The sequence below is a fragment of the Pogonomyrmex barbatus genome, unplaced genomic scaffold (assembly GCF_055798465.1).
Source record: "Pogonomyrmex barbatus isolate J1 unplaced genomic scaffold, ASM5579846v1 scaffold6, whole genome shotgun sequence".
Classification (NCBI taxonomy): domain Eukaryota; kingdom Metazoa; phylum Arthropoda; class Insecta; order Hymenoptera; family Formicidae; genus Pogonomyrmex; species Pogonomyrmex barbatus.
This window is the reverse complement of record NW_028297160.1, coordinates 3,729,824-3,874,002: the sequence shown is the minus strand read 5'-3', so window position 1 is coordinate 3,874,002 and position 144,179 is coordinate 3,729,824. Positions and strand designations below refer to the sequence as shown.

The 144,179-nt window shown below is 36.1% G+C and overlaps 3 protein-coding genes and 1 long non-coding RNA gene across 5 annotated transcripts; 2 read left to right on the top strand and 2 right to left on the bottom strand.

Annotated features, from left to right (window-relative positions):
* Nucleotides 1-52,084: 52,084 nt before the first annotated feature.
* LOC105429012 (peritrophin-1-like) lies at nucleotides 52,085-53,546 on the top strand. Its single transcript, XM_011641658.3, has 3 exons — nucleotides 52,085-52,163; nucleotides 52,603-53,201; nucleotides 53,296-53,546. Exons 1-3 carry the CDS (start codon nucleotides 52,157-52,159, stop codon nucleotides 53,314-53,316), a joined length of 627 nt encoding a protein of 208 aa, XP_011639960.2. The 5' UTR covers nucleotides 52,085-52,156; the 3' UTR covers nucleotides 53,317-53,546.
* A 10,934-nt stretch (nucleotides 53,547-64,480) lies between these two features.
* LOC148935105 (uncharacterized) lies at nucleotides 64,481-71,040 on the bottom strand. Its single transcript, XR_016140558.1, has 3 exons — nucleotides 70,014-71,040; nucleotides 69,601-69,635; nucleotides 64,481-66,806 (listed from the first exon to the last, which is right to left on the bottom strand). It is a non-coding gene; the product is annotated as an uncharacterized LOC148935105 (long non-coding RNA).
* An 11-nt stretch (nucleotides 71,041-71,051) lies between these two features.
* On the top strand, nucleotides 71,052-138,856 carry klu (zinc finger protein klumpfuss). 2 transcript variants are annotated; one of them, XM_011641675.2, is made up of 2 exons: nucleotides 71,052-71,975; nucleotides 132,121-138,856. In XM_011641675.2, the coding sequence occupies exon 2, from the start codon at nucleotides 132,205-132,207 to the stop codon at nucleotides 133,732-133,734; it is 1,530 nt and encodes a 509-aa protein (XP_011639977.2). In that variant the 5' UTR covers nucleotides 71,052-71,975; nucleotides 132,121-132,204; the 3' UTR covers nucleotides 133,735-138,856. The 2 variants fall into 2 exon arrangements, with proteins under 2 accessions (XP_011639977.2, XP_088938367.1); XM_089082241.1 differs by lacking the exon at nucleotides 71,052-71,975 and adding an exon at nucleotides 88,866-89,981.
* On the bottom strand, nucleotides 73,708-75,302 carry LOC105429011 (putative chitinase 10). The gene is made up of 2 exons (XM_011641657.2): nucleotides 75,227-75,302; nucleotides 73,708-75,026 (listed from the first exon to the last, which is right to left on the bottom strand). The coding sequence occupies exons 1-2, from the start codon at nucleotides 75,231-75,233 to the stop codon at nucleotides 74,365-74,367; spliced, it is 669 nt and encodes a 222-aa protein (XP_011639959.2). The 5' UTR covers nucleotides 75,234-75,302; the 3' UTR covers nucleotides 73,708-74,364.
* Nucleotides 138,857-144,179: the final 5,323 nt, after the last annotated feature.

The window sequence follows — 144,179 nt, the reverse complement described above, 5'->3', positions numbered from 1 at the left end:
ATTGCAATTTTATTTTTAAAAGTTAGTTTGTATTGCGCAAAATGTAATAATATGAAAAATATTAGATAGAAGAAAGACAGTTAGTCGAAAAAGAAAATGCAAAATTTCATACAGCCTGTATGCTATTGCACGTATTGACTTCTTCGAGTTGACGCAGATTCTTCAGCACGAGATGGTGCTCCCTAATGAGAAACGGAAACGCGCAAATCCTTGTGGAGAACGGCGGCAAATGGGTGAACGCCGACAAATGAACGTATTAATTATTTTTCTTGATAATAAATCCGCCATGCCGCATCATTCGGCATCTTCGCAATTATAGTTTCATTTCGACTCGACGTAACTGACGAGCTATCAACGTGCACGTTAGTCGTGAACCTCACGACTAAACCGAAGAATCGACCACGACAGAAGCAGCATTAAAGTCTCCCTTGTATTCGCCTTTTACGACTTTCTACATCACTACTCTTAAATTCTCCATTATTACATACTCGATTTCATCGTTGATATATGAGATAAAATAAATCGTCGATAATATTTCTGAAATAAGCTAAGCTCGACCTCCATCCATTAGAATTAATTGTCTAAGTATATGATTAACTGTATTATAAGCTACTGTATGTATGTAACTTCCAAAATTAATAACTAAGTTATTAAAAAGAAATTTCATACAAAGAATATTACTTCTTATTATTATTAGCTTCAATGCTCACAAAGTCATTCATTCGAATTATTCAGATTTATATAGATCAGATTTATATCCTAATTATTAATTAAAAAAATATTCTTATAAATTTATTATAAAAAGTTCTTGTTTAAACACACTCTCACGTATAAAGGATATCGACATGAGATTTGTCTACGCTATAATAAGGCACATACAGTTGTTACAATTTATCAAACGATGACTTAATTTTATTGCCCGCGAGATTTACCGCTGCCATCGGATTAATAAAAGAATCTATCGCGAGCCTGGCGATATTTTATTAGAGACAGATTCATGCGCGCAATCGCGGCCGCGGCGGTTCTCCAATGGTTCACACACAGTTTCTAATTCCGTCGGAATGGTGTGCGGTAGATCATGACGGATGGATCGTGACGGGCGGAACGTATTGGCTAGATCATGATGGATACATCACATCAAAGATATATTCTCATTTCGTGTGGCCACATATGGAATCAGATAGACCAGCGTTTTGCCCGGCCCGAGATTACCGCTTCTAGAGTACATCGATTTCTTAATCAGTCGGTCGCTCCTATTCATTCAGCGCAATCGATCCGTCTCGATTTCGCGCCATGACCTTATACGGACGAATCTAATCTACGAACATACGCACATGTATATATACCGAATGAAATAACAAAAAAAAAACGAAATTATAATTATTAAATTACATTTTCATTAAACTAATTAAATAATAAAATAAATAAATAAAATAAAATTACAAGATAAAATAAATTTACAAGAAATAGTTATAATTGATTTGACGGTGTGTCAAAAAATTTTTGTTAATCACTTCTATAATCGAATATCTTCTATAATCATTTTGTTTTTTTATTATTTCAGAAATGATATCTGCATCAGCATGTATTATTTAAATAAAGTAACAAATTAATAAGCACATATTATTATGCACACGTATGTACTTTTTTCTTTATTCAAAAGATTAATTTTTTTTTTTATTTAGCTTCTATGATTTTCCGCGTCGCGATTATGCACCGTTACACGAAGTTCACTCGTGCAGAAACGTCTCTTATTTTCTGCAGGTGTCCCAATTGAGAAAATCGGCTTCGAGGAACAGAGTCGTCATGAAAGTGGCGTTGGCGTGGCCCGGGATACCGACGCGTCTTCGTCTCCCTGAAATGAAAGAGGGGGCCACGTCTCACGACGAAGAATCCGCGAGGGAACGATCGATCAGGAAGGAGACCTGACACTAATTGCGGGGAACACTCGGGGAACACGCGTGGTTCCAGCGCGGAACGGTCGTCGGAACGAAACCAGCGTGATTTATCGCTTATCGCCGGCTGCCTCGTCCCGTTGATTGGCTGACGAAGAGGACTCCGGTTTGGCGCGACACTCGTGTCCTCCCTTTCGATTTACGACGGTGTCCGGCTAGCATGACGCCGAACATCGTCGACATCTCGGCCAACCGATATAGCCGGCCGCTTGTTGATTGGCAACGAAATCGAACAGGAATTGCTTGCCGATGATCTATTAGTTCAGTGTCCGGAAGATACATGTCTCGCGATCACGTACGTATAGAAGTCGCCGGCAGCGACCAAGTAATGAGGCCCCGGCTTTCAGAGTGCATCGTTGAATTCGATCCTTAAGTATCGTGTCTTTACAGCGCACTACAGCGCTACGACCTATCTATCATCGCGCTAATACATCTGGAGTAGTTTAGAGCGATAATATACTAATAGCATTTAATTTAGTCAAGGCAAGAGAAAAATGCCCGAGGATATACATAAAACTAGTGAATGAGAGATAATTTTATGTTATTTATTTCTCTAGCACAAAGATCATTCCTATATAATTATTTTCTTACTTACAAAAGAATTAATTAATTTCGAATACTTATGTATCATATTAAATGCTTCATGTGATTTTATGTTATTGGCATTTATGTGTTATAACATTCGTTACGTACAAATAAACTTAAATTAAAATTGAATTGAATTTTTAAATTTATTTGTAAAAATTAATTTAAAATTTATTAAAGAGTATCTCATAAAAATCTGTACTTGTTTATTTACAATTTAAACGGTCAAACATTTTCAAAAATATAAAAAAAAATAAGAAAGTCTTGAAAAATTTATATTTATTATCACAATATATCTTTTTCTTTCCAAACTTGTTAAAAAAAAAGAAATAAGTTGCTGATAATTTCGAAATGTATATAAATTTAAAAATTCATATTAAATTATCAAAACATGATGTTAAATAAAGAAATGTAGCTACACTAAGCACATAGTATCAACATTCCCTTGGTACTTTTTTGCCGGATATTTTAATAGTTCGAGAAATTCTCAAGTGGAGAAATTGGAAACTCCCACGACATGCGCACTCCTTTCTTTAGATGGCATTAACGCAAAACGACGCAGTCCGACAATTTGCGAGACACGCATTCCTAAGGTGGAATGACCGGTCACAACAGTGTCCGTCAATTTTTCTAATGTGATGCTTACGGGTACAGCGTACCTTCCGGGAAGCAGCGGTATTGTGTCCCAAGATTTTTCCTTCACCCGGATGCACCTAATGGAAAATGTTGAAGATGCATGTCGCAAATATACGTGCAAATGTTTTTTTCGTGCAAATGAAGTCACAGTAATCTCATCATTATATTTATGAATTTGCTATTTTTACAAATAAATAATATCTTAATTGTTAGATTTATAGAAATTTGTGTCACATTGTAAAACAAAATTAAACTAAATTAAAATTAAAAGTTGTAAAATTAGACAACTTACTTTAAAAATAATATAAATTTGACCTTTTTAAGCTACAAATATGAAAAGAACAATTTCGCTGAAGTATCTAAAAATTTAGCCAAGTATAAATCTAAAAGTAATTTTGTTTGGATTATCAAACTATTTATATAAAAAATTTAAATTGATTACTAAAATATCAAAATTTTTTGTAGTACAATCATCATCTTGCATAATTATTTTAATCGCTGAATAAAAATATTTTCAAATCTTTAATCTATGTCTAGCCTAATTTTTAAATACTTTAGAAAAATCGTGATTTTCATAAAGCTAAATTTACATCACTTACAAAATTAAATTAATATTAACACGATTGTATTTATTTTTCATTAAAATTTCAAGAACGTTAAAATTCAAACATATATTTTTTGTTGATTTGTTTTTGTTAATTTTTTACTTTTATGTCATCAACTTCTCGAAAACAGTACGGAAACTCATAAAACCCAGTGATATCCGTTACGATAATTTGTGAATTTCCGCTTGATCTCGTTTCTCGCATCCGCAATGAAGCGCATAAGACATAATGAAGAGAAAAAGCTGCAAGAAAAAAATAAAAACAAAAAGAGATGAGTGCGATGCATACGTTATCGCGCATAAAACATTTCCGGTGACATCGGCGAGTAACGCCGAATAAATCGTTTCGCAGGCACTCACGAATTCCCCGAGGTCTCCCGATGATCCAGTTGGCGGAGAGAGAGAGGAACCGGAGACGGACCGAAAGTGCATGTACCGGGACCCAATTACCTCAACTCGCGATGCCGCCACGGTGCGTACCGTTAAGAGGTGCGTACATACGTACCAACAAACGGCGGCGACCATCCCCCCCCGATCAAATTGAACGTTCGTAGCGGCACACACGTAACCGTAGTATCGGGAGAGACTCGATCTGCGGATTCGGCGAGGGAGGGGAGAAGAAAGAGGACGGTACGGCGAGATTTCGAGACAGCCTCGAGGATATATCGCACTTCCGGGGCTGCCCCCGAGGCCTGACCTTCTCGTCTTTGCCCGCGAATTCCTGCACGCCGCTACGGATGTGCAACCAAGAACTTACGCCACACCGGCCTCCCGTTTTTTCTTTCGCCATGCTCGTGTTCGCGTATTTACCTCTTTCCGGTTACAAGCGAGTTACAGGGAAAGCTCGTTTCTTTGGATTAGAATAAGAAAGTGGAGTCTTGTACAAGACACTCATGTAAAATATATCTACGGCATACGTATCGCTAATTGTAAGAATAATTGTTTTGTTACGTAATCGCTAAAATATGCTAAGCTAATTTTTCAAAATCGCTCTATAAAGACATGTACAAACGATCATTCTAATGACATGAAATATAATAATATAAATGATATAATTCTAAAGAATAAAGCATCAGATACTTGTTAAAGACAGAAAAAATAAAAATATTACTTCAAAAATATGTTTTTCAAATCAATTACTTAAGCACTCATTTTGTACATTCTGATCTCGTTAATTGATTTTACTGCAAAATTTCCCTAACGCATGTACTTGTATGTAACGCATGTATTTCATCATATACATCATCGTGTAATACACATGATGCATCTTTTGTGCCATATATGTATATATATATATATATATATTGATATACTCTGCTTTTCAGTTTTCGATAACTCATCGCTACATAATGCATAGAACATTTTAATGATTCGCAAACCATACCGCGGATGTAATCGCGCTTCCGTTCTATCCTCGGGGGTTGATTTGTTTCTCTGCACATATTCCCGCATCCGACTATAATATTAATCAAACCTCGGGCATTCAAAGTCGAGATATTCTTGCTTCTATAAAAGGAACGTACGTATCTTTTATTTTTTTTTTTTCATGATCATTTATTTAAACATGTTATCGATTTTACTTTTTATAAAATAATTATTATAGGAAATTGTTTTCTTCTTTTCGGAAATACAAATGAGAAGAACTGTGAGAAATAGAGCGTGGTGTTCCGAAATGTGTAATTTTCCTGACAAATCCAATGTAGAGTATGAAGAATAAAGTATGATTTTATTTAGATTTTATACAATACTACATGCGGGAACAATTGAACGTGACTCGTGTTAACTCGTCTTAGTGCTTGGGAAAGACTTACTTCGCTATCTTCCGCGCCTATGTGAGAATATATATTTATATACTTATATAGGCGCACACGAGAGACCTGAATAATGTATATTGTGTCAAAAATACGAAAACAAATGAATGATTTTAAGAAACCCCGTCTCACGAAAACCAACTCCGACGCAATAAGGAAGAATGACTGTTATCGTGATTGACTTTAATTAAAAAGTTCTAACGGAATGGCATGACGAAAACATCCCGAGATGCCGAGATAAGTCGCCGGATATACTCACTTCCATAACTTTTATAAGCTGACCTTATTTTTATATATTTTCATGCAAAAAGTGACATCGCGCATTTCATTACTTGAATACGTTAACTTTGATAACTCGAATTGCTTGGAGGATATTTGATCATGTTTTGCATAATGAAGAAGAATTATGAAGTTGCGGTGTCCAAAAGTTAATTAATTTATGAGGTCGTTTAATCTGATATTACGCAAATTCTGTCTTCGTTGGTAACGTTATGATAGAAATAAATTGCTGCCGAATGTTGGTCACGAATAGCAGGCAGAAGGAGAGAAAGAGAAAGAGAGAGAGAGAAAGAAGCCGGGTGCCCTCCAGGCAAATAAATAATCGATACACGAACACCACCTGCAAGAGGATACCTAAATATATTTCGCACTCCGTATATTCTCGGACAGTGCTCTGGCGGCATCATGCGAGAGAGAGAGAGAGAGAGAGAGAGAGAGAGAGAGAGAGAGGAGAGAGAGAGGGAAGGACGAAGAAAAAGAGAAGAGATCTCCACGTTATGACCTCTGACCTGGACCAAATTATCGCCACTATAAAAACAACGCTACTTTCTATTAGTATCCAATCAATGTTATTTTATGAGGAATATGTACAGGAGCCAAGTTCGATGCCGACTGAGCATTCTTTTCTTTTTCAATCTTACACCGCCACTATCATTTCATTTGAAATATTACATACTTCTAACCGATTGATTTGATTCTCCCTTCCGGGTGTCCTAAAAAAAAATTACTATTTATTCAAAATTTATAAATTCAAGAATCATGTTTTGCTAAATTTATTCTCGTTATATTTCTTATCATATTTCTTGATAATTTAAAATGAAATGGGAGACAGCAAGATATTAAAAATAAAATGTAGAAATACCAATTATTCATTTATAAATATTTACAGTAAATTGATAATGAAAAAATAATTTATATAATATGTTGCATATTAAATTATCTTTTTGCAATATAATCTTTTAACAAGCTTTAATTAAACTAACTTTCTCGTTTCGAAAACTTTCAATTTAGTCAAATATCTTTTTTTCTAGAATTCTAACTTTTTAACATTATATATATTAATTAAGAAATAATGAAAATTGAAATCTCGATAGAGCAGAGAAACATTCTTACAACAAACATACATTGGAAAAAGAAGCTTTCATTATTAATTTCACATGTAAGAGAGGACAAGAGACAGAATTCTTCTTACGTTTCTGTCTCTGATGCGATCGATCGATCGATCGGTCGATCATCATCGGCGACCTGCAAGCACCCGCAACTCGCAGCCGTGTAAATCCGCCGAGAGAGGCGAGGAGAGGTAAGGAGCACTTTTTACGATGATGGATCGCCGGTCGAACCGGACGGGAACGTCGGTCAGGTTCGCCAGGTTCGGTCCCACACGGTTACACGCCGTGGGTGGGGACGCGGGAGCCATACATGCGTCTCCTTGGGCGCACATAAATTCGCACGAACCGCCATAAATCGCGGGTGGTGGCGCGAGCGCGGGATGCGGGACGTGTCCGCTTCGCGGTTTCGTACTCGCAGCGGCGCGGCAATGCGGTCTCGTTTGGGAATCACGTCGGAACTTGGGTCTCGTCGGGGCCCGACGTAGTCACGAAGGCATCCGGTACACCGAGACGCGGTGCCGTGATCACCGAACCGTTCCTTCGACCGGTTTGTACCTCGCCGCGAATATGAATGAAAGCATTCTCCCGAGCGCAGCGTATTTACTACGGTAATTATCGGTCGATATGCAACGAACCGCATCCTGTATTTATCGCATGCGAAATAGTCCGCGATGAGAAAAGTATTGTCGTAACGATGGAACTTTTTATCGAACTCGAACGCCTTTGTGTTGTTGAAATACATTCGATTAAATAAATTTAATAAATCAATGCATACGAAAACGCGAGATTGCAACAATCATTTATATCTTTTCATGTGTTGTGAAGAATAAATACTTATATATTAATTATTTTAAGTTTCAAAAAAAAAGTTTTTATTAATTTACATTTGACTTAAATTTTAATTTACTTAAATTAAAATTAAAATTTAATTAAAATGGCAAAATGAAGCAGTTATATGCAATAGTCTACTCACAATATACAAGCATAAGAAATGCCGAATTTTTTTATATTAAATTATTTGTCATATAACAATATATACTTAATCTTTATTATATTATATTTATTAAAATTTTTTGATATGAGACTTTATTCATTAACCAATTGCCATAATCAATCGACCAACTTATCCTGTTCTCGATATCACCTGCAGGATCCGTGGCCAAAAATCGCCAGTGTATTCGTAAATCAAGGCATTCACGAGAAATGCGACGTCGGCAAAACCGCCCGCTTGCTCTTCTGCTCTCAAGTAGAAATAACTCATCGAACCATGAAAAGGAGTAAGAGAAGTGAGGCCCTGAGAAGGGTCCACAAGGGAGAGCAACGGCCTTACATACTCGTTGGCCCACTACTTGTACTCCCGCGATACGCGTTCCGCATTGATATTATTTCATTAACTTTTTGCCAGTCGCCTCACTTGTTGGTATAGTGGTTCCATCGGTCAGCTGCCTCCTCCTACAGCTACTCCACCTTCTCCCCATTGCTCTCTCACTATAAAATCAGGATCACCCTTCTCCTTCTACCTCATTCTCTCGATATCTTTTGGCAGATTGCACATGCACCTGCCTGCATAGATGTGAGTTTTACAGAAAAAATATGTGATTTCAAATCGACAATTAATATCTGATAACTTTTTGATTTATACCAATAAATAATAAAATGATGAAGTTTTCAGTAAAAAATAAAAATTAAAATATAAAATAAACGTATCTGATTTATTTGTATATTTTTTAAGATAGTAATTATCTATTTTAAAAGATGTGTAACATTTATATATTACGCGCTCTTAGAATATTACATAAACTTCAAAATCGAAGCATATCAAATCAATTCTAAAAATAATAATAATAATATTTAAAAAATTAATTAAATATAAGTTTACAAGATTATAGGAAGAATACTTTTTTAATTAACGTTGCCGTATTAAAGTGGAAAATTTACGACTGATATTATTGTATAATTAGTTTTCACCATACGTGAGTGCGGTGGAACAACGTCGTCGTAATGCGATAGGCAGAACTAATCCCGAGCTCGGTCACCCGCTTCGCTTCCTGCTTGAAGTTACAAAGTGTGGACCGCGAGTCGCGCGGAGAAAAAGAGGATCGGCGCTTTATTAACGAGGCGTTCCGCAATAAAGCGGGACGCGCGAGCGTATTGCTCTCGTCTCGGGTCGAAGGAACCGCACGGGGGCCGTGCTGTTATCGGACCGATCTCCCAAACGGTTCCGCGCGAGTTCCTCCTCGCGAGAGAGGCGTGTTCGGAGGGCACGAAAAGGGTGTAGGTACGCAATTCGTTGCTCTTACCATCTCGCCCTCTCGCGTCCTCCTTCGTATCCTTCAATCGTCCCTCCCCCTTACCCTCTTTTTTTCGTATCGAGCAATCCGGAATCTCTCGAGAGCTGTAACTCGCGATCTCTTGTACATTTTCAGCCGGTTCTTAAAAATTTTGAAGAAAAACGGCGTTATCCGATTCATATTTTAAAGATTCGAAGAGTCGATATTTTATAATTTACCCATGTGAACTTTTATGAATCCGCTTATTATGTCAAAATTAGACGACTGATAACTATAACACTATAACTTTTTCTTTAAATTATCTTCAAATTTTCTCAAAAAACATCAGATATTTTGTGCACACAAACTGTCATTTGTAGAAAATCTTTTATAATAAAATTGTCTATTTTACCGTTTTAATATCATTCAGATCTTTAAAAATTCAGTAAAATATATCTTCAGTGTGAAAAAAATCGTGTTTTAACTCAATTTTACATTACCCAACAATATTACGGTGTATCATTATTATTTATCTATTATCTTCCATCGGAAAATTATGATCTCTTATATGGGTGATTTCATAAACATGCGCTGCACGCTCCTATGATCTGAAAAGTTCGCTTAGACTGCGCCCACAGTTTCTCTCTCTCTCTCTCTTTCTCTCTCTCTCTCTCCCCCTCTCCGGTAGGTGTTCCAGTAGGTATGCGGGGCTCGTGAACATTAAGAAAGCGCAACGGGTGAGCTCTTTCGCGTATATATGTGTGCAATTGCAATGAACTCTGCATTAAACATAAAAGCCGAACGAGACGGCGCGATCTCGATAAAAATCAGTTCCATTTTCCGCGCATACAACCGATTTAATGCTCCACTATAGTATCGGGCGTTCATAGCCGCGTTCCTGTCTGTATCCTCTGAGAATTTCTTTCTTACTCCTCGGCTCCACGGCCGCGCCGCCGCCACCGTTACCGCCACCACCTCCCCTGTTGCTCCACACGAGCTCGTCCCGTTTTACAAACACAGCGGAGGTAATAAATCCCGCCGCCGCTAATTCTGACCCGTTTCTGGCCCGAATCATCCTTCGTCCTTTCCCATCGTAACGGAACGTACGCTTTCCTAGTTAAGAACCCTGCTGCTTGTGTTTACTAAAAAAATGATTCACTGCGGAGTTATCTAATTTGTGAAGCGTATTCTTAATGATGTACCATTAATATCTCTCGATATCTAGGTACTATATTTAATGATCATAGCAACCAATGTATAATAATTAATAAGTACCTATACCTAATTAACATAATTGAAAATGAGTAAGTCGTAGCGGTATTTCAGACATACTTCCCGCAGCGATAGCTGGCGTTACGCGTGAGAAACTCTCAATTGGAAGAAAGGTGGAGAAAAAAGGAGAAGCACGCACGCGTTCTGCGCAAAAATGGCGCATAAATCGTCTCGACTCTCACATCTTTATTCCACGCCGCCGCGCGTTTTCTGCGCACGGAATTCCAGCTCGTCAAATAGCACCAACAAATCCTCTCGAGTATAGGCATGACACTACGCGGAGGCGCATATCGAACCGCACATGAGCGACACGAGTTCTCTAGCCTTTTATGGGCTAAATGCTCGTTCTGAATGCCGAGTTTCTTCGATCGCAGCCGTGACAAAGCCGCACCGTGCGTTGTCCACTTCTTGTCGATGCTTACGCCGTAAAACGGCGAATGTCATCCGTCTTCCGAGAGATAGACGGCGGCAAATGTGTTCTAAACGGATCTTATTGAACGCGCACTAGAGGAGTTTATGAAGAATGTATGTTACGAGCGCGAGATGAAGATTTTATCCCATTATAATCAAGAACATGATTCAGGTCTTCAAAATTATTATATATGTAAGACATTCAAATTAATTAGTACAAGATAAAAAAATTGTACAATATTATTATCGCGCTAAAATGTATTACATAATAATTTTGATGCAATAAAAATTATTTTCAGATCTGTATCTGATCCAATTTTTAGATTTGCCAGCAAAATTGTTCTCTCCATGACCTAATTCAATTCGCTTTATATCAATCTTATAAAAAGAAAATAATTTAATAATTTTGTAATAGAGTTACTTCGAACATTCCGTGGAACAATGAGTAATCCTACAAATATCATAAAAATACAGATTTGACAGTGCAGTAACTTTGAACATACAAAGTATGTTTGCATTGCGGTTATAAATATGTTTTTGCGAGTGGTCGCAAGAATGCTGTCGCGTGTACAAAACACACAATTCGAAGCTAGTTGGTTTTATTAATTGCGAGAAGAAGTAATTCCGATGTCGTGCGGAAGATTGTAATAGCTGACACAATCGTCTCGGCTACCGCGTTTCGATGCATCAATACTAATTAATCAACACACATTCATGTGACAAGTACATTCTGCGCACGGAATGTCGCAAGGATCCGTGAAAATCGCGTAGGCGATAGTGCCACTTCTCGCAGCAGGTAACACGCGTGTGGTTGCGTCAGGACTAACGCATATGTAATTTATTAACGTCGAGAAAAGGCGAATGATTCGATTTATTCCGCGCAGAGGCATTCGTGGAAAAGTTATAGCGTTTAAACTGCTCAATGCGCATTGCCCGTGGCATGGATAGTCTTCTAAGGGCTATTAGGACGGAGAAAACCTTCCGTTATGCGAACATCAACTACCCGAATGTTTTATTGTGCGAATAATCTATTACTAAAACGATTTGCAAAGGTATCCAATTTAAATGCAAAATACCCTGTAGTACGAAATTTTTTTCACAAATATACAAATTGCATTGAATTGCCTAATAAAAGATATAATAGACGCAAAATTTATTTCAGAAAATAAAAAATAGAGAAAAATAGATGTATAAAAAGAAATTGGAGAAAATAAATAAAATTTATATTTCTACATAGCTTTTCTTGTATGTGTAAACGTATTTTTTATAACTTGACAGCTCATACATCAGACATATACATTTTATTTTCTAAAATTAGAAAAATAAAATAAAATGTTTCAAGATATTAAAGAAAAAATATAAACATATTTAACAGAAGAAACAGGAATGTATATAAATATAAAGAGAAATATAAAAAGAAGAATAGGTCGGAGCAGGAGACGAAGATTGAAGAGATGAATCCGTGCAATGTAGCTTCAGATGTTATTGTCATTTCACATTGCATAATAATATGAGCCTTGATTAATTAATGATTTGATAGATTGCCTCGAGTCATACGGTATGGGAAATAATGAATCCGGTATACTAACTAGGAAGATGAAGATGAATTATTATAACTAGAAGAAAATGATGATAATGATGATGATGATGAAAATGAAAGACGATAGGCAGCTAGAAAGATGAGAAGAAACAATCGACATTGTATCTTTCCTGCATTTTTCCCTCGAGAAATTTAATCGCAATACCGATTTACGCGCGATTCAATCTCTCGACTCCACCGAGTCAATAAACACGGCACTTCCGTCATGTAACGTTATGTAATATGGAAAACGCGCCGTGGAGGCATCGATTCTCGCATCTCGCAAACAATACGATGCAAATTTATTACTGGATAATCAGGCTTTTTTTTCCTTAGAATTTTATTATGCTGTCCAATTGCGAATTCATCAACAAGGATTCCTTTTGCCATGCTGTAACGTATTATGCCGACATTGTATTATGCGGAGGCACCACACGTGACCACACGTCGATACGCATTATTTACAGACACGCAACGACGTCCGCAATCTTCTCGCGGCTTGCACCGCGAATCGTAACTAATTTTAAAACGGGTCAGCCGCGAGTGCACGCCGCGCGACGATCTATGATTAATGGCAGGCATTAAGGCAACGATAGCCGCGCTTTAACATAAAAGACAATGGGCCCCACTAACAGCCTCGCACGTTCCTAATGACCATTGACTGGCAGAGAGTTTCTAAGGTATCACCTTTGCACGCGAGACACGAGCGTGGTTCAGACGCACAAACTCTATCGTTGCGCCGGCCGGACTCTCGCGATCTCGGCCAGTAATCTACCCGTGTACACAAATGACACGTTAGACGACGGAGCTAAAACGGCGAGTTCAACTATTTTACCCTCTTGCTACGCATACTACTTCCAAGAATTACGCCTACTTGCATGATACTAAAAGCCTTAGCGAAACGTCAATTAGAGAGCAAAAATGCGTTGCAAAAATTATAATTAAATAATATTATTTATCAAGATGTATAATTACTACTTAATGTCAGAATATATTTTTGTTGCCAAACACAAAACTTCTATTTTGTTCGATCGCTTAAGAGATATTATTAATTAGAAGAACTCTGGAAAAAAAACAGAAAAAATTAATTTCCTAGACTTTATATAAAAATCAAAATATAATCAAAATTTAATTACACACATTTTGTTATAAAATATTCCTTACGTTTAATTGATTTCATTAACAGACAAATCTAATCAAATATTACTGAAAAGCTCATAGAAACTACAATCCTCATTTTTTGTCGATATGTTACAATTTTACATTATATGTATTTACTATATAATAGCACTAATAAGATAAAAATTTAAACTGCGTCGTTTAAAATATTCTGTTAAATGAATAATTTTTATATTATTCCAATTTTTATATTATATTACTATGTTTGCCCCTATAACAAAAGAAGGAACCTCAACCCTTCTCTGTACCTTTCTTGGTGTACCCCGTATAATTAGGTGGCCATTTAGAAGAAAGCGATCGCCGTAGAAACGCGGGTGCTCCGGCGTTAATGGGAACCGTCCTGGTCTATCATTACGCGTAATACGGACGTGTAATACCGGCTGGTACCTCGCACATTCGTACACACGTGTATACATGTAACATGCACTTAAAACGAACGCTCTTGCCGCGGACGGGAAAGATGCACGCGGACGAGAATGGACAAGCTATCGCCGCTGACATCACAACATCACCGAGATGATGGGCACTACCATGTCGGTGTAGCAAACCCAGCTGAAATTGCGTATCCGAGATCCAATAATCCGTGCTATTAAACTATCGCCTGTTAGACTTGTGGTGAACGGATATAGTTATATTTCGAAAAATTATATAAAATGATGCGTGAATAATAGATACTCCGCAAATTTGAAGACAGATGATATAAGATGATAGATGATATTAATTTTTTTATTATAATTTTGCTAATATAAAATTTATATAATATAATCATAAAATTTATATAATAAAATTTTCTAAATATAAGATTAAGGTAGAATAATAATGTAATATAAAAAAATAACGCGATATATTTTTCTCTATAAGTACAATACTGTATTCGTTGCTTTAATGCAAAATGACGCAATAAAAAATCAGAAGAACATTTTTTCAAACTATCGTACTTTAAATCTGTAGATGTAAACGTACAGATTTATCATCTTGAGGAAAATAGACGCGTGGAAATTTTTGATGGATTCGCCACTATCTCGAAAAAACGAAGGTAGAAAGACGGTACGCGGAATCCGGAACGATAATTTCCGCGATTCCGAGAAACGTAATATTGTTACCATTAGCATTACCATTTGTACGGGACGAGCGCCTTCTTCTCGCGCGAAAATGATCATCCACCGACGACGAGAGAGAGAAGATCCGCGGAAACCGGCATTACGTAATTGGCTAAGGTTTTCATTAGAAACTATTATGAGCTACTGCTGCCGCGGCTGTCGGCCGGTAACGCGAAGAAATGGAATTATCGTGAAGCTTGAAGATACAAATAAGTCCGGCATCAGCCGGCATTGTGGCAGACACGATGGGGCTTCTTGGTCTCGGCTGTTACATTCAACCATCAAGGTCGCAATTTTCTGGTACCGTTAAGACGCTATAAATTAATTATCCACGTGCGTCGGACCGGGCTAGAGAGATTATAGTTATCATGCGTTTTGTGTTGCGTTTTATCGTATGCGACGAGACAACTTTTTCTAGAGGCACTTAAGTCAGACTGTATAGTCAATGCGACACATTTGTCGACACCATATTCCATCGATCAATTATATTTTTTTTTATTTTTCATTTATTGACAACGCAATTATTGCACGATTGATTATCACCTTATAATTTCTCGTCTTTTTTAAATAAAATGCACTTCACGTTACAAATTTTTTCCTCTACAGGTAACAATTGGATAATTTATGACATAATCAATTCTGATAGAGGCAGTTACTTTAATCATTAAAAATTCATTAGTTTAAGATATCATGCTATTGTCCATATAATATATTTGATTATCTTTCTATATATTTTAATCTTTCACAAATTTTTTAAAAAAATTTTATTTACATTGCACAAGATCGATTATTCATATCACATTGTTGCGCACAATATTGTATTGTCGGAGCAACTACGATCAAGACATTCCTATTGATGTTCCGGCATGGATCGAGATCTAAGACTCGAGAAGGAAACTGGTAGCCTTGAACGGCCTCCTATCGCAAACACAACGCCTCAAGGCATCAAACGGCTCGCATTATCGACGATAGAGATAGAAGCTAGGCTCCCGCATGTGGTTGTCTCGTACTATCTTCCTCTTTTACCGTCTTTCTATCTCTCTCTCTTCTTTCTCTTCCTTCCTGACGTGTCGCCGGAGGTACTACGTGTACAGTTTATGGTTCTTGTCAATAGCTACGGACAACCTACGAAACGCGGAAGCGTATTTACTGCCAGCCCTATGGCCCCTATTCGGATTTGCGATTGTGTTTTAACTTCCCCTTGAAGACCTTTATTTTTATATTGGATAAACCAAGACTAACGGTATTTTATGTACATTTATATTATAAATATCGAGTAAAAATAAATTTTGTTTTATTGAAAAACAATAAATCAAAATATATAGGAAAAAAGGAAAATATCAATACAAGAAAAAAAATATGTACAATATTATTAGCATTGTTATCCTGCTCTTTATAAAGACAAAATATAATATTTAAAAATGTATATAATGTGACAAAATAACATGCTAATGTAATGTGCATATAAAAAAATTACGATTGGGGAATATATTAATTTTTATAAATTATTTTTTATTTAATAAAAGTATTTTCACTTAATTTCATGTAATAATTTTTCACATCCTTTATCATATGATAAAATACAAAATATTTATTCTTTTTTGTTCTTAGATTACATTTTGTTATAGTGTTTTTTTAATTTTATTATGCAAGAGCGTAACAGGCTTATACATAGACATGTTTGAAATGTGTAAATATATGTGTGTCTGCAATGTGTTGAACTCGGACCCGTGAGTTCGTTAAGTCCAAATGATTGTGCAGATCAGTCATCTCTACAGAATTGTGAGAGAATATTATTAGACAGACAATATAATAAAAACAAATATATTAGGAATTGATGTTTTTATTTTATGAAGAAAATCATCTATAAATAATTATTTTATTGTACAGTTAGGTTGATTGCGCAGTCGAAGAAATATCTTGCAATCGTTTTACAGGTATACTACGGTATTGCGTAAAAAAGCAATTATTTCTACGCACCGTTTACTCTAAGCTAAAAATTTGACGGACAACGGGCTTTTCAATCACCGTGCAACCGACTTGAAAATTGCTTATCAACTCTAACAACGTGCTTCTGTGCTTCAATCCAATAGATCGAAGATCATAGATCATGAACATTTCATCGATCCGAGTATATGTCATGAGGAAGAAGCCGCTATTAGCTCGCATTGTGGGAATGTGAGTCAGTAATCTGTGAAAACATGTATGATAATTCGTCGCGTCCTAATTAAATTCTCGCGAAGAGAGCGCAGACCGAAGCTATGAAAAGCTCCATTGTATGCAAATGATGCGGTAAGAATGCAGCCATAGAATTTATCGAACCGATCGATATGAAAAACCGCAGAGAGAAGTGGCGGCTGTGGTAGTCCCTTCTATCTAAATGTAACGCCCGAGGCTTTCAGAGAAACGGGTTCACATTATCTATCCACATTCATGTGCGCATTCGGTCGAGCGACGTACATTCGTGACGGGAATGGTCTGCGAAATTATGATCGCATAACACCAATGGCAAATAACATCGCAAAAATGCCACGTGTTATTACACGACCTGAGTTACTTACTTCAGTTAATATATTTCACTTTTTTGTAAAGCGACACGTTACAAATCGCGTGACTTTCGTTCGATACAAATTGTTGATTTCGAAAATTAATGTACTTTAATAACGCAGAAATTAGAGTGTAATTAAGTTATTTAACATTGATAATCGTCGAATTACCGTCTGGAAATTCCTGCTCAACATTCGTTACTTTCATAGCCGAAAGGCTTGAAAAGCATCAGCCCTTTAAGCCTCCGTCTTCCGCGCGGAGAAATGCGTTCGCGATGCATACGCTCAATTACGCGTACGCAACGCAACAGCCTCTGCGCATGGCGCATTATCCGCTGCTTACGATGGCTGATGGTCGGCTGATAAATTTACGGCCCTGCTCCTGGTATGTCCGGAACGAGTACAAGAGGGGAGCGGCCCATGTATTTACGGGTGCATACGCTTTTTATTAGCCGTACATGCGGTAGGTCACTTCCTCTCGTTCGCGTGCCCCGCGTGATTCCTCGAGGACGAGGCGGGAGCGTATCCTCTTGCCAGGGGACAATTACGCGATTAGCAGTTTAGCGCTTTTTGTTTCGAGACGGTAACGCGGTGTCTTAACGTCGTAATGTTAGGTTGTCGTGAAAGATTTGTTGACTTTTCTAACGCGATCCTCGGATTTAATGGCGAAAAAAGGCAGAGTATTTAGAATCCACAAGAACAAAAATGTAAAAAATTAATTGAACGTAAATGTACATGAACAAAAAATGTACTACCTATAGTAAAAATAAATTGATTATTTCCGAGTAAAATACTTGTAATTTAAGTCCAGGTATGGAGAGATGCTATTAAAAGGATTATTTAATTGTTTTCCATTTTTAACATTGGAGAATTTAAAAAATTTTTTAGTCTCGGTGCTTGGGCTCTTTTTCTTCAAGCAAAAGGTTCTAGGCTCCAAGTACCGTGTAACACATAAGCAAGATATAATTCATCGCAAAAAGATTTTAACAAGCTAATAGCTATCATCAAGATGCAAACCGCGATAAATGTTTTACAATCACCAACGTTAATAGGAAGCGGCCCCTACGAGCATCGCACCGGCCGGTCCGATAACGCACAGATAAGCTGATAATTCAAATCGCATACACGCCGCGCGCGAGCTTTCCGCGCGGGATCGACCGGTATATCATATTGTTCCAATGTTAAGCGGCAATTGATGCGTTACGATAAATTGTAACGGCCGCGGTCAGCTTGTCAGTAATGATAAATAAATTACATTGGCCGATATTTACGAGCCGCGTGCAGGCCGCAGGAGGTATCCTTCCCCCGTATATAATACCGTATCGTGATAGCGTATCGGCCGATAATTCAAACCGGCTGGTCCCGTGGCCGGCGACCCGGAACGACGCGTTTAACGCGCGTCAAAATTTTTCCCTGCTTATCGGTCGCGCGCGTGCTCGTGGCGAACGCGAAGCGCATCTTTCGCTGCCGCACCGACTCTTGCGGAAACTCGAGAGCCTGTGGATGCGCTTCGCTGAGCACCCAACCGCCACGCACGCATTAAGAGCCGAGCAATAAAGTATCCTTAATACGTCCGTCGACCGAATACATTATCGCCTTAACGATTCGGAATGCGGACTGCCAGCGGTAATCGGACGCATACCCGCGGCATGAAAATCTAGCGATGATTAGCGCCATGAGCAGCCATGCTTGACTCTAGATTCAATCGTGACAATTTTAACAAAGCGTCATAAGAAGAATATATATGTTTATTGGAATTTATTGGAATTAATTTTTTAAAGCTCTTATATATTGTTTCAGCATATTTATATGGCGATCAAACCTTAAGCATTCTCGTGTATGTTATAAATATCTTATTATAATTATTTCCGTGTCATTTATCTCCTAATGAAATTGTATCAAAGCTTCCTCATGAATATGTATCAAAAGCTTTTTAATGTATATAAAATGGAAGAGAAAGCAAAAAGATGAATAAAGAAGAGAAGGCGAATGGGATGCTTATTTTTTGGAGAAGGTGCATTCAGCAGGCCAAAGACGGATGGTTCCTCGGTCGGGTACCATTTGACCCCTATTACCCTCTCATTCGTTTCCTCCTGGTCCCTCGATTTCCGTCTCTTAATTTTTTTGCCAAGCAATGAAATCCTTTTCCGATTTTATTCGCAAGGAATGTCACTTGTATAAACGTAAATACATTTTACATAAATATATATAAAAGTGTCAAAAATTTAAAAAATGCATTATTAATAAAAAATACCAAATGTGTCCACAATTTTAGTTTATGACTCTTCAATTTTTTATTAATTCATAAAATAAATACTTGATTATTCTGATTCAAAGTTAATTTATATATAATATCACGCAATATCATCAGAATTTCGTATTTATTGCAGTTACAATTCTATTTATATCCAATGACAACTATAGAAAATGTCTCAATCGATGACACGAATTGCAACATCATTTCTTTCTCGAAAACTTTCTTATTAATTTATATGTACTAAATTGACGTTGCCTGGAAAATGCATTATTATATTATCGATAATCAAATTATTATTTGCACTAAAACGGGACAGGAGACTGTTGCAGATCGATTTTTAACCGAGCGCCATTTGATCCCTATTACCCTTTCGTTCGTTCTTTCTCGCTTTTATGATCTCTTCGTTTCCCCGCCCCCGTCCGCCTCTTCGACTCGTGCTGTTTCTCTTCATTTTTCTTCGCCGGCGTCGAATCTCCGTCGGTGGAAACGAGCCATTCGAGAGAAAGAACGGGACGCATATTTATTCCCAGAAGCATACACCTAGGGTACACAGATATCTCGCCCTGAGGGCGGTTACGCAAGGATAATAATTATCGTCCCGGCGTACCTGGAGAGTCGTGAGCGGCGGCGATCAAACGAGTCTGCCGAACGAGTCGCCGCCGCGAAGTGGTGGGGACGAGAAAGGAGCCTCGAGGGCTCAGAGAGAAGAACCGGGGGCCTGCCGCTAGCACCTGCCAGGCCGGGGTCCTCATGGGCCCCGAGGTCGCGATACGCGGATCGATCGAAACGAGCCGATACGAGCTCTGTCTTTTGTCTCTGATTTTCTCAGGAATCGCTTTTGTGTTCGGTATAAATATATTCTCTCGTTAATCGCTTTTCAAATTCTCGCGATTAATAGCGTTATAATTAATAGAAATTGTAGATTATTTAGTTGAAAACGGATTAATCGCAGTTAGTTTGGCAAACAAAATAATATTTAAATAATGGATATTCTTTTTCCTTTAGATTCTATTACAAGAAATAGCTTGCAAGTTTTTTTGAATTTTTAAGTAACTTAAATTAATATCACAATTTATAATATTGTTATTAAAAAATAAAAAAGATATTATTTCTAATCTGAAGATATTATTTTTAACTGTCTGAAAAGCTTCTAATCTGTTATATAAATACGTATGCGTTTTAATAATTGTAACCCAATAAATTTGATTAATAATTGTATTTTTCTAAAAAAATTAATAAATCATAATTATATTTGTTCTTTGATTAATTTTCTCAACATTTAAACAACATCATTACTGTCAATTTACATTTTGGCATGGAAATTGTTTATAAAAAATATATCCAATTTTCCAAAGCTATAACCATTATCTAATTGTATACTATCCTAACAGAGATAAACTTATATTGCGATTTTATAACTGACGACTTATTTTAACTATCTGAAAGAATATGCTTGAAGGAATATGAATTCAATGACTCGACTCAAATGAGGTCCATGGGTTTCATGCTGCACACTGTGGTCAGTGGCCCCCAGAGGAATAATATTCCCACGCCCGCGCAGTAACTTTGGACCCTTCTTTATCATTTTACAACAGAAATAAAAAAAAATAAGATTGAGAAAATCTATTCACTTAAATGATATCTCTTTAAATATTTGTTAAATTCAAGATCTGAATATTATTTTCTACTTTGTTATAACATATTAGATAATTTGAACATATATAAATATATCTTTGTTTTACAAACTATAATTAAGAAAGCGTTATTTAATAAATATTTTTACTCTACACAGTCTCAAAGTCTCGAATAAATATTTCCGCGTGTTCATAGAGAGCAATTGTATCAATTAAATAACAAAAATGTTGAATAAATTGAACAGTAATCATAATAATGACATGCGAAATTTTAGAAATGACGCGATAATAATTTGTAAATTACTGACGAGTGTTCCACGCAAAGATGTAGTTGGTACATACATAGTGCCGCACGATAATGATGGAAGTAAAGAGGCTAGCGCGATTAACGATAATGTCCCTAATAAAAAATTCGCGAGAGATCTTTTCTCACCATGCGATTCTAACATGTCTATTCTTCGCACCAAAAGCCATTCGCGTATGCAGATAATTGCTAATAGGTAATCGAACACATGGACTGCGGTGCGCTGCTTCTTTCTCGTGGGAACATAATCCTCGTGTCGCATCGCGCCCTTGGCCTCAGCACTGTCTGATGGTGACCACAAAATCGACACACAAGTTGCGCTTATCACTCGCCAGAATTGTAAATGATGATATTGCTCGACTTCCGATATTCCTGTGTCGCTATACATTGCGATGGACATGCGATTAGAAACAATTTACATCAGTGCTGGCAATTAATGACAAATAAAGGTGAATTTTCGAGAATATATCGATTCGATGCTATATAGATTTGAAAATACTTCCTTTGTGTTAACAAGTTGATGTAATTATTACGCTAAACAATTTCAGAACCTAATTAAACGTTATTTAAATTGCATATAAGTAATGCAAAGACTTACTCTCAAAATGTTTCTAACTTCAAGTTTTAAATTATGCTTTCAAAACTTTTTTTTTCATTTTTATGTTAAATAAATTAGATACAATATAAATATTTTTTTAATTTCCTCTTACTTTTTTATATTTTAAATTAAGATACAGAATTTAAATTTTAAATTTAAATACAGTGACGTTTTCGATTATGATATCTCGTTAATTGTATCATAAAACTATAATTAAATTTTTTATATAAAATTCCTATACAAAACTATTGTTAAATACTGACTCAGAAAATGAATTAATCAGGAAAATTAAAATAATTTTTTATAATAATAGTTTTTATAATAGTTTTTATAAAATTCCTCAAGATGATAAAATAAAATTTTTATATGGAATAGATAATAATATGTAGTAAATAATAGTAATGTATCATAATTTGATACAGCAAAAGATCAGTCATGATAATCTTGTTAATGCAATTGTGCATGTTTTGAACACATCATCATTCCACCATCAGGTAGCCGCCGTTCTCATTAAAACGTATGACGGATAATCGCCGCGGGTGACATCGTTTAGATTTTAATTACATGAAACGTATATTAAAATTTGATTTGTCTGGCGAGCTAATTTAAATATGCTATGTTCCACATAATATACATGTCTAAAACAACGTCTTTATCAATTAATAAAAGCTATTTCTTTAAAATCTATTTAATCATTCAAGCTCAATAACAAATCGAAAATTATAAATTTATCAAAAAAATTCCGATAATCTTGATAAAATAATATATAAAAGCGCAAGAGTATAATTACAGAAAATTGCAAATACAAATGCTTATAAGGTTTCTTTTATACTTCTGAAAAAGATAAGATGATAAATAAATTGTAATAAATCTTATCTAATGATTTATATCTTAGTAATTTTTTTATATTTTTAATAATGTAACTTCTATATTTTATGTATATCAAAGGTCAGATGAAAACTTCTCAACCAATTTTGTTAAATGTGTGACATGGAAAAACGCATGTATGGCATAAAATGAACGAGGATTCGACAGACATATGGCGTAGGGACGTAAAAACATAGTAACAACTTGCATCACCAATTCGTCGTCGGCTACGACAGCGAAACTCGCGGGACACGACAAACGGTACTGCCTGTCCTCGGCTTTTAATTCTCGCCGTCCAAGTTGCTCGATCGGGAGGGCACTTGACCCACTTCTTCTTCTTCTTCATCGCGTTATCGTCGTGCGACAGGCATCGTCACCAGATACGCACATCGATCAATTTAAAGAACACATCTGCGGTTTTGCGCACGAAAACATTTTACGAAATTGTTCGCGTCAGCGTATTCATATTGAATATGTTTTTATATCTACTTGCTTTATTTTTAAAATCATATCATGTACTTTAAAATTATATCTATAAAAAAATATAAAAAACAGAGATTTATTAAATAAAAAGAAACACTCAATTATTATAGAATTCTTTCTGTTTTAATTGATATTCATATATTGATATTGCACAATCTTGAGTTATCAACTTTCATTTGTCGAAATATGGATGATGCAATATAAGTCGTAATTTCTCTATTGAGTTTTTTGCGTTGTTTACGATATCAACGAGTGGCGAGTTTGGCGGGAGTGAATTCGAGGTGCGGACAGGATTTGATCTACATGAAAATATCGTACAAGTCTCATAACGAGAGACCTTGTAACGCCCACGCGGTTGCTCTGCTCTCTTCGCTTCTACAGACGAATCATATACGATCGTCCCCTACTATCGGCTTTTACGCTTGTAGCTGGGAACGATGATGAAGAGGGCAACCTCCCGCAGATAGAAGAAGATCCGTTCTAACGAACGCTCCTCACTGGATTTATGTCGCCGTTTATCAAACGCGGGATGAAAACGTAAGCGAAACGCATAATGAAACGAACTTCGGAGTGAATATGTGGCTTTCAGCAATGCGCTCGAAAAATATGCGATCGTTTTTGGAATAACCAATTGGCGTATGCAAAAAGATTTCAACTTGGATGTTAATCCCCTCAGTTATAATAAGAAACACGAAAACATCCTGTATTGCATAATGCAAAAGCGGTGTTTTCACATTCCCAAGTCTTATCTATCTATATATAAAGACATTTCGAAAAATAAAAGCACGATCGCTCGAGTAAATTCTCAACTATCATTCGAGTGATAAACAATAATTGATAGAGTTTAATCGGATTGCTTATTATCTTTCCGTACGGCGAAACATGATGAAGTTGGTAGGATTTATGCCGTCGCTTATAATCTATGGCGTGATTACATTAGCAATATATCTTTATTAATCCGCTATCTACGAACTGTCCTCGTGATCAAGTGTTGGTAGTTGATTACGGGCATTCTCGATTGCTACGCGAATAAGATCCAATCTGAGAGAAAACTCGTTTCCCGACACTCCACTTTCGATTATGATTAAACGCCCGCCGGTATTCACCTACTTATCATACTCGTGTCTTTTATCACCGCGCACATAGCTGAAGAAGCAAGCCTCGAATAATTACGCCATTCTGAGTTGCCGCTACTACCGGATGCTATTAAGGTGATAGATCGTCGCCGATTACTGGCCGGCAAAATATGCGAATCGTGCGACATCAACATGCCAAATCTATAGCAGTAATATCAGATTGTATCGATGGTGATGTCTTCCTTCTGCAACACAGGAAGTACAGTGACGAAGAAACGTCCCGCGGCAAGTAAAAACATCCGTTACGGGGAACGGCTTCCCGGGGCAACTCCGTCGTTTATCAAACGCAGGAAGGAAACTCGAGTACGATGAAGATAATGGAGTGTTTGATTTTTCTCCTTGCATACATGATACAGCGACTTTGAGAAAGACGAGAGAATTCACGCATTTCCATGGAGGTCACGTAGCACCGATAAAATAAATGTCCGTCTTCGTCTAATAAAGTCGTGTTCGCGAGATTTGTATCGGCTATCTACCGTGATTGACACTGTAGATAATAAAGAAGTAACGGTGTCGGTGTCTGATATAATAAAGATCGCGACTGTAAAAAGTTCTACACTATTAGGAGGAAATACATCCGTTTATCGATAATTTCATTTATAATAATTATAATAGATAGGACACAAAATAGCCCCCAGAAGATCTCTCTATCAAAAATATAGTTATCTATTATGTATCGAAAACTATCTACCAATTTGCATAAAATCGCACTTTTATATCTCTTTTTTGATGTTATCGTTTTATCGATCAATCAGATATATCTCAAGCGATATTCGCAGTAACTGATTCTCCTTTCTGAATGTCAGTTGCCAATTTCCGAATTGCGTACTTAATCACAGAGATAAGTCCGTAAGTGTATCTTATGTCGATCTAGCTTGTCGCGGATCATCGGATACTATCGCGTTAATGAAAACGATTATGACTTACGTAAGTTAAGATATAAAGCATGTGCAGCTCGCGTAGCGTTGAAACATTGAACATTATATTTGTGATATAAGATCACATCCAGACGCATTTTCTGTCTTCGTGTACCGTGACGGGTGATGAAGAGAACGCTCACCAGAGAATCGACAGATCCTTTCTCCAGGGTTTCCTAGAGTAACACTGCTCTCGCTTATCTGATATGAGAGCAACACGGAGCAACAACTCTTAGACTTGCATATCGTATAGTAGTTAAGAAATTTGTAGAACAAACTGAAATAAATAATAAGGATGCAACATCTGAAGAGATAGTAATGATTACGCGATCTGAACAAACTAATCAATTTCACGAATATATTACTAGAAATTAAATATCTCCTTTTTGTACTTGTAAACATGATGACGATTAAGATTATTATATTTATTAAAATGTAAAATGATTCTTCTCTCACTTTTCTTTAATAAAGAATGTATTTCGCAATATCTAGAAACAAAAAAATTAAAACTCGAAAATGAATAAAGCGATGATAAAAATATCATGCAAAAAGCTGCACGAATCTCTTGATAACTTTAGAAATGGAATTTGTCCATTGATGCGTTTCGTAATTCAAAGCACAACGCGATAGTCGAGTCTTAATCTGGCTCTAATTTCACATGTCTTCTAGCAGCTTCGGATTAGCGCAGTAGCTAAGTACTAACCGCACGAATGAACGTGCGTTGCCTGCTTCTAGCAGTTACCTGCTCGTCAAGCGAACTCGGCGGAAGCCGTCTCGTGAGTTTACATCGATTCACCCCATCGCGGCGATCATATACCACCATCATGCTGATGTTGCGTAATTGTGGCTTACGATCGACTAAGCAAACTGATGAGCAGTAAAACGATACCTCTAAACCGCCGGTAAACGCATATCAGCGCATAATTTTCGAAATTGTCATCAAAGATCGATCCATTGTTTTCATTCGATTATCCAGATCCACATTTTAAGTTAAATATATTTTTGTAAATATAAATTTTAGAAGTTAAATTGATTGAATTATATATTATTCAAACTTATATATTAGGCAACTTAAAAATATTTGCGATTTAAAACTTTTGCAAAATAATATATGATCGTTAAGAAATGCCGAGTTAAAGAAATTTAATAATAAGAATATTATTGTTTCTTAAATATATGTCAAACATGCATAGGCAATATCAAGCACGTTAAAGATCGTGTTCTTACGACGTGTAGGAAGTACTCGCGACCTTTTCTACCAGGAATCGATGTCTCCCGGTTTACGAAGAGACTTTAAGACGGCCGGCACTAATCGAGACAAATGACCATCGCGAAAAGGAAAGAGAAATCTTCCATTGGAAGATGTGACAATGCAGGGAATGCGATTTGATTCCTTTAACATCCTGCACCGCTTTTTTCAGAAAATTTAATTTCTTGAAGACGTACACTTAGACCTAGAAGAAATATTCTATGGGATTTTTAATTGGATTAACAAAGAACATTGGCTTGCAACAAAATAAAAATACGAGGTAGATTTATATAAGAAATATTATCTGTAAAAAGATTATTTTAAATTACGATTTGACTCAAATGTTACATATAGACAGAAAGTACAATTTTCTTAAAGTATTATATTTAAAAATTTGACTATACACAGATCTAAAAAGAATTTTGTTAGGCTATCAAAATTGTAGAATATTTAAATTGGTTGCGAAAATATCAGAAATTTTTGCAATATTATTATGTTTAAATATTTTGTATAATAATTTTAATATATTTATTTTATTTTAATAATCAACAAAATTATTTTTAAATTGTATCTAATGATGAATCTAGATTTTTTTAAAATTTCACCGAAACTATTCTTTCCGTGTAATCAGTGTTATAAATTAATCTGTTCTTCTTAAACACATACAAGTAAATTGAAAATTACATTAAAACTTTATTAAAATTTTTTTTAGTATTATTGTAATGGAAAGGAACAGGATGACTTCATGCATAACATGATAATCCCAACAATATTATAAGATAGTAAAATTATACGCTGAACATATGTTAGAGTAAAATAAAACATATTAACGCGTTACTGATATATAATTCTCTTAATTTCTCAATCGTTCATTAATACTTTAGATTTGACCACTTGTATTTAATACACCGGAAGAGATCTTTATCTCCGCGCGTACAATTAAATTGTCGAAATCGGGAACACCGTTTTAAAGTAGTGTTGAAAGAAAAAATTCGATAACTCGATACATTGGCAGGCCGCCAATCCGCAGGGATTTTGAGAGGCAAAATCAATTAGCCGTTAAATTTAATTTGACGTGGCCGCAACGTGTCGCAAGAAACACATTGCGTTACGCGCGAATTCGCCCGCGGCCATTAACAGCTCCGCTCGTCCGTTCCGCTCCGACTGTAATTAATTAAGCTGAGCTTACTGCCTGCTCACTTACTCGGCGTCAACCGATCCCTGTACCACCATGCGCGAATATCAGCAGGAAGTGTCCACGAGACATCTCGTTGACGAAAATATCGTTATAAGTTGCCCTCGGGCCAGCTGCTCAGGGCATCACGTCGAGGCCGCAAACAAATAAATATGACAAAGATGACGCGAGACCTGACTCGTAAATCAGTCGAGTCCCGCTGTGGATTCTACTGTCCAGCAAAAGCTTGAATTCTCATATCTGCAAGGATATTTTTCCGAGTGACGTTTGTGCCACAGTTTTTCTTTGTATAACATTTAATACCGCTACTTTTTTAGTCTACGAATTTTGAATTAATCTAATAATAATTTTTTTTTAACAAAAACTTACCTATCAATATATGTCTTTATTACTAATTTAATTAAAAATTATTAAAATAAAGTTAAACTACTAATATTTTATCGTAGATCCATAAAGATTCGAAAATAAATTCATTCAGAATCTAGAAAGTAACACAATTTCACCGTGTAATATATATATACAATGATAATGATATGACAGCCTTAAAATCATAACTCGTAGATCAAAGGCGTGGCTTCTTCGCGACAATCAATCAAGATCTACTCTGTAATATATTTAAGTAGTAACTCGGAAATGTGTTCAATTTATCTTCTATCAATCTATCAATCTTCGGTGTCTTCGAAGATTCCTCCCATTTAGACACGTAGAATTAACTGTGATTCTCATTGAGGCAAACGGCCGGAACTAGAGTCATTAATGGGCCGTATGGACTTAATTATTACTTTCGGTAATTACACTTTTTGTAACGTTTCTACTTCGCGACTGGAAATGAGTGTTTCATTAGTGCCTCGTACAGTTTGTGACATGATATGTCACAGTTAACTACCACGGAAAATTTCAATATTCTCGACGCTATTAATTATGCAAAGATGTAACCTTACATTACAATTCTACAATCGTCCATTGAAGCACTTAAATGCAGTTGAACATACACTCGGAATAATGGAAGAAGTGAATAATGGAAGATACAAGTCATTAATCAGGATCATGCATCAATCTACTTGTAAATCGACTCTTACCAATCGATTAGAATATAGATTCTTGTTGACGTTGCTGCATAATAATCTTTCAAATGATATCGTGTAAACAGAAACTAATGTGATATTTACAGCAGGTTTCATTATTAATACTCATTCCAGAGGTGGATACTTTTACAATTTCTGTTTTTCATAAACTAATTTTTAAACTAATTTTTCATACGCTAATTTTTAAGATCCCTTATAAAAGAAGAAGCTGGGATTAAAAGAATAAAATATGTTAATACGATAGAGAATATAAAAATCAAAGCGAGCTTGTCCCGACCAAGATTTCAGAAGATGTATGGATCATAAGTTAAGGATATTTCGTTCTTGCTGATTCGCAACGTTGACGTCGCGCAAATTGCTGTCCGGTAACGCACAATAAGGGCGTTTCGCGTAGGATCTATTGAGTTAGATGGAAAATAATGCGCAGACGTGATGAAACGATGACATCAAAAGGAACGCCAGGTTTCTCTCTCTCGTGAGGTCGTATGAGTCGTATGAGATCGCGAGTCGTCGGCGAGCTCGTCGATCCGCACTCTTGCGAACAATTATCTTAATAGTACGAGTGGCTCTAACGAATAGTGAGGTTTTTGCTCAGACGAAATAGGAAGAGGGAAAGGCAGAACGCTGACGCTCCTGCTACCTCGTCTCTCTGCGGTATCGTTTGCTTGATTCGCCGAGTCTGATGAACCGCGAGGCAACGTGAGACTCGTTACCTCAACGGGAATATGAAAGAGTGCGCAAGAACAATCAAGAGAGGAAAAGCTTGTTAAACCCAAGTGGCGAAAGTGTCTGCAGAATCGCATCAAAAACGAAACCCCGCTATGAATTTGAGTTTCACTCGGACGCACTTCTCGTTAACTTTAACTGCCTCATTCAACGGCGTGATCTTATCTTGATTCACCTTGCGCTGCACAGTTTAGAAAGTTTTACCTATTGCCTTCTCCGTTAAGCTCCGTAACATGAGTTGCCAGACTCTTATTTTAGCAATAAAATTATAACATCTTTCGTATATATCTGAAATGCGCTTTGTAATTAAGATTACAATTTTAAAACAATTTTAAGAAGATTTGTCTGCATGATTTTACTCGATTTAAATTATGCTTTCTCATGTAGGATGTAAGAAGTAGTAATTATACAAGGATACAACAAGAATACAAAGTTAATAAATCACTTCACAGTTATCACATGTAATCGTATAAGATTAAATTGGAAATTAATTATTTATATTCTCATTGTCATTGACAATGTACTGATATGTAGTTGCAAGATAGTAATAAAATAATAAATATCTCATTAGGTAAGAAATTTTAGATTAAAAAAACTATTTTTACTTCGAGATATAATATTATTAAACTTTAGTTTTCTTAAATAACAATTTTGTTATATTTCTCTCCTTGAAAATTTTAAACTCATATGATTCATCAATTTCTAACTTATTCCAATCTCAGAATTTTTGCTAAAAACCTTTATAAAATATATCTTAACAGTCTTGGCAAGTTTATATCTTCTTCCGCGATAGGGTCTATAGAGGCTAAACAATAAACGTACAAATGAAAGAGAGGAGATAGCAATGGAGAAGCTATAGAATATGCCAAAGCATCTCCGAGACAGCCGATTATTAAACCCTCGTGAAAAAAACGCCGGCAGATTCACGGTGATGGAGAAACGGCGTATAGACACTTTATCGGAGGCTACCGACGGCTCGATTGGTTATCGGGAATCGATCACCAAGACTGCTAAACGTCGGTCAGCGTTTGGAGTTGTAGGAATCTCTTCTTGTGGCTCGCGAGCGTATCCGCTGAAAGATATGACGTTGATTGCTCGTCCATGGAGGACCCGATGATGCACCGCGCAAGTCGATGACCTTCATGACGCTCGACCCTTCGAAGAGCGAAGAGAAAACGGCAAAGAAAGAGAGAGAGACAGAGAGAGAGAGAGAGAGAGAGAGAGAGAGAGAAAGGTGAAGGGAGAAAGAAAGAAAAAATTCGTGGCAAAAGGAACTTTGACTCCCTGAAACGTCAGTTTCTTCGTCATCGTCTTCGATGACGACGACAGCGACGAACGCTCGCTTCGAGGGTATGCATAGCGGGCGGCTCGAATTTTTCGACGATTTCTCAAAGTTTTTCACACTTCGAGATTGCCGGTTCTATCCCGTTAGCGAGCAAAAGGTTAAACGATGGCTAATGTTAACGCGAGTCGAACGGTGACGTTCACAAATCGATCGTAAATTCGTGACGATTGCAATCAATGATTATCCTCGCACTTCAATCAACCATCAAGAAACTTTTACCTCATTTCTACCTCATTTCTACCGTCGTAAATCGCAGGTGCTTCCTTCTATTCAGATCAGAAAATAAAATCCAATCATCTTAACAAAATAAATACCTGAAAGAGCAGATTACAATCCACATGATGACATGTAGAAAAAAATTATAAAAAATAACGCATATTTTCTTTATGCGTATTATTTATAATATCAAATTGATGTTGGTGGAGCATTGAATTTTATGTTCCGATCAGGTTGAAGACGCGATATTTGTTAATTCGGTAAAGCGAAGACGACCAGCTTTCCCTCGAATGAGCCGATAAAATTCTCTCCTCTCTCTGAAACGTTCGAAGATAAGAACGGGCTACTCGGACAACGTGAAACATAAAAATTAGAATAATGCTAAAGGTGCCGAACCGGATGTAAGAGACATCTTCGCACTCTTATCTGTTTACGAGTTTCGAAGTCGAGGCGACTCCGCGTTGTGCAAGATAGATAAAAAAAAATCGAACGTATGCTGAATGACGCGGGTGGGGTCCAGTCAGCTCGTTCGAGAGGACAGGACTTCTGCAGAGAGATGGAGAGAGATATCGCGCGTTTCTCTTCCAGTGTCTTCAAGGTGAATTCGTCGATAACGTCCCACGCCTACCCGCCCGAATAATTAATCATCTGTTCTCGATGAACTGACGTACCGTTAAAGTAGGCCGCCTTCAGGGTACATTGATCCTGCCAAGCAAAAACAATTTCAGTAACACAGCTATCTCGCGACATCGAAAACGCGACTTTATTTTACGCGACTTTAATTTGATATAGCTACGTTCAATTTAAAATAAGCACAATGCATTTATTGAACAAATATCATCGATAAGATGAATTTGAAAACCGTAAATCATTTTAATTATAAAGAAGAAATGATTAGCACAAGAAAATTAGCACAAGAAAAAGAATAATACAAAAAAGCATAGATATGTATATAAATAATAAAATTTAAAAAATGTAATAACAAGAATATTGATTTATGTGTATTAACGCTTTTAAAGGTTGAAAATATGAAATTAAAGTTTAAGAGAAAAATAGACTGACACTCAAATAACTATATCAGTAAATTATTGTGCTATTAATAATTTATAATGTTTCTTCAAGAGAGAGATAATCACCCATTAACTGTACGCGAGAATTCTTCTCGAGAGAGCGAACTTTCATCTGAATGTTAATCCCATGAAGGATATCGCAAAATATTAGCAGTCGCTTCATCTTTGCAATTTGCAGCAAATGAACGGGTTACAATGTAACCCGAGTGCAATGAATACATATTCAGAATCTCTGAAGCTAAAAAACAGGGTTCGTTCTTTTGAATATAGGACACGTTCGGCGAAAGATCAAACTACATGTGGCGCAATATGCGACTGAGATTTCAAAGAATTCCCTCGCTCAACTGTGAAATCCAGCATAGTAACCCTAAAGCCGGTAAGGAGAATCTCTCGGTAACCCGATCTCGTCGAATTTTACCGAGACTTTTTATGGGGGGGCTGCTTAATGGCGTTTTAATTGCGCGGCCTCGCCGCCTCGGTTGATTAAGCAGTAAATTCACGTATTCATAAAACACTGTGGTTTACGAATACACAAGTACATATGTACATGTACACAAGTTCCGTGAGCAACTTTTATCCTGTCGCTTCGTCTTTCGCGCATCACCCCTTTTATTATATCGTCTTCCTTTTTTTCTCTCGACACGCAGACCTCACGTCGCGAATTATACGCACCACGGCGTCATTTCGACCCTCAGCATGTCGCGCTCAATCCAGGAAAATCGCTTTCGCGCGTTTTACAACGCGTCGCGTGAATTACTCCGCGCATCCGAATATCGTATGTTTAAAAATGATATAACACAGTAATTAATCGAAGATACGCTTTCATCGAAACGGACATTAACGGTCAGCGATCGCGTCCGTCGAAAATTCTTTACGCTAGTCGGCGGAGATTAATGAAAAGTAGCAGAGGAGTTTAATCTTAATTTAACGCTCGTTAAAATGAACGGTGGCTCTTGCAACTTCCTTATCCTTACATGGTGAGATATCAAAAATAAAAAAAGATATATATATATACCAAGGTGAATTTCAGAATTATCTTTCAAATTCAAAAGTGCCTTACAACACAGTAACAACGTGCGCGAATCTAAGTTGATCCAGGTTTATCTCTTTCCAGAGTACACAGCCTATAGCTACAACGTAGATAAAGATGAAAAATATAGCTGACTGCGGTAGCGCTAAGCCGTCATCGATGCAACCAGCTCCGAGATTGCTAGCTACCTTTAATGAGATGGATACGGTTGCAGATACGCGATATCTGCGAGATAAATCACCGGTGATTCTATCTCGGCAGGGCATCAATACTGCTACTCGCGATGTCGCCCGTCCGTCATTAACTCGATCGCGAGAGCATGCCGCGTCGCGCGGATTTAAGAGTGAGAGAGAGAGAGAGAGAGAGAGAGAGAGAGAGAGAGAGAGAGCCTCCTTTTAGAAGCTCGGCACGGTGCTCGAAAATGAAGGAGGCGTGTGAACGAGAGAACCAGCTTCGTAAAGCAGAAGAAGAAGAAGAAGAAGAAGAAGAAGAACATGATGAAGAAGAAGAAGAAGATGAAGAGCAAAACGGGGATGAGGGAGGTGTGTCCGCGCGCAGCGGCTACCTGCAAAACCACTCTCGGACGAGCTATATATCGCGGTCCCTCCCCCGCGCGGTATCGCTTTAATTTTAAATTAAAATTCATGAACGGGTTATTACCTTTTTGTCGGATCAGGTTACGCACTTTTTCGGGACCAGGCCGTTGCGATTCTCCCTGGCCGCGACTCCGCGGCTGTTACCCTCGGTTGGCGTGCCTCTCGGTAGCTTCAAGGACATTTATTTAATAAAACGTCATCGGCGCGACTAGATGCTCGTTGGCAATTATAAATCCTCGTTACGCCGTGAAAAGTATCGAGCACCCCATAGATTATATACACCATCGAAGTAGTTGCTTCGCGTAGTGGAAAACATTGCTGTATCTCACGAAACAGAAATTCCATATTACTTTCTTTTGATTACTCAAATAATTATAATCCATAAGGGTGATAATAAATGAACTGTCGGATAAAACGACGATCTGTGTACTTTATCAAAACAAAAAATAGAAAACTTGCGAAAATATTTCATACGTAGAATTCATTTACTCTTTCTCTTTAGCGCGATATTTTTTTGACTTTATAAAAATATTTAAAACTTTATATTATTCAACATAATAAAAACATTATAAACATAATAAAAAAATTATGAAGAAATCTAATATATATATATATATATATATATATATATATATATATATATATTTTGTTTTTATTCATATTTGGTTTATATTACTATTTTGCCCAATAAATTTTATTTTTCTTAATTTGTATTGTAGATATATCAAATATTTTGTTAACTAACTTTAAATTGTACTGTTGATATTTTCACATAAATTAGGAAAGAATTTCTAACACGAGAGACAGGAATGTTGCATGAAAGAATAGCGACGCGACTGCGATTTTGACCAACTTCAAAATTATACTTACAGAGTCCTAGAGTTAAACGGGTCGGCATGTGCTCTAATAAAGCTAGGAAGAAATTGCCCTTTTTCACGTAAAAACCACCTTCGATGATCGAAGGACGACACTTCGTGGTGGCCTTGGTCTTCCGACTAACCCGAAATTATTGTTCTCTCCATGCCGGCGATGATTCTTCGAATGCCAAGGACGCTTTTAACGCGATCCTCTTACCCGACACTTACCGAACCTAGCATTATTCTAAAGATTATTGGAGCGATACTTTGAGTAACCGCAATTTATGGCGCAACGTCTACGAGTTGTGAGTCAAATACATCTAGTAACTGATAATGGTCCAATCTACGCCACCTTCATTTACGCGAAACTACAGGTATGGTGTTAATAACGAACGATAATATAACGGAAGCTCAGTAAGGAATAACTATAGTCACTTTCTTGATATTTATAGACACATAATATGTATTTATACCTCAAATGCACGTTAAATTTTGTTTATCGCATAAGAACTGAGCATAAGAACTTTTGTTTTTCTTGTGACTATTTCTGAATTTCTCCATATCTATCGAACATTGCCATAATTAAAGAATGAAGTACATAAGTACATGACATTTGAAATAAGATAAAAAAAGAAATTTCTACATGTCCTCCATATTCTTTTAATTCATTATCTTTATATCAAAATTTACTGAATGATGCAAATGCGCATTTGTAAAATTAAAAGCTTCTTAATAGTCGCTCCTTCTAAATTTGTAACTTAATTGTGATAACGTACTATCTCCATCCTCTTGACTCTTCCACTCTTAAGATTAGATCGTACTTTGTTTTTATGCGCGATAAGCATTAGTGCTCATGCCTCGTATTAAATAGCGCGTCGTAAAATGCGCTTCACCCTGTGGTTATTAATTTTTTCACCTCGGTGAAATAATCTCCCTACACACAAATCCCGTAGTCGACGAGTTACGAACAAGATCGTTGCCTCTCGCGAGGGTACCCGTGAACTGCGCGTTCAGCAGGACGTAGCGTACCACGTCATTAATTAGGAGTGCGCTCAGCTCCCTGCGTCTCGAGGATTCATTTGGGCCCAGTAATGAAACTCGAGCAACACGCAACCTCAGCGTACCGAGCAACGGTAGTAAGCTCCGCTTCGTGTATAAATAAAGCGTATAAAACATCTCGCAAGGCCAGAAAGACAAGAGGACGTATTTTTTTAGGAATCATCATAACTTGTTTCTCCGCAAATTATCGTTATTCAAAATAAATTGATATTTTTCTCATACTATGTCACGGAGGAAATTCCGAGTAATCAGATCTTGACGTAAACTTCTCTTCATGCATATCAATTGCTTTCTACATATAATGTGTATGTGTGTGTGTGTGTGTGTGTGTGTGTGTGTGTGTGTGTGTGTGTGTGTGTGTGTGTGTGTGTGTGTGTGTGTGTGAAAAAGACATAAAAGCCAAATTTCAAAAAACTTATGTATTAAATTCTTTACATCAATTTGTAGTCATAACTTATTAATGTTAATTATACTACAAAATTTAATATACTAATTATTTGCGAATTAAATTTTTTAAAAGAATAAACTTAATCAAAATTAAAATTAATTCTTTAATGTTTATATTTAAAGTTATATATTGTTTCCATATACTGAGCTAACAAAAAAATTATTGAAACAGGTTTTAAATTTGCATATCACAATTGACACTTCTTAAAGTGGTTACTTACAATTCTCCATCGTTATCTCGTTTATCTATTATTAGGAATGTATTTTCCACCTGGTCGTAAAGTTACATTCAACAGCAATGTATTGCTGTATTGCGAGACATAGCAAGGACGTTTAGCAAGGACTATATTCTAAGCTCTGACGTTGACTCTGAGATGTCGTCCGTTGCATTGAAAAACATTTATTTGCATACCTATCGATTACGGTGCAATTTAAGAAAATATATGGCATACACGTTCGAAGTGTCCGCATAATACAGATGCCACAAAGTGAAACCCACGGCACTGCGAGTCGAATAGGCGGTGTATGCAGGGGCGGATTTAAATAAAATAATACCTCATAATAAACTCATTATACCTGCTATTATTTTTTGTGAATCAACTACAATTGTATAAACATACTTATTACTTTGTAATAGAACACTGCATACGTCTGTGTAAAGGAGGCCAAATAAAAAGAAATTTAGATAAGACTTTGTCATCACTGACTTATCTAATAGAAAATTTCCTTCGGAAAAAGAAAAGTTTCTTCTAACAAAAGTTTTTCCAAAATATAATTGCAACATTGCAATACCTAGTATTATTACCTTAATAAATATTCATTATACATATATGTATATATAAAATATCATTTATATCATAATGTACATACAGGAAAGACAATAAAAATGACACAAACATAATAAAATATATGAATATAAAACAATAAAATTGTTCATCAGCGAGCGCGCGAGAAAATTGTTCATGAGCGAGCGCGCGAAAGAAAGATTGTTTTAAAAAAATAATAACATCTCCTGGTAATAGAAAAATTTCCGAGTTCAAGAATTTGCCTTACAAAATACACATTTATCTTTCTTTGGAATGGTGCCCCCTAGCTCCGAGCCTTGCGGTTCGGTCTCTAAATCCAGCGCTGGCGGTGTGGAAACTCGTTTCCACGCAGCGCAATGCCCGGCTAGACATGCGTGGGCGTGCGTAACGTAGCGTAACGCAGGCCGCTGCGAGCGCGCGCGTATAAGAGGGAGGCGGAATGGCAGCCAGGCATTTCCAGATAATGAGCGGCACTTAGGCCCGCGTGGGTGGCTGAAAATAGCCCCGTACCGACGATACGAACCATCGTGTGGCCTGTAATTCGAGCCTCGGTCAGGTGCGCCGGGTCGATTACCTTAATTCTCGAAACTTGTTCCCTTCTCGATTTACAGGCGCTTCCAGAGGAGGAAGCGTTATATTCCATCCAGGCAACTTCGATAATACCACTCCTTCAGGCGCTAGCACAAGATTGCTCATTTAGCTTTCAGTTTAAAGATATAAAGTTGAAATATTACATTTAATCGTATATTGTTTGCAATTATATTTGTCATTTTATTTAAATCCATTCAAATTTGTATTTAAAAGGAGTCTATCAAGCAGTCTTAAAGTTTAAGAAAGATTTTATACTGATTTACATTTTAATCAACATGCGTTATTTTTATTTTTTATATTTATATAAAAATATTTAAAAAAATTCTTAGTGCTTGTCTTAGTGCTTGTCTATTTCAAAATTATTATCATTATTTTTTGCAAATCTAGTACTTTAGATTATAACTTTTTGAATTTAAGATTATTTATTCTTTCTTCATAAAAAGATAATAAAAAGATAAGCTCTCCACCATAAATATTAACAATACTTATAAGATACATAGATGGTTATAGAGATAATTTCTCAAGTCATCAAATATTATACATGAATATATTATAAATGAAAAATCTATTTATATTTTATAAGGTCGCAAAGATAAAACTTGCAAAAGATCTTCCTACTGGCAGAGTACACTATTAAACTCGTCAACAGCTCACAGCAATCAATTTAAGCAGAAGCGAACACGCACTAGACAACGTAACGACGCTCTTCTCTCTTCACCTGTACTATTAGCCATTCCGATCATTAAGTGCCCTCCGTGCGACGTTCTCTAGGAGGGAATAATAACCGCGCCAGCGCGAGTCCTGCGAAGAGGGAGCTTGTTAAAGCTTTAGTTAATCACGACTCGGACATCGGTCACACGTTGTCGTGCTTAATTCTCGAAGTACTCCGTTCCTCGCACCCTGTCGTATCTCTCTTCATCCCGCATGGTCCCACGCCACCTTCCATCCGCACTCTATCACCGGTGGAGTTTCATCCTGCCTCTTCCCTCCCCTCCTCATCCCCGTCCCCTGCTCATCGGACATCCCACATAGATGTATCTCGGTCTCTGTATCGCAGAGCTGAAAACTCAATTACTGCTTAATGAATTGGCACGAAGGCCTCTCCGGCACGAAGGAGACCAACAGGCTTCGTTCGAACGAGGTTCCAACCACGAGGGCCCACCAGTAACGAGCAGCACGGTAACCCGCGCAACCTGCACGTACATACGTCGGAGAGGCTGAAGAGATACGGGGTACGAGATACGAAAATCTTCTCGAGAATCGATTCTCTCTTGGCTGCCGCGATCGGCTAAACGTGCGCCATATCGATCAATCGCGCGCTCGTCTTTTAGCGTTAAACAGCTGATCGATCGGCACCGCGATGATTCCGTAATCGGTGATTTTCCTGATTCGAGATCGGCATCACGAGGGAAGTACCGCTCTCGCGAACGCACAGCTTCAAATTTGATGAAAGATACTACATTGTACGCGATGGGCGGGATTGAAAAAGTTTCCGCGTGCGCTGCTCAAGCGATAATCGCGAGTACGTGTGTATAAGATTTAATGAACAAACCTTCCCATACGCACGCGAAGGGCCGTTACTTCTGATAAGCGAACCGGGCGAATGCCCGAAACTTGACCAAAGGTCAGGCGTACATGTTTCTTGTAATATAACATTTAAAATTCGACAAATAAAAAATAGAAGGCAAAAGCAATCTAATTATAAATATAGGTAAGAATTTTTTTAAAAAATTACGTATATAACGAAATGTAACCAAATGTAATCATTTAAATAAACATATATTTTGAAATTGAGCGTACGTCTGTCACTTAATTTCTTTATATTCGATCGCAAGAGTCGAGGAGTGAACATTCAAAATAAAAGTCTTGTAAAGAGATAACTTCATTAAGCACAAGTGGAGGGGGGACCGTGCGGAATAACGTTTATCTTACCACGAAAGGCAATGACTATAACGAACAAGCGAAGCTTTAATGAAAAACACGGCATGGATCATTAGTGTTGAATGATATTTACGAGCGTTGAGCGCGTGAACAACTTAGATTCCGGCGTCTTTTTTTTTTAACGAGAGGTATAAAAATTTTTCTGAACCAGCTTTCGCGCGCACATCACCTTCCCTACGTGCTAATGGGTCGTCAAGCTTTTTCCTTTTTCTCTTTTAAACATGTAGCCAAGGTAAAGACCGAAGATTTCACGAGCGGCATCGTGCATGCTCATTGGCCAATCCTGTAAAAGTAGAGGCGCAATTAAAAAGGGCCGCGTAGGAATCGTGCCATACGCAATTTGACGCTAAGTCCATGAAATACCGACGACGTTAATCGCCCGCGCTACCTGGCGCACGATCATAAATGTAAGACGTAAAAGCACCGGGAACGCTACGGTTATCCCACATGTTTTGACGAAGCTCATCCCAAGTGCGGCGAAAAGAGAAAGAAGCCGAGCTTGTTGAAGTAGTCTTTCGAAGCCGCCTCGTTAGCTATCGTTAGTGACGCTGTGCTCGACAAGAAAAAAACGTATTAAAAAAAAAAGTAACTTTTATAATTAAATCCATGTCAGATTGAAATTTTTGGTATCTTATATGCATACATTCGTTACATGTGTGTTACATTCGAGATATCTTTTGCAGGTGCATCCTAGTGATTTTGATGCCCGATGAAGCTATGTTGTGCCAGAAAGTTCAACGATTGCACATGCGATGATTCAAGAAAATCAACCTATTTCCGAATAAATGCATAATGCATAAATAATTTTTAATTCAATTTCACTTTATCATTTTGTATCGTACGCGTATGAATTAGGATGCTTTAATTTATGCTTAGATAAAATAAGAAATAAAAATTATAAAACTTAGATGTATAATTGTATATATATTATCATAAAAAGAGTGTAATTTTAAATTTTAAATTATTTTCCTAAAACGTATTGAATAATGAGTTCATCCAAACTCGATATAACCTTAATAAAACATTTTTTTATATAGCTTTAACATTATTATTTAATAATCGTGAGAAGAAGCATCGATGATGTACAAACTCAAGTATGGAAACAACAGCACTTGAAAATAATTATTATAATAATCGATAATTATTCTTCATGAACTCGGAAAGAAAGCGTGCCCAAGAAAAGAACTGGAACATCAATTGGCTGTCAAATCTCGACCACCATCAGATTGCCAAATAATTCGTTAAGTGCTTCGCGGATATTCGCGGAATTACTGGTAAGTAGACATGCCATGGAAGAACAGAGGAAAAAAGGGAATCCCGGAAACGGGAGGAACGGACTATACGTTGTACAAAAACGAGGCACAGCTGGTTTCTCACTCGAAGAAAAAGACACGCGCTTCCTGTTACGCCGCACGGCCGCGGATTTATTTTTCGGCGAAGTGAAATTAAATTTTACGTCCAACAGTAATAATAACAGTAATAATAAGGCCGCTGGTAGACATCAGAACGAGGGAGAAAATAAACTACTGCGAGATGATAATTTCACCGCGTAAAAAAGCAACTGATATCTTACACTTGAGTCTTCTTTTTTTTAGTATCTGTTTATGTGACACTTAATTTCTATATTAAAAATAAATAAATTCTATATTAAAAATAAATAAAACATTATTTCCAAAACAGAATAAAAAATAAGTAAAATAAAAACAAGTAAAATGCAAGAAAGATAGATGTTTAGTATTTGATTTGTTCACTTATAGATTCGTGGATTAAAAAACGATACTTAAAAAGAGAAGGGCGGAAGATATTGCTATGTCAAGAAAGAAAGTGTAGATATATTTTCGCGAGAGCATGTCGAGGTGTCCGTGGCCATCGCGTGGGCGGGCATGCCGATAGAGCCTACATACTCCTCGGCATGTGTGAGCCAGACTTCGTGGTTGCTCGACTTTTTCGATTACCTTCCTGCTTTTTTTATTCGTCACCGCTTCAAACCAGCATGATGGGACTCGCCGTCGAGAGAGAGAGAGAGAGAGAGAGAGAGAGAGAGAGAGAGAGAGAGAGAGAGAGAGATACAATGAGCGCGTGGGAGGAACGCTTCGTTGTATTGGAGAATCGAATTTTAATAGCCTGGATGCCTTCAAAGATCTTGGTCGATCGTACAACTCCTGTCGCAAAAGAAAACGAGCGACGATGATGCATGATTATCGATCTAATATATGGCGAATCCAGATTTGTGCTAAATATTGAAAAGTATCATCATACGAGGGCTTTATACTATTTTTACCGATATACAATAAAATATAATGAGACACCGATTCATATTATATATACGATCATAATTCTTTTTAACTAAAATTTGCCGGGGAATTATCACCTACTATCTTTGTAAAAACAACGAAATTTTAATCAAGTTCCTTTAACCGAGATAAAATTAGCACACGGATGACATGCACGGAAATTAATTTGAGCGAAGTAAATACGACTATCTCGACTGATAATTATCGTCGACGTAACCAACATTGTCTTAAAAATTACCCTTCATTCCGCAACAAGATACGCTAATGGGCGCGCACCTGCTCGCGAATATTATTGGCTCTTCCACGAAGACCCCCGCGCTTCGCCGAAATCGCATCGCGGAAGGTTCAAGGCACTCCGTCCGCAGATTATGCACGCCTGTCCTCCTACTCCTCCCGGTGAAGTGGAGCATCGACTACATCCGTGGTATGAATATGCAACGCGCGTCCATCGCGCGCGTGAGCACAGGCGTGTTAAGTCTGCTCCGCAGTTGAAAGCACACAGGACAAGCTCACATAACATGCAAATCTTCTTGTTCCTGCTTAAGTCGCTCCCCAATGTATATAATGATAACAAAATGATAACAATTATAACAACGCCAATGACAATAATAATGCAAAGGAATTAAATAGGAAGAAATAAAAAAAAATTATGTCTTACTGATATTATTATTTTTACTAATATTATTATTTTTATAAAATTAAAAACCATTAATAAAAAAGTAATTCACGAACGATACTAAAGTCTTGAGCCGATCGTAACGATATTCAATACAAGGTACACGCGCAAAGCGTCCCTTTGAGCGTGTACCGGAAAGCGATTCAAATATCTCACGTGCGTCAGAACTCACCTCGACATCCGCATTAGATGTTCTCTGCGAAAAATGCATGCGTGCTCGAATGTGGAAGCGGCCTGAAGGCGCGCTCACACGCGCGTGCGGCGATGCGGTGACGAATGCATGCCGAGTACATCGGTAAGCACGCGTGTAAAATCGTACGTGCGGTATACGTGCGTGTCGAGGGTGAGGCATACGTGGGTGACTCTCTCCGCTCCACCCACACGCTACGTTCGCTTCTTGCTCACGCGCGACGACCATACCTCGAATAGCAATAAATATCAATGAACTCTCTTCGTACCTGTCCCGCGTTAATTACCGGAGACCGTTTCTTACTCACGAGGCCAGGAGGAGCCGCAGGGAAAATAAAAGTCCTCTTAATTACACTATAGCGGACATCTCACCCCGGCGCTTTCATTCAAGGCTGGCCTGGAGAGGGTATTAAAAGAAGGCTTTCGGGTTTTAATACCGTTAATGGCCATATAAACATCACATTAATAAGATATAGTATGCTTTAACGGATGTATCTGCCACTCGAAATCTCGAGTAACAGAAAAATCGCATGATTTAATTGCGTAAATTAATTCTGTTCATTAACAAGAGATTCTATATCTAAAGACACGGTGAGTGCAGATTTAATTAAAATTCTTTAAAGTTTTAAAGAATGCTGTTAAAATCTTAGAAGTATGCGGATAGTTAGAATACGCAGCAGAGGTAACACCAAAGAATATTTTTAATTAATTGTTCAGATAAAAAAATAGACATATGAATATACCATAAATATGTATGACACACTTATGTATCAATGCATAAATGATTAGTGTCAAATAAACATTTTACATAAAAAAATATAACAATACTAAATTATAATTTATATTTTCTAAAGTTTTCAAGATAAAAGCGTTAATAATTATGACTTTAATTATGAATTAAAATACATGATAATTTTTTAATTATTACCAGTAATCTCTCATTACAGTAACAATCTCAAAATTATAGCAAAAACAATAGAGAAAAGAGAAGATTTTTGTTACAACATTAACATTAAAAACGAAATCCTAAGAATAAAAAAGGTGAATAAATATTTTAATCTAAACACAATAATGTATACTTGTCTTTTATGCGTTGGCAATCTCCTTTCGCATAAACCACCACACACACACCAAATAACCCTCAATGTTTAACATTCAATTAAAATTATTTATCAATATCTATATATATTTAATCTTCTGCAAATGTTCTCTCTCGATGTTTAAACGCTGTTTATTATTGTTCATATAACAATACAAACGAAACTATTCTGCATAACATTCAAAATCGTTTGCTAAGCCCTTAGTAAATTAAAAAATTTTAAATAAACAATTGATTCTTAATTTCCTCAAAAACAATATAATAATTTAGAAAATGCAGTGGTATAAATAGTAAATCTTAGTATTATTATTAAAAATTCATTTAATAATGGACATAAAATTAATATTATTTTTAGATTTATAAAATTAAATTTTTTGTTTATATTTTGAATGTATCATTGTATGCTCATATTATTAAAGCCGGCCACGTCTTTCGAAAAGATATGGGTACTCCATATACGTCGCGTGTGGAATCGATATCCGTCTCGTAAGATCTCGTGATACATCGGCTCACGCATTATGTCACCCGAAAGGGTACCGAATTTATACACGAATCGTCGTCCGACCGGCGCCTTTATCGTCGCGCGTTCAGGTTTTCAGGGTTGTCGAATCGGTTTCGGTTATCTAAATTGCATCGGAATCGATGTCGGTGCCCACGGCTTTGCCGCGGCGTCATAAACCAGCACCTGTTGATACCGACGCGTGCACAGGGTGGTCCCGCACGTTGTCGATGGACGACGTGTAAAAAACACGGAGATCGCAAATACTTCCACTTGAAATATAATCATTAAAAGAATTGGTTTTTTTAGTATTTACAAATGTACCAAATTCTACAAGATGAATAATTTACGTGATAATAGGACAAATACAATAATTAAAGGGCAATAATTTAAAAAAAGTGAAACAATATATCTGAATAACTAAATATTGCTTTAGAAAAAGTTTTTACTTTAATTTCTTCTTAATTTTTATTATAAATTATTTGATAAATAAATGTAAATTTATAAATTAAAGTTACAAACCAAAATAAAATAAAGTATAGTAACATTAAAAAATAAAGTTAAAATTACCTAAGTAAAGTTAAAGTTTCCATTAAAATGAAGTTAAATCGAAATTAGGTAAAGAATTTTTTTATTTATTTGCATTTTTAAATTAAAAATCATTATACTTTCAATATAAATAAATTCTTCATATAAATAATTCTCAATCTGTGTGACAATATGATTCTACTTTTACGTGCTTCTATTTACGTGTCACTGTACCTTCGAGTGGCCGAGCCACCAGCGAAATGGTGCAAAACTTGTTTGAGAGTTGGATATTTTTGAGTTTTTGTTGGCAGAAGGACTGCGGGAGAGGAATTCCTGGAATTGGTCGACCACACGAACGTCCAACTTCTGCCGCGTGCCCGCATCCGCTAGAAGGTAAGCCAGCTTACTTCCTTTGTGGAATATTTCATCGTCTGATTAACGCACGGCCTCTAATCACTCACACGCGCGTTTCTCACCGACGCGTTCACGGCCTTAAAGCTACATACACAAGAGTAAGGCGCACATACTAACCGCAGGACTTACACGTTCGTCGCGCAACACTTGTCACGGTACGATAATCTGACATTGAATAATGAACTGTGAATAATTACGCAAGGTGAAAGGCACGCCACCGGCTCTTCTAACTCTTCGAGACGTTTTGACGTTCCGGAAGACTCGCCGTCTAATCGATCGTGGGTGAGCTCGCAAAGTCGAGGTCGCCGCGCGACCTTCCAAGGTAACCAAGATATTACATTTGAACGTAAATCCATACGCATTTTTAGTTTTTATTATCCGCTATACTATTATACTATATTACCATTTAAAAACTTTCTTGTACCTACTATATTAAAAATTGAAAGCTTTTGCTTACAAAATTGTTTCTTTTCAATACGCATAATCTTTTACAAACCAATTTCGCAATTAATATATCATACATTTATTTTTTCTCATATTTTTTTCTATATATTTTATATTTTTATATTTTTTATATATATAGATATAAATCTTACACTTTTTTATATTTTTTTAGTGTTGTGTATTTCATTTCATTGTTTGTAATATTTCTATAAGATTTCTTCAAATAATTGTATCTCAGATAATTGTTACATCTTATCAATGTATTCATCTTATATCCAATTTCAATAACTTATGGATCATATTTTGATTTGATTGTTAAAATAATTACTAATAGTAGTATTACGTTATTATGCATTTTGTACCTTCAATCAATTTTTTTACACAGAATTAATTTTAGCAGATAATAAATATTCACACTCTACTTCCCGATTTCGTTTCTTTGACACAGCTGGACAATTATAGAAATTTTACTTTCTATTTTTATCTTTAGAGAAAGCAAAGTGAGGAAGTTCAATGTTTTCAAATTATTTCCTTTTCCCAAGCATCGTTATGAAAGTAATTTGATTATGTTCCGTATCTGTGAAAGGGATTATGTTCTGTATAAACTGCAGTGATTTATTGGCGGATTGACGTTGTGCGCTTAGAAGAGAACCGTGTCGAAACACCGAGAGACAAAGACAGAATGAGTCGATTCTACCGGCTCATTAATTTTCTCTATTAATGACTGCAATCAGCGGTACAAGTGTGCCCGGTGAGCGCTCAATTCTGTTCTCGATTACGAATGATCCTCGAGATGTGATGCCGACGCCTAATCACTATTGGTAGGAGCGCCGGTAATCATTGAAGACTCAGCAAAGATCTCTCTATCAACCTTATAATATTGTCGATTCATGTTCAATATTTCAATGGAAATAAACTGTGGCAATCTGTATCGCAAAAATCAACTAACGATATGTAATTCATGTATTTCAATGTAATATATTAAAAGTGAAAAGGAATACCATTGAACAAATAAAATTCAGAAGACTATATGAAGAAAATAGGGCAAAATATTGAACACAATTATTTTTAAAAAGTTATATTTTACAAGAATATGATTATGAATATTTTATTTTCAGAATTTTAAAATAATATTTTATATACTTTGAAAGTATCAATATAGTTGTTAATATAAATAAACAAACACGCATAAAGATTTAAAAAACTTGAGATTCCAAAAACTTTTCGAAAGAAACAAATATAAGGAAATAGAAAATGTCGAAAGTTTATAAAATTTAAGATTCTTGTAAAATTTTAAAGATTTAGATATCTGATATTTCAAGCATATCAAAATTTCATAATTTACAAACTTAAGAACGCAAAGAGCCAATCGAGGCATAAGAAGGAAGTTAAGTTCTCCAAAGATTGACCAAGATGCAAATTAGTCCATACTACTTAGCATAAATAACAGGAACAAGTATATGATAAGTGGTTGCAAGCGACTTGGGTTGTCAGTTCTTTGCCAGTTGAACGGAAAGATAATCCTTCGCTGAAGGGCTATGAAAGGAGCTACTTCATGGCACTCCTCTACACTACCGCAAAAGAGAGAGCAGAAATATCCTCCTTCCTTCCTCAGCTGTCCGAGTTTCCCACAGTTCTCCGTGAAGGGGTGACCTTTGTTTCGGATAAGAAGGCCTAGCCACCCATCGCCTCCCCTTCCCACTACGCCCTACCTTGTGTCAGTTTTCACCAACGATTTATCGACGGCGAATCGTGAAAGTTTATGTACCGTGTTGCACCATGTTTGCGTCGAGCTCTCTTAACGACCGGTTCCTCTCCGAGGGATGATCGAGGAAAGCACCCCCCTTCTTGTATCCCGAGAAAATGTGATGCGTATCGATTCATCATTCTAAAGGGAACTTTGGGCCTACTAACACCAACAAATTTTATGGCAACTACAGTTACTGTTAGTTCCCCGAAAGCACGTAGAAAAGATGAATGATACAGAGTGCTTCTCCAAAAACCATTATTATGCAATTTAATGATAGATGTTAAAAGAATTACTAACGTTATTAAACATGAAAATGTCAACAGATTTTAAAATGTAGTTTTTTTAAATATTAAATATTCCAAGTCTCACAAAATGTAATAAATGTAGGAAAAATTAAGAAATTAAAAAATTAAGAATATTTAATGTTAAATAAATATAAACTTGAAAATAAAGAAATAAATTCAAATTACAAAACAAAATATTTTCTATTATATAATTAAAATAAAGATCTATATTGCTTTAAAATATTATTGTTAAAATATATATTGATAATATATTATATATATAATATTATGTATTAATAATATACTAAACAACAAATTGTACTTCGTAATAATAATCTTAAAAATAATAATAATAAAAATTAAATATTAATATAATGAGATCAATCATTAAATTTTATCTATCAAAAAATATATTTACTACATTATTAAATAACTTTCACAGCATTCGGCCATCACCTGGATAATGTACGAGTCAAAAATTGAATATGGATGGGACTTGGCGGCGCGTTGATCGTAAAGACAATAGAAGATAGACAAAGGTAAAACAGAAAGAAGTCGATTTGAAGATTCACTTCTTAAAAAGGCATTAAATAAACAGAAAGAAGTCGATTTGAAGATCCATTTTTTAAAAAGACATTAAATCGAGTTTCGAATATATGCGTGCATGCGTATGTGCGTACGTGTGTGTGTGTGTGTGTGTGTGTGTGTGTGTGTGTGTGTGTGTGTGTGTGTGTGTGTATGCTGAATAAGTGGGTGAAAATTAATATGTGTTATTTGTTGTTACTCCAACATTTTAAAGCATGCTTTTGGAGCTAAATAGTAGCACTATTTAGCCTTCTACCCCACACACAAATACACATATATGCACAGGCAAACATAATACACATCAATGTTTCTCAAATGTGTAGGTAAATCGCATATTATTGTCTAAAATTTCTCGATTTATTATAAAAAACTAATTTGGAACATTAGAAGAACAATGATGAAATACAATATTTCAAACGACTATCGCCAAAAAACTAGCCTTTCTTAAGCTTTGTGCTTAAGAAAACTTGATCAGTAAGTCAAAAACATGACATAATACTATAAAATTTCAACCAATTTCACAGAGGGCCAAAAACATGTGATTTTATGCGGGATTCTTTATTTTTATCCTTCATATTATTGTATTCGATAAATTGTATTATTGTAGTATTATTGTATTTGATAAATTATGTTTATAGTATCTGATATTTAGAGTTTATATTGATATATAATATATTATTAAAGTAATTCTGAATGTACATATCATATTATTATTTACATATCATTATATATAAAAATAAGATATGAGCATTTTTTTGTAATCATTGTTTCTATTTTTATAAAGATTTTTATAAAGAAAGTTTTATATCATAAAAAGATTTAAATGAAAACTTAATGCTTTTGAAAACTATTAATGTAAATTTTTACGCGGCTTTGTGCTATTTCTATTATTGTTAAATATTTACTTAAGGAAATCGAAACTTAAATGAATTTAATAAACTCCATATATTAATGTTTCCAAAGAAAATTCAATAAAGTCAACAGTATTATTTTTAAATTATCTGTACTATTTTATATATTATATACATATATCTAATTTTTTAAAACGTTTAAGTTAGTTTACTTATACTTTTTTGCGAGATTATTTGATAACTTTTAAATAATTAATACAGCAATTGAAATGCAAAAGACGATATAAAATAATGAGGCATCGAAACAATAAACTCTATTTCATGAGCTCTATGTATTTGCACAAGTGCATTATAATATAATAAATAAAAAAAATGGTTATCATACCAGGACTGGATATATACTTTAAACTATTTAAAGGCAAACCCATTTTAGGATAACAAATCTGTGAAGACATATCCAACTGCAATACTTTTATAATAAATATGAGAAATAATCTAAATAATATAAATTTTACAAATTTATTATTCCAATAAAAAAGATTCGTCACTCACCGATCCGACGCGCAACAGCGGAGTAAATCTGTTACGTAGCTACGATGATTCTGTAACACACAAACAGAGCAAATTATAGTAACGCTCTAAATAATATTTTAAAAGATATTTTAAAAATTTGTATATCGAATCTACTTGTTTTTCAATTAGATATTTATTAAAATAATTTTATATAATTTATAATTTTCAAAAAAGATTTTTTATTAAATAAATTTATTTCAAATTTTAAATTGTTTTTTTTAAACTATAAATTTTAAATTATCGAAATTCTAAATATAAATAATTTTATGTTGATAAAAAATATATACTTACCGCAAGGTTGCTCCGCCGGTGCCCGATGCCTCTCCTAGACCTCCTCCTCCTCTCAGGATGTCAGGTCGTCAGGTTTCCTCGCAGCACAGGACACTCGCGAAAAACACTCGCGAATTATTATAATCGCGCGCGGACTAATTTTTGCTCGTGAAAATATCAAGTTTCATTGATCAGCACTCGAGTCGGAAGCTTTTCGAGACACACGGTAATTCCTCAAGCAAGGGCTAAGATCGAAGCGGAAGAAGGTGAATTCGTCTCTTGTTTTTTAGAAATCACTTTAAAATTGACTCCACCATCACATAGTCAACAGTTCAAGTCGAATCACCAAGGGGGATCAGGAGACACGATAGTGTCTCGAGTGACAAATCAACCGAGAATACTACTGTGACTTTATGCGAATCGGCGAGATGCGAGCATCCGAAATTATTGGATCTCAATAATGATTAAATCAATCAAGTCCTAAAGTAAGCTTAATCGATAACTTGAGTTCGATTTGCATAATGAAAATATTTTTATTTTTTACGTGCTACGTGCTCTACGAGCGGAGATATTGCTACACAAAGTCAGATTCGTAAACTTTTACTTTAAGTAACGTCGTCATTATTATTTATATAAAAGATTAGATATTAATAATTGGCGGCAACTTATAGTCGTATAAACATTAACACAAGTCCACATTAGTCAAATTATATATTTCACTTATATAAAAGATTTGACACCTTACTATTTTTAAAAAATAAAATTCAAGCGATAGTACCTTTAATTTAAAAATAATAAAAACCAAATGATATGTATATTTTTGAAGACCATTGAAGACTCTTTTTGCGAAATGGTATTAATGATAAAATACTTTTTTATAATAGCATTATCTAATCAAAAATTATAATCAAGATTTACCTTGGAATCCTGATTAATCAATTATTCTCACACATATAAATTATTTTTTTATCTATAATAAGTATATGTGAGTCACGTTCTTGATAAAATCTATTAACGATAAGAATATTGAATCTTTGATATAAAATTTAATATCAATTTCTTTACATTGTAATTCGTAAAATTTATCAATTTGTACTGATTATATAAGATTTTTTCGTTGTTTATGGTTCAAACTTAATAGACAATAGTGATTCTTTGACTTAAGAATTCTTATATTTTTTTTTTACTTAGGAGAAAAGTATAATTCTTTAAGAACATAGTTACAGATTTCTGAATGCAAACTGAAGAGATTTTGAGAATTAAGATAGTTGACAGATAGAACATTATAATAAATTTTGTAATAAACAAATATAAATAAATATTTTGTAATTAATAAATTTTTCGCAAAATTTAAGAATTAATCTAATAATAAAGTGATAAAAGAAAAAAAAATATCATCAATACATAAATACATACATATATTTGTACATATTATATGTAATTTGTAATATTAATAACATATTAATTAAATAATATGTTAATTAGATATATTAATATATTAATTAGATATATTAATATTTTAATTATTTATTTGTATTTTGTGTGTGTATTACATTTTATATAATTACTAATATTATAATATGTTATATTATAACAATGTATTGTGTAGTTACATATTACATTAATTATGAATATGTCTATAAATATTTTATGTTATGTACAGTTACATATTTATGAAATTTATTTTTTATTTTCTATTAAATTTATATATAAATTTACATACCGTAAAAATTCAAGAAAAGAGTTGCACCTGGGGTTCCAAAAAATCAAAGACGGCTCTGTTTTTAATAGATATGATAATCTGTATCTTCTTGTATCTTAGGATATAAAAAAGCCGTCACACCTTAATTCAGTCAGTCATGTATTTATCTAATCACTGAGATATTATAATAGGATATTTTTACGTATACGAAATATTTGTTCTCTTCGAATACAGATAGAATAAGTGACAAGCAATGAAGGGTAAGTATTAACTATTTTATATAGTAAAAATATTCTAATAAAATCATAAAAAGATTTTTAATCATTTCGCTATAACAGAGCTGTTAGAGTAATAAAAACAAAAAAAGAACAAAAAAATAAATTATGTGCTATGGACAAAACACACTTATATACTATTTAAAATCATTAATACATCGTTAAATACAAACATTCCATTTCAATAATTAACTGTTATACAATGTATATCACGCGACTGTAAATATAGAAAATAGTAGTATATAAACAGCGTTTCGTGGCGAGTAACGCCCATATAGTCGCCCATAGCAGTACAAAGGTTAAATAATGAAGAGGATTAAATAATTTTGAATTTATATCTAGATAATTAAAATTTAAAAATTTTTATCAATTGCAATAATAATTGACTAAATGCCAATTTTGATCGGAATATTTTTTGGTACAGAAATTTACCTAATCGCCATCGCCTTCCTGGCATCTTGGACGGTGAGCACCGCGAGTAAATTACCGATTTTCTTTGAGGGTGAAAATGAATGTCCAGCGGTTAATATTTGTCCGCCGAAATTAATATCTCATGAATCGGATTGCTCTCGATACTATGAATGCATCGGAGGTGTAAAGCAAATACGCAATTGCGCGCCCGGTCTGTACTTCAGTAAAAGTTGGCGTGGTTGCGTCAGGCGGGAGATTTCAGATTGTGTAAATCTAGATTGTGTAAATGGGGAACAGTTGCCACACGAATGCATGTGTACTGCTTATTATAAGTGCATAAATGGTCACAAAGCCCGACGAAACTGTCCACCCGGCCAAGTTTTTGATAAGTCCACGCGAAACTGCAAAGTAGGTAGTTGTGGGGCTACAACAATGCAAAAGCCGGAAACGTTGCTGCTTTGCAGGGAAGGTGCATTTATGCCACACGAATGCCAGTGCGATAAATACTACGAGTGCAAAAATGGACAGATTGCTTTGCGTGAATGCGGAAAGGGACGACATTTCGACAAGAGAACGTTAATTTGCGTTGATGGCGAAGGTTGCGGAAATATGGTATGTACGAATGGCGATGCTAAGAAACACGAATGTCATTGTCACGAATTTTATCAATGCAATAATGAAATTTGATTTATTCAAAAATGTCCAGATAAACATAAAGCAAATCTAAAAAGAGATGTATGGATAAATGTTGGTTGCGAGAAATCAGAACCTGGCGATTACTCCAAGGATAGTCCTCCAAAATGGCGTCATAAATGCGACTGCAGATTATGGTACCGATGCAAAGATGGCAAGAAGAAAATATACGAATGCAATTGGAGAGATCTCTTTGGGCTAAGGGGCAATGCGCTGCCGCGGCAAACGTGGACTGTACAAACTGAGACAACTGAGCAAAGGTGACCATCGATTTTGGAGAATATGTAAAAAAATTGAATAAATTATATGCTAAAATTAAATTATAGTATTTGTAGGAATAGATAATTTGGTTATGGTATTTTAATAAATTTAATAATCTCAGATTATTGAAATTTTTGTATTAATTCGATCCTCTACTAGTATATGCCACATTATATGAATAATTATTTCTAATTTAGATAAAAGATTTAAAAGACCAAAGAACGATCTCTTTTTTTTTCTTTTTCTGTCCCTTCTTTTGATCTCTTTTTTTCTTCATTTTTTCTCTTTCTCTCTATATATCCATATATTTATCTATATACTTATCTCTACATAGCTATTTATCTCTATTATCTCTATTATAACTACTTATCTCTATTTATCTCTTACTTTATAATTTGTAACAAAGAAGATGCTAATCAGTTTTTGCTTAATAATCTATATCGCGATTATATTAATCGCGATTTATTAATTAATTATTTTATCGGAATTATATTATCACGGAAGATTATCACATGTGTTTTAAAAAATGGGTCAAAAAATATCAATAAAAATTTTTTTTTTCCTAATTTCGTTCATGATTATTATTGAATCCTGCCATTTATTCTTATGTGCTAGAGACGAGAGGTGTCATAATTTTTGACAATGACATGCTTTTTTTCTGTAATTTTTGACAATTATCACTTCATACACACACATGCGCGCGCGCTCACACACACACACACACACACGCGCACGCGCGCGCGTGCGTGCATACACACCAATACGTACAATGAATTTTTACTATCAATCCTGTTTCTTATAAATGATTTATTTTTCTCTTTTCATCGATTGACTTTTGTTTTCTCAATATACATAAACATAAATAAATGTACTATTATCCGTATAAGCAATTATCTATATTACATATTAAATAAAAAAATTATTAATGAGAAGTTATAACCCAGAATATCTAAAATCGATGCATAAGATAACTTCAAGATGTCTTTCAGAGTTCTTTACTATAGTACTTACTATAGTATATTATATATGTAATAATGTTTAAAAAGTTATGAATTTTCAGGAAATAAGTCACTTGAAATATATTTATTGAAATATATTGAAGTATATTTCAGTAGAGAATCATTATTTGATATGCTTATAAGTCGTCTCTTTGATTAATAAGCATTATCGTATTAGTTATAAGATAGAGCAATGTTTAATATCATTCACTATCAAAGAAATGCGAAGAAATTCGAAGCAGCGTGTTTTGCTATATCTCATACGAACGCCGATGAATGAATGGTAACACGTGGAACCGCGCTATTCGCGCTCGTAAACACGACATACCAGCCGCGGTCGTAAACACAAGCTCAAGGCTACAACATAGTCCAGCTACAACGAAATATTCAACAATTATAAACAAAATTTATTTTTCACCTTTCGATAACAGAACTTTAAATAAATAATTGTTATATTTTAAATAACTTTTAAATAGTCTGTATCATACATTTGCTATTTCATTTAGGATGCGTGCGTTCGTTTTGGGCGCTCATGCACTATATTCTATCTTTGACGTGTAATAAATAATAAAGATAAAATAATGCTTATAGCGTCAAAAACAAACGCACTCTTAATAGTTACAATTTATTAGTGATACATGTATAAATATATCTTATATATTTTATCTGTTATAATAAACGATTGATACAATAAGCTAACTATACGTATTACAAAATATAAATTACATTTAAATCGGTGATAATTTCAAAAAGCTTTATTCCAAGAGAATTTGTGCTCAACATTAAAGATATCCGAATTAGATCATTAAAGAAGCGCAGCTCTTCCATCATGTTAAAGCAATATCCGTATTGTTTATAAAAATAAATCATTATGCTTCAAAAGATAAGCGTTGTTATTAATGAATACGAGTCAGTTTCATCGCCCGGAATATTTAAATAAAACAAATCATTTGATAAATATAAATCCGACAAACACATAACTGCGCGGACTATCATAGTATTATAATATGCATCGATACATCGATGTAAGATACATCGTAAGATACATCGATGTTCAGAATGTCTAGAACTCATCGCGACTCGTTTCGAAAAGAAAATGTGAAGATACGCGGAGCGATACGTAACACTACCTGCTCGCACGAAGGTCGATGGTCGAATGATAGCTGAGTGATAACACACTGCGCGCGCGTACACAATATCCGTCGGTTATAAACAAAGTATCGAAGCAGCGCGTTATTGTATCTCAAACATGAAGGTTTCACCTTCACCAGGTCTATAACAAAATTAAATATAAGAGATATATATATTTCGTTAGATTTTGCATACAATGGAGGAAATATTAGGAACAGGAATAAATATTAAATTTTGGAAATGAAAATTCGAAATAGCATTAATTAATATTAGTAATTGTATGAGATTTTAGTGTCGAGGTTGTGCAGTATGTGATGTAAATATTTTAAAAATATATAATATTAAAAAAATAAATGGCGCGTGAAGAGCGTGCTTTGTACTGTTCTAGTGAACAAAAAAAGGAGGATTGATTCCATTCAAAAAGAGTACCGGCGATATGCCGGAGGTAAGAAAGAGAACTGAATGCACGACTGTGTGGTGGGCGTTTAGGACCGGTTGAGTGTATACATGTATGTACACGTGTGTGGCTTTTCTCTGTGCGATATGAACCGGGAGCTCGTTAATGCGCGTGCACGCCGGAACATAATGTGCCATCGGGCAACGCTAATAGTTGTTTCGTACCGACGACAACCTTGTGAAATAGGCCCCTTGTCCTGGCCCATGTATCGTACGCCGGTACTTGTACGATTCAGTCGCCCACGCAAATCGTGGATGATTCATGCAACGCCTCCTTCGACGAGCCGACGCCGACTCTTAAAGGACTGTAAATTTGTCTTCTTTACTTTCTTTATCCGAACCGTTCTGTGCACATAATGCGATCCCTCCTTTCGTGATACTCGATGAAAATTGATGACTACACGTTAAAGTTTGAACCTAATTCTCCCGACGATGTCTACAAAAGCAATTTGCACAATCTGGCTTATATATAATGAGTCGTTACAATTTATAATAAAAATATAATAAATGTAATTTTGTATTAAATCTTTTTTACTGAATAAGTACGTTTAAAAATAACAATATAGTCTTCTTTAAAAGTATGCACAAATAAATATTAAAACTTTATTCTTTAATAATTTTTAGCAAAATTAATAATTTTCATTACCGAAATAATTGATTTTAAAAAAATTATTTGTAAAAACGATAACGACAAACTTTCTAACTTAATGATAGAATAGAAAAGAAATTTATTCTAGCGCAGCAAATTATTTATATTTTAAATATTTTTAAAAACGTATTCTAATAATTTCAAATAAAAATAGAGAAATACTATTTTCGTTACTAAAAATTCAGTCAGACAGATACTTTACGACAGATAAACGTCTGCCAATTTGTGCCTGTTCGACTGTAACTCTCGTTGTAACAAGCGGCATTATTACGTCGTAATGTCAGAATAATGGCATCTCTTACTAGAACAATGATGTTGGCGACACAGCGAAGTACTGCCGCCCCAAACACTTTTACTCGTGGGCAAACATGATCTTTCTTTTTCCCCTCTCGTAAAGAAAGGCACTGTCTGGTGCAGCAGACGCATCATTGTGTATCGCGGTCTTCGCCACCTACATAAAATTTTAGAGAGATATGGCGATGAGGCATAGCGTCTCTCTTTTTGCATCCACAGATTTTATTTCAGCATATAAAGCATGCATTAAATCTTAACGTAAGGTATTTTATTAAAAAAAATATATTTTTTAAATGTTGCTGATTCAAAATGAGAATTGTAATATTTTATATATAATAAAGTTTTATTTCCATAAATTTGTTTTTAATGTTCGAGTAAATTATATTTTCTTAGGTTAATATTAAGATTTTAATTAACAGATACTTCAATTGATATTGAAAAAAATGTCTGTATCAAAATTAATAAATAATAACTATATAATAACTATAAGTATAATAACTATAAGTTCGATTGATTTTGTGCGTTTATCGTTCCGCTCAAGAAATTTGAAAGAACAATTTTGGTGATGTCATCGACCCTTGGAAAAGAGTGTCCAGGTGTATGCCATGGCTTGTTTTCCGGAATCTCAACACGCATGAAAACGCAATTGGACGGGTACCCATGGAACGCTTGGAAGGCGAATCTCTTAGCTTTCCCAGCTAAACGTTCCCCTTTGCATCTTATGCGGTCAAGAGGGTGACGTGTTCACGTAACGAGAGTGAGGGAGCTACGCAAAAAGGAGGAAGAGGAAGGCGGCGTATAGGAAGGGAATGCAGCCCTACAGTGCTTCCGAAATATGCACCGGCGAAACGCATACCAACACATGAGTACTTGCATATGTTGAGAAAACGTGGGGAGTAGCGGTGAATATCCCACGTGGGAGTGAATGCTTGAAAAATTCCTTCACAATACTCGTTCCCCCACAAGCTCGATTCAAAGAAATGTCATCGTTCTTCAAGTAACATGCATTACTCCATCGATAGTGAGATCGGATTCTCACAGTCAAAAGAATCGCGAATTATAACTGGGATACAAAATATTACTCTAATATTTCAATTACTTTAATTTTGAGTATATTAGAATTATTTATTTTAACTGAAATTTATAAAACTGGATGTACTTTCTTATTATTTGCAATTTTATTAAAAAAGATAATCATACATTAATTAATAAATTCTTTTCGTTTCTTTTTCATTAAATTTTAATCTAGGTTTGATTAATTTTTACAACGTAATTTCTACAATTTTTAAAATTCCTTAAGCGCATATTTAGAAAGTAAAAATTAAAGATTGAATTTCTGGGAAACAGATATTTAATATCGATTGTTAAAATTTCTTTAGACCTGAGAGCTATTGTATAGTATATATATATATATATATATATATATATATATATATATATATATATAGTTCCGACTTTAATACAAGCGTCTTCTACAAGCCATCTTTCATTGATTTTACAGTTCATTGATTTTAGCGAACGTTGAGTCACCTGCCGGAATTTTAGCGGGAAAATTTTGACAATGCCAAACTTGCAACCCCACACCTTAATGCATTAAACCCACGACGTGAATCCCTTACGTGACGTGTCGGCTGCATGTGTAGATCAAAACGTGACGTTAAAAGTTCTCCGATGGTATTTTGGCGGGAAGCAATAAGGTGTCTTGCCTTTGAAACGCGCCTGCGTAGCTTGTGCAATTCCCACACGAAGATTGTACGCTTCGAAATTTCCCCCTCGTCATCCCCTCGTTAATAACTCCCTCTGCGACAATAGAGGGACCGCTGCTTTAGGTTCCTTAAGCAGCGGGAGGAGGGGGATGCTGACTGGATAAAGACCACCAGTTACCACCTGGAGGCACCGTACGTTTCAACGTGGGAGCTTGATTGTGATATATCAAAACTATATTTTCTATATTCGCAAATGCCATATTCAGATCAACGAAATAAACCAGATATTAAAACCAGATATTAAGCGTTGCATGAAAGTTAAGTAAATTAAATACTTTCTTCAAATTATCATATTGAAACTATCAAAATTTCAAATAAAGAAATTTTAAGTAAATAGTAAAAATATAGAAAATATACACAGTAGGAAATTTTATTGAGATGTTAATTTTAGAATCTTATCTTTTTGATTAGCTCTATGATTGCACTTTTTATGATTGCATCACAGATTACAAATAGAATATTATTCATATGAAATAAGTAAGTAGTGATTCGTTGATATAAATTATCGAAATGTATCATCTGTATCTGCATGAAAATAACGACGATAATATAATATAACGATAACGACGAATAACGACGATAAAGAACATTAATTCAATCTAAAACATATACAATACAAAGTACATTAACGTCACTCTAACAATATGCAATTTATGATCGGTGAGAATCGAGACAGTTAGAAAAATATATATATAAAAAGAACTTTCGAAGGCTTGAAGAATGCCGAATATATATTAGATTTCGGTAACTTATAGATTGTTAGCTCGGTATAAGGCTCGGTACAGTGTAAGGCGTATTACGATCGGCATTCGAGCAATTTGCAATCTGCAATCGGCGAGGATCGAGGATCGCGTACCTGTCGCGCCGACAGTCCGAGCTCGCTGTCCGCCTGTGTCGCGCTCCTCGTACGCACAGATACGCACGTTCAGTTTATTCGGGGTTGCATTGTGGATCGACGGGCCGAGGTCAGAAGGTTCTGAATCATCCCGATCCTTATCGGTCCTGTCGATTCTCTCGAGTTGCACGGGGAAAGGTATCCGAGACAGGTAACCCTCGGTTGCCCGAAGATAAGTCACTGCATGTCTAAGCGCCGTGGCCGATTATCGTCCTCGTCGATCGTGCTCGATTATCTGCAATTCAAAATGCCAAGACGACGACGAGAACGACGACGATGACGACGACGACGACGACGACGACGACGACGACGACGACGACGACGACGACGACGACGACGACGACGACGACGACGACGAGGAGGAGGATGACGACGAAACGCGCGGCACTGGCTTTATGCGGGAGTGCTTCTGCCTCCGGCAAACACCGATTTACTCTCGCTCGCAATCAGTAACATTGGTTACGTCTCTCGCATTCGCATACGCGTCACGTAGTAAGCCGTGCAATTTGTGGCAGGACGGATTGAAAGATTTCACATCGGCGAACTACAGATACAGACATTAAATCAACAGTAATACGAGAGCAATTGGAAATGTAAAAGAAGCGTTATAATTCCTATTATAGAGCCTAATTTTTTTCATAAAACTTGTTTGCTGATACTGTAAATCAGGAAAAAAGTTTGAGTAAACGTGAAAATAAAATATTATTAAATCAATATAACGCACATATGTAATAAAGATTGTCTATATACATAATAAAAAATTTCGTTATTCTCAATCACCACGCCTTTATTTCTTTTATACAATTGCATTGCGCCTAAACGGAAGCAAAACATAATTATATACGTAACGTATAATCAGCCTCAAGACGAACAGGTCACAATCACATTGTTACCAAAACACAAGCAGAAGCAGCAACAACGGTGGACCTAATTAAAATGCCGGTGCGAGTAGCGGAGGGCGGTCGTGGGAAAGGCATAGAAATAAAGTGCGGCGAGATTTTCGAAAGACGATATCGAGAAACTCCCCATTTCCTCGCAGAGGAGGCCTAGTCAGTATTTCGGCGACCCTCAGGATCGCTCGAACCCTTAATCTAACCCCTTCGAGACACGAACGCCTCTAATTTGCATGCGCACAGCGTATGCAATAACGTCTCCCCCTTCCTCCCTCTCTCTCTCCCTCGTCGCGTATGTTTTCGTCCTTCTCGTTTGACCAAGTAAACGGCAAGTAAAAACGTGACGTCACTCTACTGCGAGGAGCAAGCAATCCCCGGCGAAACAGCTGCTCGCAAATTTCTCACGCGTCCAAAAGCCACCGCGAGACAATTGAACTTGATTCCGGTTCGCTTGGGGTGGCTTCCTCGAAGTGTAAGAGACGAGGGCGAAGAAACGAGGGAGAGATCCGGTCCATCCATATGGGCACGCACCTTCCGCCTCAACTGAGGAGCCCGCCCCGATGATGCTTCCGGAAAAATCGATAGACAGGTGGAGCAGATGTAATCAGGATGCCACATGCTTAGACGATGCGGAAATCGTCGCTGAACATTTAAACAAATCGCTTAACGTTTTATCAAAATTATTTCGTAATTCAATATAATATCTATATAATCAATATCTATATAATCAAATTAAAATTAATTCAATATTTTATTTCATTTTAAAAAATGTTGAACTTCTTAGAAATAACTTCTCTAAACTTAAACTCAAACAAAAGTTATATATGTTGTGTAAAAAAATAAAAATCTGTAACAATCGCAGAACAACATTATGCTAAATTAAAAAAGATTTCAATAAAATCCTTGAGTCCTACAAGGATGAAGTGATGACTCTTTGTGTTGTCGTCTCACTCGTGATATAGTTTTATAGTCAAGCAGTCTAGAATCTTTACAAATGTTTACAATATATTATTCTTTTGAGGACACGTGTACATGGCCATCCTGTTAAATCCTGGATCTGGGTCCTCGTCGAAATGTTGCAACGATCAGTAGCGTTTATCGATGTCGGACTATCTCCAGACGATTCGGCGATTCGACCTCATAACAGAACGGAGGTCCTTGCGTCCTGATCCCGCTGTTCGACTCGGCTAGATATCCTGAGGTAATATGCATTCGTCGGCCAACCGAATGAATTATGCAAACTCCCAGGGACCCGATCCGCACAGTCTTTATGCGTCGATTTCTCTTCCTTTTACCTTATTTTCGTTTCCTTTTTACATCTTGCCCGCTCCTGCTGACCTAGAACTTATAAATACACTAGGGAAAAATGTAAGGATATTCTAAATGAATGTATGCTCTTTTATGAGTTAACAATGATACGTTTTATTTTATTTGCTTGAATTAATACAAATAAGTAAATTAACAAACAGACTACTTCAAATAAATATTTTATTATTACGGATTAATAACAATTACAATTTGCAATTCATCTTTTAATAAAAAAAATGCTACGATACTTGTTGATTATGATGATGTAAGCTTTATGACATAAAATTTTATGTAGAAACTCTTAAGACATAATAATAAATTAATAGACCCGCGACAGAAATATGATAAGATATATATATATATATATATATATATATATATATATATATATATATATAGTAATTTAATGGAAAAAATTGACATCTAGTGTGGATGAATAATGGATAAAGATAGTATGAAAAATAGGACGAAATATATTATCAAATGATTATTTGTTATTCGCAACAATGGCATTGGCCGAAATATGAAATGCGCACGTGTTGCTAAGCAAAATTCAAGTCTAACCTAGCAATGGAAACTGCACTCGGCAAACTACAGATCTAAATTCATTTATTCAACCGCGCGCGATCGACGCAGTCTGGTTTCCGCAAGTGATGCAAATACTAAACAACGAGGCGTGGGCTTGTTTGCAATTGCCTCCCACTCCGTACCGTTGCCGTTATACCAAAGCATAATCAGCTAGAAAGTTTGAATTTACATTTTATAACAATGTTTCTCAGCACTTGAATTGGTGTTATCAGCAATATTTGAATGATTCATATTATTTTCCAGAAAAATAAAAGTTTGAGAAAAAATTTTTGTCAAAAATAACAGTCTTTAGTAGAAAGATGAGTAATCAATCAAAAAGATTAAAAGATTAAGAGATTAAAAGAGATTAAAATTAATTTTCAAAATGTTGATGAGAAAAAAATGTATTGTTAATATCAATGTTTGCTGCAAATAAAAGAACTAAGACATAGACATATCTTCGCATAATGTCAAACTTGTTAATTTATCATAATTTCAATCAAGATAACTATTGCATCAAGATAACTAATTTTGATTGCTGCAGTGAATAATTAATAGTAGGTATATTTACATTTTTTCAGATCATCATAAGATCATTCTGAGAAATTGTCATTGGCGCGACTAAAAGAGGTGGAGTTTGATATGCTTGAATAACTATCGCGGTTGATAAAACGATTCTTTCTTCAAAACTTATATATTGACGATGAGAAGAGGTGTAAAACGTCGCTGCTCGATATGAACATTACAACTGGATAGCTGTAATGTAGAAACGTTTAATCAATGTAGCGTCAACGACATTCCACGCTCAATTAAATATTCGTGATGTCGATAAATATGTTGTCCATCAGCCCGTTAATCATTAGTTATATCGAAGCGCATGAGTTTTCGTTCGCATTTAGCAAATGACTTAACTTATCTTCCAAGATCAAAGTTAAGATTAAGTAATGGATAAATTTTAATATCCAGAGCTCTTTGCATCAAGACGTGTTTGTTCTTTTCTAAATATGTATATATTTTATAAATAATAGTCTGTTTTCAATAAATTAAAATTATCATATCATAAAATTATATAAATGCTCTAGATTATAAAACTATAAATACTATCAGTAAATAAAATATATAAAAATTTGTAAAAAATATGATTATGTTTCATCTAGTTATTAGTAACATACTTGTAATGTAAAGTTAAAAACATACAATTTTATGCTAATATAAAAATTTATCCGTTACAAACTTAAGACAAAGTAAAAAATTTTATAAATATATTTTGCTATACGATATTAATTTAAATCCAAAGAATTTTAAAAAGAAATGCAAGAGCGTATATATATTATTTTAAACATTGATATTTATTTATTAAGGACATTAAGCAATTGTTGTTACAGCCGAGTCTCGTACATTAATTCATTTATTTTGTTCATTATATAAAATTAGTAATTACATTGCACCGAAAATGGCGTATATTAAAAATATTTTTTCAGGCATATCATTAATCACATTCGCATTATATATGCTTGGTAATTATTGAGCTAATTTTATATGTTATTATCACAAAATTTCTAAATAAATTATTTGAAACAAAAAAATATTTCGATAAGACATATCATCAAAAATAGATTGTTCAATTTAATTTAATGCAATCCTAAAAAATTAATGTAACATATATTGAAATTTCAGCGAGAGAGTAAAACTAATTTTAAACAATTATTTACAGGATTGATGGCAAAATTCAAATTGCAAGAAGTTTATTTTGACAAAAAGAAAATCATGTAAATTCATTTTTATCTTTACAAAGAAGAGGGAAGAGAAAGGAGAGAGCGGTCATCGTGTCGCGGTTCATGACATACACGACAGAAGATGAATGCTCTGCGCTTTTGTGAGCGAGCCGCAACTCCTTGGGCGGGATGCGTGTTTTCTTCATCTCGCTCCGACACCATGTGTGTACTCTTATGATGAATGTCGACATTAACTGAAACAATAATTCAATTAAGACTACCGTTACTCGCGGCATCGTGAGGTCGACAGCTACGTGCACACGTGTCTATTGTGTACACTGCATATAATATTGATGTCGATCGAACGATATATGCTTAAAAATCATTCCTAATTGATATACATTTTGACGTCGGCATTATAAAACAGAATACATGATTTAAAGGATATGTTTTGAAAGACACATACGATTATAAATTATGTCTTTCTTGGTAAAGATATATAATTTGATACTAGATAAAATATATAATATTCTCTTACTACTTTTGTATGAATTAAAAATTTCACATTGTATGATATTCACTTAGCACGCATAACTGGTGAAAACATCAAAATGAGTTTTTTCATTTCTTTCAGAACTGTCTTTAAAATTAATGTTTTTTTTTTCTTTCCAATAAAACATAATATGCTATTAAGTATAATTGCTGTTTACTAAACCCAATGAGACCATCAGATCAAAATGCTATCTTACTTTCCCTTTGCAATCTAAAGAGAAATTCAATCTAAAGAGAATATTAAATCATAATTCTTGTTTCAAAGCAAGAAGATAATTCACATTCACTATTAACTATACTGATTCGATTAAGTTTCCGTACTTTCGTGAATGAACGAAGGAGCATTGTTTCTACGTTTTGTCTGCGGCTTTCGACTTCCACTCTCGCTCTCGACGAGAGATAACAGCGTAAGAAAAAGAGACGAGGGTCTCTTACCGAGTATAATTATTAGTCACGCTGTGGTCAGGGAATGTATACCTGGACGCTGCCTGACCGAAACCAACATAGATTCCATGTTATTTCCGTTGATTACATTCATTATCGGATTTAAAGTTAGTAGACCCTTAGTTAAGAGCGTCCGAATCTTCTCCGTTGGCCTGCCGAATGCTACAACTCCAATCGGGATTCTGACGCACGAACACAGCAAGGAACACACCGAAAACCGTATATTAATTTTATTGAGCCGCACCGATTATTTTGCTCTCTGCTGTTCTCCACCGACCTCGTATTTCATTATTTCTCGTTTTGCCAATGCGAAAAAGCAGACGTTTCCGCCGTTACAACAACCGTACAAAGTCAGATTCAATTAGATCGAATTTTATGTAGAAAATAAAATATATAACACTTATATACTCAACTTATCATAATCAAAGAATAAAAAATTGCTTCATTAGCACTTTCAAAATTTCAATAATCATTGCTCTTTATTATTCATAACTTAAAAACTAGATAATAAATTTTAATTTATTAATTAAATTTCAGTTTAGACAATATAAACTTAGACATAATTGTTATAACACAAATGTATGTATTTACGATCATATTTTAATATTAAAGTACATATTACTAGTAAATAAATAATATTGCTAGTAAATAATATTACTAGTAAATAAATGTTTTCTTATAATAGAAATATTATTTATTAAATTTTATCATTATTAATACATACATTATTCATGCACATTGCATCATGTATGATTAATGGTTTGATTGCGAAACTACGAAATACAACTTGTCATACATTGCCTGTCACAAGTATTTGCGAAATCACTCACGTAAGATAATGCGAGAATCGCGTACATGAATACGGTACATATCAAAAATATTTCGAAAATACACGCCTGGGAAACACGCGTGTTGTAAAACGTTCCGTATTTCTCTCGTACGGCAAATGATATCACAAACTGAAGGAAAAGTTTCAATCAAGCGATCAGGTCGACTGAGGTCATCACTTGACTTCAAAATATTTTGTCGGACATCCACTGATTTTTTTAGCGCAATTGACGATTAAGTCATTTTTGTGGTTATAAAGATTAAAGTAGTTGACATGTTTTTTTTCTAGCAATAACCAAAAAAAAATCACACGTTTTGATCACGTGTTTATCACAATATTTTAAACAAATTGTATACTGTCTATTTTTCAATTTGAAATAACTTAAATTCTGAATTTTATTATATTCAAATTGTTTTTATAAAATTTATTTTTCATCTACAATAAATAATATTTTTTATACAGTCACAATTGCAAACAATATATGTTATTATGTTTTACACGATAAATTTGACCTTCATATTGCAGATGCATCAAAGCATGAAATAGATCAATGAAATCCATGACAGATTTTTCCATCGGGCAATGAAATTGCTGATCGAACGATGTCATATTGGCCCCGATCGATACAATTGCGGCCAATTGTCGATGTTCCCGTTCCCGATCAATTGAATTTGCGGTGGGTGCTCGACACAGAAAACAATGCTGTATCAATGCCGATGCGAGTGGCATGATGAATGAGTGATGTTCGAAACGTTCGATTTCCACACTGAAAATTACGTAAATGCCATTAATTCAGTTTTATCAAGCTTTATTCATAAATTGCCCACGTGATACGTATTTTTTTCAGTCAGTATCTTCTGATTTTATATATGCCAGTTGCAAGTTATTTACGAAAACGGATATAAAAGAAATAAAAATGTTATTAATTAAAATAATTACAAGAAATACTTTACTGTAAATATGTAATTACAAATTGATGCATAATTATAGCAAAGAAATAACACTAGTATCAAATATTTCGAGCCATCAACAAAAATTAATGTAATAAATAATGGCAATTAAAAAAGCACATTATGATGCCATCAACATATATAATAATTATTTCATTGTTAACTACATATTAAATTAATATACTATATTATACATTATTTCTGTCGCATATTATCCTCGATCTCTCGACCTCATGGATAATGTCTCCATTAAATATTCCGAATTGTGATAAACAAAAAAAGATATCGCTAGACATGGCGATTAATTTATGCATGATCTTACAGCAAACACTTATCGCAAGACAAAATATCTGCAATCACTGATGCTTATGCGATGTTACTAGGTTGGAACGGGTTATTTCACGACTCTCGTTCATCTTGAACTCAAGTTTGCTACTACAAAATGAGGACATTTCATAATTCAATGAACTATATATCATAATATATATCGTATATTAATCACAGCTATGCATCATATAGTGATTACAGCATACATGCAATACTTCACAAAATGCTTAACACTAATCAATTATTAGATATAACTAATGTTCTACAATCTTTTTATCTTAATTTTTGTGAAAAATTGTGTGATCAGTATATGAAAAATTCGTCTACTTTTGTCTACTTTAGCGCACTATGATTATAATTGATTATAATTGACACAAATAACTTTTGAAATACAATTAACTAAAAACGAGATAAAATAAATTAATTGCTGGATTACAAATAAAACTTTATTGTTTATTTCAATCCTAAAAAGAAATTTTTTAAATATTAATAAATTATTAGATAAATAATTTATAAAATATAAGTTTATAAGTTAAATATTTAATTATTGAATACTAGAAATACAAAATATAATAAATAAGATAAAGTTAAAATAATTGGTTTTGACAGATACGCAAGATAATATAATAGTAGATTTGAAATTATATAATTATTATGTTTGTGAAGATACTAATTAATCATAAGAGATAATACACATAAACATTACTATTAATTGAACTTAAAATAAAATATATTTCTCGCCGAAAAATCGTGATATTGTTAAAATCTACGATTCACATAATTATCCACGGGCTTTCTATATGATGTACTTCGAGAAAGCCGGTCTCGATACGTCAAACGAGATGACGCTGGATAAAGCTTGTGTCTGACTCCACTATCGATACATTAATTAAAACATTGATGCTCGGCCGTGACTGGCAGCAAACTCACGCCCAGATTCAATCATTCGAATATAACGTCGCACTTTTATTTTGCTCCTGTCCTACCACTCGATATATCTTATTCTTCTTTTACGACATTTATTTTTTCTACGAGCCTATAAATTTTTTTTTATTCTGTTTATTTTTGCAAAATTTTCTTAGAAATTTTTGTAGAAATTAATTAAAAAATACACTAAGAGAATATTTAATTTACTCAAATAATAATAATCAAAAATTTTTCAGATTCAGATTCCTTTCATAAATCTATATCGCTTGCATGTTGCTGTTATACCACTAAAATAAATATTAACAATAATTTTATATAAATCAGACTACATAAAGTAGATTCATTTAAAATGTATACAATTTTCAAATATACATAAATATATATTACTTTTAAAATAGAAAATATATTCCGTTAATTATTTATTATAAAACCATAATTTAAAAATATTTAACAACATATATAACATATTAAATTATCAATCTTTATTTTCATTAAAACAATTATTAGCATAAATTTGATTAATCCTATACTTCAACACGGACATTTGATTAATTTTAAGATTTAAACACTTGGTGTGGGAATGGCAGGAAATCCCTGTACGGACCTCACCCCACCAGTTGCTTCGAAATTATATCACTTTGTGTATAGGTACGCGCAGTGTGGGACAAATCTCAACCCCCGGCGGACGCGCCGGGGGCGGTAGCGGACGATTTCCGAGAGACGCGGAGAATAGGGTAGTATATTTTACCCTCGGAGAAGGGCGCGTCTCCAAGGGAGGAGTCGGGCAGCGAGGATGCCGCCGAGGAGGCGGTGGAGGAAAAGGGACGAAGAGAGGTATCGGGCGTGGGAACGGAGGGAGAGAATACTCGCCACCCCTCTCATCGCCGACTCGTTCATCGGAAGGGGAAGATGAGTTTTGCAAACCAGAGAGATCGTCGACAACGAAAATCGTCGTCGTCACTTAGTCGTTTCTCGTTCATTGACACGCGTGGGTTTATTTTTTGATCTTAACGTAAAACACATCGACGAGTTCCTTCAAATACGATTTGCGATAGAAGGAGAAGAAGTTTTTCTAATATTTTTGTTTTGACATAAATTCACATTAATTAATTTGTGTTACGTAAAAAACTTTGCTGTTAATGTTTCTTGTCGACAGACATTATCGTAATTTTGTAATTTCTTGTAATAATCTTGTAAAAGAGTGCGGAAAATACCATAAAAGAATCGCTTCCGATGTGCTTCTGATTTTAAAAAAACTCTAGAAATTATCAGTTATTACGATTTATCAGTTATTACGTTTTGACATATTATGAAATGAATACCGTATCCCGGAAAAATTGTCGAATTTCTACTTACATGAAAATCTCCTACGATGGTGGAGGTAATACATCCTACGTATGTGAACGAAGAGCGAGGTTTCAAAGCGGTGAGTACAATAAATTATATAAAATAATTATATTATTATATTGCATTATCGAAATTATTCGTATTACACGTGTGTAAATATTAGTACATAATTAGTACGAAATATATGAATGATCTATGTATCTATTCTGTACGACTTAGTTATTCTTAAAAGAAGCTTTTTAAACTAAAGAAAATCATATAATAACATCGATTATGTAAATAATAAATTAAATTAATAGCTTAAATAATTTACGTTTAAATAATTTAGCCATAGTGTTATTAAACTGTTGAGTTGCAAAATCTATAAAAAGTGTATGTTTGTGCGCCGTGAAGTACATTTAAGAGATTTCAAAGGTACGTACATGTCAAGATAGAAAGAAGCCAAAGAGGAGTCTTTTCAGTCGAAAATGGAGAATTTTTAATGCCCGATTCCACCAACGTAGATTAACTTCAATCTCTGTTCAACTTCCTCTTCATTCTTTTCTAGTTCTAAGAATTAGAAAAAGATGAAGAGCAAGTTAAATCGAGAATAAAGTAAATCTACTTTGGTGAAATCGGGCATAAGTCGAACAAGACTAACGTAAGGAATGCGTATGAAACTCACGAGAAACCGGAGTATCGCGCGTAATCGAAGGAGACGGAGAGGCATACGATTCGCGGGATGAGAGGCTGAGACCGGAGGAGAGAATCGAGTAGGAAAAGAGGGAATGTGCAAGACGTCCGACGCGAAGGGAGAAGAGGGTGCGCCCCGCAAAGGGGGAGCCCAGGAGGAACGAGGGGAGACCGTCCGTGCCCCACTCCCGCTGACCCTCTCTCTCCCTACCAAGGCTCGTGTCGCGTGTCCCATCTCCCACTTCTCTTCTCTGCCGACACGTACACCGACACTACCGTCGCGTTGCCGCGAATCCGGTGTACCCACACGCGCGATCGCGCGCACCCATGTGTGCATCTGCAAGTGGTTTTGCTGCAGTTGGCCGCGCATTCGTTCCGAGGGAAAACGCGCTATTCTCTCGGCTATGAAAGGAAGAGATAGAAATAGGGTGGCCCGCGCGAGCTGACGGGATTGGAGGGGAACGCGGGGCAGGGGGGCTACTGTCATGCGTGCCGGAGATGCACGCGCGCGCGTACACGACGGTGTGTCGGCGTCCACGCGTGTGATGAAGAGAGAGAGAGAGAGAGAGAGAGAGAGAGAGAGAGAGAGAGAGAGAGAGAGAGAGAGAGAGAGCCTGTCGGAAGAGAGAAACGAGAGGACGAGAGAAGAGACGAAGGAGAGAGAGGTGAGACTTCTCCTCAGGGGCCTTAGTCGCCGACTGTCCGCTACTACGTGCGGTGTTACACTGCCATCGTCGTCATTGTCCGGCCCTCTCTTTCTCTCCCTCGTCGCTCTACCTATCCCTCCCACTCCGCCCTCTCCCTTTCTCTCTCACCTGTTGCGGCGCACCCCTTTGATCGAGTCGTCTTCGTGCGCCCCGCTCGGAGATCGTACTTGGTAGCGACGCGACGCGCACTATCTCGTTCAGTATCTTTGGAAGAACTATCACGTGTCTTAGAAACAGCGAGGACGCGATCGAATCAACAAGATCTTCGAAGTCGCGAAGAGAGGAATTATTCCGTTTTCAGATGTTTAATCGAATTGTGAGTTTCGAAGAAAGATTTCGACTATAAATGTCTATCACGGTGGAAAATTTTTGTGTTTGAGAGAGCCAAATATATCAAGATATCACGAAATTTCACGACTGAGTTTCCAGGACGAAAGATACCACTCGTAGTCGACGGTTATAATCGTTCGAAATTTCGTAGTATTGTATCTGTTTACGGATTAGTCCTAACGCGAACCACCCCATCTATTTGAGATCAATAAATCCATGACACAACGACCGTGGATGTGGAAAGTGCCGAGCGAAGTATAAACAAGATTGTTAGTAATACATATATGAGATATATCCTGAGTATATCTTTAAATATATACGTACGCCATTCGATATCGTACTTTATCGTTAAAAATATACTATATTTCCTTCTATTTTTACACGAATTATAAAACGACGCAAGTGAACAGTTCGTGACAGAGGTTAACGTTTGATGACGGAGGAAACAGAACGTTGCCGATCAACTTATAGGCAACGATTGCTTTTTCATGGAAATAGAGGTTGACTTATTTGGAAAGTGAATTTTAGTAAGTGTCAGACAAATGCATAATATAAATCGCAAGTGAAGTGGAGTGTTGACTACGAAGTGTACTGTCATTGAAAGGCGCTCTTCATTCCGTCGTCACCATTGAACGACCGTCGACAAACGGATTCACGCTGCCATCTGCACGAGAGGTGAGATCGAGGTGTGATTCCTCGTCAGAAATTTTATCAAATTTACCTATCTCGTTTATTCTTAGGCCAAACCTTGCGTGCTTACATGTCTAAAATACCGACCATAGAAGAATAAAAGAAAAGAGATATTTTAATTTTATTTTATTCATTCTTCAAACTAGAATATTTCATCATTTTTAATACTCTAATGTTAAGAAAACATATTTTATGTATCAAAAGAACGAATTTCACCCTCTTAATATGGATGTATACTGTATTAAATAAAGATTGGTATATTATCTCATACTTATCTCATAAGAAAAGAGACAAGTTGAAGTAATTAGCGATTGAGAAATGTGGCGGCTCATTCATTTAACGAACCCAATTATGAACATTCCATTTTCGCATTCACTTAATGTCACTTTAATAAATTGCGTGATATATTAATATTATAGGCATAATCATGGCATGATTCCATTGTCACATGCATTCGTTTTGCATCACCCGTTAATTTTGACTCACTCATTAATTATTTATCGATTCTAAAGGTGTGTCTTCATTGAAGTTGGCGAACAATTTACGAACAGATTGTGAACTGTTTTATTTTTTTCATGTGGACGCCCTTTATTCAGAAAATAAGACAATTCGTGACTTGTTTGTAAATCGTTCCGATGGACACTTTCAAATATTTTTCCAAATTTCATCAGGTATTAATAACGAAAAATGAGTTTCAACTAACATTATAAAACGCTTAAGTGTTATCGTTGGAAATCATCGAGGCAGATACTATGAAAGTTTGTTTATTAATTGCTTTGGAACGATGGAGATGACGCATGGTGCAACGAATGTCATTAAAGAGAAACGATCGTTTACCTTATCGGAGATCATTAGTGCCAATGTAGTGTCCGTCCGTGTCCATTTCGAAATATTTATTAATGTTTCCTCTGTCACGTTAACAATTAAATCATTTCTCTTTATCCCCTACTGTTATCTATGCGCGTGCGTCACAAAACTCATCGTGTTATCGTCGGGCCCAGAGACGAAGTCCGATGTAAAGCGGTCAATATGGGCGAGCATTAACTTAATAAGCGCCTCCTTAACAAAATGCTCGCGCATTTGGAAAGAATAAACTTTCCAATGATATCATTTACGAAGAATGTGTACCGAGAGCAAGTCCCTCATCCCTGCTCGCGTGCACGCGTTTAACGAGCGGTAATAAAAATATCTAATAAGCTACCGCCACAATAATTAATTCTGGCAATAGCATTAATCGTTGCCATCGAGGCGGCAATTATTTTCAAACGTACTGCCTGTTACGCGTTTCGTCGTAAAACTATATTGCCGGCGCTTTTTCTACTCGATATCTCGTAGCGGTGTAAAACGCCGGTTCTCAACGCTCGAAAAGCGAGATACGCGTTTACCGCGCGCATAAACAGAGTATATTTTTGGAGATATTTGGCCAGATAAAAATATTATTCTTTACACACGTACTTTATATATATATATATATATATATAATTATTAAGGAAATGATTACACTATACTGCATTATATTATACAAATTTATCGATTTCGCTTATTTTTATTACTCTATTTTTATCTCGGAGGCTGCATAAGAGACACTATGGATATCAGCGGAAAATCTGTCGATGTTTCATTTCGAGATTTTCCGCCGTATATGTTATGGCAAACACGCGGAGAATCACGTAAATTATGCGTGAGGATGCGGAATAAAAGGAAAAGACGTGAGAGGTAAACTACATGTATATCATTTAATGCGGATAACGCTATCGGATACAATAACAGTAGCGCATTCTCTTTGACACACACGCGCAATTCGGTACTTACATAATTCGCGCATGTTACAGCAAGTAGTAACGCGGGTAGCTGACATGCAATCCGCTCATTCTTTCGCGGTAGAAGCTGATTGCAACCGAGATACAAGCCAGACGGCTAGTTCGTAAGAACAACTGCTCCAACGTCAGCACAACTGCTCCAGGAAAATAGACTACTTCTTCGCTTTGCAATGCGCGAAGATCACCTTTTAATCCTCCAGACATCTACTTCATAGTTATCTCTTATCTTCATATTACCTTAATACAAATTCTGAGGGAAATAAACTTATATATATTTGTAGTCAATAATTTGCTATGATTTTTATTATATATAATTTCCATATATTTTATTACGCCTTCTTAATTCTTTCAAGGAATAAAATAAAATCATTTCAAAGTATTTTTTTAATTTTCTGAATATATTTTAAATATAGGTAATTAATATTTGACCTTTCGACCATCGAATTCGAACATCGCTCTAATTTTTGTTGATTTTGCAAACAAAATTATAGTATGCTCAATTCCAAAGAAGAAATGATGTGGCAAATCAATATCTTCTTTTTACTATAATCGTATTATATAACACAGTTAGCCTCATTTGGAGCAACGCAACTCTTAGTTCGGGGATCAAAATGAAGACCCCCGCCGCAATACTTTGGATACCACTCGTTATTGTAACACTCATAATACATATTGCAGTTACATTCATGTTTACGTTTATCGCCATCGCATGTGTTATCTTCGCAATTTCCACCTGCACGGTTTCGAACGCAAGCCTGGCACGTGCGACTAAAGCACGTACCAGGAGTACAACTTCTCAAATGTTTTTCACCTTTTATGCATTCGTAGTACAAATTACAATTATCTGTTTCGTGAGATATTTTGGCTTCCGGCCAGCAGCCACTTTCATCCTTGTCAGGACAATTAATACAACCGGCTCGCCATGGCCAATCGCAAACCATTTCCTGTCTATTGTAATGTAGCCTTGTATAGGGATCTCCCTTGATCATCAAGGGACAATCTTGCAAAACTCCTTTACCCAAGAAGCACTTGTAGAATTTCGTACAGTTAGTTTCGTGCGGAAGATTGCTCGCATATTTCTCTGGGAATGGACATACTGTCGGAATAGTCGAAAGACAATAAGATCTTTCTTTCAAAGAGGATTGTTGAATTTGATTTTCAGTCGCAGTAATTTCGGTCGAAAATGTCAAGAAGGCAATAGCAAAAATGTATATTCCTATATCAAACAAAATTATTGTTATAATATCAGACACGATACAATTAGTGATATAACCGATTTTTATTGCAATCCAAAAGCTATCAATTATTTATATAAATTTAAAATGATAAAAACTTCTTGATATGTACGCTCTAAATATATAGTTCCAACGTTTTATTTTAATAGTTTTTGATTATGATAATATGTTATACACTTACCCTTCATCGCCTATTTCCAATTTGAAAATTTGAAGAAGAGAATATCGTTATATTAACACCTTATTCGTTTAAATGCGAATTCAATTCAGACAGACTGCCTTTTATAAATGTGCATTATCACCAAGACAGATTGTCATATCTTCATCGATATTCATCGAAGATATACTTTTCCTGTTTATATTATCCGAAATCGCTTGTTCATATCCTTTCGAAGAAAAATTTTTATACCACAAATTTCAATCAGATACAATGAGCAATTTCCGTGTGTGAATCAATAAGTTACAGTACAAAAAGTTAAAATTATAATTAAATTTTATATCATATTTTATATCATACAATTTTTATCATTAAATTTGATTTTGATCAAAAATTATACCTATAAATAAAACGTAATAATTTAAAAAGGCACAAAGATATTTTATGCGATTTTCAGATGTCAGATAATAATCGAAACACACAAAACCTTTTATTATTCCACAAATTCCTAACGTATTATACTTTTTAGTTGATGCAATGCGATTAGGGATACATAATTTCTTATGTTATCAATTATACCCTTGAAATTCATATCAATCGACCTTTGATTATGAGCATTATCAATGCGTAATCTGTATCATGGTTATCGTTAAATATGATATCGATAAAAGGAATAAAATTAGTTCAAATAAGAATTTCTCATCCGGATGAGACAAGTGAATGTGTAATCGGTTAATCTTGGAGGCACATCAGAATGCATGCCGATGAGGAGAGTGTTGGACATTAAAATACAACGAGATACGGTCAATCCGTTATCCTTGAGAAATTTTGACTGCAATGTTGTAATATTGTGTGTAATATTGTAACCCCTTCTTCTAATATTCTAATAGAATAACAAATAGCTAGCGGTTCTGCAATCGACATTCATTATTTTATGTAACGCGTAAAATCATCTTATTTTACAGATCATCTTATTTTTTTGCCTGAGATCGATGCACAAGTATAAATTTACTATATATTTTATGCAATTATATCATTTCTAATTATATTTATAATTTTCATTTAATTTATAATAATACTATTATTGAAAAGTATATAATCTATTGTCTGTTATTAAATAATATAAATCTATTGTAGCAAGATTATTTTGTGGCCATCGATGTATTGTACAATAAATTAAATTGATAATTATAATAATAATGATAAGCAGTAAATTAACTTCGCCTTTGTAATTTATTTATATTTATATGAAAGTTAAATCTAATACATAATTGCTCTTTACTTGAGACAGCATTAAATTGTCATTATTTGTCAACTACTGTGATAACCATGAAAATCAGAATTATCTTTTTACAATTAAGTTTATCATGTAAAAATTAAATTTTATTTAGTAAGAAAACTGTAATTGTAATTAATATTGTATTTTTCAATATCTTAAGAATATTACTAATTGAAGTTTATTATTTGTATTTTGTCATCTCGTAGCGGCACATGAAACAAAACTGTAAACGTGAAACACAATGAAGTGAAAGTAGCTTCAATTGGACTTGTTTCACCGGATCTATTATTCTTGATTTATTGGCGATGTTATGACGGCGTTATGGCGTTCGATACCAAGTTTGTTTGCGATACGTCAATACCATAAAGAAATTCCAGCATTGCGGACCAACGTAACGGCGATGCTAGTTAACGATTGAATACGCTACGATAATCCATCGAATGCTATAAAAATATTTAATGCGTGCGCATACATGATTTTATATTATTTTTAAAATTTAACATTTTTCCGATTAAAACTTTCAATAATATTTTATATTATCGCAAAATCAATTTTGCGCTTTGTATATAATTTAAATATATAAAAAAATCAGATATTATTTAATCGTCGGTTTTGTTTATCATTATCTGTTCTGCAATCTTGACATTAATATTTTTAATAAACATGTTTTTCAATTTTTATTATTTACAACTTTATGAATTTAACGAGACGGATCTACGTTCCAAATTCCAAGGACAACGAAGTGGAAGTTTCGATACGGCCTGCTATGCAGGCACCGTTGGATCATAAATCCCCACGCAATTCCAGTTATCGCATCGAAGTAGACTGCCGCTCGGCGGCAATTTGTTATCGGCCGATTTATTGCATTTCAGCGGCTGTCATGGAACGTCGTGGCAAACGAAAGTATCTATTCAGGATGGCGATTTCTATCGACAGAGTATGTCAGTGTACGGTGAAGTAATATCAACGTGATGTACACCATAACCTTCCAGTCCACCAGTCTACGTACGTACCAGTAGCATAGCAACTAAGGGCTGAATGTACCGACCTTATTGTATATATACACCATATATCACTACGTGGCTCTCGCATGCCCGAACTCGCTCGCACGCACGCACGCACGCACGCACGCATGCACGCACGCACGCACGCACGCACGCACGCACGCACGCACGCACGCACGCACGCACGCACCACGCATGCATGCACATACGTATGAATGCCTTACAGGCTGGATTACGTGCACGCGTCATACGTATAAATACGTTCCGCGTCGCGATCATATACGCGCGAGCAGCTTGTGCGTGTACGCGCCTGCCCTAGAGGAGACAGATGCGTAGCGCGCACGCATTTGCGTCCTCGGCACGCGAGCACCCTCGCATGACTCTTTTCTCTCGCACTATGGACTCACCGAGCGATTCCGCCATCGTTCAATGAGACACGCATTTTGATAAAAACGGCGTTATATATAAAAGATTTGTGCGATTTTTTTTTATAATTCATGTCGATAATGCAACGAAATAATATATCGCTTTTGCCCCTTGAAGTTATAGGCAATTGAAGTATTTTATATAATAAAAAAATAAATTATCATAAATGAAGCCAAATAGATAAGATACGTTAAGATAATTAACTGACAATGAAGCACAAAGTGCCTTCCACGAGATATTTTTAACTATCTTGACTTACATCATTATTAAATAATTTTTATATATTTTTTTATATATTTTACTTAACAAATACAGTACAAGTAAAAAATTTATTTTATTGGTTCTAAAAATATTGCTTCTATTCCCTTTTGATATCGAAAATAATTGGTTCGATTTTTCATTTTAATTTCTATCGAATAATGTTTGAATAAAATCAATGCAATTGCCAATTTTTTGTAAGTCTCAAAATGCGTGAGATACCGAATCAGATCATGTCGTAATCAAAAGGCGAAATTGCTACGCGATATTCGTCGTGGTCACCGTCGGTAGGATGACCCGGTTTATACATAAAAAGATCCGTAAGAAAGACACGTGCCGTAGGAATCGCAACTTTGACGGAGCAGCTGGCGAGACGAGCCAAAAGAAACATCGAGGAGTTCCCTAGTCTAGACCTAGATCCATCTCTAGACGATCGGACGGACGGGCAAGCAAAGGGACAAACGGAAGGGGAAGAGAGAAAGAGAGATCGCCAGACATGCCCAAAGATCACGACGATGGTAGCACGTGCCCCATTCAAGACATCGTCTTGCTGCTAGGGGCCCCTCCACCCTCAGTAACTTAGCCTCACCTAATCCAACCTCCTAGCCGGGACTATTCAACCGGTGACGAGGCCGGCTCTTTGTGACACGGGTTCGATCAAAGTAGCGCTAGTACCGATTCAGTCGCCGTCTCGCTTTCTTTCACGCTTTTTTATCACACTACACATCAGGAAGTTATAACGTCCGCTGCCTTTCGACGGGCTCTGCAGAGGTCCCCGAACCTAAGGCGGCTAATCAGCGCGAAATAATAGAACAGGGAACAGTAATAAAGATTGGGTAGTGAGATGTTTCTGCTTTCAGCATGTAAGTCGCTATTCTTTGATATCACACGATAACTTGCAAAGGAAAAAGACACGAATTTCTTTTTTGAAATATGTAAAATATATTAAAATATTGTACATAATTGTACATAAATTTAATTATAATTATAATTATAGAAGAAATATATATGTATATATATCCACAAGGAACTTATGAGCAATTTTTATATGTTTAATTTATCTAATTGAAATCGCAATCTACTTAACAAAATAGAAATCTGATTTTTATTCGATCTGATTTTAAATATCAAGTATTCTGATAATTACAGAATATATATGAGCACGTATCAAAATTGCATTTCTATATCTCTAAAAAACTAAACTAATAAAGAAATTATAAATCAGTACATTAAATTAAATTCAATATTATTAGAAGTAAGCAAATAACGAAACCAAAGAAAATGTGATTATTTGTCAGATTTGTCATAAAGATCACAAGTTGATACATTCTATTGCTTTGCTCTAAATCTAACTGTGTATCCATTTTCTCCCTTTTTCAAAGAAGATTCGACTTTCCAATAGAAAGAATCAATTTGTCAAAGATTTGTGGACAAATGGACATTTAGCTTGCGAAACCGCCTCCGCAATAAATCAGGAAAAGAATACTAGCTTTCAATCTGCTTGCACGCCCTTCAAAACCCTACGGGGGATTGCTTTTTCTACCTCTTGTAAACTGACCATAAAGATTTGAAAGCTTTTTGGACTTTTCTCTCTTCCGATAGAGAAAAAGAAATAGAAGGACAATAGGATAAAGATGCTACTTATTGTTCTTGTTTGCACCATTTAAGGACAACAGTATGCATAATATTGCAATGGATTCCATTTAAAGAACATAAAAATACGTTTAAAGAATCGTAAAAATACGGTTCTACCTACAATAGGAAAAGAGAGGAAAAAAAAATTGATAAGGATTGAAAAGGAAAACATAATTTTTTCTATGTCAGGTTAGAATCCTTTCTTTGGAATGTGGTTATGTGGGCATAAATTCCTAGCATTCCAATTTGATAAAAGAAACTCCTCTTTTATTGCATTAGATATTTTTCTTTCCACATATTTTGTCTAGCCAGTAAAGTTTAGGAATTATGAATTAAGATTCGAACATTTATAGTTGTTCTTTTGTAAGATTTATGCTCGATTCCACCAACGTAGATTTACTTTAATCTCGGTTTAACTTGCTCTTTATTTTTTTCTAATTTTTAGAATTAGGAAAAGATGAAGAGTAACCAGTAAGTTGAACCAAGATTAAAATTAATCTACGTTGATGGAATTGGACATTAATGATAAATATTTACATTACAATGAACAAAAATATAAGTTTCTATTGACTCAACGCATTATATAATTTATATTATTTTTCTCTTATCTTGAATTTTTAGAAATCTATTTAAATTAAGATTAAAATTGGAATGAAAAATTACGTACAAATATTAGCAGATGTTACACAGCTATAAATTCTATATTATTAACATATATTATTAACAAATATTATTAACATATTTGACTTGATATTACTTTTCTGTAATTATATCCATCAAAATCTCACATTAATCTATGTTAATTAAAAAACAAAGCGATATACAATGCTAATAATGCGATTAACAATGTGTTTCAAAGCTCATTATTTTTGTCACACATCATTCAGCTTCTCACTCAGTAGTCCGTAAGAAATAATAAGCGATGTCTTTCATTAGTTTTCGGAATACTAAATCCGTCAAATTACATAGCGATCAAGACAAGTCTCGCATAACAACGACACATGAAACAATAATGCCATACATAGGAATTTCTCTTTGAAATCTCAGAGTATAGACATTTTTATTTAATGTTATTTTATATCAATCAATTATTATTACATAATTATTTTATTAAAATGTATTGATTATGATATATTTCAAAATATTATTACGCATCAATTAAGAAAATCTATAGAAAATCGCAAATAATTTGACGAGACAATTTTTTAACATTTTATGAAAAAATGCTATTTAAAAATAAAAGCTCCTTTTGTAATATTTGCTAAAGAAATTTTTTAAATTTGATATGAAGTTATGTAGCACCGAAAATTATTATTCAAAAAGACACTCTCTTATTACATAATCTATTACTATAACCCATTTAAAAATATGTATACGCATTATAAATAATTAGAGAGAAAGGAGATCGAAGAATATGAAATAAAAAATGATACTTTTTCAATTTTGCACAATAACCGCGATAGTCTAAACGTCCGTTCTGCGTCATAATATCAGTGTGCTCGCATGACATGTCACTACCGCAGTTAGTACAGCGGCGGTGAACTAATTCAGGTTTCTTTGGGGCTCGACTTCTCTTTTCACATCGCCTCGAAAGGAGAGTTCGATATTCTTTCAGAAGGGCGATAAAGGTTTCGCGCGTTCGGGCACACACTGAAAGGAAGACTCGCAGCGTGTGAAACCATCGGCGCGATCTGCCGCGGGCGATCGTTAATAATAAGGCTTCATTATGGCCCGCGGAGCGACAGTATATAGCGTGCAATTACACGTCAATTCTGTCAACGTACATCGTCACGTCGCGGGATGCCTGTGCTATTCCTAAAAAGAATTGTATTACACTCACGCGATACACATACATGCGTATCGCAGTATATGAATTCCTTAGAAACAATCTTTTCTATTTTAAAATCCTGATAACAAGAGTTTTGACATTGGTAAAAGATGTAATCTCTTTTGGAAAACGTATAAAAAGTATATTAATATAAGGTATAACACTAATGTATTTTTAATAACATAGATGAGTCAATTTTAATATTTCTATTTATCAAATTTTCTAGAATTTTAGATATAATCATAATTTTTGAATATTTAAATACACATTATCGGGCTGCTTCTTGCCTTGATAAAGTGAACTGCAATGTTGGCATTTAACAATGCATGATGATACAGATGATGTGTCTACTCGTATATGCATTAACCTTTTTAAAGATAATAACCATGGAAGCCTTAAAAGTATTAATATTTAAATTTTTTTTATAATTGTACTCTCTAAATCTTTGGATTTATAAATCTTGGATTTACGAAATCGCTTAAACGTGATTTGCAAAAGCAAAAAAGAATGGAAAAAACAATTTCTCTCTCATTTTCCGATTATCCTGATCGAAAGACGTTCTCAGATCATTGATATTACAGTGGGGTCTCCGCAAGATCGTAATTATCCTCGCAGATCCTTCAATCCCTAGAAGTAGACGTAACGCAACATGACGGGCGACTCGGCATTGCGCACCTCTCGCGAAAGATACAAATTGAGATAGCCGCATCGCACAGAGGGCTACATCGCACCCCTGCGGCTTCGTTGTTCCTGTACCATTGTCTCGTGAATACGCTCACGGCGAGGGGGTGGAGGGGGCCCTAAAAGGCACGTACACGCGTGGTTTACACACGGAGTACAAGGCAAGCTGCAACAGCGAGCGCCTCGTCATAACGGTCGCCGACGAGGTCACGGGGAATACGGGCGACAGGACAGGCAGCCAGCCCGAGGGCCATTATTGTGCGCGGACGACGATCTTTATGTGAGATCTTACACGGGGTCCCACGGGGTCTCCCCCTTTTCGCCCCGCTCTGTACACAGCAATGCGGAGGGTGCTGCGGTTTCACTATTTTTCTCTCCCTCATCAATCCCTCCCGTTCTCCCGCACACTGGAGACTTCTGTAATCTCTCTCTTCTCTTCGTACTTACGCACCCCCCTTTTCGCCGCTTTATAAATCTCTTTAGACGCTGAAAAACGTTACATAAAGCAGAGAATGAAGGATTTTATGCCTTGGAAAAATGTTATCGATTCATAACTCACCGATTTCAGTCGGTTACTTCGGTATGAACGATTTTACTTTTACTTTTTTACTTTTTTTTTTTTCCTTTAAAATCGTTCATTACCAGACTATTTCCCTATAAAACTTTTTTATTCTTTAAATTTAATAACTATTATAATATTTCCTTTTCGTAAAAAAAAGAAAAAAAATCGGGACAATTAGATACATCAGGAATTTTGCAAAATTTTATATACTTTTTATACTTTGTTATACCTTATTTGTTTTTTCACATTTTAATATAATGCTCAACCATACTGTAACAGATTCATTGTCTTTTATCCAATCAAGATCCTAAGTTTAACGTCGAAGGTATAACAAATATTTTCACTCATTTCTATCTTTTCTATCTTTCTATCTTTTCTATCTTTTATCATCACGTCTAATTTCTGAAATTCCACTTTGACAATTAATCTTCACGACGGAAGCGTTTTTTATTTAAAAAAAAAACTATCTATATGAATTTCTTACTCGTCGAGTCATTATTTATCTTATATAACTGATGTTACAATCCGATGTAAATACGTACTCGCGTTTAGATTCTGCCAGGAACAGATCTCCCTGAGAATAAATCGTGTTCTTCGTCTCTCTCTCTCTCTCTAGCCTCGGTGTATGGTAGAAACACTCAAGAGGCGGCAGTAGTGGCGATAGCGTGGTAGGGGTAAATCCTAATGAGGATTCCCTCTCTACATCAGCTACAACCGACCGGCGTAAAGTAAATGAGCAGGTGCCTCTGGTATGCGCCCCGCCTACGCTTTCCACTCCGCTTCTCGTTCTCCTCACACGCGTCTCTCTGAACCTCTACGATCTTTTTTTCTCTCTCTTTTCTCGCGCGCTCGCGTGATGGGAGATTGCGTGGAAAAATGGTCGCCGCGCCCGACAAATTATTCGTTTTCCCCTGCGATCTTCCTCTCCCGACTTCTTCCCCCCCCTTCCCTACAAACGTGACCGGCTACGACCGTATTAGGGTGCATTAGGAAAGCCAACGTCATAATTCACGCTCGAATTCTCGGTGTTCCGCTTCGCCACGTTTGGGAACCTGTTGCGCTACGCGTTGTTGTGTCGTAGGTGGATCGTGTAAATTACTTCTGTATTCCGTGTGTGCCACTTTCATGATGCAGGCATTAAGTTTCCTCTATCCTCTTTACGTTACCTCTATAGCTTGTATACTAATCCGTATATTTATGATTTCCACATGACGCTCCTTCCCATTATATCGCTATATAAGTTTATTTCATGAGTATCTAAATATTAAGTTATACTTAGATAAACATGTAGTGTTTTCAATAAAAAAAATTTATAACTTTAAAATTTTGAGTCACTTAAGGGATGTTTCTAATGACTTGTTTACATAACATTATTAATAATTATTTAATTAGAGATTTTGAAAAGCCTGCTTTCGGTAAGTTTTCTTAACAGCAAAATATATTACGAAAAATTTCAAAGGAGAACTTTTTTTGTATGATGAGCGTTTCTCTTAAAACACAAATTATTTATTTCCTCATTTACGGTAGTTTATTATATAGTCATATATCAAAATGCGAGTACATACATTAAATTCGAGTCTATTTTCTTCTGACGAAAGTAACACGGAGTTTAGAAGGAAGAGAAAGAGAATTGACATATAATATATAATCCTCTTATCTACTCCGATCACGGATGACAGATCGACGGGACGGTCGTTAGACTTTCAACCTTGAAACGAGACCTTCCGAAGGTGAGCAGAGGCGGTGACACGGCTGGCTAAATCGGGAGGAGAGTTCTCGGAGCAAGACTCCTCTCCTCTTCTAGTCGTACGTGCCCGCGAAGAGATCTTCGAGACAGAGCAAACGCGTGCTTTTTTTAATACCTGTAGTTGTGCATGCTCAGTTGCGTGCTCGCGCATAAACGCGCGCTCGCGCGCTCGTACCTGCACATGTTTACTTAAAATCTTGACGCATGACCGACCGTTTGATTTGTTTTTCCTTCCTCAGGGCCGGTATATATACTTGCTCCAAAGTAAAATGTCGGCCGCGAGGTTACAACCCTTTAATAATACCAAGACACCAATCAATATTTTCTCTGCCAGGAGTATGTCATATATTATTGTGTAAAATTCAATAATATTAAATATTCATTTAGTTTGGCAATTTTTAGACAAGATATTATTATGTAATATAGCGAGGTGATTTTATATATTTCAGAATGTTACAATTAAATATTTGATATTGCGACAGTAGGAAATGCATAAATTTATCTATCATTTTTTTCTCTTAATTCATGCGAGAAATATCCAAAAATGATATCATTAACGATTGTTATAATGATACAGAAGTTACCGTTTGATAATTCTCTTTGCTTTTTGCAATTATAAAATTAAAAAAAAAAAATAAAATTACTTCTCGTTAATTTAGATTTACAATCCCATCATATTTACTCGAATAATATTTTTGAATGCAGTGATTTAAATGATAAAAATTTTATTCGACTTCGAGATGCACGAATCCGATCCTGTATGATTTCTGGAAGAGAAGTCACCGTCCGTCCTTCGTCGATCGTACACTACTGGCGACCTTAACGACGTATACGTCTCACTCTGTTCGTCTTCCAAAGTTGTACCTTCTCTCGCCTCTCGGGAAAAGGACGAACACCTCCCTACGGACCTTCCTTCGCCGCGGTATGTAAATATATGAAACGAGAAGGCTCCTCATCTCGGACGACCGACCGCGGTGCATCGTATCGTATTCCGCTGCCATTTGTCTTCGCGATCCAGGATTACGTTACCACGATGATACACGATGACATTTATTTCGGGATTTGTTCGGCTCGGGCCGTGGTCTTTTCTCCTACCCGGGAATCCTTCGCGGACGTTTCTTTCGTCGCGAGCCACGCGCATTTATGCACAATCGAAATCATGCAAAATAAATGCTCGAGAAAGATATTTTCTTAAAAAACTGTTCTCATATTATGCATTATCATACATAAAAATGACATAAAATTCATCGATTTAAGAAGATAATTAGTGAGATATAAAGAGAAATAATAAGCAAATATCTAAAAAAAAATATCAAAATGCTGAAAATGATAAAAATTATTTAGCAAATGTCACGTAATTTAAGCCTTAAAAATTTAGAGAATCTTACTTCTCTAGACATTACGACGCGACGTATGAAAATTTGGCGGTTTAGATTCGTTACCGTTACCATGCTCTCTTGTCACGTGGGGGATTAGCAAAATCTGATATAACGCGACATTACAAGCGCGAGGATTCTGTAAACGCAGATGCCGTTACGAAATCCCAACGTAACGCGCACGAGCTCCCTAAAAAGGGAACGCGTGGCGGAGATCAAACAGCTGGATCATCTCGTGCGTGCCTTTAGGTAAGGATCTCTTTCTTGCGGGAAAGGTGGGTATATACCCAGGTGCAAAGCTCGGAAGGCGTGCGTCACAATGCGCGTACGTACGTACGCATGGTTTGTGCGACGTGACGTGAAAGTCGCGCGTAAAAAAAAGAAAAGGGAAGTACAGGCTTTGCGTTAACACGAGTCAACGACCGTTTTCTGCCTTCCCGGAAAGTGCATGGATCAAAACGCCGCAGGAAATCTTCCTTTGCCAACAACATTTATCTTCGAATCATAACCAAATATATATATATATATATATATAAAATTGTGTTAAATATATGATTAATTTACAGATATGAATATAAACCCGATAAAATAGCAAAAAATAAAGATTTATTTTTAACAAGAATATAAAATTAAGAAAGAGAAATAATTATTCTTAAAATACGTTCGAACGAATCTGTAATTGCATAATTGCAATAAGTAATGATTGTTTATGATTGACATATGGTTCTACTCCTTAGTCAAATCTATCTCTCAGAATTCTAATAAATGAATGTGAATTCGAGATAGTCATTTCCTATAAATCAATCATTCATCGGTGCACCTTTTACTGCATTTTCCCAATCAAAATGTAGGCACCGAATTGAGGAAGTCGCGATCGAAGTAAGATCAAATTGCGTCAGTTCTTTCATATACCTGAGCTGACAAAGAGATTGGGGAACAACGAAATACGTAATGATCTATATGCGTCGTACGAGCGTTGTGTCGCACGCTCGAACCTGTAATTACGTTAGATTTTACGGACCGGCCGGCGACGAGGTGCGTGGGCACACGCACTGGAGAAAACGCCACGCTGTATGGATCGTTTCGAAAGTGCAACGGTTTCTAAGAGGCGTTAGACCCGACCCGGGCTCATTAAGGCTAATGACGTAGATCGCGCAATTATTCCAATAAGCGATGGCCCGGCCCAAGCCTCGAACCTATCAATTTGTTATAATTACAACGCGAAAGGCGAGTGAGAGCGAAAGAAAATATATATGGCTTCGCTTTAACGTACGCACTTACCAAATTACATGCCTCTCGATCATACGAACGTCGCTGAGATAAGGTGGATCGCAATCCGTGGTCCCGAACGTATTACGTTGTTACGATTCATGTGAGACTATTGATCTCGTTTCTATAGAATTTTGATTATTAATGACGACAAATTATCATCAGATTTCCGCGATGCTTCATCTGTTATCTGATGACAATAAATACTGATGACATAAATACAATTATAATACAATTATAAATTGTATAATCGTGGTTTGTAATGAGGATCCGCAACGACAGATCATATTTGATGGTTTGTCAATGGTGGATGATAAATCGCAGAGGGATCGTTGTTACGTAATTTATTTTACGTGGTAATAATTCCGCGTATTATACGCGGAAAGAGAAGGAAATGGAGAACGTTAAATTTATATTCGCGGCACGCGAGTTCTTAAAATAAATCAACTTTGACTAGTCCGCGGCTTTACGGTTCTCCATCTGGCATTAGGTCGCCGCCGCATGGCGGTTTCTTCGGTAGGAAAAAAAGAAAAAAATGAAAAGAGGAAAAAGGCAAATACGAATGTCTAGAAAAAATTCAAACGGTCGAGCAGCCACTTAGCGAGTACTCTCGACATGGTGGACACGTGTCTAAAGTGTGGCCGGAGCCTCGACCACGTGTCAATATCTCAAGGGGCATTTGTTTACAAAAGTCGTACAAGGAGAAGACGCATCAGGTATTTTTATCAGAAACTTTCCAAAAGGCTATATTTGAGTTCCTGCGTTCGCAGAACGAAGCGGATGTTCCAAATTTGTCGGGTAACATTTTGCTGCCATTCTTGAAGGAACGCTACCAAGTGAGAAATGTGTTCATTATATTAAATAAAACATCCCTTGACGACAAATGACAAATTAGCAAAATTTGACAATGCATCAAGTAAAATCAGTGAAGATAGATTGAAACATCGACCTGATATATCCTCAGATGTTTATTGACTCTTGTTAAGAAAGATCATAACTGTTGACGATGGAATGTTGGCGATAACGAGTCTAATGGTTTTTCAGTAAAATTATTTGATAAACATTTTCGCTGTTATCTATTAAAAATCGTAGATTTCCAGAAAATGATAGCTTAAGCACTATTGAGCGCGCAACACCGGCTCTCTTATCGAGTCCTGTGCGCGCGTGTGTACGCACCCTCGGACGCGTGGGCAGTCCCGGCGTGAGCGAGACGCCAGTAAGATATCTTCGTCTCTTTTCCTTTCCTCTTTTTCTCTCTTTCTTCTCCCCTTCATTCCGCACGTCGCGTGTAACCCCCTCCTCCCCTCCCTCGCCCCGTTCCCTCTCTTGTTCCCCGTACATCGTTCTCACTCTCGGTCACCCTTGGCTACCTCGCCAGTAAAAACAGCGTGAACTGGTCGGTCGCGTGCACGAGGTAGGGAGATAGGCGTGGTTCGACGTTCGTACGTGCACCCACGCGCGATGGTGTGCGTGCGCGTACCTCGCGCCTATTGCTCTCGGTTAGGCTGACGCGACGCCTAAGAGAGGGGACCAGTCTTCGAAGCCGGAGAGGGTACCGCGAAGCCGATGGTGGGGCCAGCTGGCACGGGTTAAGCGTCGCCGGCGGAGGGGGACTTAAGGTCCGTGGGACACGAAAGTCAGTGGGGGATGCCGCGCGCACGTGGAGAGAGGGACGGAGGGTGGCGAACGCGGCCGAAGGTGAAACTTCCGAGCCGCCGCAGCCTCGCAGTCGGCGCGAGACCGCGCTACTGAGAGGATCGGCGTGTCGTCGGCCGTTCGAGCGTGCGCCACGTCTTTCTCCTTCTCCGAGGTGTCCTCCGTGCTCTCTCCCTCTCCCCTCATTCTTTCACCCTCGCGCGACAGCGGGAAAACTGGACCACATACGAGGAACGCATCGAAGCGCGAAAGGGGGAGTCTCCGCGGGGCTTATTCTCGAGAGAGGGTTATCTTCGCCTGCGTAAAAAGCGCGCGCAATCGTCGTCCGTCGCGGACGAGGGATCGTCGCGGGACATTTCAAGTTCGCTCGTTGAGCCCGTCGATCGTCGTAGCTGTCACGTGATAGTGACATCCCGACGGACCGGAGAATTCTGTGATCTCGATGTGCCTGATTGATCTCGCTGGCCACTCGTATTAGTTGTGTGACCCGCGTGAGTTTACGCTCTAACTGTTAACGGCATCGGAATATCGGAAGAGAGGAAAAGAGAAAGGGGAGAGAGAGAGAGCTTACGATTATCGAATGCGTGGGAGAGAGCATCGTCGCACATCGTCATCGAGTAGTGCCATTCCCGATCTCGAGAGGAACGTTCGTCCGCACGTGAGCGAAAGGCGGAGGCTGTGAAGTGCCGCCATTGAGAGATCGGCAAAATTTCTGTGTATGTGCTAATGCAATGTGATCGACGCTCGCTTGTCGAGCCATCCCGCAACCATTGTTGTTGTTCGTTGTTATTTCCGTATATCGACTCGAGTGTTGTTGTCCGAGGATATTAACGTCGCGAACTGCGCATCCGCACGGCGGCCCGGACATTCGATTGTTGCTGTGATAAAAAGGAGAAGAGAGAGAAGGGATGGTCTTTATATAAAGCTAAGTTCAGTGCCTGCTGTATTGTGATTTGTGACTATAAGGAGAGGGTGTCCGGTACGTCGGTTAAAGTGTCCCAAGAAGGAGGTTGAATCTCTGGAGGATCGGATGCGCGGCAGCTCCTAACTGTTATCCGGTAAGCGACGATTCGATCTTGCCATTTTGTAATCGGCGAAAACGCGCCGCCGGGTCTCTGACGATCGCGATCGTAATTATCGATACCAATCGCGAAGTTTGGCTCCGATTTGTATCGTGCGATTGCTGATAAAAGCAATCTTTTGTTAATAATAACGAAAAATAATCTATAATATTAACGTTATTTAATCATGTATCATAATAAGCTAATTTCTTCAATTTAAACATTAATTAATTGAGTTTCAAAATCAAAAAACGGTAATTAGAAAAAGGGCGGATGAAAATGAGGAATTTAATGCATAGTACAAATAAATGTATAAACTTTATTTCAAATACATAAATATTTCGGTTTTTACCTCGAATTATTTTCAACAAGGTAGCAATCTTCAATTTAATTTTTGTTGTAAAGAGGATTGTACACAGTTGTTATAAATATTTTCAATAATTTTAATAGTAATTGCGCTTGTCATATATAAAAGAAGTGCGAACTTCATGAAAAGAGACATTATTTTTATAAGCTTGTTTGACGAAGAGAAATAGAGAGAGAAAATTAATCAAAGTATTGGAAAACGTGAGAGTGTACAATTTATACGTTACACGTTATTACAATATGTTTTACAGTGCTAAAGGTTTATCGTATCGTTTTCTCTTGTAGGAGTATGCTGCCTATAATGTTATAAAAATGTCGCGTTAATCGAGGGTTATCATAGTATCACAGGCGTGCGCTATATCGAAACTCGGTTAACAGAGTAATATCTCGTTGTAGTTTTATTCGTTGCAACTTTGTCGTTGCTTGCTCCATTAATGTCACGACTTTAATCGCCGCTGCACATTGAAAAAGAGAGAGATAAATAAAAAAAAAAACAAAATCGATTAAACAACAACCCGAAGAGTTGTATACTTTTATCAGATAGTTCGATATTAGGGTATCGGTGTATTACACATGTGATCGCTTAACGCGTTAAACGAGATCGAATTAAGCACCCGAAGGAATCTTATCCAGAGGAATCGAGAGAGAGATAATAATCGCACGACGAACTGCCATTTAATATCAAAGCCGCTTCTTCCACCCTCGTTGACACTAGAATGCGTTTATAATCGATCTCACAGAAGCCAGCTTTCCTTCGTTGTCACGTGCGAGGGCGGTTTTAACATCGTTATGCCGCGCTCGTCGAAGCGTCGCGACGCTAAGCGTCGGAAGTGGAGCGGACACGCGTGTTAAAGTAAATACGTACGAGGCGTGTGTTCTCGACTACTCGATCTTTTTCACGCTCGACCTTTTCCGCGTGCGCCTCGCGGTTGAAATTTTAAACTCACGCCAGATCGATGCACAAGTTTGAAAACGCGACTGGAAAGCGTTTATCTATTATTCCTGGATCGTTGCCGTATAGCGATGCATAATTCAATACGTTATTATAACAAGTTATACCATCAGAAAGAAGATATTGCGGATTTTAAATATACACTTAAACAATACTGCAATATTTTGAATTTATATTCTAGATGGCTTTATTTTTTTATGCATCCGTGTTAGTTTATTCGCAATCTCGCGTTACTATACATTTATCAACAGAAAAGTCAACTGAGAATTTTACAAATAATAGTTTATTAAAATTTTAAATATAGCGAAAATAAAATATCCACGATAACAGTGATATTTTTCAAAGTTTGTTGAGCTCGTCTAAATGATATATCTATGGTGCAATGAAAGATAATTCTTTTTCCTTTTTTTTTTTATTCGCAACGTTTTAAAATATATATCGTGGGTCTGTCATATATGATGTATATGTAATACACATGTACTACATATACATGCATGTGAAAGTTTTGCAATTCCGATAGGGCGATTATACGCGATTTGCACGACGCAGAGACTCGCGAGTTTTGAAAATATCTTCCAGCGACGTTACGATCACCACCTTGCGCGCGAGGGTGGCTTAATGTCGGAAGTGGAGCGGACACGCGCGTTAACCCAGCCACGTAGAACGATCTGCTGCGACCAATCTCGTTCACGCGCTTCGTTCCTTCACGCCTCGTGACTTTGACGCGTGCTAAGCATGACATGTACGCTTTAAATCTCTACCGTCGTTACCGTCGCACACGCGCTGATTCTCATCGCGGAATCCTGTCACGCCGAAAGTACGTGCCTATATATACAAAATACATTGTCGAATAATACAAATTAAGTAATTCAAAACGGATCTTGGCAGAATAGAAATAAAGGCTGTGGATAGAAAAGTGTAGAATACGCCTCTATTTCTTCATCCTGTCTATTGTGTCTATAATCTCTTTTTCAGATTAATTTGTTCGAGTTATGATTATATATGTTACTTTTAATGTGTATTATTTCTCGTAATTGTATTTATTTTTATAAACCATATGTTTCAAAACGACAACATTGACAAAGGACATGAAAAGCTCTTTTTTTTTTGTTATTTTTGTATGACAGATTCCTTATATATGTATATGCATTAAATAATATTTTCTTCATTACCATAATGATATTATTTGCACCGTTAATGTTGTTGAGAGCAGATATTGATTTCCAATATCGGGTATAATCAGTTCATATAGTTAATCATATTACCTTTCTCCGAAATAAATCCATGAGCTCCGGTTTCTCTTGCGTTTTGAATTCAACAAATATTTGTCGAAATAGATGGAATAATTCTGTGGAGCTTACATGATTGTTTCAATACATTCTTAATACGACAAGGCAATCCCACAAAAGTCAGCGTTCTTCTTGATGTATGTAGTAAAGAGTGTGGCCGGACACGGAGCAAAGTGTCAGATGTCACGGCTGTCCTGTCTCATTTGCAAACAACGTACTGAGCGACGAAAACGTTCTTGAATCCCACGAACGGATCCCCTTCTAGGCGCCTCATTTCATACATAATAATCGCGTTTATACAGTACGTCTTATACAAGGACAAATAAATTCATTTATTTAATATCCCGAGGAAACTCCAATTTTCATGCTTTATTCATACTACGAAGAAAATTAGTTAAAAATTGTAATCATCTAATGTACATTTAACGATAGATTTAACAAAGCTCTTAATTTGGATATGATTAATATTTTAATGACATACTTTGACGATTTTCATCTATTTGCGCAATATATTTTACTCGGCACTATCATTAATCGCCATATACGCATTATTAATTGCCGTCGCATATGAAGAAAAACATATCCATCGAGATTAGATACACGGCTTCTCCCGATCGTGATCGATCGAACGTCCGGTGATTGTCATCTGTCGATCGGTATCTATCAGCGGACACGATTTATCGTGCTTTATGCGCATATTCGCACTCCGCCGCCGGTCGCCGATGCGCCACGGCGGCAGCTGCATCGCCGGGGCCCTGGCTCCGCGTGCATAATGATACATTGCGCCGGACATGAAAGTTATAAGCTTTAATTCGAGGCTCGCGCGATTCACCGTGCGTCGGTGACCGTATATCGATCGCCAATTTGCTATGCAGATCGAAGGCCCTTCGGTACGCTCGCTCTCGCGTAGCCCCTGCAATCTTCCTCCACCTCCTCCGTGTGCCTGGACTCTTTATATCCCTCCTCCCCTCCCCATCCCGCCTCTCGTCAATCTCTCTTTCTCCCTGCGCGCGTCTTTCGCGCTCCCACATAAAGACGGCGGCCGTGCAGAAATAGAATAAGCGAGGATTAAGGTAGTCGCTATCTCGGCGATAAGATTACACGCGACTCCTCCGGTTAGGAGAGACAACTAACCAAGCGCGCGAGCGTTTTGTTGCTTTCCTGCAGCGACCGCAACGCGAAACTACGCGCGTGCTTCTCTCAGGCCGTCCTTTATTCTCCGAAACGACTATCAATGATGGGATAGACTGTCGTGTAAAAAATATTAGGTGCAATTCGAAAAGAACGTCGCACGTTTAAATTTTACTGGCATTTAAAAAGATTTCAAGTTTTTAAAGCTCAAGAAGATTGCGCTCGCTCGCTTAAATTACGTTTAAGAATTAATTAATATATCATTATCGGTTTAATAATAGTTAAATTTTCGTGATAATAATTGGAGGGTGTCTTTGCGTATCCCCAAATAAACTTTCAGAAGGAGAGTGACTCTCTTTTATTTTGCCGATATACATCGATAATATTGTTTATTTCGGGACACTTGAAAATGCATGTGAGGCTCATCATTCATATATATATATATATATCAGTTCGGCGTTTCATGGATTCCGCATGCCAGCGTATCTTTCCACGCGGACAAACATATCGCGGAATTGATCTTGTCAGATCGATTCCGCGGCAGATATATTTCTCACGACAGCGCAGGAGAATACGACGGCTCGATATCGCATTTTTGCCGATTCGACGGACGCAGGGCGATCGAACGTGAGTAATCTCTCCGTGGCACGGCGCCGCAATTAGGAAATCCATTTGGCGTAATTGCGCCAACGACCACTCTCGGTGCTAGCTACCGCGCTTAATCAAACGGCCGCCGCCATCCACTTCGCCATTTACCTGTACAGAACATTTCATGAGACTTCGAAGGCTACAAGTGCGTATTTCTTAATGTATTCGTAATCGACTTCTTCTTTCTAAAGATTGAAAACCGACCGGTAACTATGAAACTACTTAATATCGGTAGATTAAGAAATTTTTAACGAATCGAAGTGGAGTTTCGAGTAAGACTTGAGCGAAGACACGGAGAGTAGTAAAATCTTATTTCTTAATCGGTATGAATTTTAAATGGATCTCTTGATTTAAAATCTGACAAATCAAAATCTGAAAATTTTAAGAAAGTATCGAGAAACTACGACGAAAGGTATTCTTTTCTCGCGCATTAGCGACGCAATCGCATATGTCGATTAGATACGCATTTATGATCTTGATAGCCAATCGATGTTAGTTGAGCAGAGGCAACGACGATAACAAGAGACGGTGACGATCGTTAACGATTATAATAGTCGATTACCGACTTAACGAGTGTAGATCGGGTAACCTCGGAGCTCGCTGCAACCTAAGTTCAGAGGACATGATATATACGCATTGTATTTCTTCCCGAGAAAAACACTTTTGAATAAAAAAGAATGAAAAATTCCAAGCTCGATTATGTATTAACAATAATAAAAAAAGTCAAGGCCATAGATCGAGTAGACAACGATGTACGCGCGTGCTTGTAAACTGTTTAATGGGAAATAAATCGAAAAAAAAAATAAAAAAACATCGGGCTAGACTGAATTTTCTTCAATAGAGTTAACAATGTATTGATCATACAAATTACACAAAATTATCAATCATAAAAAAACATATGTTACCGCTTAAAAATATAAAATTCCAGGGATTTTAGGGATCATATGGATGTCCGCGCGAATTACAAAGAATGGCAAGGAGATCACATTTAGATCAAAATCGACACTTTAGACAAATATAGAATAATTTTGAATAAATAACATGGTTTTGTTATAAAAGTAATACGGAATTAATATAATCCTCGAGCTAAAAAATATATGATTGATGAATTTCCCAATAAGAAACGTAATCAAATTTACATGAAACTATTCCTCGTTCGATAACGAGAATAAGTTCAAACGTAGCCGATAAAATGTTATGACTGTCGTCGGAAAGTAAAAATCGAAAGTATAGGAAACAGTTACCTAATGTAAAAATGAAACCAAACGTAAGAAAGTCATAAATAAAAAATATTATGTTCTAAAACTATTACGATAAAAAAAAACATAATTTACTTCAATAGAATGAAAGAATTTTTGAAAGAAATAGATATAAAGAAAAATGTGATTAAGATTTACAAATCCACTTATCGCTGCTTAGTTTTCTTGATATAAATACATAGTTTTTATAAAGTTGACATCTCACTTTAAATACCGGGAGTTTTATTAACAATTCTACTTGCACCTGCAATAATTCTACAGTTCCTGATAAGTTTATACATATAGGTAGCTGTAGAGATTATTACATTCGCCTAAGTCGAATGAGTCATAAGAAGTAACGTGAAACTGGACCATGCTGTTAGACATATCTTGTTAATAGTGAAAGAGATCTTAAAGGTGAACGTACGTTGCAGACACAAGCAATGTTTAAAAGAAATTTAAGAATAAACTTTAAAGAGTATTACGAAGGTATTACGAATGTTTTATATAGAATTTTTGCAATTTTTGGAAACTAAATATTAGATAATTTAGTCTACTTATTTTTTTATTTTTAATATTATATAAATAACGTAATGTTCAAGTTCTGTAACTCGCAGTATTTAGAAATGATAAAAAATATTTTATTAATTATAATTGATTGCTTTGAACGTTTATCGAATCACCGTAAAGGGCTAAAAATAATTGGATTCTTTCATATTTTACATTTGTACTTTATTATTTCGTTGTTTCCTTACGTAGAAAATACTCATTCGCGCGTGATTTCGAATGTACGCCCACGAAAATCTGACGATGTCGATGTAATGATTGGTGATTATGCTAATTACGGAGTCCATGAGAGCAAATCTCGTACTACGACACGCGTCGCGAATTGTCACCTGCACGACGCAAAGGACGCACAAATCGTACTCGCGAGAAGGCACGACATGCAAATGACGCCTTCGAGGCGGTCCGTAATTGACGATGTCGATTTTTAGAGACACGTTCAATAGGCGGTCGAAAACGTAGACGTCGGCGAAAGCCTATGTTTTGTATTGTTAGTCTAATGATTCGAATGGATCGTAGCTAAGTGTACAATGTCATTAATAGAAACTGTTCAACGAAATTGTTCAACGTATTTGATCTGTGAAAAATAACGAATGGTGAAGGGAAAATATTCAAGAGAATTTTCTTAGAGAAATTTAAATTTAAATCAGATCTCATAAATTACGCTATAAAGTTTAGCAAAAGAATCACGTTTAATTTTTTCCTTGCACTAATCATCCAGAAAAATTGAATTGATTTGACGCTGTTATTATAAATTCCCTGTTCAACGCACAATAATATCATATTTTCTTTCATTTGCAATTTTCTTTCGTTGCAATGTTATTTAGAAACGTCCAGATCGGAGCACTGCTTCAGGGCGCTCTACGAATCGCTGGGACTTACGCGCGCGTAATTGAAATTTTGCGTTGATGACGAGCGGACGCACCGAGGCGTGTGAATCCTCCTCTAATTAATTCTTCGAGCGGACTGATAATGCGGCTCTGAACGCGAACCGAGCGAACGAAGCAGCGGAGTGCCGGCGCGTAGGTGAGCTTCGAACGTGGCGGAGTGTTTCTTCATCACGTGGCACCGCGCGCAGGTGTAACCAGCCTTCGCGTAAAGAACGCGCGATAGCTTTCGACGATATTTTATACCGTTGTCTGTCCTCCCGTCGATTCCCGCCGCACGCCGAGAGATCCGTGGAACGTAAAACGCTTGCGTAAAACCGTCGACCGTCCTGGCGGTCCCTCTTGCCTGGTTTCTTCCCCCCCGTGTCTCAAGGCGACTTCTCGTGCTGTCGATTCTAAAGTGTTCACCTCGACGGGCGAGTAGGGTAGCCAACTTTGGGCTCGACACAGAGGAAAATTTCGCTTTGGCTTCATTTTAGCATCCTACGCGAAATTCTTCCAGCCGTGTGGACATCGGTGAATACACTTAAGTTACGCGAAGGTGCTGGTTTTATCGCTTAAAAATGAATGTTAACTGCTGTAACGCACAACAATTGTGAATGCAATGGATGCGAATAAGAAAATGCTTATAAATTAATTCGATTTAATATAACGGAGCAAAGAAATTAATCGTACAGAATATATGTTTTAGAATATTAAGATTGTCAATTCTTTCAAGAACTGACGATTTTTTATGCTAATCTGTGAATTTCTAAAAATTTTATTTTATGTTTTTACTTATTTTATTTCATGTTTCTGTTCATTTTACTTTATGTTTCTCATTTACTCAAATGAGGAATATTAATTCTTCGAGTAAACCTATTAAAGAACTTTGCACCGCGTCCGCGCTATAAAATGACGTTCTAGTCGCGAGATATAGTTATACAAGCGCGGAGGTTGGTGTCGTTAATCACAACACCGTAAAGCTTAATCGGGCGCGCGTGCCGGGTGGGTGAGAGCGAGGGTCGCACGAGGATAACACGGAGGGTTGGTTTCACCGGCCTTGACCGTGAATCCACCCCCCTGGTGCGGAGTTGCACGGAGGTCGGTTGGGTTCGTTCTACGACACAATGCACACGGGCGCGCTGTGTGCGGTATGTCGTCTCGCAGCTTCTCCTCCACTCCCGCTGGAAATCAATATCACTCTCTGCTCTCACTAGTAGAAGCTGCGTTGCGCCTATGGACTGGTCCACTTCAGATAAACGACTCGGATGTACTACATAGTACTTCTAACCCGCAACTCGGGAAAACGTATGATTTATCGCAGTCATGTTGCTTCGTGGCTATGTCGAATAATTATGTATAAAAGAATTATGGCGTAAAGGTTGATGTAAAGGTACCGATCGTACGACAATAAGGATGGCGACGTAAATAATTTTATTTTAAACAAAAATATATTTAATAATATTTTTATATATTATATATTTAAAAGTCAAATCCAAAATTTTAAAAATTTCAATTTCATTCTGTTATATAACATTTATCATTATTAAGGAATGGAATTCAAAATTTTGTTCAACAGTTTGCTGCGATAGCTGTCGTAATAGTTGAAAGTTGGTAAACATGTGATGTAAAGGACTTATCTAAACTTTAATAGATGAATGCTGCCGCGAAAACTATATCAATGTTTCAAACTGGCACAGAATCTCTGGTGAAAATTGTGGCGTAGCATATCTGCGATGTAAAACTGGTAACGAGCGGTACAAATGTTACGGCGGGTCGTGAAATATATACACACCCGCGTTAATAAACTGCGTCGTTCGTCGCGACCAAGCGATATCTAAGTCGAATGTATTATTAGCGAATATTATTTTGCGACTGGTACGATATTTCGTGCTAATGGATCCCTTGAATCTTCCGAACTCTCTAGATTACTTTAGGATGATATCCGGCATTTTTGTATCTCGACACTGAAAGATGACAAACACAGATATTTTCCGCTGCAATCTTAAAACTGTTGAAGATCATTTACTATAATTATACGATATAAAACTTCTCACTTAAATTCTCTTCATAATAAACACAAGAAGGTATTAAATTGATAATTTTTAATATCTGACAGCTCAATTTAACATAGCTGCAATTCAGTTAAATACTCGTTGTCAGTTTAATTCTGAACGTAGCATTAACTGATGATAATACGAGTTTTTCAGATTTGAAACAAGAGAAAGAATAAAGGGAAATAGAATTGAAATTGATTAACATTGGCTAGAGACTGGTCCTAAGAGACAGAGCATATGCAACCAAAGTTTATCTACCGTTGGGCGTACGGCGGTGTAATATACATTGCAACGTGCCTGGGACAGGCAGCAGCCGGTTATATCTGTCAACGTTTTATATGCCGGCATATCGCGATGTCTAACACTCCCACTAACGTCGCGACGCAGCGACGATTCAACGGAGTAATTAACGCCCACGCGTATCTTCGTACCGCCAAGTGTCGCGATTGTCTCTTAACGCAGGCAAATCGTACCGGTGAAGGTGCAACGGACGTGATGCAGCAATTCGCGGTTTCCGGCAACGAATTTTTCACCGTTTTCCTTCGCGCGCGCGCGCGCGCGCGCGCGCGCCCACACACACACACACACACACACACACACACAGCGAGGATCGTTAATTGCCTATCGGCGCGAGATCGCGCTTTGTCGCTACTCGCACACACGCCGGCTAAAATCGACGTCCGTGCTCGACAAGCTGCATGTTTACTGTTAATTGGACGATGGTGAATTTGCATTTTAATCGATCGATCACTTCGAAGCCGAGCGCGCGTTTTATTTATCCGTGAATCATGTTTTTGAAATTTTCAAAACGATAGAAGACCCGTTGTGCGAGCGCTCACGAAAATAAACAGCCGACGTCCGGCAATTTGAAAACTAATATAAAGTAGTAATTATCCCTGCCGCTTTCGATAACTTAGAACTTTCGTTAACGCGGTTTCGGCACGTTACGCGACGCGATAACCCGCCTTTAATTTAAAATCGTTACGAAATATGTTTACAGGCGAGTTTGCGTAAACGTTACGATTTATCTTATGGCTTACAGTGTTTAAAATTTGTTTGTATATAACTGTCCACTTGTATATAACTGTTTAGAGCGGATTTAACGATAACGCGTATCGGAGTGCAAAGATCCCAGATATTTTTATACTTTGTTTGTTGTTTATTTGAAGAAAGTTCGCAAGGTGCCTCGCACCCGTCTCGCATTCCCTCTCCCGGAATTCCCGATGTTTATATAGGTCAGGAGATGCGCGTGGCGCCTATCGATCGACCCTGGGATACGAGTTCAAGGTCGCGCATCTCGCGTTTCAGAGGCTGCGCCGTTCCCGCGTGTTGAGTAGCTACCACACGTTCGCATATTGTATGCGAATATGCGAGCGATAAACGCAAAGCTTGTCGGAGCTCTTCAAAGTAATCCCGAACGTCCGATTCCGTTTGTATCGACGTATTTGATTGGCACGAGAAAAAAAGTAGCGTTCTCATAATGTAACACGTAATGCTATTCTTTTAACGTGCCAATATAGACAAGACGCAAAGATATTTATATATTCTTATAGCCTCTTGTATTTGTATATAAAATAATTTATGTACGCGCATTAGTTAAATAAAATTAAAAATTAATAACGAAAAATCTTAAAATGTGAAATATTAGAAAGAAGACATAGAATATTGGAATTGAATGCAAAAATCAAATGTCGACATTTCGATTCAGAATTAGTCAAAATACAAAATTATGTACATACATAGATGATATTGATATTATGTCATACTAGTTTTATTGGTAATAAATCATTCTCTTCCGTATATATCTAACACAGCGTCATCAATGTTTAAAGTGTTTCATAATTCATAAGACTTTTTTCCAACATAATAGTATATCCTAGTAATTCTTACATAATATTTCCATAAATGTACATAACTGATTTCTCTTTTAAAATATGAGCGCGAAGATCACCTTCTAAAGTATTACATATGTATAATGCTATTGCTTATGTATAAATATATAATAAATTAACCTTTGGCATTGTAATAGACACTCATGTCTTCACAACTTTCATATGAAATATAAAATTAGTTAGCAAAGACGTATACGTTACACCCAAAGAATCTCTAAAATAAAACTAAAAAATACACTTGGAAATATAATAATTTATAAAAATAAAAAAATTAATTTCTTATTCCATTTTTAATTTTTATCATAAAATAAAAAATGTCATGTGTGTCATTGACAATACTATACTCCTTTATCTATTCGGTATGAAGTGGATGTATAAAATTAATATGTATAAAATTGATACAATACACATTATATTTATTAATATTATTGCTCGAAGGAAATACATCACAATTTAACGTTTAACGATGTATCGATCGTACTGCTCGAACGCACTGATTTTAGTCATTTAGCACGATAACACTCGACTCTCGCTCAAAGCGTTAATCTCCGGACCGAGATTCTCGTCGTTCCCGTTTTTCCTCGTCTCCCGTCATCCCTCTTCCTCGTCTTTCTCTCTTCATCTTGCGGTTTGCTCGTTTCCGCAACCACTACCACCGATGAACGATCGTCGGCGCTAGGAAAACGATCATTCTCTATGGTCGAACAGGTAGCTGGGTTGGGCCTGGGTCGTTAAGTAGGTGTATGTACCTGCCGCGCGTGATCGCAAAGTTGCCGAAGTGCTACTCAGCTACCGGAGTTAACAAGTTTCAAGCTTCTCGCGTCTAACTCTCGCGGTCATCCACCCCTTACTTCTCTTCCCTTAATACTCTAGCCACAAAAATATCGAGGAAAAAAGTCGATTTGGAAATAATTGAGTTAAAGAAATTATAATCGATCTTCTTTTTAAAATACGTCGGAGGTACGTCGGTGTCAATTTTTTTAACGATTGATTAATGGAACGATCTATAATTTATTCGCGGAGTCATTGAAAAGTCATATTTAATTATGTCGATTAATAATTAATCATGTCAGATTTTGATATGATAACAGATAGTGGTGAGAATTTTAAATATAAGCGCACAAGCTAACTGAAACCAATAGTTATCTTAGCATGGAATATTCTTGGAAAGTTTATTTTATAATTTATTATCATTCATTAATCTATTTTATATATTTGCATTATAATTATTGTTTAACAATTTAATATATTTCGATATTTTAATATATTTTACACACACACGTATGTGCGCGCGCGCGAATATTTATTTCAAAAAAAGGGTGAATTTTTTTTATCATATAAAAAATATAATTAAATAATCAAGTATCGTCTATTCCTAATTTTTGTTCTTTTACAAGGTATTGACCGATACGTATCTGTACGGAAGAAAACGCATCGCAAGTTATCGATACCCGATCACGCGCCACGAGAACAGAAGATGAGTTTTATACTTATTATATTTATTCCTTCGCTTCACCCTGCGTTCTTGTATTCGCTGCTCGTATACATACAGAAGCGACTCTTATCGGAGATCGGATCGCTGTCCTTTTCCTCTTACGGCAGCCTTGCGTTTGACGTCCCGAGGCTCTCGGTCAGTGGTTCCCAAAGGACCCTTACGTTTCTCGTATAATACATATACGATGCGAAATAGAATACATGTAAACAAATCGGAAAAAACACAGTAATAACACATTAAAAAAGAAATTCTTTAATTCTAGAGTCTATATTTTTCTAAAATTTTATGAATATTTAAAACACTGGAAGAATTTAAATTTCTTAGTATCTTCATATCATTGAAATTTTTCCCCATGATTTATTTTGTTAATGTTGAGCTTGAAAAATTAATAACACGGAAAATTATTGGATTTTTATAATTCTGAACTATTACATTTTTAAGCTATATTGTTTTCTTTGTACCATATTGGAATTTTGTATTCTTAGATCTAAATCTTATAATTTTATTTCAATGTAAAATATACAACATATATAAAGACTTCTGAACATTAATTAGAAAATGATATTTTTTTTATGAGTTAGGTTTTCTGAGTTTTTTTATGATTTTATGATTATCTTATAATTTTTTTAGTCTTAATAATAATATAAGAAATGACTTTTGATGCAACAGCGAATATATCTTATGAGATATCAGATATTGAGCTTCTATGTTTAGGAAATTAATTTCTTATCTACGTTGATTGAGCGGAAGAATTGGTGTCATTAAATGTTAAATAGTCGAAGCACCTATGATTCAGATATATGCAATTTTATCGTGTTTAAGATTTACTCATTATACTTAGGCTTACGTGATGGGCTTTTCGGCTTTCTCTTCTCTCCTATTCTTTATTTGTAAGCACTTCTTCTTATTTGTTGGCGCGGCTGCCAAACGTTTCTGTTTGGTTCTCGCTCTTTCGAATTGTATAGCAATAAATTCTCCATTTTGCTACTTTTCCTTGTTGCTCTCTGAGTATTTTTATTTTTACTCCTTCTACTCTTCCATTCACTAATCTATTGTCTTTCCATCGACATTAAAGATTAAAGATATATCAAAGATAAAGATTCGAAAAAAATATCTCAAAATTCAGTAAATCACATGACTTGAGAACAAATACAGTTTTATATTTTAATAATTTAAAATTTTTTAAATAACAATACAATTATTAAAAAATTTAAAATTATTAAAAGTTTAACTAATACTTAAATAAAGTAAATTTATTATAAATATATTCTTTAAGAATATTCTTTAAGAATATTTTGTACAAAACATTTATATAATATTTCGAAAAATGAAGTTTTTCTGGAGTCTTTCAAAATTATTCCTGAATTTTATAACTTTCTATTATATATTTTTCTCGAATCTGCATATTGTTGCAGATATCTTATCAGATATCTATACAGATTGTATATTTTTATGCTAATATAAAAAAGTTTTGTAATTTTTCGCTGTTTTAATTTAAAGAAGTATTTATATAATGAAAATTAGTAAGGGAACTGTTGCTGAATCATGGTTGGGATTATTGTAACAACCTACTACTAATACAATATAAATTATAATTGTGATTATAACGTTGTGTTAGTTGGACTTTTGATTGTTTAATGCCGCTAGGTTGCAGACCACAGCCATTCTCTGAAACCGAGACGCGTTGACACGTGCGCGCGATTCGAGACGCATAATTTAGAGTCCGATCACTACGGAAACATTCAATATTGACTCGAGTATGCAAACATCCAAAAAATATTTAAACTTTCGAGTATACCGGTGTCCCGAAAATCCTGATCTCCAAATATTCAATTATTATTCAAACATCCAAACGTTTAAACAAATCACTAAATTAGTCATCTTTTGAATATTGGATTAGTTATAGCATAAGTAATATATTTTTTGAAAAACTCGTTATTTGGACACATTATTATCAGATATTTTTAATTAACATCATAAAATTTCTCATCATATTTTAATGCTCTATTTAATAAAATTTTTTCTTATTTCCAATTATTTTTTATTTTTATCTTTATTAATTATATAAAATAATAAATAGTTTAAAGATTTCCTATCTAATATAAAATTAACAAAAAATTAGTGGAAATGTTATATGTCAAATGAAAAATAAATATAATTATCATAGCTAATTTTATAACAAAATTTATCCATATCTCTCTATATTGTCCTATGATAATATTATTACCCATTATTCTTTATGTTCATTATCCGTTTATTGAAATTACGAATCACCTGCTGCGTTATCGAAATGATTTAATTGGAAATATAGTAATGTATTTTGTATCGCGTATATTTTTCTTAGAATTAATTTATTATCTACGTGGCTATTTAAATGCTATTTCGTATATACTATTAAAAGAATGCATTAATACAAAATGTTCTGAGGTCAATCATTTCTCTAACAAACTTTTATGAATTTCTTCACATCAAAATTTTTATGATGCAATTTTAAGGAAATTTTTCCTACTTATCATTTTTTTAGTTTGTATAAAATTTTTTGAATAAAAGAATATTATTGTATCTCATATAGGTATCTATCTTAGATATCATTTTACATCATCAGATGTGCTATTATCATCTTTTTATTCATTGGTGGTTATACTATTATTATTTCAGTTTCGCTTGACTACATAGAAAAGTTGGATAAAAATATGGGACGCCAGGTATCTTCTTCGAAAAAGTAACTACTGATTCGATACTGGTTACGAATCCAGACATTTCGAGCTGTAGTGATTAATTTTAATTGGCCTATCTGTCCTGCCATCAAACTGTATACTTTCAACCTTTTTCAATTTCTACTTTAAAAAGATGTCTTTATCGATCATGATTTATGTATGGCCATTTTTGAGCGGATTCGAATATATAAAGATTCGCGAAGATATAGCGAACGGATGGAGATTATCGACGTGATAAAATATTTTCTGTCGTCTATTCTGTCCGCAGCTGCGACAACATTATAAATGTAATCGAGATCTTACTCGGCTTACATAACTTTTCTCATGTTTCTATTTATTATGGATAAACGACTATTAATTTCATTACATCAATTATATATGTGAGTCAGTTAGAATGACATTCTGTTTTTTATATTTATCATATTTCTTTTTATATTTTTTGGGAACACGTATGAGAGATATTATTCTGATTAGTTTTCTATTCTAACTTGGATTTTGCCCTTTGCTAAGTTTAATTGGTTTCCAGTATTTTAGCTACCTGCTCGCTACCAAAAAAGACAATACTCCGCTTTGGAATTGTTCGATGCAGATGGTTGAACTGGGACATTCAAAGTCTTGTCTCGATTTATTTGAACTCTTGAAAGAGAAAGCGCTGCTTAAAAATTTTCTCTCTAATTTGTTGGTGATCAATTTTCAGCAATTTAAAATCATCACCACTTACACGGCTAGCTTTGTTACGCTCGATTAAACGGATCGTTCTTTTTAAAAGTGGAACATTTCTATCTAATTAAACAAGTTTATAATCTATTTTTTTTGTCGAAATTTGTTTTTTATTAGCATAGATACGTGTAAGTAATATTAATTTATTATCACATTATTAAATTACGCTTTTATTTATTATATTACAGTATCCGAATAATATTGCCGAGAAAAATATTTACAATTAACAACTATCCTCACACGTTCAATGTGAGCATGTTACTTAATAGATATTGAAAGTACATATTGGTTATTGATAAAATCCATGTGGATAAGATATCTATTACTAATAGTAGTAACAAGGGAACCGAACATTTTTCGGTCGCTTCCTCTGCCAATATCTAAATACAGATTTATCATCTTCGGTTACGAGAAAAACGGACGAGAAACCGTCTTCTGCGCTTCCGGACGTCTTCTGCCGACCACGTACTTCCTTGATAAGATCGCTCCTTCTCGCATAGTATTAAACTCTAATCTGCGAGGGGAAGCGGCTAACCAATGCGGAAGTCGATTGCTACACGATGCTTTCAAAATTGTGTTATGGAAAGAAATTAAATACTGAGAATATATATATATATATATATATATATATATATATATATATATATATATATATCACATTTCACAATCCATGTTATTAAGTCATTTTAAATTAATCGATCAAACTTAATTATTATTTGGTTAGAAATTAAATAATAATTAATTGATTTTTTTTATTATGATTAATGTTTTTAATGCATACTTAATACATATTTAAAATTTATCTTAATAAGTGTAATAATTGTAATCTTAATGTGCGAGATTTTATTGCGATTTCCATCGCACAATTCGAAAACTACTGTTTATTATTTTTGTTCAGCAGACTGGTTAGTTGTACAGATTAATACGATTATTGATAGTAATAATTTTTTATTTTCCAAGTTATTTTGGCTTCTCAATTAGCGAACATTATATCTGCGGAAATAGATTTGTGCAAATTATAAAATTAAAGTAAATTATTACTATACAATAATATGTAATAATTTTTTAAATATTATATTTTTTATCACTAAATAATTATTATACATTAATATAAAATATTATATATTAATTATAAAGAAAAGAACAGAGTGCTGATTCTTCACAAGCTGGAAAATTTTTGCTACGTAATGAGTTTCTTATCTTTACTTACTCGTAGCGTTGGAGTGCTAAAGTACGAAACAGAAAATATTAATACGCGGAAAATAAATACCCTATAAATAACCTATAAATAACCTATGAAATACAGATACTTATCAAGTATTTTTGCTATCATTAAAAAATAAATATTACATTGCAAAATACGATTCAAAATGACAAAGTTAAATAATAATGCCGTAAAAAATGCATTATTTAAAAAATAAATCTTATATTAATTATATATCTTTATATATAACTATCATCTTCAAAATACTTAAGATAAATTTCGAGTTTTATCTGGAAAATTAACGATCGTCATTATACTTAATGTGACAGATAATTATGTCACTATCTTGAGACATGAGACATAGTTCATTTTTTTCTTTCTCGACTTGATATTGAACAAAAACATTTTATTTTTACACACATGACATTTTTCTCTGTTTATTATCTAAGCTGATATTACTGCTATACAATCTTAATATTTAATAAATATTATATATCAATTTGTTTCATAGTTAGATAATTAATGTCAAATTGCATTTATAACAACAATTGCATAATTTAAACATTGTTCAATTTACATAACTCACATAAAGTTCTCGTTTGTGGGATGCTTTATCAGTAAAATTCAGCATAAGAGAAGTTCTTCGTATTTTTGAAACTGCTCATAGTCAGGGCGCGACATTTATTGTAGCGCAACGAAGTCAAAGTTACAAGAAGCCTATTCTAGGTTTAATGCGACTACAGTTTTATGACCGGCTGGGAGATCGACGTCTTCTTGCGAAAATAGAACGTCATTTAGGACATTGTCGCAGCTCTCCATGCGTGCGAGGAACAAGGACGTAAGGCGGGACAAACGAAGACAACCGCAGGAAAAAGAGAGAAAGCCGTCGGCGTGAAGAGTGGCAGCAAGTGATTTAGAAAACGGTGTCCGCCAACGCGCAAAAACGCGTACGCAATTTTAGAGCTGAAGCTCGCCCCACACACTGTGTCTCGCACCGAGTAGGATGATGAACCCTAATAGCTCACGAAGATAAATCATGTAGAAATAACTTATAATTATAATAAATATTTCTTTAGTGACCCGTCTGCCTCTATGTCGCATATTTTTTTAGTGCTTTGTTTATATATAATAATTGGAAATATTAGTTACTATACTTTATTTATTTTATTTTTTTATTATAGATTAATATAAATATTTTAGATCAGTTATTTCTATTTATTCTGTTAAGATGTACAATTGACTTTAAATTTCACGCGTCGGTGTGCCGTGAAGGCGGTGACTTCTAAAATGAAAAGATCGTCTTTTGTTTGTCATGAAATCCCGACGAAGTGAGTGGCTCATTTGCAATTTTATTCATTCGAAAACAGTCTTGTAAGAGATCCCGAGAATGCTGTGGAAACTCTAGGCATTCACACATATCATTAACCTTTCTCTATCAACCCAAGTTTTTTGTATCATTGGAAGGTAGACACCGATAGAAATGAAAAATTATCTAAGAATCTCGGAGAAAGATTTCATCTTGAAAAAAAAAACTCGAATATCAGAAATATAATAAGAAATTATTATACACAGAAGCAAAAAAAATTGCGCAAAAAAAATTTTATTTCTCCTCTCAGACGATTCGTTATCTTGGAAAACTTAGAAGAGAAATCTGCCAAATTATCGTTCTCGCGGCTCCTCTTCTTCTTTCCTCGGCACTTATTTCCATTAATTCTGAAGCGATGAGTCCGAGGAGGAAGTCCTTCGGGAGGACGATGTCGACGGCGTGGCATCGCGTGGGGCCGCCATTACGTGGGCAAGCGGAACAGCTGTAATATCTCGCGGGGCCTCCGCGGAAGGCCGTAACGCAATAATGTGTCGACTTTATGCGACAATTATCGCAAAGGCTCATGGCGCGGAAAGACGGCGAAACCGCCGGCGAGATCCCATTAACCGGCCATGGCGGGCGCCCCAGCGTGTGGCACCTGTCCGGTCTCTTTCCTCTTTTTCCCCTCTTCACCCTCCTGCGTACTTTACCTGTGACTCCGTCTTTGTACAGACCGCCGTTAGGGCTTCTTTTCTTTCAGGATCTGGACTCTCCTTTGCGCATACCATCGTTAGGACTCGTTTTCTTTCAGAATCCTTTTCCGAAGTCTCCTATTAGGATGCTTACCGTGACATTTCAGAGGCCTCCCACTAACAGCGATAAATATTTTACTCTGGTTTCCTATCTTCGATTTATACTGAATTAGGCAGATATTTTATTCGAATAAATATCTATATAACTGAAGAAAAACTTCGAAACATTAGAATTAAATACAGACAACTCTAAATGACGAATAATCTTATAATACAGGCATTGGAAAACTAAAATTTTTTAAATATTCTGAACTGTGTAGAATTTTCCACAAAATTTGAATATTTTTTTTTATAATACTGTATTTTTAATGACAAAAAAAAGAATATTAAAAACATCATCTTTCATAGAAATGTAAATGAACTGTGAACATTTCGGCACTTTGTACATGTGTGGTATCTTGTTAGTAGACGTTAGTAGATAAGATGAAGTGATATTATGAAGATAGCAAAAACATTATCTTTAACTCGATTCGTACAAAACAAACCGGCTGTTAATTGAGCCAGTAATCAAATGGTACGTATTAGTCATCATCTTTTAAAAGTATCGCCACGTAAAATCAGACGTACCGGACGTAATAATTGTGACTACCGCGCAAGTTATTCGATCCCGTGTTTGTGCGACAGACCATATCAAACTGATAATTATCAACCTCGATTGCAGATCGGAGATAGCGGGTGCTGCTCGCAAAACTGCGCGAAATCTCGATAGCTTTAACGGCGTTACGACTTCGCGAAGTTCTTCTTACAACGAGTTCTTGCGCGCACGAGCTCTTCTTTCTCGGAAAGTTGATTCTTCAAGAGTTAACGTGAACGGACGGAATATGGAGTAAAGAAAAGAGCAAAGAGCAAAGTTGACATGACAGAGTAGACGTTATAAAGTGGGCAAGGTCACATTTGTTATAATTTATATGTCTTATTGCAAGAGTTATTTTATGTTTATAATAATTATTGTATTATTAACAGCAGTTTTCTGCTAATAGAAAAACCATTGCAATAATATTTTTTATTTCAGATGGGAAAACATATTATAATTATAATTTTATTATAACGTTAAAATAATATGACGGTTTTTTTTAATATACAAATACCTTTATAATAGTTTGATAGCATGCAAAAAATATCGTGATAGTTATTTTATTTTGCAAAAATCATGCTGATGCAAGTTTACGACAAATTTCTTTCTTACAACAGATAAAACATATCAAAGATAATTATCTCGACTCATCGAATCAGAGCTAATCAGCTGTTGTTCAAATACTTGACACGTAAAATGGCAACAAACTCATCACTCGCAATCATACATCGTGGTAATTTAATGTCATAATGTATTCGTCTCAATTCGCAGAGAAATACACGTGTGCACAATGCAATAAAGACTTGTCAAATCTTTATTGCATATTGTACTTTGAATTTCTCGCAGCAAGTAGTGTACGCTTTTAAAGCTTCTTCCTTATTATTTCATATTGATAAGTAATTGGTAAGTAACCGACAAATTAAGCAATAATCTGAATCATGAACGAAATAAAAAAACAAACATACTTCTATAATTCTAGTGGAAAAGGAATGTTTAAGAAAAAAAAGCCTAATATTTTCCTAATAATACCCAGTCTTGCTACCATTTGCATGTATGAACTGCAGCATTTTAATGCTTACATTCGCAAGATCACGACTCAACCAGAATTTATGGAGAGACCAAACTTAGAAAGCCAAACCCGCGAAAGTGGAGCGAACGCCAAGTTAAGAAATACAATTCTTTCATCGATTAGAACACAATTGGAATCCGTGTACACAGGAAGAAGGGAGGGGGGAGGAGAATTAAAAAAACGGCGTTATAAATAGGATCGTAAAATAAATGCCATATAATAAAAGTTCCAAGAAAAATCTTTAACGTAACTTCTTTGGAATGAATACAATGTACCCCATTCGTCGTTGATTTCGAGAAAGTTAGCGAACAACTCTATACGTTGTAGTATGCAGCCATTAGATCTTATAACAAGTTCCCGTGCGCGATACGCTGCAAATTCTGCTGGAATTCCCGGCGATTGCATCGGAGATGAAAGTGGTACGTTTTACCTCGTAATAAATCGTTGATATTAACGAGGCGCAGGCGAGATGAAAGTCGGTGAATCCAGACCGTTAATCGATCGGTTCATTTTAGTAAAAGTGTATCGAGCAAGTGGCGGCAGGAGACGCGGAAAAAAAGCCTGTTTGTCACGCCACTGGCGCATTCGTCAAAGTCCTCGTAATTATTTTTGAACGAGGCGACACACGGCCGGCTTAAAGTATGCAGTCAATTCTGTAATCTTCGCCGACGATGTGGGCCAAACGTAATTAAAAATGTGTCGTCATTATTAACGATTGCTTGATCTTTTTCCTCGAGTCGGAGGAACACAAAAGTCTGAGTGAAAAGGGGAAAAACCGATTTAAGCAGGTTAATAAACGTTAATTAAATTGGCGAACTGTAAAATATCGCAATCGAAAAGTGCATTTATCTCTATTAAGCTGGAAACCTCATCACGGCAAATCAAGTTCGTATTTATCGAGAAGTTTAGTGCTAATTATGTGCTGTTGATCTAAATTTGTTGACCGATGGTCCAAATTCTGCTACTGATGGTTCTAGTTTAATAATGGTGGCGCATTTTTTAAAATTGTATACCTGGACGTATTTTAATTAATTTGTTTTTCTTTCGAGTTTTATCTTATGTATTCTGGCTTCGATAAAAAATTTATTCACGATAATTACCTGTCGTGTATTTAAAGAACGTTAACGATGATATTCCGATGATAAATATGGAATTAAAGATCGTGATGTTTAATTTTAAATAATAATTATCACTATTGAAACGTACGCTAATGTAATTAATGAATTCGACGTTCGTTTTCGATCGATGAGTCTTCTTTCGAAGAGAGTATTTCCAGTTTTCTATTAACTCGTAACGTACTGATCTTTTCGTGTGATCACCAATTTCTACATCATAAATTATATACCAACAGATAATTTTATTTTAATTAAAGGACATTAATGAAAACTAAATTTTCGTTCTTATTTAGTTTTTGTTAGTCTATTTCATTTTATTAAATGGATCTAGTTTTGATGCTTGCTCTTTTTATTACTTTTAAATGAAATTGTATCTTACTTTCACTTTTTTAGATTTATTACAGTATTACTCACAAAAGCGTGTACATGAGAATATATGATGCGTAAACGTACACGAATGTATCAGTATCAAGCCTAACTCTGTATGCTAAGCTTAAATGACTGTACGGATCAGTCATCTCTGCGAGATCCAGAATGACGGTGTCTTAGCGTGCCTTGAAATGCTCTTTTAAGACAGCAGCTCCAAGACAGCATTTTTCTTTCCGCATTGTTAAATCGTAGATGCAGCTCGGAATTTCATGTGGCATCTGACAGGTTAGCAATTCTCGATGTGGCTAATTTTTTTTCTTTATCTCTATTTTTCTTCTATCTCGCTCGTTTGCATTGACCTCGGCGAAGCGCGAAAGAAAATCACTGCGAAACATCTTTATATAGTGGCAATCAAACCGCGTTTCCTCACGGAGAAACTCACGCCCGAGTGGAAGGATCGGTTAATCCGTTGCTGTATCGATGAAGATATCGATGAAGCCGTAAAACGAAAAGTCTGTGAAAACGGAGAATGCGGCCAGTTGTCCATAGATTTAGCAGAAAACGGTAACATAAGTCAGTTTTCATTATGCATCCTATTAAAATTTGCAAATAAATACATAAATACCATTAGTGATAAAATGAAACCAGAAGAAAATTTATGTATTCGACGCTCTTTAGGGATTAAAGTTTGTATTGTTATATAATAAAGTAATATACATTTGAATATTTAATTATCTATTTCTAATTATCTTTCTTTATTTATTGATATTAATATATTAATTATCAAATTCCAAATGAGATTTTGCATATATAATTACGAAGCATTCGTTTAATATTTATTAAAAAGCTAGATTCTACAATAAAAGAGGAGTAATATTACCTCGAACATTTAATTTTCTTCCATGTTATTTGTTTTCTTAAATTAAATGAACCAATTTCCATTCTGTATATTTACGAGAAATATTTCTATGAGTGAAAAAGAAACGAAAACAATAGAAATAAAAGACACAACTACTTCGATTACCAATGTCATTGCGTGCAATATTCTTATCTCATTTATATTATGCATAAATTGTAATACTGAATCTTAATTTACAAAATGTGTAAAAAATTTTCAATGAAAAATGTAAATTCCAGAATTTCATGCTGCTTGCAATATATATATACTTTCTTTATAGAAATTAAAATTTATTTTAATTATTAAAAAATAAATTAAAACTTATAAAAAAATACAAACTTTTTAATTTTAAAAAGTGCAAATTTTTCACTAGAAATAGTATACATTATTATAAATCTGTCCAAAATATGAAAATAGTACATCGTATTTGCATTGATATCGTCAAGAAGATACGAAATGATTTACGCGAGTACGATAAATTTTATTCAAGCTCGTCATTAATTATCCATTACACATTGTATATTTCCTTTTTGTTTCCAGCACATACATTATTTCCTCATTAACTCATTTTCAAGTAATCCCACCTGACACACCTGTTCCGAGTGCATGTTACTAATATTTATCATTACACCTTACAATGAATGTAATTACCAATTTAAGAAAATTCGCGATTAAAACATTTAGAATCAATTTATCAGCTAACGTCATTTCATGTATTATTTATACATTTGCGGATATGGTAACAATTTTATTTATAGATTTATTTATAGATTTTCCTTGCCCTCGATAATTTTCGCTTCGAGGAATGCTTTACTTGCGGAATTTTATTTGCTGGTTTGACAACGGCTGCGGAAACATAATAGTGATACCCGCGAAAAATCGAGGCTGTTCATAACGAGCTGCGGTGACGTAGTGCAAAGTCCGGTCGGTCATGCGAGGATCACTTAGGGCGGTAATGACGATCGGTCGGCCAGATGGTGGCCGTGATAAAAACTCGTCTTCACCACAGCCATAGTCACCATATAATACCTTCCGTCCATCCATCGTAACGCGTCTTCCCCCTTCTCTTTCCTCCCTCGCGGATCATTTACCTTTCCGTTCTATCTGTCGAGCTATTTTCCAGTGCCGCCAATCTCTCGCATCTGCTGGTCTGCTAGTTATCTTTAAAAACACTCTTCATAATATTTCCGGATTATGCCTACTGCATATAAAAGATTCACGTTTATTAATTAGAGATAGTGATAATTTAGATCTATTACAACTTGAATGAATTTGGATATTCTATTGGATAATGGACGAGATATATAAAGAAGAAGAATATTTTTCTATAAAATATGAGATATAATCTCTATAATTGTAAAATTGATATAATGATTGTACTTTTTAATCATGTTGGATCACAAGGTATTTTGCTGAAATTACTTGCTAAAAATAAAATTTATAATCTAAGGTATAAGGTTTCATATAACAAAAAAATTCAGAGTGGAGTTCATTTCATTTTGGAGTGACATTGTACTTACTCGAAATACAACAAAGATTGAAGTGAATGTTTTATTCTCTTTTCTGATAAAAGAAAAGTATCGGTATCATAGTCGAAAACGAAACCACATGAGAACCACTGCGATACGGTTAATCGACACTTCATCCGACAGGATCGTTTTTGTCGCGTCTGCGAAACGGGACCGTTAATTTCTCGCTCCACGCCGTGAGATTTAATTTCGTAATTTTACGAGCGGCACGTAAGAGATGGGCGCCTCTTTCCTTTGACAAGAGAGATCGTGCCGATCCACATCAAAGTACATACATACGATGAATCAAAGATGTGCTTGCTTACAGCCGACGACAACGACCGACCAGAGCGCCCACGCTGGGTGAATCGGGTGTCGAATCGAGATCACTTCAGATTGATTTACAGCCGAGATGCGTTCTTTATCGATCTGCCTGTTCGCGCTCGCGTGATCGTCCTAGATCATTTCGCGAGCGTTCACAGCCACCGTTGCTCGAGAGTTGCTCCCTCGATCTTTTGATACGATATCACGTATCACATTCGCGCGCGAGAGATCAAACACTTACTTACTTGCGCCCTTATCTATTTAAGTATTCTCATTCAGCATTACGTATTTTAGAATTAATTAAAAATCAATTTTCATCAAATTTATAATAGCCGGAATTTAATTTACTGATCCTGATTTAACAATCTTATTGATATTTTAATACTGAATTGATCGCTATTCTTCATATGATGATTTCAAGTATTTGAAACATAAACATATTTTTTTAGCAAAAATAATATCTCATTTCCGTCAGTGCCGATCGTATCTCCGTAACACCGAATCCTTTTTTCTTATAGATAGAGCCGTCAGATCTCGCAATTGGTTCTCTTTTCCAATCGCGTTCGGCGAACCGGTGAGTGGCAATGCTGCTCGGGCAGTCGATTCGTTGAAAGACAGAGAGGCAAGGCGCGGAGAAAAGATCGGCCGGTCGTATCGATACATCAACGAGAGGAGAGGAGCACACCTCGCGCTCGCGCTCGATGACTTGGCTCGATCTGCCATCTAGATACCGTGCGCGATATCGCTGTGAGGAACTCTGAAAATCCGCGGGCGGACTCTCGTCGTGGCCGAGCTATATAATTTCAAAAGGCTCTCTCCCGGCGTCTACGGCGGGTGATTTATGTAGGACGCGTCGCGGCATATAGAAACTGCCGCGGAGATGGCGAGGGCGAGGTGGAGCCGCCGCGCCGCGCCTCGCAAGATCGCACTCCGGATAATCCTGTAAACTGCAGTATATTCCGCCTTTACGATCCACCGGCATTTCTCTCACGCCTGACATCGCTTCGCATTTTAATACCATCTCGACGAAATCGCGCGAAATTTCTCACCGCGCATTCTGACTAACGAACAGCGGACTCTTCGCGGACCCATCGCGAGAATGTGATCGTGAATCTGATGAATGTGAAGATACATAAAAATATTATTGTACAGTTGTATGCAGTTGTATTCTAGTTTTTCTTATGGAAGACATACATAATAATATGTGTATATTTTTCTACTATGCAATTGAAGATTAGGTATACATTTATCGTAAAGACAAAAAATGTTTGATATGTAAAATGAAAAATTCGAAGTCTATTTGAAGCGATTATTTAGTTTTAAATGTGATGATGATGCTTGTCATATAATGAAATATAATACAGATGAGGAAGAGAGTATTGTATGTAATATCATTAAGCTCATATAACGCATCACAGCATGACTACACACGAAGAAGGTCTCTCTTTTGGTTCTTTTTTAAACTCTTTTTTTTTTTTTTATTTGATATGCATACATATGCGAATTATTTCACTGTTGAAAAAAAATTCTTTGATAAACAGAATTAAGTTTTTAACAAAACTTAAATACTTTAAAAAAATGTTTATTATTATAGCAATTTAATTACTTTTAGAAACATTGACAAAATCTTTTCTTTAGGTTTAATTATTTTTCATATAAATCAAGAGGATGAAACTTTAGTATCGAAACGCTTGTTATATTGAAAATAAAAAATTCATATGATAAAAAAGATAATTCGAAAAAAATGTTCGTCAACGAAGCAACTTTTTCTGGTAGTAATCAAACGCATATTTTGTATATCCAGACACGTGCGTCATTTTCTGCTCGGCATCTGTAATTTCACCGTCTCGCTACGACGCGCACGCGAATGTGGAACCCGTGAAAACAACCCGCCCTCCATTCTCTTTTTTCCTCGTCCGCCACGTTATCGGTCTTGCTCGCCCGCCGCATGGATCTCGTTCTTGCATAATATACGTGGCCAGTCGCGATTTTGTGCCTTTGTCGTAGAGAACATTAATAAACGCTCGATAAGGCGTTCGGATAACGTATAGGCCACTCGTTTCGATATAGTGATATCAGGTTTCCGTAAAGCATTTCGACGCACCCGTTCCGCCGGTCAGTTCAAGTCACGCGCAAAATCTGATCATAATTTATCATTTCCGCACGTACTTAAAACGATTGGAATGTGAAATAATGTTAGCTACAATGTTACACACTCCTTTTCTCATTCGCACAAAAATACTTCTACTAATTTAACTACTAAACTGATATGAAAATATATCTCTTGGTATTACACGTTCTATAAATGCAAGTGTTATGTTACATCAGAAAGAATAGCGAAAGAAAAATTCTTATCATTTTAGCCTAGCGTTTCTTATTTTTAACGAACATTTCCATTAGCCAATCATTGAATCTCTATTTCTCAGAGTCATTGAATCTCTATTTCTTTTCTGTGATAAAGGTGATTATAATTTCTGATGCAAAAATAACATCGGGCAAGTCGGAGTTTCGATGCGATCGCTCGCTCGCAGGAATGCGGCGATCAAACACGGGAAGTGCGTACGCGGCGTGTGCGTGATGTTTCGACGAAAGAAAAAACCGCGCCGCGTCGCGAATTCGTATAATAAGCAAACCTCGCGTTTACGCTACGTAATGACCGAGTAGTCAGTCGGCAAGGCGCGCCTTCTCGCAGGAAGGAAAACCGATAAACACGAGCGATCGGTATGCAACGCCCCGATCGGCGTGTCCGGCCGACTTTTTTCCAATTTTCGTGCCAACGCTACCGGTCGCGTTCCCGAATGGCGATTGTGGTCGTTAGATCGGCACCTGGCTCGCAAGACGGCCGCCTCTAATTATAATGATCACCGTGCGCGGATACCGTTTGCATGGTCGTAGAGACGGTAGCGAAAAAAAGAGGCGGTTGCGGGCGGCTCGCATGCCGACGGGCTCATGAGTGGTTCTAATTTCTATCTTGGGCTTGCGAGCGCGCGCGTTTCTCTGTTTCCGCCGGCTTCGAGGTTCCTCGGCACCATTAGAGCCACGGCAATCGACTGCCGACACGTTAATTAATTGCATTCGCCGCCCATTCAGGCAGTTTTAATTGGTGACTCCGATCTTGCACGGTGCGTGCACTTGACTCTGCCTTCGCAACGTCGAAAGAATACTTCTGTCAGCGCAGAGAGAAAGATATTTAAACTAGAACGCGCGCGCGCGCGCGCGCGAGAGAGAAAGAGAGAGAGAGAGAGAGAGAGAGAGAGACAGGCTAGCAATTTAAATTTACTTTATAGAGATAAAATAAAAGTATACATAAAATTTATTGTTGAAATTAGAATATTCTTTCTTGTGACTTTCTTCTCTTAAATGACGTATTTATTCAAAATTAATAAATCTATATAGATTTATCGTTGAAAAGTAGTTGAATTGTTAAAAAGATTTTTATCCGTGAATTTGTTACGACTTGAACAATTATAAATGGGAATGATAAATCTTTCGATTTATTCATATCACGAATTTCTTATGCCTTGTATCGTGACAGAAAACACATTGCGAAAGCAGAAGCGAATGATAATTGATAAGTGATATTCAATTCCATGAAAAAAGAAACGAATATTTTGAGCTGCAAAACGATGTCAAATTTGATAGTTTCGATATTATCATAAATTTTTATAATTAATTAAATTTTTATATATTAATTTACTAATTATACCTATATTTTTTGGTAATCAATTATCACACAAAGCATAATTTTAATAATTATAATTATCTAACGAGAGCATTTGAAAGTAACGTGTGAAATTGTCGATAAATGTTGTTGAATCACATTAATATGCAAGAGTAGAGAACTAAAACTTACATTGCGGTTTGTTTGAAACCGAAGTAAAATTCGTTATGTGCTTCCATCCAAGGCTTGACAAACAATCAATTATTTATATTTGTAGATGTTGCGCACAAATAATTCATATTATTGTGCTAACGATAGACCATTAATATGAGGGCCACGAATAATGTTCAAGCGAGAACAAGGCAGGAACTCTCGCGCTCGGCACGCGACGTTCATTAAAGGCCCCAGGGTCGGTTGCTGCCGAGCGGGGCCTTTTTTTACCGGAGATCTCGGACCCGCGGTATCTCGAGCCGGTGCGATATCGCGCCTCTTTTCCGAGCCGTTATTCGTCGGCGTCTCGTCGGGGGTGGTTAATTTACGTGTCGGCTAATTTACGCCGGCCACTCATCATCATGCACCGACTTATTACTAGTCTCTTTCTTCTCATTCTCGTCCATCCTCCTTCTCCCGTTTCTATCTCCCTTTTCTATCTCTTTATCTCTCTCTCTCTCTCTCTCTCTCTCTCTCTCTCTCTCTCTCTCTCTCTCTTTCTCATATTCACGCGAATCCCCTCGCGATCGTGTCTATGGCGCGGGTGGAAATACTCCCTGACAGTTAAGACGAAGTACGCACGTCCCTCTCTTCATCATCGCTGACTACGCGCTCGTGTACCGTGACGATATTGCATGCCACATGCGACCAAATTGTCAGTGCAGCCGCGATTTCTCGCCTCGCAGCACAACGCGACTTTGTGAGACAGACGTATTTCAAGAGATTGTTAAGTCCAAGATGAATATTTAGAATCAAATGTTTAGATTCAAACATTAAAGACTTCTTTATGTATAAAGATGAAATCCTTTTTTTTTTACACTTCTTTTCACAGAATTCAATTGATCATCACATAAAATTTATAATTTTTGCATTTTATAAGCTATATTTTACTTGTACTTGTATCTTTATTCGATATACAAAATATTTAAAAATAATTTTTTTTGTCGATGTACTTCATTTCAATATACAATTTGAAATAATAAAATGCTAATAAACACAAGGAGTGTCATAGCGTGTTAAATTATGTGTTTAAAAAGCGCGTCATAGCATTTCTCGATTTGCGTCTTATACGGGAAGTTCACGCGTATAATAAGAATTATAGCGGAAACCCATTTGCCAGCGACCACATATCCGGTAGTCTGTAATTCAACTCTCCGCGAAAATGAGTCACCTCGGGCCCTTGGTCATTCCTTTTCTTCATGTTTCTTTATAATTCGGTACCATAACAACATAGAATCACCATGCATCATTTTAGGTACAATAATATTTATCTATCATTTTCCTAATTAATTTACATAACGAGTACATAAAATGTAAATTAATATTTTTATAATGATTAAAGATAAAATCATTAAACTTTAAAATTACGTCATACTCATCTTTTTCTGTTGATAAAACATATAAAACTGATATAGATAACCCAGTTATTTGATATTGAGTAAGTGGATTTCGAGTAAATTGAAACGTTTATTATCAGCTTTCTTTAAATATTCTTTAACCTACTTCTTTTGGATAAGAATGTTTTTCTTGGATTTATAAACAATGGTATTACATATAATTTTGAGTAGAAAGAGAACCACAGCTTCCGATCGTGGACTAACATCAACGAGTTCGAGATACGGAAATCGAGCGCAACTGAAAAGGAGCAAGCACCTTTAGATCCGAGACGCAGACTGCCGTTTTACGTGATCGCGTGCAAACTGCCGCGCGGGACGGAATAGCGCAGGTAGAAGGGAACGAGGGAGATCGGTGATATTTGCATACGGGAGATCGCGAGTCCGCTGCGAATGTTTACGATATCCGCATAATGAGGGCGTGGGTGTTTCTATTAAGGCATACGGCCTATACCTGCCAGCCAAAGAGGCCCGACCTATCCGAGGCTGATCTCTCTTCGCAAACTTACGTTTCGCACACAACTTACATTCACGCACATGCAAGCATGTACACAAGCGCACACGCGCGTGTTGTAGTAGCGGCCACATCTCGGAGAACCTTATGCCGTTAACACCGAGAACTTAGAATTGCCCATGCATCGCTCCGTGAAATCCTCTTCCAAGTGCCACTGGTTCCTCAGATTCTTCCTCTTTCTCTGTATCTAATCTTGTTGAAAAGACTTTTTAACGAACGAACGCTCGCACATTAAATGACTGAATCGCTCGAAATCCCGAGATCAGCGTGATCGATCTGTCAGGATTTTCCTGTACTCTTTGTACAATTTATCGACATATTTAAAAATTATGTATTGTACGTTGGAAAAAATGTGGATTAGTAAACTCCGTTTTACTCCCTCATCTCATTTTTTTAAATGAAAAATAGTATATTATAAACTTATAGTAATTAAATATTTGCCAATAAATAAAATGTATAGATATTATATATCATAAAAAACTAAATTTTTAATTTTTTTATAAATATTTACGAATAAGAGATATTACCGGAAATAGTAGCTATATTTGCACATTAGTTTTTATAACAAAATTCTCTTCATAAAAATACAAAAAAGTCGTTTTTAATATAAAATAATTTTATCAAAGTATATATTTACAATTGCTTTACATTAAATGAAATGTAGATAATTTACATAATTCAAGATTGATTATACAATGCATAAAATATTTATTTAATAAAAATGCTTTTAAAATGAAAGTTTGAAGAAATATAAATAGCAAAGAATGATTTTGACAAATTTTATGATGAGATTATGTTGAAAATATTTTTAAAAAATTTTTAGATTCATTGATATATTATCTCGCGAAATAATTTTCCATGCTTTTTATTATCCATGAATGAATCTTATCTGTATTGTTTTTCTGTGAATCCGAGCATTGTAAATGAGTCTCGAGATTTCGCGTGCCTGATTTCCATGTAAATTATTGCTCGGACAATTGTCGATTTCGCGTCGATTACGCTTCGCGTAAAATATGTTCAACGAGCAAAGATCTCAAGAGACTACTAGGAGATGTCTCTGTCGTTTGGCGAATGCAGTTGCGTGCAACTACGCGAAACGACAAAACGAGACAAGCCTAAGGAATCGCCCACGCCTTGTACGCTGTCGCCTGCCAGCCTCGAATTAACCCGCAATTACGCGATAACGTCCGCTATACGAATGCCGTGGTTGGGACAGACTGTAACAGCCTTTACAACCGCGTGCGTTTACGCATCACGGTACACAAGGCAGACTTATCAATGTTAGAAGATCTATTAATTTAATGTAATTTAATGTAACTGAAAAATTATATTTTAAAGTCATATTTAAAAAATATTTTTAGAAAGTGTTATTTTAATATCAGATTGAGATTATTTTAACGCAGCTTTTTATAAAATTAAGTATTAAACATTAAAGTATTGAAACATTATTAATTTATTTATATTTAAAAATAAAAGTTTCATAAATTATTGTAACACAGAAAAAATTGCGCTATGTTATATTTCAGAAATATGTGAAGTGATCGATTACTTTTAAATGTTTTATCCTATTTAATTACTTGCATACTGTGCTTCAAAAAAATTTTATGAAAAATCATGCGAATCGATTCATGTATTATCTCATAAAATACAGTTATATCGCTCTTTCGAATTATCAATTATTTTCGCGTTTGATCACACGCCGCTTATCATCTTATCGATGATAAGCGCGCTAACGGTCTTAATTTACTATTCAAAATTATCTCATAAACGATGTTACAACTCTTAACACATCAAAAAAGGCGGGTCGATCGTTGGCTCGTAAACTTTTCCTCCTTATCGCTTTTATCAGATATTATCATTAAAGCTAAAGTTAGCTAATTACAGTGATAACTTAAACTAATTAAACGCTAACTTACCTATACACTTTGTCAGTTGATAATAATTGCATCCTGCTTGCGAACAACATTTACGGTCGCGAAAGTATTATCATGACTTTTATTCTTCTTGTTCAATTTCTCGCGAATTTCCTGTTCGTTATTATTGCATTTTTCCTGCTTAACTGCAGGCCTTCGTGACCGCATATGGCCGCATACTGCGCTACATTTCGGAGCCTGCTGCAGTTCTGCTGCACTGCAGTACCATGACTCTTTCGATGCGGCATCAGAGACAGTTTCGCATGCACACAACACATGCCTTGCATCTAAAATGTTTTGGATCGAACTACGCTCCGAGAAAAGCATTTGAGGTAGAATTTATTATCAAAAGACGAAAGTTTTGCCGGTTTAGAAGACCGGTAAAGACACACACACAGAGGGAGAGAGAGAGAGAGAGAGAGAGAGAGAAACTCATCAATTGTTTTAAAATTTTATTCTTTATAAACTATATAACTATATTTATTTTGTATAAACAATATAAACATAATATATCATATGTTATGTTGTAAATATTAATAATAAATATTTTAAAGTACTGTATCACCCTTGTTACTTGAAATTTAATTACGAATTTAATTTAATACGATTGCATTTTTTCTCTTACTGAATCTGTTTTATGAAATAAAAATTATTGGACTTGTTTTAACAGAAGGAGGATTAAATAGTCTTTACGTATTGTAACTTACAATTTTCATCATACGTTTTGTTTTCAATCACATCGTCATGCAGCAACAGTCAGGATTTATATTGATGTAATCACACAGTGATACTTTCTCGTGATTGTTACAAGGATATTCAAGTACGTGGCGTTTAAAAGCAAAAGATCTCGGTGCAGGTTACGCGTGTTTTTACGCGCATGCTCGTAAAGAATCAATGTTCTTTGATTTTACGTGCGGGTGATACTAAATTTTTATTATTGTTCACCGTCTCGTTACTCTCACATTGCATTCTATTCCCGGATCATTTTATGTAATTCAGGTAGCAAGTTGCGCTTTCGATATTTACGAGCCGCGGTGCGTACCGTAATGACACGTAATAAATCGCGGCCACTGTTATAAACGATGCTGTTCCTATTGCGTTGTCAAAGGTACGAGTTCGCGGAACACTTTAGCGTCGTGACGCAAGGGAATCGATTGCGGACAACATGGACAACGGGCAGGAGCAAATGTTAAATGAATTGACTATTTATTTACCGATCCGGACGTCAACGCCATCGTCTCATTGTCGTCATCGCATATGTATATTCTAAATTATCGCAGTGCACGCGCCCACGAGCTCGGCTATTTCCATTTTATTAGAGATCATTCGAATGATCATCGTCGCAATAACTTATGTATCTATCTAGTTGTGCGCAATTTAATTTTGTAAATTTGTAATTTACATCTTCACAATTTACTCAGTCGGAATACAGTTTCATCTCGCTCAACAAATTACTCTGCTTTGCAACAAGTTAAATCTACTGCGATTTATCGTGGAACTCTATTTTTAAAAATAAAATTATTCTTCAAAAACGAGAGATTTAGTTTTACTTTGAAATTTTACTTTTTTAAAATGATACATTTTATATGTATATTAAATGTATCATAGATATTAAAAATATATTATAGTGTGTAATGTGATTATAGTAGTATTTTTGATATTCTTCTTGAAAAATCCGTCATTTAGGTCGAGTGTGAAGGAATCCTTGTATGCACGTAGCTTTTTCAGGTGTGCCGCGGCTCTCTTTGGTTTTCGTCGAGAGAGCGTTAGGTCGTTAATGATTACCAGCCAGTTTTACGCTGGCCCGTAAGGCGCCGACGTACACGTTGCATCTCTCTTTCTCTCTTTCGCGTTGCGGTGGTGTGGCGTGCAAGGTGCAAACTGTAAAAAGCCAACGACGTCGACCGACGAACGACGGCAAGCAAAGTCGCGCGAGAGTTTAATTACCGGTGCGCCTCTCTTTCTCTCTCTTTCTCCCGGCACTCGGAGAGATCTTGGAACCTCGGGACCGACCGACTGACTAACGACTCGACGATCTTCGCGACCGCGAAGATCCTTCGACGGATAACGATAATTTCAGGAGCGTATTTTCAGACTGCCTCGTTTGGCTCTCCTCCCTTCGATCGTCGCCGTCTCTCTCTCTCTCTCTCTTCCACGAACGGGTTGGCGCGGCAATGGGAATGGAGAGAAATAATATCGTCTCATGGGAATGGGTTGGCTTTCGCGGCGGCATCTAGATATATCTAGAGTCTGCACCTCTAAATGAAACGAGGAGATATCGAGCGTTTACGCATCACCGTAATAGGACGCGCGAGTTTCGTGGCGGCGGCCAGGTGAAGACGCATCACGCCACCATGCCACGCATGGTGGAATGAAATGCGACCGGCGCCGGGAAAACGCGACCGAATGAGAGGCCGGAATAATCGGATTATGCGCCCGTCGAAACGAACTTGCCTTAATGTCGACGGAACAGCGTGACATCGCGATACGTTTCGGTTGACTAAAAGATCCCAGAGTGTGATGAGCATTTCGAAACTATGACAGGTGCATGACGGAAGTTTATCACATTTCTAATATCTTTCTTAAAATTTCATAAAGATATATCATTCAGAATGTTATTATTTGAAATCATAAAAATAAATAGATTTTAATCTATTTATTTTAATTAATATTCATGTTAAAGATAAAAAATTTAATTTTCAAAAATTTTTTATTTATCCTAAAGTTTATCAATTTTCAAAAATCTATGAGTACTAAAAAATGATTTATCTATGGGAAGAAAATAAACTTTTCATAAAATTGCGATATATATATCTCCGGTATATCGAATTAATCTATATATAGTGACAGAGAAACAATTGAATTCAAAATCCTAATAAAGAATTAATCAGCGAAAAAAATGATAGATAGGTATGTTTTTTTTTCTTTTCAACTTATATACCAGATCTATGTGCATTAAAATAAAAAAAATACGGAATTAATGCCTTATTCAATAATGCATGATTCTGGATATCGCCGTTCCAGCGTAAACAAATGGAGAAAACAGGGCGTTATCGTACCGGTGAATTGTCCCGAAGACGGTGTGATTCAGCGAATTCTAGTCCGTCCCCTTATAGAGACGAGAGCGATCGATTACACGCCAATCGGATCGATAGATCGCGCTAACTAGATCGCAAGAGCCGAGGACGACGATGCTCTGTACCTGCCTATGAGCGCCAAGTCCCGCCTCGTTGTCGCGGACGCAAAAACCGTATCTCAGGATGACATCTTTTCGTGGAAGTTATTTAATGAAAGAGATTCTTGGCGACACTGCCCGAGTGCTCTCTATAAAGCGAAATTACGAAGGGCGTGTCACTTGTAAAGCCGTGTCCCGAATAAAAATTTCAGATTTCAGATCTTTTAAAATTTGATTAATGATATACAAAAAAAAAATGCCTTTTAGCCATCTCTCGCGTACGATATTATAACAGCATAATGAAATACATTATCGAATGTTTGAGAGAATTTTATAACTGGAGGATCTTATATCTATATTTTTTTGTATCATTGAATTGATTGCTTTTCTTTCGATCAAGAACCAGAATATGTATGACGAGCCTATCTTGTTTCCGTCAAGAAGTAGAATCAAAGCCGCCATCGAGCGTAATCTTGCTTACACTTTATATGCGTCGCGTCGCATATACGCGACACAAAAAAAGAGACGTGGCGGCGTGTTAGCATCTTTGTCAAAGGAAAAGATGAACCGACGAGGATCGAGGAATACGCCGAGAAAGATGAACGATCGCGCGCGCGCCTCGTTTCGTCCCGTAAAATTTTAAATCAGCTCTAGTTGGCCTGTCAGTCGTGCCGCGAATGCGCGCACACCATATCCATGCGCGGCGCGCAAATTGCCACGCATTTAATTACTGTCCAATATCCAGCAGGGGGCCATTAATCACCTTCTCGATAACCCGTAATTTTCCGCTGACGATAAAATCTGTCGCGCGACGGACGCTCACTCGAGCTCGCAACTTCTTTGCATCGCGCGGAGACCGCGTCAGGGGAAATGCTTGGTGGAAAGGAGAAAGATGAAGAAAAACGACAAAACTTAAACGGAGAAAGGAGGAACTTAAACTAAGACGGAGAAAGGAGGAAAGAGAGAGAGAGAGAGAGAGAGAGAGGAAGAGAGAAAGATGGAAGAAGGAAGGGAAAAAAGAAACAGAATGAGGAAAGTGGCGTGCTTCTACAACCCGTTCCGCGGAAAAGTACATGCGTGGCGAACGAGTCCTTTGGCGTGGGCTTGATACACGTTGTCAGTCTCCTAGACGAGCCACCGGTCGGTGCTTCAGATAGGCCTAATGGTTAACGAGCGCTCGTTCGTTGAGACAGATCGTCGACCTTCGATCGCCGACCGTCTCGATTCCGCTGATTCTTTTTGCGAACCTCGCCCTCTCGCGGGAAGATACGCTCCGATACGTCTCAGCTTCACTACCTCGTAGCCTATATAGATACCAACCATCGGCTTCCCTTCGGTAGCCCGTCTGGTTTTTTGGTAGCAGTTCGCCAGAGTCCTACCGCCACCGCGGCGAGCCTGTCTGCCCTAAGGCCGCTCTTCCTTTCCGAAGCAGGAACGCCGGATGGACAGCTAATAGCGATGGGCGCGAGTCACGTTCACATTTATGACACATTTCAATTACATTGATTTTTACATATCTTCTCATGTAGATTATATTGTCGAATTTCATTTTTTTTTTATTTATAATATAATTTTTTTTAGATTATATAACTCTCAATATCTCATTTAATGACGAATAGTCATTTAGGCAAATGAAAATGATTCATCGAATATCAAATCATATTAAAAATTTGATTACATCAACCGAACGATTACGAAATACAAACTTCTTGGTAATCAGTTTTTTTTAACGATGAAACAAATGATGCGAAACCTTTATAAAAAATTTCAAAATAAAATTTATTTTTGAATGACATTTTTGATTTACACCTATATCATGAAATAGTCAAGAAAAATGTTATAATAACAAAATAAATATCAAAAATATATATTTTCGGAGAAAATATTCTCGTGCGTATCTAGTTAGTATTTAAGAAATAACGAATATGATATCTCGCGCGTTATTCATACCCATCACTGCTGTGGCGGCCAGTATATGGGCAGATCGTGCGGGAGAGAAAGATCAAGCGCTCCACCCACGCCCACGTCTCAACCTGTTCTGTTTCTCCCATCGAGCCACGGTTACAGGTGCCTGCCTGAGGGCATTCCTGCTGGAATTCTTCACCGATGATCCTCGCTCCGTTTTCTTGCAAACTCATATCCTCGACTCATCACATGTGTATCGAATCGTAGATACCAACATCTTTTCTGCAATCTCTCGATGCGAATATTTTGCCTATATTCGAATTTGCAGCGTATCTTCCTCTCTTTATAAAGGAAAATTGAATTTTATTGATATTTTTCTGCATATTTTTAAGAAAGAATCAACGCTTTCTTATATTTGCGTATTTCAAAATTTTCCTCTCATTAAACATGAGAACTTTCCATCTAACTTTTTTGAATATTATATCGAATAAAATTATTTTTGATAATTTTATTAGCTCAGGATAATAATTTCATTAAAAGTGAGACAAGAATAAAAAGAAATAATGAAATATCGGTGGAATCTCTACAAGGGTACTCTTCAGTTTTGATTCCTCGGTCCTCTATCCGAAGGGAGAGAGGAAAAAATCAAAGCGATGGGAAGGTAGCGAGTAAGTACGCCCACACCGTCCTCTTTGGGGGACCTGTTCTTGACATTTACGTTCTGATATCTTTTCATTCCGTTTACGAGTCCCCTTTACGTTTTACGACCGATCATCGAGGCCCTTTCTCTCTGCGAATGAAGGCGGAGAAGGGTAGGGCATGTGGCGGCGCCGAGAATAAAAGAATGACCACTGTGGCGAAGAAGAAAGGACCGAAGTACCCTGAGAATCATCAAATAGGATTCACTGCGGATCTTCTCTGATTGAAACAACGTATATTATAAAATGGACGTTCAGCTCTAGGAGATCCATTATATATTCTCTTTGGATCGATGCGATTTTTTTGTAAAGGTCGTTCGCAGAAGTATCGATTAATGAATCGATAACACAAATATAACTTTTTGTTCAGAAAACATCTAAAAACCAAATACTTTACTCGAGAACAACCTCCCGCTACGAATCTGCGTTCTATTCCGCGATGCCACTACATGTCTCGCAAAAGGGTCATGTCTAACTAAAATCTAACAAAAACAATTACTAGCCGGCATATTAATAGTCATCCTCTTTAAGAGAACAGCACAAAAAGACTTTCGAACGTAAAGTAGACTTTTTACATAACAAAGACGCCACGGCGACGAGTCCTTATTCTAGAATCCCGAGAATGCTCCGGTGGTGCAAAGTTGAAGGACGCACGTGGATTGTAACAGATCGCGGATTAAGTCACTTAAGCAACGTCATTTAAGCGGCTGTCGAAGTCCGTCTCTTGTTGCGAACGGGGGCTGCGGCCAGGAATTCGCGTGCTTCTCTCTGCGAAACGGATTTCTCGGTATTCATCGGAGGTAAGCGGGGCCGGCCGCGAAGATCGGTCTCGAAACGGCGCTCTACGCACGTACGCGTCGGTATGCAGTACTCCGGAGCTGCTGGAAAACCGTTGGACAGCTCTCCGCATCCGCGTCCGCGACGCGACGCACGGCGTTTTTCCGGGAAGCCGAGCGGAATCTCTATTCTACGACCGTGATCGGCGCTATCAAGACCGAAGGCGGACCTGCAATCAAGATTATACACGCACACACGCCGCCGATCCAAGATACCGTCGCACCGGGTGTCACTGTACGTACTGGTTTTGAGAGACGCGTCACAGTTCGATTTTTCGTATTTACCGGTTTCCGCGAGAGAAAAAGACTTCAAAAAGTGTTCTCGCTTTAAATCTCCCCGTTCCCTTTTTAGTTTTATCCAATAAACGATTCTCCTACAGAGAAAATTAATCGATCATTTTAATCTGATAAAAACTCGAAACTCTTAACGCCATTGGCTAACGAAGATGGCGTGAAGTCTTAAAATTCATACAATTAATTATTACTGATATGAGATCAGATAACACATCGCAAATAATTATCATGCTTAATCTCTAGGATTTCATTGGCTTTCTACCTGCAGCTAACTAAGCTAAGCTGCAGATAATTGAGTCTTTAATCTCAAGTTAAAGTGTCGCACATAAGCAACGAAAATTCACGCGTATCATAAAAAAAAACTCGCAGTATTAAACGCCAGTCATCGGTTGTCCGCTCGTTGATTCATGCGTTCATTCGTGCTCGTACGCGATTTAAATTTTAAATATTCAGCGGATATTTCTCTCGAGTTACATCGCGCGATCTTATGACGAAGTGCCGTTGTCACGCCGAACAAGACGAACAGTGTGGTCCATTGGTGGATTAAAATAAATATTGAGAAATTCCCACGTGACTGTTTCTTCATAGATCCGTTTCGTGGGAATTGGGACTCCACCAAAAATTCTATATTTAAAAAAAAATATAGAAAACCAAAAGAAAACAACATATTTGCCTATCACTTCACGAATTGTCAAAGAGACAGCTTTCTCCGCTTTGAAAACGTGACAGTATTTAGTAGATATTTGTAATAATTAAACCATGACGAATCTCTTCCGTTTCAAGTTAATTTCCTCAGTAACGATCGTGTTTGTCATTAATAAGTGATGATGCCGTCTGTTTACTAAGTGGGCAAGATTCTTTTATCGGGAACGTTAAGAAAAAAGTTCCGTTAGTCATGGCGTAACCGAAACGGCGCTGCATCGAGATAATCGATATGGGATCGAGCGCGATCTCATCGAGAGGCGATCGTCTCCCGGCTCTTAATGGCGACCGCGGCGCTAATGACAAATGGTCGATTGATATCGCGGCGCAAAAACGCTACGAATATTCTAATCACGTCTCGTTACGATGACTTGGCGCTTTTTCATCGTCTCCCATTCTCGAGAAGGCCTCGATTACCATTCGTTCCGAGACAAGCCTCGTATAGTCCACACCTGTTAGTCCTGCACGTCGATACCTGTTCTTTTGGAATTGGTAAAATAACAAGATTATATGTAAACGATTGCTTATACCGATGTTTTATCGCTCTCACGATTAACATCGTGATAATGTTGATATGTGTAAACGTTTTGTAGTGATACTTAAGATTAATTTTCAGGCTTTTTTATTTTTGACGTTACTCGTATTAACCTATTTGTTTTTAGTTTCATACGGATCATATTATATAATAATAACGAGATCGATAAGAAACATTTTATTTTGTTACATGTAACTTTGTATTTTGTCATGAAATGATATTCGATGTATAATAAATCCTAAGTTTTTGCTGTTGCTATTCGTCATTTATAATCGACACATTAAGTTTTGTAATATTTCTTATTAGTTTATTAAATTTAAATATAACATTTCTTGTTAGTTTATTAAATTTTGCGCTTATGATAGCAAAAATATGCAATTACTTTTAAAATGTTCGATTGATTGTTATTGTCGATAATGTTATTTGCGATAAGCGATATTAAATGCGACTTTATCAAATTTTATATCGGAATATTGTCATTAACTATGTTGTAATTTACAACTATAATACTTATCTATAAATTATCTATAATATTTATAATATATAATATTTATAATATATAATATATAATATTTATAATTATCTACTTATCTATAAATAATGTCATATATTATTACGAAGTCAAAGTTTATTAGCACCTGTGAGCTTAAACCTCGCCCACATAAATGTCGCTACGATACATCAATTACTGTCATTAGCGATCAAGCGTTGTTAACAACAACGCTGGGTCAACAAAATGCCATCTAATTCAGTGGCGCTCAAATTTCAAAGTATAATAACATATAATCGGAAGTTATTTTTCGTGAAACTTAATTTACGTTTGATCGAAATTATATATCTTGCAAAACTTAAGATCAATCCAGATACTTTCGTAATATGGATTAGATCTCGATAAAAACAAGTATAACATATCTTATGCAGATATATATCAAAAATAATAAGGTGTAATTTAACTCATTAAATAATTTATTCATAATTTATTCATTTAAATAATTTATTGAAATGATAATGAAACAATGAACATATGCAGCAATTTAATTTAAGCATTAGATCACGACACATCTGCTTCAGTATCATTTAAGTATGTTTAAGTATGTACCGAGTTAAAAAAACTTATTTATGCTCGCGCAGATAACGCGAGCATCTTCGAATAATCATATTGTCGTCGTTCGATTGTTTCAGGACGAGGTGGGTGGTAGTACGGTGGTAGCCGAGGGTGTCGTAGGTGGCATAAGGGGCCCAGGCGGCGGGTGCCGCGCATCCTCGATGACGATGGCCGAGAGCGCCGTGGAGGACGCTGCAGCCGCGCCCCCGGGCCCGGCCAAGCCGCCACCGCCCTCCTGTACAAACAATAACACCCTTGCAGCGACAGCCAATCGCAACCACCGGAATCCCCGTAAGAAACGAAGACGGCTGGAGCAGGTAGTGGATACGTTGCAGGCCCACCGCAGTTCGCCATCCGAAGGTGAGGTATTGAAGTTCGAGGGTAGCGGTCCCGCGTCCGAAGAGGAGGATGTCTTCGGTTCGCCCAGGTCGTCGTCCTCGCGATCCGCCGCGATGGACACGACAGCGGTGATTGGCCAGCTGCCGTTGAGGTTGAAGGATACGGAAGCGGTGACATCAACCGAGGAAGAGCTCAATGAGATCAGTCAGCAGCATCACCATCATCCCCACCGACCGTACCGCTATTCATATCACCACCACCACCATCGACACCGTTATTCGCCCTATCATCAGAATAACCACCGGTTGTCGGCGCCCAAGTACTCCGACTGTATGTGCAGTGAATGCACGCAGTCGCTAGCTGCGTCGGCGGCTATGATGCTGCCATCAGCAACCTCCTTGCAGACGCCGCTATCGCGGACCAGCTTTACGTATAGCAGTATATGCGGCACGTATAGCATATTTGAACAGTACATGCACACTAAGTACCTGTCGTCGTCGTCGTCAGGCGATACCTTCCGCGGACGCAGTCACTCTGATTCGGATGTTGCGCCCAGGTGGGACGAAATGCGGGTACCTGCCGCGACTACTTCGTTTTCCTCCGTCGTCAGCCATCCACCGCGAAGTAGCTCTCTCGAGAGCGACGGTACGAGTCCTCAAGAATCACCATTAGATCTCTCTATGAAAAATCTGATGCTGCAGTCTGCCGCTGCTTCAGCGGTCTCCACCAGGTCACCGTCTCTCCAGCTGATACCGTCTGGCATTGTGCGGGGTTCCGTCAGTGTACCCGTAGTCAGAGGTGACGTCGCATCACCCACGACGAAAAAGAGCGTCGCGGTACGGTATAATCTGGAGGTTCTACCCGTCGTTGAGGAAATGGCTCCGGGCGCGGATGTCGCCTACGTCTGTCCGGAGTGCGGACAGATGTTCAGTCTGCACGATCGTCTGGCGAAGCACATGGCATCCAGACATCGTCGACAGGGTCTCCATGATGCCTCAGCGAAGGCGTATCTTTGTGACGTGTGTCAAAGGAGTTTTGCGAGGTCGGACATGTTGACCAGGCACATGAGACTGCATACCGGCGTCAAACCGTACACATGCCGGGTTTGTCGGCAGGTGTTCAGTAGATCTGATCATCTTAGCACCCACCAACGAACCCACACCGGCGAGAAGCCGTACAAGTGCCCGCAATGCGCCTATGCTGCCTGTCGTAGGGATATGATCACCAGGCATTTGAAGACCCACAATCGGTGCGCGGACGGTCCCATTCCCAAGACCGAACCTGGCGAGGAGTGTCCCACTTTTGACCAAAACGTGGCAACAACACCGTCGGCGGTTATTAAGGCTGAATGACAACGACCGGTTGGATGACCTTGGCTGCACTCTAGCTCCAGGTCCCAGCGAGGACACCGCGGCAGACTTGACCGAGGGTCTCCAGGAATTTTTGCGGGCCGATCAAGACTCCGCGGAAATATGAGAGAGCGAAACCGTCGCTTGACAAGCTCCATGACATCAGACGGGCGTTAGGAAGAGATCGATACTTGAAGGGATCGCGATCTTGGTGGAACGAAAGATTCGAGCGAGAGAAAAGATTCATTTTGCTGTCGTAATTCGATTTCGTGAGAATCCCGACGAGACTTTGGTGACGATGAGAGTCTGTGATCAAATTTTGGGACGACTTTTGGAAGAGATTGCAGCTAGATGCATTAATTTTACTCTTTCGCTACATATTAAAATCTTTTTCTTGCATGAGATGAGTTCATATAATAAATATTTAAAACATTTGTTAATACGATTTGTGCAAATTCAGCAATTATTGTTTTCCTTTTCTTTTTTCATTTTGTTTATAAATCGATAAATATATTAATAATATACGCGTATATCACAAAGTGATTTTTTGCTTCAAGATTGTTACAACGTTTTGCAATTCTTTACTATATCTGCAGATTTTAAAATCTCTTCCTATACTTTCTAAAGCGAAAGAGTTAAATTTGCATGTCGGAAGCATCATGGAGAGCTAAACGATAACAATGAGCTTCGCTCCCGTGAGTATTATATTGTATTATTTATAAAAAAATAAATGATCTTTTCGTTTAACAAATTGCGGATTGCGTAAAAAATTATCATCCCTTCATGCGATCGCGCGCGTTAACAGCGAATAATGCCGATCAGTATTATATTTTTTTGACCTCTACTTTAATTATCTGATTCCGATTTCCACGATTCGCGTTTCAGTTTTTATCTTTCTAACGTTTTATCGCGGTATTTGATATCGTGATATCATGATAGTTTTTCGGCCGAGAAACAACCCGAGAACAATCTATCTGTATACATATCAAGGGAATCTATTTTAAATAAATTACTTATTTATCAGCATTTATTTCTCATGTTCTTTACAATTGATATATTTTTATACATATCCTGGTAACGCTCTCAAAATTAGAAATTTTTTTAAACTTGATTTTATTTTTTATGTTCTAAGATTTTGTTTTTGATTGTCTCGATCGTTGTTCTCGAAGATTTTTTGACTGTCATGGAAAGGACATAGCACTTAATCGACTGCTCTCTTTGTACATCTTCCGCTCTCTCGTTCTCGTTAAAAATTAAGACACACAAAATAAAGCATTCCTGCTCGGCCGCACTAGTGCAGCACGGTGCACGGAGATATATGAAAGCGGTGCTTAAAGGCTCGGCGTCAGAGTCGAATTGTATTTTTATCGTGCTCATAAAATGATCACGTGTCCAGTAATCCTGTATGTACATAATCGATCATACCGCGTATCATTTCTTCAATGCAAAAGACTTTCTTAAATCTTTAACATTAACTGTGAAAAGAAAATCTGGAACGTAGCCCGTTTGCGACGCAACATACGTGCCAAATTTTAGACGAATATTTCAGACACACGATTAACACACACATCAACCACGATAAACTGCACATTGAGATCTAGTGAGATCAGTAATTTTGATATATTTCTTCTATCTCTCTTATTTTTCACATAAATTCTTTCAAGTCAAAAGATATGTGGAAACAAACTATTGTTCACAATAAAAAATTATATTAAATTATTCGTGCGGAAAATATAGCAAGAAATATAGAAAAAATTTATTAGACCTCAATGAGCAGTTTTGAAGTTACACTGTTTAGAATATATCTGTCGGTCGAGCTCAATTTTCGGGACTGAGAAAAATTATTGTGTAACGAAAGAATCAATAATCAATTTTATAATTTTAAAAGAAAATGAGATATCAATCGGAAACGAATTAATTGACAAAATAATTTCTACGATTTTATTTACTTGCCACCAATATTTTTCTCACGTGTCCATAGCTGTAAATAGCGAGTCGCCATTGGTAACCTCGTCGATTCGCCCAAAACTTGCTCAAGTTGTTGTTACTTGGAAATTTGTTAAATCGACTTCTTAGAGAAATCGAAAGAAGCAAAGCAGTGATGTATTAATAGTTATAAATATAATCGCGATCGTTTTGCGATGGACATTTTGTTAGTGCGGCTTTGAGAAGTCGCGTGATCGCAAAAATAAGAATAATCTGAAAAAGAAATAAAACGTATTCGTACCTGCAGAAAGAGAGAGAAAAAACGACGTTAAAGCATAATAAAGCATAATATAGGAGTAACGTTAATTAGTGAGTAATATTATTGACACTATATTATTGCGTTTTATTATTGTAACTATTACGATTATAATTATTCGCGCCGCCGATAGGGAGATAAAATATTTTTTTATACGATACACTGGAAGTGTGTGTGTGTGTGTGTGTGTGTGTGTGTGTGTGTGTGTGACTTCGCGAAAAGCCTCAAATATATAAACGCCAAGTTTAGTTTAAAAATTGTTCTCGCCTCGGAATCAATGTTAATTAAGCGAGAGACGATAAAACGTTGGCGTTCAGTTCGTTATCGAGAAACGTACGCTCAAATTGATACGATCAGCATGGTCTTTTCGAATTTTTTTAATGTTTTCCTGTAAAAGCTAAGTGTACGCGATCAGTGGTCGTTGCGGCGCGATTAATCGAAACTGGTTGTGGTGCTTAAGCGAAGAAGGGCGAATCCGACAGGTATCTTTGCGCTGTGAATCGACGAAGACAATCTAAAAATATACTCAACCCATGATCTCCGTATGGATAAGTTTGTGAACCAGACCGAGTGAATGGCGAATGAACACGCTAATGTGTCGCTCTAATAAAATTACAGAATATAGAAAATGCATATTATAGTTGTGTTAATGGCATAACTTACCAACGTCCCCCTCACACTTCTTATTGCAAAAATAAGGAAAGGTAAGGACAAGGTAAAAATGGCAGATACACGTCGAAGCATTGAATATAAGGATGAATCGCATGCATAATATTATGAAATGCACCAATTAAGATGCATTAAAATACATTTTGTTTTTTCTTTTTTTTTTTTTTGTATTAATAAAAGTAATAGAAACTTTTTTCTTTCTCGAACAATGAGCGAGATTAGCTAGTTTACTCGTTTGTTTGTGCCCGATAACGCATCGCATTGTCCATTCACTCGGTCCCACGAACAAGTTCGTCTCTCATTTCGGAAACGTCAATTCCACATAGGTTTATGGTAGTTGTATGGTGACTCGCTGAGCAGTACGCGCCGACATAATACTCGAGCTTACTCAGCCTCGATCGTTTCGTCCTTAATTCTTACCCTATACATACGTATATTTATGTACTTCCCCGATGTGTCTCCTATTCTCTTTGTCGGAAAGAAAAAAAAAAAGATAAAAGTATCAGCGCGCGCTGATACACGCGTGACAATGCGCAATGCGCGATACGCGCATAGGTATATCTCTGTATTTTTGTATATCGAGGTTTTTCTAATTACCTATCTACCGATTAAGCGTTTTCAGAGGACGAGTAAGTAGCTATTAAGGAGAAAGTATTGTCGCTCTCTGCTTGCCATTTTACTTGCCCCCTTGATCGAACGATTGCTTGGAAAGCGGTGTTTATCATATGTCATACGGTGCGACGCGCGAGGGAAGATCGTCGAATCGGAGGACACTTGTTTCATTCATTAATTGATGATAGTCGAAGTGCACATCGCGCGATAACGCGACGGCTAAAACGAAAAAGCATTCTAAAATCAAATCAAACGTACTTTTCCTAATCGCTAATGCTTACCTACAAGGTGAGCTGTAAACTGATTAATTGTAATTGTAATACGATACGCGCATGATTAATATATCTCATGTATCAAATTATTTAAATAATTATTATTAATATTCTAAATCGGAGATTATTTATTATAAATTGATCCGTATATGTTTGTCTCATAAATTAAAATTGAAATGTGTTTTTACATTATAATACGGTACTTTATTATTGATACATTAATTTTGATAATATTCATTATTTCTTCTAAAAATTTGTTCTAAAAATTTTTATATGTTAATTTTACAACGAAAAATGACAAAATTGTTACTTACAGTTGTATAGATTAACAAATAAATTTACGCATGTGAAACTAAATTGCTCAATATACTTCAAGATTATAAACGGAAAAATGTACTTGTGATGTACGATTAGTTTTGAAGTATCCACAGTTTTTCGATTCGTCGTAAAACTTTTTTTTTTTATTTCGTCTTCTTTTGACATGATTATTGAAACGAGAGCAGATTGGCACCTCTTATTTGACGTTATCCCTCGCACTTATTCAGCCTTAAACTGACAGAATCTCTTGCGTAATAAATCTATAGTAATTTAAGTAAGGAAAGACATGAGAAAGGAACAAACACGTTCGACGCGTCTTCGGGCAGTTAAGCGATCGCCGTGCCAGACTTGTTCTTGTAATTATTAACAAGTATAGCCATTCGTATGATTATTATTATTATTTCTATTATTAATTATTATTAATTATTATTAATATTATTATTATTATTATCTTTAGTTACGTTGTTAAGTAATTAATCATGTTTAATGCTTCTATTATTTATTTTGTTATCCCGTTCATGAGTCAAGCTTTCTCTTCTCTTCTCTTCTCTATTCTTTTCTCACTATATTCCTTCTTCTCTTTACTCCTATCCTATTAATTTTCCGTTTTACTTATCTCTGTTTTATTCATTTATCCTTTACCGTCACTCCGTCACCCCGTCACCAAATCGGAAAAAGGGAGAAAGGGTTTAAGTTATATATGAAAAAAGTTCACTGTCCCGTTCAATGATTTTGCAATGAATTTGTCGCGTTTTCAACTTGGACAAGATTAAAACACATCTCGAATCTCAAGCTTACCTCCCTTTTCTCTGGATTTAAATGGCACAAAAAAGGCTTGTCTCCGAAGAGATTTTGATCTCCAACTCCCAAATAAAAGCATATCTTTTGTAACGATGAAACACTGACGAGAATTTGTGTAAATTATTGATGATGATTGTGTACGTTAATTTATAAATTATGTTGTGTTTACGATTCGTGCCAGAATGGAAAAAAATATAATTTTTCAACGAATTATCTTTGTTCTACTCTTTATTATTTTTACCCGTATGTTTCCCATTTTGTTACTTTACCCATTTATTTATTTTTTTTCTTTTCTTTAAAAATATATGACAAATATTTTAATATAAACTATTAAATAACAAATAAACAAGCTATGTGATATTTATATTAATTGAAAGATATTTTTATAACTTGTAATATAATCTGATTTTAATTCGGATTAGAGAAAATTAAAGACTTGCAATAGATTTAATTTGCTTTGGATTATAATTTAAAGCTATTAAACTATACATAATTTTCTAAATGCTAATTTGCTAATTATGTCGGAAAGTATGTGGTGCCTTGCAACGTTTGAGAGTTCGTATTTAGGATAAATGGATAAATGAATATGAAGATATGCGAATATATCTATCGTATCATTTTAAGGCTGAAACAGAGTTAATTATGTAGAAACAGGATTCGAAGCAAATTATTTTTTCATGCGATTTTCGAGTAAGAGTGAACTTTCCATTATATATCTGATTAAGAATTTGTAATCTGTATCTATACACCGGCAGTCAGTGTTGTGCAAGACAATCGTGATCATTATCTAAATGAGACATCTCATATCAAATACATATATGTAACTAACTCGCTGTTGCTCGATTTTATCACATATCTTCTACACAAAGCATTTTTTAAAAACGTTTGATCAAGCAATAAAACTATTCTTATTTGTATCACAAAATGATTTGATCAAAGAGAGAAATTTTTGATTAACATTGATTTCTTGAATGCACAACACTACTCACGATACTGCATCACTTATTGTAATACTGTATATATATTTCAAGGCCTTTAAAAATAAGGGCGTACATTCGTTTCGTCACGATGTCATCTTTGTATCCTTTTCTACTGCCACGAATTTATAATCCACGTATCTGTACATCGAAAATGAGGACAAGAACTTGTATGTTGCTGCACTTCTATGGAAATATATATATACACGTTACTTGTTTCTTACTAATGGTCCTCCATAATTTTCCGCTCTACATTTTATTTCAGATCTATCATAATATGATTTTATTTTTTTTTTATTAAATCAAATGTTAGTTAAATAAAAACAGCATATTATTTTCTAAAAATCTTAATTAAAAATGTAAACTATAAAATATTGCATTATTAATAAAATATTCAACTATGCATTTTATTAGAGTAATATTATATAATTCTAATTTCGATATATTTATTAATAGTCACAAATATCTTGAATGCGAATTATACCAAATGCTCGGTTGAGGATGTAGCATGAAAAAGGAAAATAAATATGTCATGACTTAGACGATACTGATAACCCGACCCGACCCAACCGCGAACAAATTCGCAAATAGTCGATATACACAGTTCTTCCGCGTGGATGGACGTAAAATCATCGAAGGCGGTCAATATCGTATGTTTTTTTTATATTTGAAATTTTTATTGCAATTAATCTACAGTTATCAAATCTATAATTATATTTATTTTGCAACGGTATATTTAAAGAAATTGTTTGCTGTTATTGAAAATAGAATTATCCAGCTAATATATAAAAATTTGGTTTTGAAAATAAAGAGTATATAATGTTTCAATAATTTGTAATTATTATAATTGGTATGTTTAAGAGTAAGATACAAGATTGTGCGATTATGATGAAGTTATCAATTCCTTGTGATGCTCCAAAAATGAAAGTGAGAGAAAAGTAAACGTAAGTATTCATATTTGTTGAAAATATTTTATAAAAGTATTTTATATAACTGCATTGATAATGACTTGATTTGATTTTTCAATAATTATACGACTTTGTTTTCAAGAATATCAAGCTTAAAAATTTATAAAATAGAAGTTCTATCTTTAATGCTGAATGTATTGTATTATAGTAAGAGATAATAAATATGACAGATATACAATATAATATAATACACAGTACACAGAACATATTTGAATATTTTAGAATAAAACTATATTCAGAAATCAATTTGAATTGATTGATATGGTAATGACATGGAAAGAAATAAATTAGAAGCTTAACGTATCTAAAATGCACTGAAAATCGTGTTGAGTTTCTATGCGGAGAATGCATAATCAATATGCATATCATCAAGATCGGCTTGATGTTTACGTCATGTGCCTAAACGGAATTTCAGTTATACACTTTATTATAGGCGCATTATGCGTTTCGCTGGACGTACATCGCGGCCATATCCTTTTCGGTACGGTATCGATATCTCCGGATAAGCGATAATGGAATAATCGACGTTTCGTGTAAGGGATATTCGAATAATCGGCTTGCCGATGCACTATCTTCATAACAATATCCGCTGACACAATTTTTCAAATATACAAGTCTGCTGTATCGGCTATGGTATCGTAATGGACGCTAGTTGCGAGCGACAAAGCTTTAATTAAATTAATCTGTTTTTGGATCTTTAAGCATTCGGGATCACATTGAGAGATTCCGAGCGTTCTCTCCGCTCGAATGCGAATATTGGCTGTATCGACCGGAATAGTTCGGTTCGTTTGCTATGCACTCGAAGACTAATTAATACCATACTATCAAGCGATTAGTGGTCTGACGGATTACACAATATCTGTCATCTCACTTTTGCTTTGCAAATGCTATTTCGTTTATTTTATTTTTGTTTAATACAGAAAATGTGATTTGTTATTTCATTTTTAATGAATATATGTGATAAATATATTTATCTATTTAAAATAAAAATATAAGAAAAGATTTTATGACATAATATAATAATGCGTGTGTGCGCGTGGTCATATTCATTGTGGATTATATTCATTATTGTATGATGCGATTTAATAGCTTAAAGAGAAAAATCCGCTGATATATACGAATTTCTTGTTTTTACCAATCTTCATATCATTCTTAGAGGTAACTCTCAACACATCTCGTTCGTTATCTTTGTACGAGAACGTGATGATGCTATGATACTCTTAGAAGTACTAAGCAACGTATAGCCTTGAAAAAACACCGACGATGCAAATCGTGCTTCTTTCGCCCATTCTATTTCGTTATTCTACTCCATTCCACGAATATCAATCTTATTTTTGCGAAATTTGTATAATCTGCTTTAACTTTTATTTATAAACACAATTAAACATAATTAACTGTTACAAATTTTGTTATTTAATACCTTGGATCTTAATATCTAAACTGATTTACAATTTTGTCTTTTCTTTTGTCTATTTATTTAATAAACTATATATAAAGGGAATTTCCAATTCTTTTCTAATATTAAATACTAATACTATTTTAAAAGTCATATTTTTATTATTGTTCACTAGGTTTAGATAATAGTTAATAATATATTTCTGATATTAAATAATAATAATTTTTCTTTTCTTTTCTTTATATCAAAAGCATCAAAAAAATCGAGACAGCAATAATTCAAAATTATTATATTGTTGCGCGAAATCGAGCTGTGGAAAATAAATCGAAAAAATATCGAATGGTAGCAGTCTTTTAACGACGATTTATGGATCTCCTCCCGTCGTCATCATCGGTGACGTATCGGTATTGCCTTTCCTTTCCGCGAACAGTCGCGCCGCGACTGGTGGCGTGGCACCGCGCGGCGCGATTTCTGGCGTCCGTTTTCTCGCTTTTTCAGCGTATGAACGATCGCCAATGCGAACATAAATTATTGTGGACGGTAGTCGGAAAACAATTTCGCTACGCAGACGCGGATAAAAAAGACTTGCACGATCCATTAGAAATTATAAACGCCGCAACGCGCGCCACGTTGTTCGCCGATCAGCTCTCCGCAACGATGATTCCTATCGATCTTTTTTCTTATTATACTTGGATGTTCTTTCTTTCCCGACTCCTCTTCCTCCAGTCCCCTTCCTCGATCGTACGCGCGATGAACCGGCCGCGTACTTGTCACCGCTCCCCGTTCCGCCCACGCCGCCGCCATGCTCGGCTTTCTAAGGCCCTCGGACCGGTCCCATTTTTTTGTCGTGACAACCTTCTTCACCCCCCGCTTCTGAGGAAGCCCTCTACCGCCCCCTTTCCTGATCTATTTGTTCGTGTTCGCTGTCCGTTCTCATCTTCGCTCCGTTCGCCGCTCCTCTTTCCATCCTTCTATCTCTCTTAATCTTTTACGTAGCGGAACGACTTGTCTATCTCACGGAAAAATATTGATCGTTCGCCGAGATACTGCCCGGACTGAAATGAGTTGTCGTCGTTGCCGCGAATTGGCACCGTCATTCGATCGTTATACTTGGCAATAATAACTATCGTTACAGCCTACTCGCTCTCGCCAAACGTTATTAAGACCGGAAATAATTTCATTGCGTTGCGTTTGTCCAGAATTACCTCTGCAGTTTAGATCTTTTTTTTTTAAATAATAGCGGACGCGCAAGTTTTATCTCGCACGGGTTTCAATTTAATTCAATAATAATCACAAGAAGCATGGAGGATCCTTTTATGATTTTGTTAAAAAAAATTAGTGAAAGTGTAAAGATATTCACGATCCAATATATATATATATATATATATATATATATATATATATATATATATATATCCAATATATATATATATATATATATATATTCGATGTCGAGGCAATAATCGGTTGATTAAGGCTCAATATCTTTGCGAGCGAGTTACGGAAACGCATAATCGTCATTGATGATGGGTGCGAAGCATCCGCCGAGTGGTTCGATTGCTTTGATTCATGAGTGCATTCGCAGTGCAGCGTTAATTGAAACATATACAGGCGTCGAACCGTTACAATTATCGGCGCTTCCAGCGGTAACATTTAATTTCTAGTGATGAACGCTGAGCCGGTGCAAATCCGCAGATTCACGCGGATCGCGCGAGCGCGAAGATTAACGAGCGTGATGCGCTCGTAAATTATGGCCGCGAGCGGACGATGAGACACAGTGCGACGAACTTTGTCGAAGACACTAACTATTGCCAAGCAGTCGCTTAATATACGCGACATTTCGAGAAAAAAGAGTAAGTTGATAATTTTTAAGAGCGACGAGCGAGATTAAATCGTATTAGAGTTACGTATTATTTGCTCAAACGTCATAATGTATTTTTTGACCTTTTCACGTATATGTTTGCGTCATTTCATGATGCAAATTGATTCCAATGATTTGTTAATATAAATCGTTTTATTAATTACAATTTGATAAATTTAGTTCATTATTTATATTATATATATAAGTAATGAATATATAGGAATTTAAGAGAAATGCACGTGTTTTATGTTTAACATATTTATATATAACAATACTGCTTATTTATATTTTTTATAATTTCTTTTGAACACAGAAGGATAACATCTTGTTTT

Bases quoted from the DNA above. Each gene is read 5' to 3' on its own strand.
- LOC105429012 (XM_011641658.3), top strand. The intron at 53,202-53,295 runs GTATGTACGAAT...AAAAATGTCCAG, and splicing joins GCGAAGGTTGCGGAAATATG to ATAAACATAAAGCAAATCTA.
- klu (XM_011641675.2), top strand. From the start codon at position 132,205: ATGACGATGGCCGAGAGCGCCGTGGAGGACGCTGCAGCCGCGCCCCCG.